Source organism: Pseudorasbora parva, chromosome 2, assembly GCF_024679245.1.
Source record: "Pseudorasbora parva isolate DD20220531a chromosome 2, ASM2467924v1, whole genome shotgun sequence".
NCBI lineage: Eukaryota > Metazoa > Chordata > Actinopteri > Cypriniformes > Gobionidae > Pseudorasbora > Pseudorasbora parva.
In genome coordinates, this window is record NC_090173.1 from 3300018 (window position 1) to 3426026 (window position 126009).

General features: G+C 41.9%; 2 protein-coding genes and 2 long non-coding RNA genes across 4 annotated transcripts; 2 read left to right on the forward strand and 2 right to left on the reverse strand.

The window, feature by feature from the left end:
- Positions 1-7056: 7056 nt before the first annotated feature.
- LOC137089901 (exodeoxyribonuclease-like) lies at positions 7057-7917 on the reverse strand. The gene has a single exon (XM_067453471.1). It carries the CDS (start codon positions 7915-7917, stop codon positions 7057-7059), a length of 861 nt encoding a protein of 286 aa, XP_067309572.1.
- A 16788-nt stretch (positions 7918-24705) lies between these two features.
- On the reverse strand, positions 24706-25312 carry LOC137090581 (uncharacterized). Its single transcript, XR_010907906.1, has 4 exons — positions 25266-25312; positions 25097-25175; positions 24905-24960; positions 24706-24784 (listed from the first exon to the last, which is right to left on the reverse strand). It is a non-coding gene; the product is annotated as an uncharacterized lncRNA (long non-coding RNA).
- A 21003-nt stretch (positions 25313-46315) lies between these two features.
- On the forward strand, positions 46316-113541 carry LOC137089911 (zinc finger protein 665-like). Its single transcript, XM_067453481.1, has 4 exons — positions 46316-46523; positions 61013-62414; positions 62452-62535; positions 113097-113541. The coding sequence occupies exons 1-4, from the start codon at positions 46316-46318 to the stop codon at positions 113539-113541; spliced, it is 2139 nt and encodes a 712-aa protein (XP_067309582.1).
- On the forward strand, positions 76002-77331 carry LOC137090588 (uncharacterized). Its single transcript, XR_010907910.1, has 3 exons — positions 76002-76418; positions 77033-77099; positions 77186-77331. It is a non-coding gene; the product is annotated as an uncharacterized lncRNA (long non-coding RNA).
- Positions 113542-126009: the final 12468 nt, after the last annotated feature.

Consider the following 126009-nt stretch of genomic DNA (forward strand, 5'->3'; position numbering starts at 1 on the left):
TCCACTGGCCAGTTTGTTCGTTTCACTCAACAATGTTAAGTTGGCCGAACAAACACTTATTAAGTAAAGCTGACAATACAAATTTTTAGTAGAAACAACTCAGTAAACTTAAGTTAATTTAGTTAGATGAGTTTTTAATGAAGTAACGTGAACAAGTATGATTTGAGGGCAACTAACAACAGTGCAAGTTAATTTTTTTGAGTGTAGAACACATTTTGCAACCATTAATGACTGTAATTATATTATGGATATGTAGGCTATTGTGATGTTGTATTGTATTGTAAGTTATTTGATTTGTTTACCTGCCCAGGGACAGCAGATTTAAATAATCTCTTTGCTAACTCTGGTGCAGTTACTATTAATTTTACATTGTCCCTGTAAAAATAAACAATAAAGTAAGTAAGTAAGTAACGAGCGTTGCGTTTCTGGGTGGAAGGGACTGCCCTCAGAAGCCTGACACACTGGCATCAGGACTTCTTGCTGTAATCTGTATGAGGAGGACGTACTCGGCTGGGGCTGCTCTTCCGCCCAGCAACCCCAGGGACGTAAGATTGCGAGTTAGGAATTTTTGAAACATCTTTTGCTTGTTTCTTTGTCTCTTGAAATCCTTCAACAACTGAATGAACTGAATCTCTGGAATAGGCTAGCAGGGGAGATTAACAGAAATATTTTATCCTTTCTTTTCCTGCTCCCTCACACTCATCATCTATGTCCCTCAACAGGTCAGCCTGATAAGCTTGGAATATGTTTTCCATATTTAACCCAACAACTATTACTAGAAATTTTCCAATTTTTTTTTGGAAAATAACCCAACACAGGAACCCAATATGTGTAACCAAACACGTTTTACTGTGTATACTTATTAACATAGTAAGTATACTTATTTTTAGCAAGGGTAGTCAGATTCTGTTCTATGATAACATGGATAGGCCTAGTGTAATGGATTATGTTACTAACTACAATTTTTGTATTTTGAATTTGGAATCAGTAACCAACTACAATTTCTAAATATAGCTGCAAGCAGCCATTATCGGGGCCAAGCGCAAGAAAAGCAAACAAGGAAGCCAGCAGCAGACCAACTGCAAAAATAATAAAGACATTTGTAGACAATTTTTAAGCAAAAAAAGAGACAACAAGACATGCCAGCATGGCTGGAAGTGTCAAACCAACTGTAACAATGAGCCATTAAAGACTTATTAACTTGATTTTAGGCAAAATAGCTGTACAATTTTAAATACAGTCAATAATAATGATTTAATGGTTTATCACTTTCGACCAATAGGTGGCACTGTTACGAAACTAATGTGGTGTAGTCAGACTGAGATGTCAATGACACATGCAAATTTTGGTGTCAACATGTCAAAGCATTGCAGAGATACAGCCTCAAGAGTCATTTTTGCATCATAGCTCAACTCTGTTGCAGTGGAATATGACAACTGTTTTGTCTATCAACATCCATAACTATTTGTCAGCATGGTCTGAAGACGATACGGTTCAATTTTGGTGAAAATCGGAAAAACGGTCTAGGATGAGTTTGAAAAAGTAGGTTTTTAACAAATAACAAGACGGATGACAGATAGGTTTGCAAAATATGGCAAAATTGGTATCCATGTTCTCGGCATGAGCCATTGAATGTATTATGACCAGTTTCATTACAATGGGTTAATTTAATCAAAAGTTATTTGCAGTTCTGTACATTTACTTACAACTTTTGACCACAAGGTGGCACTGCCCCAAAACTTTTTGAGTACCTTCAGGACATAGAGCGGAAGACACATACCGAGTTTTGTGATGATACGCTAATGCATTCGTAAATTATAGCATTAGCATTTTAAACCATAATACTGCATTGAAGTCAATGGGAATTTCATGTTTTGTTTTATTAAACCGCCACCAAGAGGCACAATCCCACCAATTTTTTTATGTGTCCTCATAGTGAGCCCATACATATGTGTGTCGAGTTTGGTGAAAATATCTCATTTTGTTTTGGAGTTATAGACATTTATATGAAAAAACACGTAAAAAATGACTGACACCTGACTTTGATTGGATTTTACTACCCCTTACTATCAATATTTTGCCATTTGGGCATTAGTTTTTGACTACCGACCTATGTTTCCGAACTTCTGACGCTGGTTTCGTCTCGATCGGACTAGCGGTTTCCAAGATATCAGCAAATGTTTTTTAAGCGCTAAATTACAACGCTGCGCAAACCATATGCCGAAACCTGGCAAGTCTGGTATCGTTGGACTCTGCAAGGATTCAGGAGACCAAAAAACATACTCTCATCAAAATATGTCAGCCACACTCAAAGTGATAAGCGTTTGGAAAAAAAAATTCTCCACTAGGTGGCGCTATTTCGAAACTTCTCAGGCTACTTCAGGGCATTGTGGTGATGACCCATGCCAAGTTTCATAACAATCCGTTCATGCGTTCATAAAATACAGCATTTTAGCACATAATTCAAAATGGCCGACATCCAAAATGGCCGACATGGTAAAATCGAATATCAGTCGACTCGGCATGACGCCCTGAATCTAATGAGAGCTAATGAGAATTTTATGAGTTTTGGATAAACGGTTCAGAAGTTATAATCAAAAATAGGCATTTTTCGTATCTCCAGACCAGTAGGTGGCGCTGCGCCGAAACACTGCATGCTGCCTCAGGACATGCTTGTGATGACATGTACCAAGTTTGGTTTGAATACGATAAAGCGTTGCGGAGATATTGCCTTAAGTGTGTTTTCGCAAACATTACGTAAAATATTTTTGCACGTCTATCGAAAACGATTTGGCGAATCAACACGATTTGCAAGATTTTTTGTCGGCATGGTCGGAAGATGATCCGTTTCAATTTTGGTGAAAATCGGAGCAACGGCTTAGGAGGAGTTCGAAAAAGTAGGTTTTTCAGAAAATTCAAAATGGCGGGAAAATTTGCATACCGGAAAATGACATCATAGGGTGCAATCGAATCAGCTTGAGCCAAGGAATCAGAGGAAAAAAGAATTTTGTTTCTAGCCCTTAGAGGTCAAAAGTTATAACCATAAACATGAGTGAAACTTTGGACAGGTGGTGGCGCTAGAGGGATTGAGTTAGAGGCACCAAATTTGCTATAATGACAGCTCATACTGGCCTCTATGAGTGTGCCAAATTTCACAACTTTTTACCATACGGTTCTATGGGCTGCCATCAGGGACGTGCACAGGGGGGTTGCTCAGGTTGCCCGGGCAACTGCCCATATGCCCTTCTCGACTCACGTTGCCCTTCCGAGGTGGAAAAAAATAAATAAAAAATCGTACAATGGATGCAGAATTTCACGTAGGCCTAGATACAAAAAAAAAAAAAAATCGCAAAGCCTCGTTCACTTCCATGTTCGGGTACCCCGAAAGTGAAAGTCAAGCAATTGCTTGGGGCACCGAGCTGGCCTGGGGCCTCAAGACAGCGACAGGTTAAGAATAAAATGCAACGACAAACTGCTTGAGCGTACGGAAGCCCTGAACGGCCACGGATAATAATTTTTTTTCCTGTCTTATGTCGTGATCACGAGTTAATTATCTTGTGATCTCGAGATAACAAAAGTTGTTTTCTCGTGATAACGAGTTTCATTCTGAAATACTGCACTGCACCCAGAGTCTGCTGTTGCTGTAGCAACGAACACAACTTTCACGGGCATCTGATCAATGGATAATAAACCGTGCCATCTTTCAGCAAAATCTTTGCTTCACTTAATACACATTTTATTTGTGTAATTAACATGTTTAAATGATCAAAAGAGAAGGATCCTTCAGAAGGATGGCAGATTATTCTGTTCTATTCTAAAAATCGTTTAGTTTCGATTCAGCCCATTTTATTTTCCTCATTCGTTTGAAATAACATTACATAATTAGTTTGTTATTAGTATCCTTCCTTCTAGCCTTTATTCCATTAAAAAGCGATGCAGTAGCCTACTCCATATTTCTAAAAACAAACAAACGTTTAATCCAGTTAATACAGTCTCTACAAAATACAATCGTTTTAATTGCACATTATCACTGATTTAAATTAGGCTGCAATATTGCGGATATTATCACGGATTTAAATTAGGCTGCAATATTGCGGATATTATCACGGATTTAAATTAGGCTGCAATATTGCGGATATTATCACGGATTTAAATTAGGCTGCAATATTGCGGATATTATCACGGATTTAAATTAGGCTGCAATATTGCGGATATGATCACGGATTTAAATTAGGCTGCAATATTGCGGATATTATCACGGATTTAAATTAGGCTGCAATATTGCGGATATTATCACGGATTTAAATTAGGCTGCAATATTGCGGATATTATCACGGATTTAAATTAGGCTGCAATATTGCGGATATTATCACGGATTTAAATTAGGCTGCAATATTGCGGCCTAATTTAAATCCGTGATAATGTGCAATTAAAACGATTGTATTTTGTACGAGACTGTATTAACTGGATTAAACGTTTGTTTGTTTATAAACGTATTTTGTTCGTCGTATATGCATCTTTACATGGGCTATACATCACATCAAGGCGATACATTGAGTGACACAATCTGGCAAACTAACGGTTATTTAGGCTGCTGATTAAAATGGCATTTTAATGCACAAAAAGGTGCAAATAGAATAGTGAAATCAAAATGAGTTTAACAGTAAGTTTAGTAACGCACCTATTATAGCAAACTAATCACATTAGACCATTCAGTTATATTAATTGCCTAATGCACACAGTACTGCACAAATTATAGTGATCACGAAAGGTCTTCAACGTGTTCAATCTGGACCAGTACAACACATGATGGATAGGCTATACCGCACCCCATCAATTGGTTCTATACTGCCACCTCGTGGCGCAGTTGTGTAACTTAGAAAATATGAACTCGTGATCACGACAAAACAACTTTCGTTATCTTAAGATCACGAGAAAATTAACTCGTGATCACGACATAACACAGAAAAAAAATATTATCCATGGCCGTTCAGGGCTTCCGTATGAGCGCCCCTTTGATAGTCAATGCAGTAAAGTGCAATGACAGTTATCGGAATCCCCCTCATGGGGGCCCTCTCAGTCGTCGCTGACAGCAGCCACACAACCACGTGATCTCTGCCGGCAAAATACAAAACCTCCTCGGGAATCGTGAAGCGGAATTATGCTTTAGGAAGCCAGAAAAGAAAAAAGAGAAAAAAAACAAGATAGTGGTAAGTGATAAATTACACTATATAAAATAACTCTATTTGTACAAAAATGGTGTAATTTTGCAGCAGGTAGGCTAGCAAAAATATGTTTATGTTAGCATTACCTGCCTGGCAAATGCTGCTTGTAATGAACAGTTAGTGCAACTTTTTTTTCGAACGGATGGAATATGCTAACTATTTTTATGCTATGCATAAATAACCTGGAATAGTTAATATAGCATTAACTATTATTATACACATTATTTAACCAGAAAGAGGCAGCGGAACATGATTTTTTTTCATAGCTTATCTTAATGTGCTAGTGTCGGGATATATGGTAGTAACAGTTTATGCAAATATGATATTATTTGTATAAGTTACCAATGGATCTTGAACAGTTACTTTATTCGGTGTGGTAATTTTTACACTGTTGCATTTTGAAGTACAGTATCAGGACAACCCACATGTTTTACTGGTACTGTTAATTAACTATTTAACAGGTATTATAGTCATCTGTTGCAACTTCATAATAACCATCCAGATAATGTTTATCAGTTTACAAACCAACTAGTAACCCTTAACAAAGTTTTAGGAATATTTGGTCTGTCTATCTATGTAATGTTTATAGATGTTTTAAAAATGGTTTCTTAAAGTTTTACAAACATTTTTTAATCATTACCCGTTTATCTGTAGAAAGTTAGCCATGTCCATTTGCTTGGGGCCCCCAAAATCCTCCTGACCGCCCTGGCTGAGCCTGCATGAGCGGCACCAGAAGGAGATTGTCGCCGTTGTCGGGTGAGACTTAACACTGTCGGAAAGGTATAACAAATGGACGATCATAAACTGTTGATGGCAGTTAAATTAATATTGTCTTTTTTTATTAGACTATTGATATTGACTGGTTTGAGTTCTTTATTGGTATAGGCAAGGGAAATGGCCTCAAACGCACCCTAATGCAGGAAATCACATCTACGAAATAAAAATTCTTGGGGGAGAAACCCCCAGACCCCCCTGCAAAAAAATAGCCCCACCTATAATATTTTTCCTGAGCAGAACATAAATACCACTAGGGGGAATTGAAATAATAATGATAATGGCAATAACAATAATATGTAATTGGACAGATGATGAGGGGTGGGGGTGGGGTGGTTGGTTTCTGTTGGGGGGGGGGGGGGGGGGTCCCTTTTTTAGGTCAGAGCAACTGCCCCTCAAAAATCCTGTGCACGTCCCTGGCTGCCATAGACTTCCAGAGCGGAAAAAGAAGAAGAAGAATAATAATAAGAACACTAACGATTTCAATAGGTGCCTCCGCACCTTCGGTGCTTGGCCCCTAAATATCCGACCCAGCACTGGTTGGTATTTACCGTTTATTAAGTGAAAAATGACCAACTTTGACCTCTAAGAGTACAGAATGACTTGAACACATTTTACATTTATTCATTAGCATACATTTTTAAATAAGAACAGAAAATAGCTTACAAATGATTGGGAATAAACTGTACCACATCTAGATATTAGACATGCATTTTTTTTTTTATCTAAAGAGGTCTAGTTCTACTAAAATGCCTTTGCTTTTGACAATTGGTAACACTGAAAATCATGTACTGATAAAATTCCCTTGAAACCACACAATCATTAGATCAAAAAACAAAAGTGATCATTGCAAGAGCAAGAAAATAAGTAAACATTAAAATACATACAGGACTACAAAACGATTAAATGTAAATCAAATAATATGAATAATAATATGAATACATGATACATCAAATAATAACTGTCTAAATGACTACTGATTATAACTGATTAGAAAATTAAATCCTATAAAGAAAACGACACAAATATATGGTTGCTCTCATAAACGCACAGATTGCTATGGAGAATCCTTTGATTCTTCAGCTCTACCGCAGCTTACATTTACTTGCTCTAAGTTCGAAGCCAAGTTTTCAACATCATTTTCATTCATTTTCAGAGTAAGAGTCAACGGGAAATGATCAGACTGATGTATGTCGTTGAGTATTTCACAACTTTGCACACGATCCATGTGCCTGTTTAACATGAAAATGTAGTCTAATCTGGACATGGGGTTTCCACATGAGTACGTGTATCCCTCTCCGCCATCCGCCATTACTCTCCACACATCTGACAGCTGCACTATGCTAATGAACTCATTCAGTCGATTTCTTCGTGGTCCGTGTGCTTTGTTCTGCTCTTTCACATCCAGGTCACAAAGTGTTGTGTTAAAGTTTCCACCAATCACAGGCCTGCATTTATCAAGGTCTAACCGCTTTGTAATGAAGCTGTAGAAAAGCTTCAACATGAGATCACAGATTAGATCGTCATCCTTAGCATTGTAATACACACTCACAAATGTGTACCACTGGCTGGCAATCTCAACACTAATCCAAGCAAAATCTCCACCATCGCAAAAAGCTTTCAGACGCATGTGTGTTTTATTGATAATAATGGCAACACCTTTTCTGCTTGAACTGAAGCTTGTCAAATACATTGTTTTCTTTTTTTTCACATACATTGTGCAATTCAGGCCTGTCACTGGTTTAATGTTATACGGCCCTTTAAAGGCCTCTGTGATTTCATCCCAATCTGCCTCACCAACACGAGTCTCTTGCAGAAGCACAACATCATAGTCTGCAAAGAGACTCAGTAGTTCATATTTTTGTTCAAGTTTTGCTTTTAGACCATTAATGTTCCAGGAGAGAACTTTGAGAGCCATCGTGAGGGAGAATTTTGTTGTTGTTTGTGAAGTTTACTGTGAACACACACACACACACACACACACACACACACACACACACACACACACACACAGAGAGAAATTAAATTGAAAAGGACAGCAAGATTATGAATATCATTTTAATTAAATATTAATTTTATATAATTGCACTTTTGAAAATTATTGCACATTTTGTTAAATGGACTACAATCGGAGTGAGAGAGAAAATTATTATTTGGAGAAAGAAAAATAAAGAAAAAACCCTGCAATAATTTGGCAAAGTGACCAAGAGCTGCTCTATATCTATGTAGTCACTGAAGAATAACCAGCACATGCCATGGTTTAAAATATTTTGTCCAATCGACCACTTTGTATCACATTGTTATGAACAATGTTATATCATATATTCAGAATTTGTTCAAAATGACAAAAGTCAAAGGTACAACAGCGTAATGATATTAAAAGCAATGTATAGCTATGACAAGTGTAAATACTTACCTAAATGTCTTTCTTACTTTGGATGCCTTGAGGACTATTACCAATAAAAAATATTGAGTTAAAAAAACGTTAATAAACACAAGGGCATTGCATAAAATACAAATTATTCTTTAACATTAGAATAATGTATTACCTTTGTTGTTCACAACAGTGTTTTCTGCTTGGTGGAAGTACAGCCTTATATAATACGCCGATTCCTCAACCACACCTTAAATCAGGCATGGATCTTACACACCCACTACAGCTTAGATGTGCTGGGGTTACAATAATATGCTATTTACAATATTATTATTATTATTTATTTTTTACTGAATGATGCTGCTCGTTTTTTTCAGATCCAGTTTGACCAGTATATTCAGAAATCAGATCTGTTTCCTCATGCAGTTGTCACCATAACGTATAGTGTAGGAAAACTGATCCTCTAATGCTGCTGTTTAAGGAAAGTTTTGAGAGTTTAATTATTTTGAAATAGTTCAAACTAAAGCTTTTCCAGCACTTTAGCAGCAGATTTAAATCAAATACTACAAAATGTTTCTAAAATCTTGAATATGATAATGCCTTGGCTACGTATATACTATAACTGTCGTTCCTGAACGGAGATGCCTCGTTGGAGATCGACGCATAGGAATCTCACTAGAGAAGCCAATCTACTTTGAGTGTAACTAAATGAGCCAATGCACACTGGCATGCAATGAATGAGGCTTACATTTTTTTGGGAAACCCACGTTCAGGGGGGAGCAAGTTGACAAGATCCAGGGCCTCTCCGTGCTTGTACCTATTTGAGGTGAGAACACAGGAGGATGCCAGCTCTACACGTTCGCTGTAGAATCTAGTGCAGTGGTTTTCAAACCTGTCCTGGAGCAGCCCAGCCCTGCACATTGTGTGCCTCTCCCTCATTTATCACACCGGATTCAACTCATCAGCTCATTAGTAGAGTCCGCAAGAATTGGGTGTGTCTGATGAGGGAGACATACAACGGCTGCGTCCGAAACCTGGAAAATGCTGCTTTCGGAGGACACATTTGAAGGCAGGAAGGCATCAAGCAACGTTCGAATCTATTGTTAGCTTCACATCCTGTCTCCTGAGAGACCTTCATCTGATGGATTTTTGAAGGCAGCGTACGTGTAACCTTCGCTGCCTCTGATATCCCACAATCCTCTGCTTTCCATTCGGTGACAGTTGAGCTTGGAAAATATGATGGCATCCGAAAGTTGAGTTTGCTGGTCAGTTTGTGTGCTGGTCATGTTTTTTTACCAATATTTTCCACTTCTTATGTCATTTCTAGCGAGAAAGGACAAATGCCGTAATTAAATATGTGTTTAGTTCTCACCAAACCTCGCTCTATTTTGCTGTAGATCATTAAACTGTTACACTGCCTTAAGCCTAGTTCAGACTGCACGATTTTCAAACTCGTCGGGTCACTGCTCTATTCACACTGCATGACTATCTGGGGTATCATTCAGTCACTGCTGTGTTCACACTGCACAATGGTTCGACGACAGAGGAGTTCACACTGCATGACTGAACAAGAGGAAGAATCGCCGACAACTCTCTCGCTCTCCGGTGTGCAAACTACGTTTCCCAAACACACGTGCGATGTGACAAGTAAACAACGCGAGATCACACGTGCGTCAGACCGGAGTTCTCGCGCGAGACTTGGAATTGTTATTAAAAATGATAAACTGCACAAAGTTTGCTTCAAATTGTATGTGCGCTGATTTGTGGAGAAAAAGAAAAAAGATTATGGCGGAAGAAATTGTTGGAGAGACAGAGGGAGCCAGGATTTTGTTCTGCAAAGACAGTTTGAGGTGAATAAATAATTATTTAATGTGCTGCTGCTGTGGCTGGATGTGCAAATGTTTGGCCTTTGTTTCTGTTTGATAGAATTGTAAATATATCTATTAAAATACTGAAATTCTGCTTTATAACTCCTCCCTGAACCTCCTGCGGCCCTGTATCTCACTCTCTCATTGGCTGTCGGTGTAATTTTCAGTCAGAACGCAGTTCACACAGCAGGAGTTTGAATCGCCGACAGGTCCAGATATTTAGCATGCCAAATATCTCACCGGCGTCGGCGACTCGTCGGCGATTCTCTCTGATCGCGTCTTTGATAATTCATACTGCGTGATTGTCACTCGCGTGCACGAGCACCGATTTGCCTGTGATCTCGGGCATTTGTCGGCGATTTCACAAAACCTGTCGGCGACTCAAAATCGGGGCAAAAATCGGGCAGTGTGAACTAGGCTTTAGAAGTCTGTCCGAAATCAGTTTCGTGAGGTGCCTTCAAGCACAAAATACTGCCTTACAAGTCATTGCCTAATCAATCAATCAATCAATCAATCAATCAATCAACTTTATTTATATAGCGCTTTTACAATGCCGATTGTTTCAAAGCAGCTTCACAGTGTCAAACAGAATAATATTGCAACAAAATTTGATTTGGCTAGTTTGATTTGGATAGTTTATAGAATTAAATATGACCTAATTAATACATTTTATTTGTATATTTAGTTGAATAACTTGGATCCTAATTTTAGTGTCCCCAACTGAGCAAGCCAAGCCAAAAGGCGACAGCGAGGCAACGAGTCAGCTGCCTAGGTTTTCGGACGCAGCCAAAATGTGCAGGGCTAGGGTGCCTCCAGGACAGGTTTGAAAACCACAGATCTAGTGAACGTGTTGGGTGTTGCCCAGCCCGCAGCTCTACAGATGTCTGACAGCGAGGCACCAGTTCCAGGGCATATGAGGACGCAATACTCCTGGTAGAGTGAGATCGCCCGAGCAGGCACGCAATACTATCCAGTGGGTCATCCTCTGCTTGGTGGCTTTCCCTTCTGCTGACCTTCATAACAGGCTATAACATACTCCGAAAGAAAAGAGAAAAAAAGTTCTTACTCCCAGGATTGTGAGAAAAAAAATGACGTCATTTTGTTCTCGCAGCCCTGGTTTGGGAGTTCTCGCAGCTTGTTCTCGACACATCGCCTGAGCAGAATTTTTTTCTTGCGGGTGTCCGAGAACTATTGTGTGATTGGTCAGACATTTAAAGTAGGCGTGGTTAATGTTAAGTATGTTCCAAGCTTGACAGGCAAAGAGCTGATCTGTGGTCCTGAAGCTTTTAGTTCTGCCTGCAGGTCCCCTGAGCAAGGACAGGAACACATGAGAGTTGTTGGCGTACTGAGTTGATTCTTCCATTCGGTTTCTGGACTGGTCGTTGTTTCTGGTCGACGAGCGATTTCACTGCTACACAGCGTTTTCATGTCTGGCCGTTGTATATAGCTCCATTTTCTATCTTTCCTGCTGTTTATTTTGCTTAAAGGGGGGGTGAAACACTCAGTTTCAGTCAGTGTCATGTCAATCTTGAGTACCTATAGAGTAGCATTGCATCCTGCATATCTCTGAAAAGTCTTTATTTTTTTAATAATTATATAAGAAAGATGCGCTGTTCCGAGTCTTTCCGAAAAAAGCCGAGCGGGTGGGGGCGTGTCGTGTGAGCGGAGCTAAATAATGACGTGTGCAGCAGCGCGCTGTGTGTTGAGTCGAGTGCATCCCTAACAGCGGGAAAAAAACTTTATTCAAAATAAAAATATGGCTTTTAATCAGATACAGCCATACATCTATGATCCGGAATCAGACCCAGAGGCTGCAGTTGAACAGGAGCAGCAGCAAAAACGACTAGAGCAGGACGTCTGTATGTGGTAAGTTACAAGTTATACACTAACTATATAATATGCTTAGCGGCTTGTGTTATTTACATATTTATACTTGAATTATATCGTCGTATTTTTGTCTTTGAAGGTGTACATGTGGGAAGTGCAGTTGTGCACGTGTGTTTGTGTGTTTACGCGTGGTTTGTGTAGACAGTAAGCGGACAAAAAAAAACACAGACATTTGAAGCAGTCTCACTCACCCTTCTAACGTTGGGACTGCTCCATCCTTCAGCATTAGGCGATTGGGAAAAGCCGGCGTCGAGCACCGAACAGTCGGCACCGAAATGCAGCGAACAGATATAAACATTCGCGCAACTCAGTTGCTGATCCGGAAAAGCAAATTACATCCACTGTTGCCTTAACGCGGGTTTTGGAGAATCTGTGCAGGACTGTCTTGGTCTGGCAACCAAAAACGCACTTTTTTGGTGACATTGTTATGTGCTATGTGTAATTGTCACCTGTCCAGCATCCTACAAGCCAGCGCTTTGATGGGCGTAGCCTGTTGCTTTCGCTCTCTCCCTCGCTCTCTCTCACGCGCTTCCGGTAGAATTGTCCGTAAGGCCCATACAAGGAAATTCCGCCCCCATTAACGTCAATGGGGACGCATGATCTCAAAAAACTTGCCGAAACTTATGACTAACCGGAAGTAGTATTTTTGATAAAGAAATACTCCCATCAAACGTCCACCTTAACTTTTGAAACTTTGTCTATGTTTAGTATGGGATTCCAAGTCTTTAACAGTGTAAAAAGATCAGTATGCATGAAACAGCATTTCACCCCCCCCTTTAATATAATTTAATCATCAAAATATATCTGATTTAATCTTATATAGCCATCATCTGTTATTGTCACTTGCACTGCCTTTCACGTTTAGCATAGCCTTCTTTGAGGCAAAGAGGGCTTCATATGTGATAAATGCAGGGAGCTAGTCAGGCTGAATAGTCTTCGAGCTAAACCTTGACTAACTGGGGCCCAGGTCAGGAAGCAGATGTAACCTGTCCTGTTTGAACCGCACGCTCCAAGCGGGACTCGAACCCGGGTCCGGCAGCATAAGAGTCAGACCCTCTAACAAGAAGGCTAAAGGCCGCAACCTCTAGTGTCAGTCTCTAGAGCATCTCTTGAGATCAGAGGAGTGAGGTTTTACTCGCATAGCGACTTCTAGCTGGCCTCCGTTACACTAAAAAACTGGCTAAACCGACCGTCTGCTAGCTGTCACGTCACCGGAGTCAGAAAAATCGCAGCACATAGAGACTCTTTCACCTAGATATTATCACATAGAGACTGTGTCTGTAACCAGAATTAGTAAATACAACACAAAAAAAAACATTCAATGGTAAAAATGTAACTGAGGTCCAACAAATAAACAACAGATATAATACAGATGAACAAATGATAAAGCTCAGGCTGATGAATGTTCGAGCCCTTTCCTCAAAAACATTATTGTTAATAATGTTATAAGTAACTGATATAAGCACAAATGTCAGGGCCCGTCAAAACATCCCAAGGGCCCCAAAAACACCTCAGACCCCAGAGGGTTAAGAGATACTTTTAATAAATTTCTAAGAAATATACTAGCAGTACTTTGGCAAAAAATGTATGCCTAGTTACGTTACACATTTAAGAAAATATGCTAGCATACTTTTAGAGAAGTTGTAGTGTATTTACAGAAACATACTTCTGTTACTATCGTAGGGGTGTCTCCGACACATTCGGATTTACAGGATTTACACTCGAATCAGAATTGTCGAAACTGACAATGGCTTTCTTATTTAGGTTTAAATAAAAGGTAATGTGGTGGATAAACATTCGTAAAACATTTTCTTTCATAACATGTTAAATCTGTGATCGAAATACAGAACATCAAACAAATATATAAAAGAACATTTTGATAAATAAACCTAAAAAAAAAAACCTGCCTAGAGAGGAAAAGAACACTTTGAGTGCGTTTACATATGCATGTTCTTAAGCGATTGTGCCTAAAGGGGGTCGCACACCGGACTGAAGCTCAGCGCCGTGCCTCAGGGATCTCACACCGGACTGAAGCTCAGCGCCGCGCCTCAGGGATCTCACGCCGGACTGAAGCTCAGCGCCGCGCCTCAGGATCTCACACCGGACTGAAGCTCAGCGCCGTGTCTCAGGATCTCACACCGGACTAAAGCTCAGCGCCGCGCCTCAGGATCTCACACCGGACTGAAGCTCAGCACCATGTCTCAGGGATCTCACACCGGACTGAAGCTCAGCGCTGTGTCTCAGGATCTCACACCGGACTGAAGCTCAGCGCCGTGCCTCAGGATCTCACACCGGACTGAAGCTCAGCGCCGTGTCTCACGATCTCACACCGGACTGAAGCTCAGCGCCGTGTCTCAGAATCTCACGCTGGACTGAAGCTCAGCGCTGCACCTCAGGATCTCACACCGGACTGAAGCTCAGCGCCATGTCTCAGGGATCTCACACCGGACTGAAGCTCAGCGCCGTGTCTCAGGATCTCACACCGGACTGAAGCTCAGCGCCGTGTCTCAGAATCTCACGCTGGACTGAAGCTCAGCGCTGCACCTCAGGATCTCACACCGGACTGAAGCTCAGCGCCGCACCTCAGGATCTCACACCGGACTGAAGCTCAGCGCTGCACCTCAGGATCTCACACCGGACTGAAGCTCAGCGCTGCACCTCAGGATCTCACACCGGACTGAAGCTCAGCGCCGTGTCTCAGGGATCTCACACCGGACTGAAGCTCAGTGCCGCGCCTCAGGATCGCAGACCGGACTGAAGCTCAGCGCCACGCCTCAGGATCGCACACCGGACTGAAGCTCAGCACCTTGCCTCAGGGATCTCACACCGGACTGAAGCTCAGTGCCGCGCCTCAGGATCTCACGCCGGACTGAAGCTCAGCGCCGTGTCTCAGGATCTCACACCAGACTGAAGCTCAGCGCCGTGTCTCAGGATCTCACACCGGACTGAAGCTCAGCGCCGTGTCTCAGGATCTCACACCGGACTGAAGCTCAGCACCTTGCCTCAGGGATCTCACACCAGACTGAAGCTCAGCGCCGTGTCTCAGGATCTCACACCGGACTGAAGCTCAGCGCCGTGTCTCAGGATCTCATACCGGACTGAAGCTCAGCGCCGCGCCTCAGGGATCTCACACCGGACTGAAGCTCAGCGCCGCGCCTCAGGATCTCACATCGGACTGAAGCTCAGCGCCGCACCTCAGGATCTCACACCGGACTGAAGCTCAGCGCCGCGCCTCAGGGATCTCACACCGGACTGAAGCTCAGCGCCGTGTCTCAGGATCTCACACCGGACTGAAGCTCAGCGCCGTGTCTCAGGATCTCACACCGGACTGAAGCTCAGCGCCGCGCCTCAGGGATCTCACACCGGACTGAAGCTCAGCGCCGCGCCTCAGGGATCTCACACCGGACTGAAGCTCAGCGCCGCGCCTCAGGATCGCACACCGGACTGAAGCTCAGCGCCGCGTCTCAGGATCTCACACCGGACTGAAGCTCAGCGCCGTGTTTCAGGATCTCACACCGGACTGAAGCTCAGCGTTGTGTCTCAGGATCTCACACCGGACTGAAGCTCAGCGCCGTGCCTCAGGATCTCACACCGGACTGAAGCTCAGCGCCGCCCCTCAGGATCTCACGCCGGACTGAAGCTCAGCGCCGTGCCTCAGGATCTCACACCAGATGCGCACATTATATATGCCCAAGCTCAATTTTGAATCGACTTTTGACAGATGAGCTGCATGATGGGTGTATCTTGTAGCACAGGGTGAAATCAATATGACGATCTGAGGGAAATATAATATAAATTTTAATATAAAACCTTGAAATGGAGCTCTGTGACGTGGCAGGATTTTAAACAACTTCCTGAGTCACCGCGGACAGGCACCGTATGCTGCCACAGGTGTGTGTACACTCATTGTAAACAATGTGTTCAAATTTTAAAGGCGCAGCGCTGAGCTTCACTTCACTTCATGGTGGGAAGCTCAGCGCCCTTGAAGGGGTCGCACACCGGACACAAAGCTCAGCGCTGCGCCACGTCTTTAAAATATTTAGCACCCCCATATTGCCAAAATGGTATGATTCTCGTTTCATAACACCTGCGAAGATTCGACTGTGAGATCGGTGATCGACTGCGGCTCCGCATATCGATGCATCGAATCTTCCACTATTTGTAATTCCACTTATACTATCTGTAATTTTTTAGGACTTAAAGCATTGTATTGTCTACAGGATGAAACTAATCTGGGGCCCGTTTGAACAAGAAGATTCAACCAACTCTGAGTTTAAACATGAACTTGACTTACCCTGAGAAACTCTGAGTTTTGGGTTTCAGAACAGCTGAACTGAATCAGTTTAATCCAGGGGTTCCCAAACACATTCATGGAGCCTCCCAAACACTTCACATGTTAAATAATTTCTTGAAGGGCTTGAACAAATATGTGCTGCTAGACTACTCCCCTATTTTGCATATTGGCAATGAACCATACACATAATGAACGTTGATTAAAAATGATTGATGGCTGAAACCTTACTACTAAAAACAGACATTGAATCAACATTTCTTTTCTATCTGGGAACTGCCAGGCAGGATTTATTAACTTCAGGCAGTTTGTGGTCTGCTAGTTAATCACGTTATTCAAATATTTCCTCATGTCAAGTCAAGTCACCTTTATTTCTATAGCACTTTTAACAAGTCCAATTGTTTCAAAGCAGCTTCAGTTTTAACAGGAAAATAATTCAACAGGATTTATACAGCCGCTCTGGTGAAAACATATGGAAGCCTATGTGTGGCAATATTCAATTTGCAATGCAATATGCAAAATGGCAATGCATGTCAGTATTTACATTTTCCATACCATGTGTGCAACATTTGGAGCAAAATAATAATTAAAATTGAATAATATAATTTACATTTGCTATTTCCTACATTAGTATTAAAATATAATTTATCATCATCAAGTCTCCGCCTCCGCCCTGTCAATTACCGCATCAAGTCTCCGCCCCCGCCCTGTCAATCACTGCATCAAGTCTCCGCCCTCGCCCTGTCAATCACCACATCAAGTCTCCGCCCCCGCCCTGTCAATCACTGCATCAAGTCTCCGCCCCGCCTTGTCAATCACCGCATCAAGTCTCCACCCCCGACCTGTCAATCACTGCATCAAGTCTCCGCCCCCGCCCTGTCAATCACCGCATCAAGTCTCTGCCCACGCCCTGTCAATCACTGCATCAAGTCTCTGCCCACGCCCTGTCAATCACTGCATCAAGTCTCTGCCCACCCCCTGTCAATCACTGCGTCAAGTCTCCACCCACGCCCTGTCAATCACCGCATCAAGTCTCTGCCCACCCCCTGTCAATCACCGCATCAAGTCTCTGCCCACCCCCTGTCAATCACTGCATCAAGTCTCCGCCCACGCCCTGTCAATCACTGCATCAAGTCTCCGCCCCCGCCCTGTCAATCACTGCATCAAGGCAGGGCCAGGTGTTGGGAAAAACATGGCGGCATCCGAGCTATTAGAGCAAGGTGTTCTGCCAGATGAAGAGGAGCAAGAACGCAGAAATGATCACGCACGTCTGTCAGAGACTGTTCTGTTAGGCCAGTACGTTATTAGAACCATAGATAGATGTGTAATTAAGACATGGTGACCATCAGTGATGCCAGTAACGCGTTACATAGTAACGCGTTACTCTAATCTGACTACTTTTTTCCAGTAACGAGTAATCTAACGCGTTACTATTTCCAAACCAGTAATCAGATTAAAGTTACTTATCCAAGTCACTGTGAGTTACTATTTTAGTCATTTTCCTTTGTAAAAACCAACAGCTTATCAAAATTCTCAGCCCGAGTCCGGCTGGAGCCCGTGTTTTTTATTTATTTATTTTACTTTTTACATTGTTGCAGCCATTAAAATAGTTCAGTTTTGTTTTTAATGTCAAAGTAGTTATTTTTCGTTTCGTTTCTTTTTTATCCTTATTTAGAACAATGTTCAGAGCAATTTTTTGTTTGTTAAATTAAAGTTTATATAGGCAAGACAATTCAAGAGTTGGTTTGAGAGACTCATGCGGTTAACTCACTGGGTCGTCACATAAAAAAATTAAAACTTTAATTTAACAAACAAAAATTGCTCTAAACATTTTTCTAAATGAACTCAATAAAGAAATGAAACGAAATATAACCACTTTGACATTAAAAACAAAGTAGGCTAGTTATTATACCACCACAAAGGCATTTCTGACGAGCTGAGGCAGGCTGGTAGATTAGCCTATTGCTCGCAACGGCGCTCAAAACAACGAAACGGGCTACACAATCTAAAAAAAAAAAAAGGACATGCAGGTTGTCTTATAGCCTACCTTAGACTTCAGCTAAATTAATATAAATCCGATCTTCAATTCCCGCGGTATAGCCTATGCTCATTTAACTGAGTTTACATCAAAGCAAAAGATTCTAGCATTTTATTCAGCAGCCCATTTCAAATTCAAAGATCGCAATATGAGAGAGAGAGACCTAAGCACTGGTAAGATCATTAGTCTCATTAATTTATATTGAAGATGATTGTGTTTTGTGTGACTTATTTTAAAGTTTCATTAACGGCCATTTGCGTTGGCTTGCTTTACTCATTTGCAGCGATGTAGCAGTAGCACCGTCATATCTATCTGACTACACCATAACACGCTCTCACACATTTATTTCTTAATTATTTGCCAGGAGTAAAATTTACACATGTGGTTTAAACAACCAGATATATTTACATTTGTCCGGTTTAGTTTGAAATGCTTTCATGCACCTTCTGAATCGGTTTGTTTGAGTGATCAGAATTAAATACGTCTCGAAAGACTCTCGGAAGGCATTTAGGCCTAACGTTACTCCTGGTCATTTAGCAATCCGATAGATACCTGCTCAGAGAAAACGAATGAAGGAACCGGTTGTAAAAAGGCCATAACTCTAGCAGCTGCACTGAAGAAACGGACTCTTTAACCCTGCGCGAGCCATTTCTCGACAGTGGCGCAAGCTATCATGGTCTCATGTTGTTTCCACCAGCACATCTCATTGTTCATTTTAATTATTAAAATAAATATAAAACGAAGGAGAAGCCTAAAAAAGGGGCGTAAAAAAGTCGGGGCCGTCAGGCTCTGGCATAAATGCAATAAAGTGTGTTGCCAAAAACGGTTGTCATTTCTATTTTGAGGCAGCAGGGGTGTTGTCGGCAACTCCTGAATGTAACTAATAAAGTAACTTGTAATCTAACTTAGTTACTTTTAAAATCAAGTAATCTGTAAAGTAACTAAGTTACTTTTTAAAGGAGTAATCAGTAATCAGTAATCAGATTACTTTTTCAAAGTAACTGTGGCAACACTGGTGACCATAGATTTAGGGTTAGACCGTCTCTCAGAAAACACGCCTGGCGCTCGTGCACCTTAACATGAGCACGGTTGTACTGAAGTGAGCTGTGGTTTACAACAGATTATTTTACTCTCAAATAATCTTAGACAAGCTGCCTATGATTATTGTTTGCTATGTCAATATGGCTGTATTTTTTCTCTCTTTTTACCATTCTGATTATTGTTTAATTCATAAATTATATTAATAAAATGATGTGTAGTCCATCTCGATGATGATGCTATTTAGCCATAGGCCTAATAATAATAATGATAATAATTTATATTCCCAAAAATAACTGATGTCTAAACCCATCTTTCACAAGACGATCATCTTTTTACAACCACGATCAGATGATAAATCATTTGTAACTCTAATGAGAGCAGTCTCAGTACTATGATACAGTCTAATACTATGATTTGACTAATTCTTTAGGATCAAGTTGCGTTTAAAAAAAAAGTGTTTTAATTATAGCCAACTTAATAGTTTTCGGTACATATCCTAATGTCAAGGATGAATTAATGATATTAAGCAGAGGATCTATGACCTCTGGAAGTATCTCCAGATTTTAATAGCCTAGTCGGTATAGGGTCAAGCATACATGTTGTTGATTTTGATGATTTTACAAGTTTAGCCAATTCTTCTCCTCCTATAGCAGTGAATGAGTGTGTGTGTGTGTGTGTGTGTGTGTGTGTGTGTGTGTGTGTGTGTGTGTGTGTGTGTGTGTGTGTGTGTGTGTGTGTGTGTGTGTGTTATGGAAGTAAAACTGTGCCACTGGATTTTGAATTCTAATTTTTAGCACTGAATTTTTTTACATCGAATTTTTAACAATGAATTATATTTTGCATCTAAATCAGACTTTGAATTTTTAAAGCCATCGAATTTCTAGCTCTGTTTTTTTTGCCTATGACATTTTTTCAATGTTTTAAAAAAATTCAGTGTAAAAAGAAATTCAACGTCTCAAAAAATTCAGTGTAAAAAAATTCAACGTCTCAAAAGATTCAGTGTAAAAAAATTCAACGTCTCAAAAGATTCAGTGTAAAAAAATTCAACGTCTCAAAAGATTCAGTGTAAAAAAATTCAACGTCTCAAAAGATTCAGTGTAAAAATATTCAGAGTCAACATCCGGGTAACCAAGGAGAAGCAATCGATCCCTGTATCAAATCATCCAACATCCAGCCAAACATTTACGCTCCATTGGTCATGTGACGCTGAAACAGGAAGGCGGGGAAGTTCACTTCCACCAATGGAGCGTAAATGATTGGCTGGATGTTGGATGATTTGATACAGGGATCGATTGCTTCTCCTTGGTTACCCAGATGTTGACTCTGAATATTTTTACACTGAATTTTTTGAGACGTTGAATTATTTTACACTGAATCTTTTGAGACGTTAAATTTTTTTACACTGAATTTTTTGAGACGTTGAATTTCTGTTTACACTGAATTTTTTTAAAACATTGAAAAAATGACATAGGCAAAAAAAAAAAAACAGCTAGAAATTCGATGGCTTTAAAAATTCAAAGTCTGATTTAGATGCAAAATAAAATTCAGTGTTAAAAATTCGATGTAAAAAAATTCAGTGCTAAAAATTAGAATTCAAAATCCAGTGGCACAGTTTTACTTCCATAGTGTGTGTTCTCCTATAGCAGTGAATGAGTGTAATTTTTCCTCAGTGACACTACAGCGCTCTGTCTAAAGTGATACTGTAGTAGGCGGCTGCATCGTTATAATTTTATTCCTAATATTATCAATCTTACTAGTAAAGAAGTTCATAAAGTCATTAATGCTGTGCTGTTTACAAACATCAGAATTTGAAGCTTTATTTTTGGTTAATTTAGCCACTGTATCAAATACATTTCCTCCTGTCATACGGTCTAAACATTTTAGATGGTCTAGATTAAGGTTTTTTTTTTTTAAACCTAAAAACAGAGTTAGAATCTCATTTAGACACACACAGAAAAAAAAAATCAGCACATGAATCTCAACAACGGTGACAATAAAACCGACCATACAGCTGCATAATTTATTCAGATTTGTTAGTGGCGCCCAGCATGCATTGCGCCAAAAAAACTTCTGATTGTCACCATTGTTGAGATTCATATGCTGAATGTTGATGTATGTGTGTGTCTAAGAGGGATGTAGGAGTTCAAAATGTGTTATGCGCTGTATTATTTTAACATCCTTCAAAATTCTCTGATAAATTCACATTGAATGGTGAAATTCCTGAGAGGAATTTACTTTCAACACACATTTGACAATTACGAATCTTTAAGACAATACATTACAATATACACAATTGAAATGAAAGATAATCACGTTCCCCACCATGTCTTAATTACACATTTAAAACTGGTGTGCTGTTAACTGACCTGCATATATAGGCTAGATATCATGATATAATCAGCCACCATGGATTCCAAAAGCGCTAACAAAGATGATGCCTGCTCTGTCCAAATGATACCGTTTGATAAACTACTCATTGTCAAATATTTCAAAATCATTCTTCCTCTCCTGATAGATTCACACACGTCTCTGTCTCCTCAGTGCCATCACTGCCCCTACTGGCCACTCCTAACACCTGAGAGAGCTCTCGAGCTGTCTTAAATAACTGGGAGAGGAAGAAGGATCCTCAGCTTTAAGAAATTTGATGACTTGCTTTATACTTAAGTTTATTTCATGTTATTTCATGAATTCTCAGCACTTAAGACTAAATTGGCACTTTGATAAATATGGGCCCTAATCAAATTCCTCTTTTCTTGCTATAACAAATGAGCTTTATAAACACAGTCACAGCAACTAACGTTAAAGAGTCAACTTAAGCAAACGCTGATACCCATAATGGTGACTACAAACGTTATTATTTTCAATTAAACATCTTAATCTCTGTTAATTCTCAACAAGAACTTCTGTACGTGTATGAAAGAAACTGATTTGTAAACTGGTTTCACACAGTGATAAATGGCCATAAAGCTGAAAGTCAATTATAGTTTGTTTCTCTTTTTTCTGTTCTTCCATATCTGTCCTTTAGGGATTCTGCTTCTCATGTGTTCATGAGAGTCTGATTTCACTCATGTTTAATTCACGCTCTCAAGTGCACTATATTAGTGAACTAATGGTAATAGTGAATGAGGGTTTAGGGTGTGATTGAAAGCCTCTAAGCGCTGCTAACTCCGTATATTCCTGAAGGCTATTTTCTCAACGAATATTACAGAGAATGATTGTCATTATATTACTGTTTTAATGGAAATGGAACGTCACTGTCAGACTTTGGCCATTTTTTGCAACAAAGTTTTACAGAATGGACTAGCTGTATATGCATTTAAACAAGCGAACATATCTCTTAATACCTCTATTTCTCCCACAAAGCATCACATTTCAGTAAAAAGTCCTATAACGTAACAAAACAATGACATGCAGATATGAGATTATTGCTATATGTAGGGCACAAGAGGGCGCTACTGTCACAGATGAAATAAAGTGAAAGTGAAAGCAAAATCTGGAAAAACTCCAATGTGTGTTACAATGATTTAATATTAATAAAGTATTCAAAACTAAGCATTCATAATAAATAGTCAGCACGTCAAATATACAACACGCTGATCTTAAATTGGGCAGCAAATGTAGCAAAATAGATACACAAATACTTTCTTAAAATAGCCTGTGACTTATGATTATATTTTATTGCACAAAACTATTAAAATATGAAAGACTGATGCAGAGCATAAAAGTGCAGAGTAATAACTTTACTAAAACTTTATCATTTCTGTATCGCTGTTTGAATAGGCATAATGGATTATGACATTTGACGGTCTTTTCCTATTTAGCTCCTAAACTGTGGAATAGTCTTTCTAGCATTGTTCGGGAAGCAGACACACTCTGCCAGTTTAAATCTAGACTAAAAACACATCTCTTTACTATGGCATACACATAGAACATTTTTAACTCTTATTATTCAGATCAATTGACTGATTGTTAGGCTGCATTAACTAGGTCAGCCGGAACCGGGAACACTTCCCATAACACCTGATGTACTCGTTACATCATAAAAAGAGTGGCATCTACACTAATGTTAGTCTCTCTGTTTATCCCAAGGTTTACTGCAGTCAGCCGGATCCGGGCCGTGTCAGGATCAGATGGTGGACCTGCGCCTGGATATGACCAACGTAGCCCTGAGGTGTCTGCAGAGACTATATCAACTAGACTCACCCCTGTGAACGCCTCCCTCACTTTCACTTTACACAGATGAAAACGTAATCAAAATGATCAAAAATGATTAAAAAAAAACACTGTGTTATGCATATCAGACGTAATTTGGCAGTCATTTTGTAAAGAACAACTTTGCGCCTGCACACATACACATTAAGACGCACTTTCATACAGACTAAACCTGAGTTGCTTACATGCATGCATTCACGGCTCTAACAGATTCATATTTATATTTTTTATCAAATTTACACAAAGATGATAACGGTATCGTTTCAAACCATTTCAAAACCTGTTTAGGGCCTTGCTTTCTCTTTGCTTTCTCTCTAGCTTTTGACGTGTGGATAAGCGTCCGGAACGCATTGAGAGTTTTTAAGTTAAAAATGGTGTTAATAGTGGTTGAAATGAATAACATGACATATAAAATGAATACAATATAATAAATTAAATGAAAGACAAATCCATATTTCATCTCTGGAAGCCAGACTAAGTAAGCAAACACGTTTTCTGCACTCCTGACATGTTCAGACACTCCGTCACTCCTCAGAGAACAAATACACACTTTAGAAAACAAGAATGATAACTGGAAAGAATCATTATAATAATATAAGAAGAGAAATATTGATTAAGGTCTTTGATTATGAATTAAAACAGGATATATATACAGGTATATTGAAGCGGCAGTGGATTTCAGAATCCGTGTAAGAGTCCTCTATGTTAATAACTAATGATTTATATAACGGAAATTAATCAATCATAAAATGACTTTAGCTAGACGATAACTTTTCTCTAGAGCTGATGCACAGCCAAAACAATCTCTCTTCCATTATCACTGTTAAGCAAGTGAAATATCACACAGAAACCCTCAGTGAACGACACTCAGCTGGTTGAGTTTGAGTGACAGGATGTTCTTGAGCTGAGATTCAGAGAGTCACGCTTCATCTGGACACAGATTCAGGATCCCTGAGAGAAACACTATTCACTTTCAGCAGATGCACATTCGCAGATTCCCCTTTTCCAGCGACACGGCTCTGCTGCGTGATCCCGGGTTTATTTATGGGTCTCGAACCATGCTGAGCATTTCCACTGCAGAGGCAAACAACAGGAAACATGAAACGCAAACCATTCAGCAGAAGAAGGCCTAAGAGTCTGGAGCTCATGCTGAAGTCAAACTCTTCCTCTCTTTCTTTCGATTGATTCACTCACTTGTTTTCGGAGTCATTGCACTGGAGGTCGCTCGTCTCTGCTTTTTTAGATAACATCTGACAACACATTGAAACCGATTATTAATTAATATTATATTCAATGTATTTTCTATTTATTGAGATGTGAGAACACTGATTTGATCATTTACTATGACTATTTAAAATCTCTCTGACACAAACACTCGTGTCTCACCTGAAGATCCTTTTCCGCAGCACGAAACACAAGATGATGAAGATGATGTTGATGAAGAAGAGAGCAAACCACCACTGATCTATGGAAGTCATACAATATACAGTCATCTTTGTGTTTTATATGGGACCTTCAGTCAGATAATTCAGACTCGATCATCGGCTGAACTCACGGGATTCTGGAGTCGGTCCGCCGCTGGAGTCTGTGCCGTTCCTCACTGAAAAACACATTGACAATCATCAGAAGATGATTGCCTCTGAATACCAGCTCTGCTGACAGTCTCTGTGTGTGTGTTTCTGTTTGTTTGTGTGTGTGTGTGTGTGTGTGTTTCTGTTTGTTTGTCTGTGTGTGTGTGTGTGTGTGTGTGGCAATATCCAAAATCCTTGTCCTTGTGGGGACATTTTTTTGTCCCCATGAGGAAAACATCTTATAAATCATACAGGATGAGTTTACATTTAACTCATCCTCTATGATTTAATCATTTAGCAGACGCTTTTATCCAAAGCGACTCAAAAAAAAGGGGAGAGTAATAGAAGCAACGAAACAAACAAGGCCAACAACCTGTAAGAGCTGTAAGAAGTCTCAATTAATTAGCACAGTACACATTGTTTTTTAATTTATTTTTTTATAGCCATCTACAATAGCCACCTACAACAAAAACTCAAGTACGCAAAATACAGAACACTGGATTTTGATAGCGATGATAACCCATTAGGACTAAGGCTGTTGCCCCAACTGTTAATGCAGATTCAGTGGCCCAATGGGCTGGTTTTGAATGGCATTCTAGCTAAACGCGCAGCAATAGCCATCTACAACAAAAACTCACGTACGCAAAATACAGAACACTGGATTCTGATAGTTATGATAACTATGTAACATACCCGCCTGAAGGCACAAATCCGGATGAGAGACGTAGATATGATCCAGGAGTGTGCGCTTTTTGGTCGTTGCTGTGGTGATCAGTAAGTGCTATTCTGTATTGGTCAAGTGCAATTGGAAAAGATGTGTCTTAAGATGTTTTTTAAAAATGGCTACAGACTCGGCTGAACGAATTGAGATCGGCAGGTCATTCCACCAGGTGGGAACGGTCCAGGAAAATGTCCGTGAGAGCAATTGCATGCCTCTTTGGGATGGAACCACGAGGCGCCGCTCGCTCGCAGAACTCAAGCTTCTGGAGGGTGTGTAAGTCTAAACAAGTGAGTTTAGGTATATTGGTGCAGAGCCAGTGGTTGTTTTGTAGGCGAGAACTAGTGCCTTGAATTTGATGCGAGCAGCCATTGGCAACCAGTGCAGTTTGATGAAGAGAGGCATGACATGAGCTCTCTTCGGCTCATTAAAGACCACTCTCGCCGCTGCATTCTGGATTAGCTGCAAGGGTTTGATAGTGCATGCTGGAAGCCCGAGAAGAGCATTACAATAGTCCAGTCTGGAGAGAACAAGAGCTTGAACCAGGAGTTGTGCAGCCTGTTCTGATAGGAAGGGTCTAATCTTTCTAATGTTGTGTAAAGCAAATCTGCAGGACCGGGCTGTTGCAGTAATGTGGTCAGTGAAGTTTAACTGGTCATCAATCACAACTACAAGGTTCCTGGCTGTCCTGGATGGAGTTATGGTCGATGAACCAAGCTGAATGGAGAAATTTTAAGTAATTCTGTCTTTGCAAGATTGAGTTTAAGGTGATGCTCTTTCATCCAGTCAGAAATATCTGTCAGACAGGCAGCGATACGAACACTGACTGTAGGATCATCTGGTTGAAATGATAAGTAGAGTTGAGTGTCATCAGCATAGCAGTGATAGGAGAAGCCGTGTTTCTGAATGACAGAACCTAATGATGACATGTAGATGGAGAAGAGAAGTGGTCCAAGGACTGAGCCCTGGGGAACCCCAGTAGCTAGATGATGTGACTTAGACACTTCACCTCTCCATGACACCCTGTAGGACCTACCAGAGAGATAAGACCTGAACCACTGGAGAGCAGTTCCTGAGATCCCCGTCCTCTTAAGTGTCGACAGGAGGATCTGGTGGTTAACTGTGTCAAAAGCAGCAGACAGATCCAGCAGAATGAGCACTGAGGATTTGGAAGCTACTTTTGCCAGTCTCAGTGCCGCAGTTACCGAGAGCAAGGCAGTCTCAGTCGAATGTCCGCTTTTTGAAGCCGGATTTGTTGTTTTCTAGGAGGTTGTCCTGTTCAAGAAACATAGAGAGTTGATTGAACACAACTCGCTCAAGTGTCTTTGCAATGAAAGGCAGAAGGGATACCGGTCGGTATTTTTCTAAAAGTGCTGGATTCAGAGAGGGTTTCTTAAGCAGTGGGGTTACCCGAGCCTGCTTAAATGCTGTGGGAAAGGTTCCCGTGTGAAGAGAAGTGTTGACAATGTGAGTGAGTGCAGGAGTGATTGAGGAAGAAATGGCCTGAAGGAGGTGAGTGGGTATAGGATCAAGTGGACAGGCAGTAGGGTGATTGGAAAGGATGAGTTTAGAAATATCCGCCTCGGAGAGCGGAGAGAAGGATGGAAGAGTGTTCGTGTTAGTTGTTGAGATGTGCGGGTCAGTTTGTGGTGAGGAGAACTGGTTGCTAATAAGAGATGTTTTGTTTGTGAAAAATGATGCAAAGTCATCAGCTGTAAGAGTTGATGAAGGAGGGGGAGGAGGAGGACAAAGGCGAGAGGAGAATGTTTCAGTGTGCGAGAGTCAGAGCATTTGTTGATTTTGTTGTGGTAGTATGTTGTTTTAGCACTGGAGACATTTGTAGAGAAAGAAGAGAGAAGAGACTGATACAAGATAAGGTCAGTATAGTTTTTAGATTTCCACCATTTCCTCTCTGCCGCCCTGAGTCCAGAGCGATGTTCACGGAGAACATCAGACAGCCAGGGGGCAGATGGGGTGGGGCGGGCTGGTCTGGATGAAAGGGGGCAAAAACTGTCTAAGGAGGATGTTAGAGAGGAGCAAAGAGTGTCAGTAGCACTGTTAGTGTCCAGTGCTGAGAACTGAGCAGGTGGAGGGAGTGAAGATGAAACCATAGTGGATAGGCGAGAGGGAGAGAGGGAGCGTAGATTACGTCGAAAGCTAATCTGTGTAGGAGTACGTGTTGTATCAGGAGTCAGTATGAGGTTAAGAGTGATGAGAAAGTGGTCTGAGGTGTATAATGGAGTAACTAAAGTGTTGTCCGTGGAGCAGTTGCGTGTGTAGACGAGGTCTAATTGGTTACCTGATCTGTGAGTAGCCGTGGTAGATACTAACTTAAGGTCAAATGAAGTCAGTAGAGTGCTGAAGTCTGTGGCTAGAAAGTACAATTCCTGAAGAAATTGTGAGTGGTGCTTTCTGTGGCAAAACTCGGGGCCCTGTGGCAATTGTGATGCGAAAAAGCCAAGCAACATTTCTGTACGATGTTAATAACCCCAAAAGCTCATTGCCAGTATGAATGATATAAACCAACCCCCATGTCTCTATGACATTCAGATGTGAAGATATCCACTATGGATTTGGGTTGTTAGGGTGCTCGATCATGGTTGCTAGGGCGTGGCTAGGAGGTGTTGAAGGTGATTTGTGATTGGCTGTTGATGCCCTGAGTCAAACAAACCCACCCCTATGTTTCTATGACACTCCTATCCAAATATATCCCTTTGATCTATTTCAATGGAAGTCTATGGGATCTGTTGCTAGGGAGTTGTAAACGGTTGCTAGGGCGTGGCTTAATAGCGTCACAATGATCCTGAGATAGTGATTGGTTGTCTGAGTAGATTGAGCCCGCCCCCTTGTCTCTGTGATGCTGTGAAGCAGAGCTATGCTCAATACAAAATCCCTATGGGATTTACCATTGTAGGAGAAACGCATGCGTTTGATGGGACGACCCTCCCCATTATAAGTCAATGGGGCAACGTTGGGCAGCTCTAGCACCTAAGAGGTACAACTTACACCCCATTGAGATGTGTGTGCTGAGAGATCCTGTCAGCCTCTTCAAATGTCGTATAAGCGGCGAAATTCTCGCTCTGAGCTATGAGTTGTTAATTTTTTTTTCAATGAAATGTCTATGGATGTGGATTTTAACAGGGTGAGTAATAGTGATTGAGTGCGATTCAAATGAACTGGCCGGTAGAGATGGTAATGGATCAAATTTCCAATCATTTGAGATAAGCAAACCAGTACCCCCACCCCTCCCAATAGGCCGAGGAGTGTGTGAAAAAGTTAAATTGGTTGAGAGGGCTGCAGGAGTGGCAGTGTCCTCTGGTTTGATCCAGGTCTCAGTTAGGGCCATGAGGCTGAGCTGAGAATGAGTCCCAATAGATGAAATAAAGTCTGCTTTGTTTACAGCCGACTGGCAATTCCAGAGACCAATTGGAATAGAGAGTAAAGTAGCAGAGGATGTTCGGATATAGCGCAAATTATTAGGATTGCGGGGTCTCGTGCGTACAGAGCGTGATTTACGAGTGCTATTAGTAATAGTTGAGATTTGAAAGCACATGGTGAATACAGATCAGAGAAAAGGCCAGATCGTAATTAGAAAAGAACCGAACACAAATAATGAAAAGGAAAATGATACTCAAGTGCCTTGCCGGGGTCCTTGCTCGGGAGGAGTTGCACAGGGAAGAGTTGAAGTCTTTACACTCGTCGGTCTTGCACAGGGAAGAGTTGAAGTCTTTACACTCGTCGGTCTTGCACAGGGAAGAGTTGAGGTCTTTACACTCGTCGGTCTTGCACAGGGAAGAGTTGAGGTCTTTACACTCGTCGGTCTTGCACAGGGAAGAGTTGAGGTCTTTACACTCGTCGGTCTTGCACAGGGAAGAGTTGAGGTCTTTACACTCGTCGGTCTTGCACAGGGAAGAGTTGAGGTCTTTACACTCGTCGGTCTTGCACAGGGAAGAGTTGAAGTCTTTACACTCGTCGGTCTTGCACAGGGAAGAGTTGAAGTCTTTACACTCGTCGGTCTTGCACAGGGAAGAGTTGAGGTCTTTACACTCGTCGGTCTTGCACAGGGAAGAGTTGAGGTCTTTACACTCGTCGGTCTTGCACAGGGAAGAGTTGAGGTCTTTACACTCGTCGGTCTTGCACAGGGAAGAGTTGAGGTCTTTACACTCGTCAGTCTTGCACAGGGAAGAGTTGAGGTCTTTACACTCGTCGGTCTTGCACAGGGAAGAGTTGAAGTCTTTACACTCGTCGGTCTTGCACAGGGAAGAGTTGAGGTCTTTACACTCGTCGGTCTTGCACAGGGAAGAGTTGAAGTCTTTACACTCGTCGGTCTTGCACAGGGAAGAGTTGAAGTCTTTACACTCATTGATCTTGCACAGGGAAGAGTTGAGGTCTTTACACTTGTCGGTCTTGCACAGGGAAGAGTTGAAGTCTTTACACTCGTCAGTCTTGCACAGGGAAGAGTTGAAGTCTTTACACTCGTCGGTCTTGCACAGGGAAGAGTTGAAGTCTTTACACTCGTCGGTCTTGCACAGGGAAGAGTTGAAGTCTTTACACTCGTCGGTCTTGCACAGGGAAGAGTTGAAGTCTTTACACTCGTCGGTCTTGCACAGGGAAGAGTTGAGGTCTTTACACTTGTCGGTCTTGCACAGGGAAGAGTTGAAGTCTTTACACTTGTCGGTCTTGCACAGGGAAGAGTTGAAGTCTTTACACTCGTCGGTCTTGCACAGGGAAGAGTTGAAGTCTTTACACTCGTCGGTCTTGCACAGGGAAGAGTTGAAGTCTTTACACTCGTCGGTCTTTCACAGGGAAGAGTTGAAGTCTTTACACTCGTCGGTCTTGCACAGGGAAGAGTTGAAGTCTTTACACTCGTCGGTCTTTCACAGGGAAGAGTTGAAGTCTTTACACTCGTCGGTCTTTCACAGGGAAGAGTTGAAGTCTTTACACTCGTTGGTCTTCACACAAGGAGGGCTTCACACTGCCGCTGCCGTGGACTATCACGCTATTTACACTCACCTGAGTATCGTTATTGAAAGCACTTGGGAACGCCCCCAACAAACGCTCACTCACAACTTGGCCATGACCAAACAAATGCTAACTCCCACACACACCGCGATAATACACCAAAACTAATAATACACACCTCTGCACTACACAGACACACTTATCCAACAACAAATGAACAAACAATCAAATGAGAAAAGTTACAAACACTTACAGAGTAGTTGTCTATTAGTCAATCGATGCTTCACCTCTAGAGTTTTTTTTGAGAAAGTAAAAATGCAGAATGTTTCCTGTGATGGGTAGGTTTAGGGGCAGTGTGTGTGTGTGTGTGTGTGTGTGTGTGTGTGTGTGTGTGTGTGTGTGTGTGATGGGTAGGTTTAGGGGCAGGGGCAGTGTAGGGGGATAGAAAATACGGTTTGTACAGTATAAAATGCATTACGCCTATGGAAAGTCCCCATAAAATATGGAAACACAACGTGTGTGTGTGTGTGTGTGTGTGAGAGAGAGAGAGAGAGAGCGAGTGTGTGTGTGTGTGTGTGTGTGTGTGTGTGTGTGTGTTGGTCACCTCTGTATACCAGCTCTGCTCACAGTCAGTGTGTGTGTGTGTGTGTGTGTGTGTGTGTGTGTGTGTGTGTGATGGTCACCTCTGTATACCAGCTCTGCTCACAGTCAGTGTGTGTGTGTGTGTGTGTGTGTGTGTGTGTGTGTGTGTGTGTGTGTGTGTGTGTGTGTGTGTGTGTGTGTGTAATGGTCACCTCTGTATACCAGCTCTGCTCACAGTCAGTCAGTGTGTGTGTGTGTGTGTGTGTGTGTGTGTGTGTGTGTGTGTGTGTGTGTGTGATGCTCACCTCTGTATACCAGCTCTGCTCACAGTCAGTGTGTGTGTGTGTGTGTAATGGTCACCTCTGTATACCAGCTCTGCTCACAGTCAGTCAGTGTGTGTGTGTGTGTGTGTGTGTGTGTGTGTGTGTGTGTGTGTGTGATGGTCACCTCTGTATACCAGCTCTGCTCACAGTCAGTGTGTGTGTGGTTCAGTATCACAGGCAGAATCCCGTACACAAACCCCACAGCTCTCTCGATCTCTGCACACGTTGTGTTGATGATGGCCATGACTCAAATCAGGAAGCTGGAATCACAGAAGAAATGACTGCATTATATCATTGCACAACAAGTGTTTCTAAGAACAAACTTTTAACCCTTATGCGTTAATAAAAGTTACACATAGGTCCATTGAGGACAAAAATGTCCAGGTCCAAAAACATCAACATCAAATTTTGAAGCTTGGGTTTAACAAGAAATGTAAAACTTTTTTAGCACATTTTTTGCAACCACATAGCAACCCCCTAGCAACTCCCTAGAACACCCTAGCAACCCCCAATGATACCCTAGCAACCGCCTAGCAACAACCTAGAACACCCTAGCAACTTCCTAGCAACCACCCAGAATACCCTAGTAACCGGCTAGCAACCACCTAGAACACCCTAGCAACCACACATAATACCCTAGCAATGCCCTAGCAACCACCTACAACATCCTAGCAACCACCCAGAACATCCTAGAAACCGCCTAGCAACCACCCAGAATACCCTAGGAACCACCTAGAACACCCTAGCAACCACCTAGCAACCATCCAGAATACTTTAGCAACCGCCTCAAAACATCTTAGCAACAGGGCCCCAAGTTTTGCCACGGCAAGCACCACGCACAATTTCTTCAGGAATTGTACAGTCTAGTTATTATTATTATATGTTTGCTTTAACCAGACCTCTAAAACTGCTAGATTAACAAAAGTCATATCACTTAATTTTAGATGTCAGAGACATTTAGTGTCCAAACATAAAGAATGACGTTGAAGCCGCTGGCCTGTCATATTGATCACAGCAGAGGGCGCTCCTTCACTAATCAGAGGTCATAACCCAACATTCACAGCCATGTGTCTGTCATATTCACCCATGAGTTATGCACATTATAATGCAATACATTCCTTACAAAATGTAAAGTGATGTTTTCTACATTTCAGATCCAGTCTCCTCTACATCGCATCATTACACACCGACAGAGCACCAAAAGTCCTCTTATTTTAATCTCTGTGTATTTATGACTGAGAAGGTCAATCTCAATACCGTCCTGTTAGATACATTATTTCTTAGGTTTATTTAAAAAAAAAAAAAAAAAAAAAAAACACTTTTATTTGTTCAGTGTCCTCCTTATATTAGCATGGCAATTTGACATGTATTTGCTATTTTTCTTGTTTAAAAAAATCAATCCTTTTACGTTCAGCCCTGTTACTCATGTGAACAATAAGTGACTTAAACTCATTGGCTTTTTCTGTCTTATTTCAGAAGATGGAGAGAACCCGCAGGTGCCGGGAAACATTCACGCTGCTGGGAAAAGAGTGAGACCCTCGTGTCTCAGTCTTTTCTTGTGTCACAGTAATGATCACTCTACAGTTTATTTATAGTTGTTACACAACCTGAAGGTTTCTTTTCAGAGTTTTTCAGTATAAAAGTAAATCGTGTTTAAATGTCAGGACTTCCTGTCGGGACGAAAGTAACACTTGTTACTTTTGTCCCACTTTTATATATATATAATGCATATTATGCTCATTTGATTTTCATATTGTTCATATTGTTGAAGAAAAAAATGATCAAATAGATCGAAATTGCACAAAAAAAAAAAAAATACTAAACCTAAGTTTGTACTGTCAGGTTATATTTGAAACATTTGATTAAACTAAATGTAAAATGACCAGAGCAAATGTATATCTCTGTCTAAAATATTTTCTTAGAAAAGTGTGTTTTTCTGAAAAATTGTACTTTCGCCCCTGCTCTCCCCTACCTAGGAAACTCATATTTACGATAATTCCGAGAGCACATGAAGGCAGCATGATGGACATGTGTCCTGATAACCGTCACGAGGACGTGCTGAAGCGCTCTTTTCTTAAATTAGCTCAAAATTACTATCAGGTGTAAGTAATTACCTTGACAAACTATACATCATTAAAAAGATCTAAGACTAACGTTTAATTTTTTTTACCTCTGTTTTATTCTCAAAGTCTTATAGTGACCGTAATGTGTTAATATGTGCCAGGAGTTATGAATATGATCTTGGGCGTCGCTACCTTTTGATTGTAATATGCGCGTCTTTTGCTCCCATTCATAAAAAACTCCTCTCAGGTCGTCATGAAGACACTCGACAAAACAACTTCCCTCAGGGCTTTTACGTCAAAAGTGTGCAGATGTGGAGAAATATTGATAGATTCTCACATGTTTGAGTCAAATTTCTATACAGAGAAGTATTATTTATTAAATCTTTATCCAAAATCCGCGGATGTGTGATTATGAGCGCAGTAGACTGTGATATGCTGTGTTTTCAATTCATTCTGGCAGCCGGAGGGCGCTGGAAAGCTGTACTACTGAAAATTCACCCCATTTTTAGCTCACGAAGAACAGACACCCCAGCAAACACGCCAGTGTGGGCTCACTGTGGGTAAGTGTGGGTTTTCTGTGGGACAGTGTGGGCAAGGGCAAGCCCTTTGGGGCCCCATGTGGGCTAACTGTGGGCAAGCCCACTGTTGGGCTTGCCCACAGAAAACCCAAACGGGCCCCCAGTGGGTTAGCCCATGCGGGGCCCATAGTGGCTGTGCCCGTTTGGGCCCCGTTTGGGTTTAGTGTGGGCAACCCACCGTGGGTTTGCCCACAGAAAACCCACACGGGCCCCCAGTGGGTTAGCCCATGCGGGGCCCATAGCGGCTGTGCCCGTTTGGGCCCCGTTTGGGTTTAGTGTGGGCAACCCACCGTGGGTTTGCCCACAGAAAACCCACACGGGCCCCCAGTGGGTTAGCCCATGCGGGGCCCATAGCGGCTGTGCCCGTTTGGGCCCCGTTTGGGTTTAGTGTGGACAACCCACCGTGGGCTTGCCCACAGAAAACCCACACGGGCCCCCAGTGGGTTAGCCCATGCGGGGCCCATAGCGGCTGTGCCCGTTTGGGCCCCGTTTGGGTTTAGTGTGGACAACCCACCGTGGGCTTGCCCACAGAAAACCCACACGGGCCCCCAGTGGGTTAGCCCATGCGGGGCCCATAGCGGCTGTGCCCGTTTGGGCCCCGTTTGGGTTTAGTGTGGACAACCCACCGTGGGCTTGCCCACAGAAAACCCACACGGGCCCCCAGTGGGTTAGCCCATGCGGGGCCCATAGCGGCTGTGCCCGTTTGGGCCCCGTTTGGGTTTAGTGTGGGCAACCCACCGTGGGTTTGCCCACAGAAAACCCACACGGGCCCCCAGTAGGTTAGCCCATGCGGGGCCCATAGCGGATTTGCCTATTTGGGCCCCAACGAGGAATTAGTGTGGGCAACCCACTGTGGGCCTGCCCACAGAAAACCCAAACAGGCCTTGTGTGGGTTAACCCTTTTGGGCCCCCAAAAACCCTTTTGTGGGCTTGTTTGCAGAAAAAACACCACAGGACACAGCTATTCGGCTGTGTGCATTTATTAAAAAGCTTCCAACAGGATATGCACAGACAATTTGGAGAGAAGGTGCCCAAAATAAAAAAGGGCATCCAAATAAAATGTTAAAATTAATAAACCTTAACTAAAAGACATTTTTGAATATGGAAAGAAGAAGAAAAAAAATGAAAACAAAATGTCTTAATGAGTCATTCACTGAATCATTTAAAGGTGCCTTAGAATGAGTTGAAACAATATTTTAAATTGTTCTCTGATATCTACATATAGGGTATGTGACTTAATTAATGGTTAAAATTGTCCAGATACGGTCTTACAGGGTTACTTCACCGATTAGCATATGGCTTTGTATTAGTAGAAACCCTGGAGTACATTCGAATGATCGTGCTCCTGCTGCGTTTGTGCAGTGACACTCTCTCAGCGGCTAAATCACATTATACTGAACAGACACGTTCAGTTTTTAATTGTAGTGTCTGTTAACTGAACTGATTTTATGAATATGAACGTGGTGGGAAAGTGATCCAGTGATTCAGTAGCGGTGGCTTTGGGAGTGGCCTCATAGGGCAGCGAAGCATTCTGGGAATTGTTGTCTTTCATCCCGTGAAATAAAATAAATTTTCTGTCTTTTCTCAGTCTAAAAAGCACCAAATTCAAAAATAATTTCACATTTCTACTACATTAATGACCCAGTTTAAATACGGATTCATCTTCCCAGCGCTGAAGTAAACCTTTAAGTCCCTCCTGCGCTCTTTCTTTCTTTCTTTCTTTCTTTCTTTCTTTCTTTATTAAGATCCCCATTAGCTCCTGGCATGCCAGTTGCTATTCTTCCTGGGGTCTCCTCAAATTCATCACATACAGTATATATTTTGTACACACATATCTATACATGACATACACACACACGCTCACACACACACACACACTGACATGAAAGCTCTATGCACCCTGATATACATAATACATATAAGAAAAAATAAATAAATACACATATACATACATAAACAGCTCATAAAAAACAAAAACAAAACCAACCCAATAAATCAAACACTCTAACCATAACATTATTATTATTAGTAAACATTATCATTCTCACTATTATTACTATTATATCATTGCCATTACCACTATTCTTATTAGTATCACCATCCTTATCATTAACATAGCAACAATAATCATCACAGAAATACAATCCTAAACCATCACTCATGCTCCTTATTGTGTAAAAAGGAAAATCTTTAACTTTTTTTGAAATAGCTTTTTATTATTTTCAAACAACAAAAATACGGGCAATGCATTCCATGCAACCATGGCTCGATAGACAGCAGTACGCTGCATTTGATTAGTTCTGCAAATAGGCAGCAAACTTCTTGTGTTAATGCTTTGTCGTGTTCCATAATTATGAGTATCTATAAAAAAATTCATTTTGTAATAAATTATTTCAGGAATTTTGGTTGTAATGACATTTCTAACGAATGTTAGTAAATAATACTTAAGTCTTCCTTTAACAGTTAACCAGGCCAATTCATTATGCATTATCATAACATTGGTTCTGTATGGGCAGCCCAGAACTATTCGTGCTGCTTTATTCTGAGCGATCTGCAATCTGTATAAATTAGTTTCGTTTGTGTTTGACCAAACAACAGATGCATAATCCAACTGGGAAAGTACTAATGACTGAACAAGTTGTTTGGTCAACCATTGTGGAATACATTTCCTACAGTGTCTGATCATACCCATACTCCGACCCATGCTCTGCAACACTTGACTTATGTGACTTCCCCATGTCATCTTTGAATCTACTATAACACCTAATAATTTAATTACCTCAACTTGTGGAACTACAGTCGCTTCCAATGTCAAATGTAATTTAGATGTTGTTTTTAACATATATTGTGATCCTAGTAACATACATTTTGTTTTTTCAGGATTAATTTTTAATTTATTTTCTTAAATCCAATTTTTTTTTTTTTTTTTACTGCACTTAAGATCTAAAAAAAACCCACTATCATTTGCATTGTTTTAACAACGCGATCCCTTAAAAAAAACAAAAAAAACAAATCGTACTTTCAAAAGCCTTTTATTTTTTTATTGAATATCGATGTTTGGCCTTAAATTACCAGTTCCAGTTGGTGGTAAAAATCTGGCTGGCTATATAATAATATAAAACAAACAATCTATCAACCTAGTTAATTTTGAATGCTGCATATAATGAATAAAATCATAGGCTTTTAATTTATTTGTGAAGCTCAGCGGTACAGAGCTCTGCGTCATATTTTGTTTGGAACTATTTTTTGCGGAAGAATCATATCACTGCGCAGTGCGCACTTGAGAGTGACTCACCGCCAACGGTCGAATTGGATCTGCCTTCTTCTGACGGATTTCTCCTGACTCTGAGGTGAGTTTTAATTGTAAATTGTATTATATTTGGTATTTAACAGTAACGTTACCTATTTTCCACAGTGTGTGTTCGTCTGGGATTGTATTTTAGTATGTTTTTGTTAATCCAGATCATTAGTTATGTTTTGTTTAACGTTGCTTAGCTTAAACTCGATTTAGTTTAAATAGTTTAAAAACGACGGAAATAAGCGCAGTTACAATAGCAAAATATGTGGGAGAGCGTTGCTTTAATGTGACTATATTGTATTGCAATAGGGAGCACTTCAAAGTCAATACCAAACCAAAACTAGTTAGCAAATCATTTGTAATTGAAAGAATTTAATGACAGAATCCGGTTATGGTTACACTTAAAATAGTTACAAAATAGATGAATGAGATGATAAAACTTATACCATTAATCGTACCCAGCATGTATTGAATGTTACCTGAGAGATAGGGAGAGACAGAGAGAGATAGAAAGATAGAAAGAGAGAGAGCAAAGAGAAGAGCCAAAGAAGGCCCTAGAAGAGACAGCCAGAGAAAAGACAGCGTCAGAGGAAAGAGACCCCCAGAGAAAAGAGAGACCGTCAGAGGAAGAAGCCCCCGAGCAACAGTTGTAATCTTCTTTTATACATCCCTTGACCATGTGACTGAAACCCTGAGACATTCAAACTGACCAGTCAGACCAGACTTCCCCCACTGTACTACAGGTGTGGCACCATTTGGCTTACAGGCCCTCAACATCTCTTTGTCTTTAGGAATCCCAAACAGCCCCACTGATAAGAGAGAGGGGGGTGGAACACAGTAAAACAAATGTATTTGTTCAAAGAAAAATATCAAAATATCTTTGATTATTTTGGATTCTTTCAATCCGTAGCGTCGTTGTCGCATAAAAACAGAATTTGCTTCCTAGCCCAATGTTTACTCCAGAGAATGAACGGAACTATAATAGGATACAACTCTAAAAGGGCTGTCGAATAGTTGCCGGCAGGTAAAGACCGCAATTCTTCTGTCCAGGCGCATGCAAACCATTCATTTTTGAAAACCCCTCCGAACCCTATGGAAGGCGCGGCATCCGTATAGAGATTAAGAGCTAAAGACGATTCCATGAAATCATTAAGAAAAAAGGAAATACCGTTCCACTTATCTAGGAGCAGAGACCAAAATTTTAGCTCAGATCTACATCCTGCGTCCAAGAATACAACATAGGTGAGATTTTTTGCAGTTTTAGAAAGGTCCAGGAGCCTGGAAATGAATGACCTGCCTTGAGGAATTACTCTCATCGCAAAATTGAGGTGGCCCAAAAGAGAGAGCAAGTCCCTTTTTGAAAAGGACCTTGAAAGTTGAGCGACTTTCATAATTTGTCTAATGCACGATAATTTCTCAAGGGGCAGTGAAGCTTGCATGCGGTTAGAATTAAGAGTAATGCCCAAAAATTCAATAACTTTAACGGGACCTACGGTCTTTTTCTCCAAGAGAGGAATGCCCAAATCAAAAAAGTGTTAAGAAGGAATCGTGGTGTGCGTCTTGTCGTGAATGTAGCGACTGGGCTACATATAATAATAAATTAAATTAGCTCAATAGGGAATTAATATTTAATTATTTATTATTAATCATAACTGGTTATGATCAAACTATAAATCTTCAAATCACCCAATAGGACATACCTATCCTTGGTATTTAAGCAATATAAATTTGGTTAACAACAATGGATTTGCAATTAACAAATATATATTAAATCATTACAGAATAACCTTTAAAGAATTAATTCAAAACTCATCTGATCCGTTAAACTTTAGAATAAACTTTCCGAGCTATTGGGATATTAGTAAAGTATTCAAAGATACTCATGAGAGCTGTAGCTAGATCTGAAAATTAAAGTGATTTATGCTTTGTGAGCAGTAACAATGGCAATTAAACATGGATACAATGGTTTTAATAATTGATACTACGAATACATATGACTAAATAAAGAATACACGTATATACAGAGTAATGACAAATAGAAAAAGAGAAAGAAGAGAAAGGAAGGGTTCAGAATGGCATTTCACAAACATTACTACAGAGAGCCATCAAAGAACAATATCACCTTAAACAGGGTTACTCGTCTTAAAACACATCTAAATTTCGATGGAATTTATACTTGCATGGGTTGCTTTGTGTTGAGTATAAAAGAATGCGTGTGAGTCCTCTCAGTAGGGATGGCTGACGCGAACCTGACGTTTCGACGCTGTGTCGAGATCCCGAAGCGCAGATGCTTTGAAACACTGCTCCGAGCTGTGATTCGACACACCCATGTCACGTGACTCCCACTAAACGAAGCACTGAAGTGTTTCATCAGGTGCGCCTGTCGAGACTGCTTTGATTAAAAGGGGCGGGAACAAACCACACATCTGAATGAACCTCATTCCCCACAGTTTAAAAGTGAAGTTAATCCATCTTCACTTCATGGGTTTTTGTGAGAAGAGAGAGATTTTGTGATATAAGTGAGATTTATTGTGCGCTATGGTTAGTTATATTTAGGCTAGATCTAAATGAGGCTGTATTGACTGATCAGTGACCGATAGGATAGATATTCTTATAGTTGCACATTCATATAGGCTAAATTAGAATTATAGATATAGAATATAAAGAGTTATATAGATATATAAAAGATATTCATAGGTGATATATATTTTTATTTTATTCATTTATTTAATAGGGACCAAGCATATTCATGAACATTGTTGTATAAAAATACACCATGTAAATATGCCAGAATTAGTAAAAAAATAACTACTTTTCATCTGCAGTCCCCTATAGGCAGATAACAAAAATAACAAAGACAGCCAACAATCATACAACATCATTCATATTCACCCCCCCAAAAAAGAAAGAAAAATATCGACCAAGTCCTTCAACAGCAGAGCAATTCATATTTTTTTTTATAGAAATGTTATGGAACAAATGACACATTGTGGCTTTATTTCTTTTAATAATCTTAATTTTTCATGACAAAAAACAAAACAAAAAACTAAAGTTATTTACAATGAGGAGGTTACAAGTTACAAAACCAAGTAGTTGTCAGACAGATGTTAAAAACTTTTTGTTTTTTTACATAGTAGATCACAGTCAAGGTTATTTCAGATCAATACACGCCAGTGTCCACTAGATGGCGTCATGGAGACGGGTGTCAGGTGTTGTTTCGAAGCTTCGGCACATTTGCTTCAACTGTTTCAGTGCTTCACGAAGCCTCGGTCTGCCCATCACTACCTCTCAGAGTGTTCTGTGAGCTGGAGCGCTCTCTCTCAGTTCTTCCAAGTGATCGTGTCTCCGATCCGCGGGAAGTTTGAAAGTAGTTTGAGAGCGAATGTTGCCAAAAGGAGCCCCTAATGTGTCTGTTGCTAAAAGCTATCCACCATAAACATCAGAATTGACTCATCTTTGATCCTGACGAAAGAGACCACAGACGCTACATGAATGTCTATTAAATGATTTTTATTTTTGGGTAAACTAACCCTTTAAGTGCTGGCTATGATGAGGACTGATGACATGCAGGTGTGTGTGATCAGATCTTCGGAGATTGAAGCTGTGTCTCATTTCCTGTGTAGGATGCAGTTTACGGAGTGTCCTCAATCAGAATTAAATAGAGCTGCAACTAACGATTATTTTTTCTGTCGACTAATCTAACGATTATTTTTTCGATTAGTCGACTAATCTAACGATTAATTTTTTACCCTTTGAAATTTTTCACAATTCTGTGGCACCCCCTCACATAAGTTAAGCTAGAGGTGTAACAGTACAGACTGCTCACAGTTCGCTTTGTATCACGGTTTTAGGTTCACGTTTCAGTACAGTTCGGTATTTGCTATGTTCAAGGGAAAAAGGACTACTGTCAAATAAAAATGAAGAAAATAAGAACAGATAACTTAAATAGAAGCAGCAGCACAAATAAATACTATTGAGCAAAGATGAGAATAAAATAAACAATGCTTTTCAGGATTTTCAGGTAGGTCTAACATTAGTTTTTAGGTAGAGAAATGGAATGAAGTAATCAAAGTAAAATAACCACATTTATTTTTGTATAAAATATTTAACTGTATAAAATTTAAAAAATAATCCTTATTAAACTCACAAAAGCTATTCAGTCAGGAGCAGTGAGTGATGTCTTTATCTTTTGTTTGACATTAAACAGACAGCAGTGAATGCTACTGCCCCTTTAAGACCCAAGGATCGTCGTATTTTCTGTATAAAGTTCACTTAAGGCATAGAGTAGGCTATGACATTTTGACATACTTTTTGTGAGTTTGTCCATTTAAGCACAGGATTTGAAAGATAACTCAATATTTGCGCGCTTTGGGACGAGTGCACAAAGACATCTTCTCATTCGAGTCTCCTTGCTACACGGGGGTGATGACGGTGAAAATGACTGCTCATATTCGGACGTACGGCAGCACTCGCATGCGTTTTATAAAATTTACAAAGAGAGACTGTTTTGCCCACGTTTTTCTTTTATTATCGCTGTTGTTGTAGTGTATACCTGAGGAGTCAGCACGTGTATCCATCGACAGAAACATACATACAGCATTATTTTCAAGTTACAACCCATAATAAAGATGCGTCATCAGATGCGAGATGAACCGAAGTGTAAGTGCGTCCCCGGCACCTTTTGCTCGGGATCCCGGTTGGGAAACACTGGTCTGTATTGATTGACACCGTGCTGGTTTGTTTAGAATTATATGAGCGCCGTGACCGCGTGCTGCCGCGTGATGAAGCCGTGTCGCAACTCTGTTATTCAACTGCTCTGGTTTTAAAAGCTATGTCATACTAAATGCGCCAAAATGCAATAAAACTTGTTTTACGGTCGAATGCAACGCGTGTGTGTGTGAGTGAGTAAGAGACGCGCAAAAGGGCGGAGAGAGCTAAACGAATATGCGTGCGTCTTTTAAATAGCGTAAAAATGAATGAATGACGAATGTGGCGGCCGTTATTGATTATGTGGCAGTCCGCCACAAATTAGTCTATGTGTGGGAAACACTGTTTGGCCTCTGTTTAAAGTATTCCCATACTTTTGATATTCGCGGTCTAGGTTTTTGTGATAGAACCAGGAGCAGAAGCCAACATTACGCGAGATGAACGCCTGACACGACGCGTCGACGCATTTCACGAACGTCGACGTATTTCCGTAGTCGACGTCATCGATGACGTCGACGCGTTGTTGCAGCACTAGAATTAAACGAAACGTCCTTCGTAGGACACACAGGCAAGAAGTATCACGTTGCTATGCCAACAACAGGTTCAGCCTCATTGCGCTCTCACGCCAGTTATATGAATGAAAATAATTTATAACTTGAAAATGACTATGAAATGTTTCTTGTCTACCCTAACCCTAACCCTAACCTAACCCTAACCCTAACCCATTTACTGTTCTAAACGTTTAAAATGCACTAAAAAGTTATCCCTAAACAACACACCTACGCCTGCATGTATATGGCGGTGGTGCCGTTTTTTTCATATAATATATGTTTTTTAAATGACGGTTGTTAACGGCGACGCAAATAATTGTGGGTTATCTCCAGCCATGAAGGATACACCTCATGCACACTCCGAAGTCCTGTGAAAGAAGGACACATTCGAAGGTCGCATTTGGAGTGTCCTACTCACTTTTTTGAAATGAGACGGCCTTATGACGTATACAGCCTTCAAATGCGACCTCCGGAGGATGTAGCCTTCTGAAATGAGACACCGCCTGAATGTGCTGGTACTGTGAGGGCTGGAGCTTGGCATGCTTGTGACATTTGTGGAATTCTGCGGTAAGCCCATCAGTCCTGGGTGATTTATTGTTTTTACGTTCTATAATTGAGTTATCAACTACTAATAAAGTAATTTCACTATCACAGAGATTTCTGTCATCACCTAAGATAATAAAACTAGAAGCTGCCTCTTCAGAATAATTTTGATGGTAAAGATAACTATAAAAATGAGCACAGAAATGTGCAATTTCTTGAGCAGGGACGTGCACAGAGGGGTTGCCCATATGCCCATCTCGACTCACCCTTCCGAGGTGGAAAAAAATAAATCGTACAATGGATGCAGAATTTCACGTGAAAACTATAAATCTTTATGTAAATGTGTTAAAGTGTTGAGTCTTCCTATCATGAATGTTCTTCAGCATCATGAATGAATGAAGAATAAACACCAACCTCTTTGTTCTTCAGGATCTTCAGTGTGTTTCATTCTGCAGGGTCTGGATCACTCGTGTTCTCACTGTCCTCTTTAATACACTCAGTCTTTGCAGATTTCAGCTCTTCCTGATGCTTTGATGCTATTGATGAACTAATGATGAATTAATGCGTCAGTCACTAGAGCGTCTCTTGAGGACAGAGGAGTGAGGTTTACTTGTGTAAGGCCGCCCAAATCGTCCCAATGGAGGCTTAACGATCAGCGGGTGAAGGTCGCTGCGCGTTCGGTCTTCAGCGGGGCAAAAGGGATTTTTTTCCAATTCCTCGTTAATCTGACTCCATTTAATCACAATTTAGAATTTAGGTTAGAATGCCAATTATTTGGTAATTTATATTTAATAGTTTACGTACACATTTAATTATTCCGTTTAACCCTTTGTTGAAATTATGTCCGTTCGTAACCTGAATAATTCCAGAGCAAGTCAGACTCAATCAAAGTGTAACAATTTATTAACAGTCAGGTAAATGTATAATGCCAATTACATAATCAATTCGAAAGTATACTTCACATCAAATACTCTGAAGTAAAGAATGAGATGTATACCTGACTTATCAAGGTTACATAATGCTGCATGGGTTAAACGTCCAGCATTACGGGCTGACCTGACTACAGTATCGAGCCCTGAGCTCTTTGCAACATTTCCTTAAATACCCAGAACCAGATCCATACCCAGAACCATTTGAAACTCTTTCAAATGGAAACACCAGTTCACAATAGGAATTTGCATTGATCAGGTCCTATAGACTTGATTAGAAGAGAGGCCAAATGGCTGAAAGCCACACCCACCATACACCAAGGAAAGATATTTTTAAACTCATCATAAAACATTTATGATGTTCTAGTTTACTTCTGTGGAGTTGAGATATGTGTACCAGTCGCACTGAGACATTTCAAATGATATCAAACACATATAATACTGTATCGTGAGGATTGACATTGTAACAAAGAGATTTCTGGTGCATTTCAGGTGATTTCAATATGAGAGGCTGCAGGAGTTTGGGGGAAGTTTCATGTGAAAGGAAAGGCATGTAAATTAGAGTCATTCATAGATGGTTCACTCAGTGTGATGTCGTCTCGGACAGAGACTCTAACTGTATGAATGAGTTCAGATGCTAATTTCCTTTGTTTTCTCAGAGCGATTAGACATTTCGGAATCGACTAGGTTTTTCCAGCCTTACAGTTCCCTTTCGGGGAACTCGAGCTGCGTCGAAACGCTGTGAGAACGCCTCTGCGTTAATGCGTCGTGAAGCGCCTGTAGAACCATTCCATCGGAAAAAAGATCGATCGTCGGCGTGATGACGTCATCGACCGGAAGCTATAAAGCGTCCGTGAAAACAAACAGGAACTAGCTTCTGAGCCTTCAGCAAGCGATCTGTGTGAACCTGTCTGTCTATTTGGTGTTTTTGTCTGTCTATATCCAGAGATTTTCCACCCTTTTTGTTAAATATCATTAGTTTAACAAAAATAAAGAGAAAATAAGATAGATAGAGATGGCGAGTGAGAGCTGTAATTTCAGGAAGTGTGTTCCTCCCTGCCCACACTACATCACGGGCGGGGACACACACCTTCTCTGTGTTGCATGCTTGGGAGCGCAGCATGCCCAGGCAGCCCTCGAGGGGGCTGCTTGCGAGCATTGTGAGCGATTACCACTAAGAACGCTGCGCTCCCGCCGGGCACTCTTCGAGGAGGGTGCCTCGGCTCGTGTTCCCCGCGGCTCTGGTCCCGCTGCCGCCGAGGCGGAGCGATGGCTGCAGTCGTGGGGATCACAATTGGATGTTGCAGAGGGGTTAGAGACGGGCGCTGCCTTATCTCTGCCCTCACCTGCTCCATCCAGCGGCTCTTCTCGGGGCATGGAAGCACGCATGGCGGTTTCTTCCCCCCCGAGAGAGTCGCCGGTGCTTCATCTGTCCAGCTCTGAGGAGGTGGACGTTGAAAGCATCGAGACTGAAGACTCGCCACTTCAGTCCCCTGCTAGTGAGGAACTAGTTGAGGTTCTGACGCGAGCAGTGGCCAGATTAAACATCGACTGGCCCACTGAGAGAACTGAGGCAGGAAGAAAGCGTCACAGCAAGTTAGACGAACAATTCCTGCCGTCTCGCGCTTCAGAGCCTCAGCGGCGGGGCCTGCCGTTCTTCCATGACTTGCACACCGAGGTGGCAAGATCATGGAGGAGACCGGCATCATATCGAGTTTTCAGCCCGCAGACCTCGGTCTACAGTAACATCGCCGGGCTGAAACAATATGGTTATGGGGCGATGCCAAAGGTTGAAGAGACGCTTGCGAGCCATCTCTCGCCTTCCTCGGCATCATCCCTTAAGGCCCTGACTTTAACCACCAGACCTCTAAAAACAACGTCGGCGTTGGTGGGTAAAGCGTACTCGGCAGCGGGTCAGGCGGCTGCATGCCTGCACACGATGGCTATCGTGCAGGCATACCAGGCTGACCTGCTGAGGGATCTGGATGGTAGTGATGTTGTGGGGGGAGATATTGTCGCTGAATTGAGAACATCAGCTGATTTAGCTCTCCGGGCCACCAAGGAGACGGCCAGATGTGTTGGCCGCTCCATGGCAGCATTGGTGGCCACGGAGAGACACCTATGGTTGAACCCCACAGACATCAAGGAGAGGGAGAAAGCTTTCCTGCTTGATGCGCCGCTTTCTCCTGGAGGCCTCTTCGGTGACGCAGTCCACACTGTCACCGAGAGGTTCCAGGAGTCGAAAAAGCAAGCTGCGGCGCTCAAGCAGTTCCTCCCTCTCCGGGTCCAGGTCCCTGGGGCTGCTGCCGATACCATCAAGCAGCCCAAACCGAGTACGAGCTCCTCACATAGGGCTCAACAAAAACAGAGCGTCGCTGCCCGAGCTCCCCCTCAGCGCGGGGACGAGGGGCGGCGCTCTCAGACGAGGCCTTCGAGGGGCAGGGCTGATCTGCGGACAGTCCTGATCGCCAAGAAGGCCTCGTCGAAGCGTTCCTGACGCCAGAAGCGTCAGGACGCTGAGGGTGGTTCCCCCCGTAGGGAAACGGTGTTTACCCCTGCCAACGGTACCCGTTTCCCTACGGCACCCTCGGGGGGCCGCGCTGCCAACCCCGCCGCAATGCCGGGGCGGAGTCGGTCTCCGCGGGCCACCCAAGGGTGGTCCGCACCCCCTCCGGGGGGCCCCCGAGCAGTCAAGTCAGTTGTTCCCTGCCGGTCCGCCGCTTCAGGGCACTGTGCTTGTTGCTCAAAATACACCAGAGGCCAGCCTCGAGAGGCTGGTTCCCTTAGTAGATTTTCTAGACGAGTGGAAACGTCTATCAAATATATCTCATTGGGTCCTGCAGATAATAGAAAAGGGGTACGCCATTCAATTCAGAAGTTGGCCACCTCCTTTCTGCGGTGTCCTACCTACAGAGGTGGGCCCGGAGCAGGCTCTGGTAATGGCACAGGAAGTAGAGACACTCCTGCAAAAAGGGGCTATAGAGAGGGTTCCCCCTCCCAGCAGGGAGTCTGGCTTTTACAGCCGTTACTTCATCGTGCCGAAGAAGGATGGGGGCTTACGCCCGATATTAGATCTGCGGCTATTGAATCAGTCGGTGGCCAAGCTCAAATTCAAGATGCTTACACTCAGACAGATTGTATCGCAGATCAAGTCGGAGGATTGGTTTGTCCCCATAGACCTCAAAGATGCGTATTTTCATGTCTCCATCCTTCCACATCACAGGAAGTTCCTGAGGTTTGCCTTCGGGGGAGAGGCATACCAATATCGGGTACTTCCCTTCGGTCTAGCACTGTCACCCCGCACGTTCACCAAGTGTGTGGATGCAGCTCTGGCGCCGCTGCGTCTGCAGGGCATCCGCATTCTGAACTATATCGACGACTGGCTGATTCTAGCGAATACAGAGCAGATGGCGGTTCAGCATCGAGATGCTGTTCTCGCCCATATGTCGAAGCTAGGGTTGAGGCTGAACGCCAAGAAGAGTGTGCTTTCTCCGGCTCAGAGAACCACTTTTCTAGGTGTGAACTGGGATTCGGTAATTATGCGGGCGCAATTATCGCCAACACGCATAGCATCGATCCTGGCAGCCGTAAAAGAACAGAAGCTAGGCCGGGCCGTCACTGTGAAACAGTTCCAGAAACTGTTAGGTCTCATGGCAGCAGCGTCCAACGTGATACCTTTTGGCCTACTGTACATGAGGCCACTGCAGTGGTGGCTCAAAACAAAAGGGTTCTCCCCGAGGGGAAATCCGCTCCGCACGATCAAAGTCACGCGGCGATGCCTACGTGCTCTGGTCATGTGGAAAAACCCGGGGTTTTTATCTCAGGGTCCCGTGTTGGGGGCTCATGTTCGTCGCGTAACGCTAACGACAGATGCCTCTCTCACGGGCTGGGGGGCGACCATGAGTGGTCGCTCATCCCAGGGTCTATGGCAGGAACATCAGCGGCACTGGCACATAAATCGGCTAGAGATGCTCGCAGTGTTTCTTGCATTGAAACAGTTCCTGCCCGACCTCAGGGGCCACCACGTGCTAGTCAGGACAGACAACACGTCGGTGGTCGCCTATATAAATCACCAGGGGGGTCTGAGGTCTCGTCCGTTGGACAAATTGGCACATCGGATCCTCCTGTGGGCCCAAGGGAAATTGCTGTCAATCAGGGCAGTGTATATCCCGGGGGCCCTGAATCAGGAAGCAGACATCCTGTCGAGACAGGGGCTGAGGCCCGGGGAATGGAGACTCCACCCAGAGGTGGTGGAGCTCCTGTGGAAGGTTTATGGGAAAGCGGAAATAGACCTATTTGCTTCGGCGGAGAATTCCCACTGCCCGCAGTGGTTTTCTCTGACCCATCCGGCCCCGTCCACAAGGAAGCTGTACGCTTTGAAATGGAGACTTTTCTCAGCATGGTGCAGAGAACGCCAGTGGGACCCAGTTAACTGCCCGGTTGGTACAGTGCTGGAGTTCCTGCAGGCAAGGTTCTCGGCAGGGTTGACCCCCTCCACAATAAAGGTGTACGTGGCGGCCTTGGGTGCCTTCCACGTCCCTTTCGGTGGAGTGTCTTTGGGAAGACACCCTCTAATAACACGCTTCCTTCGTGGCACTTTAAGGTTGAGGCCGGCTATGCACTCGAGGGTCCCAGCATGGGACTTGGCCATTGTTCTGAGGGGCTTGTCCGGACCACCGTTCGAACCTCTGGAGGAGGTTTCGGACAAGTTCCTCACCCTAAAAACCATCTTTCTGTTGGCCATATCGTCTCTTAAAAGAATAGGAGATATTCAGTCCCTGTCGGTAGGGCCCTCATGTTTAGAGTTTGCGCCTGGGATGGTGAAAGCATTTCTGCATCCCAGGCCGGGTTATGTCCCCAAGGTTCCTACGAGCCCACGGGGCCCCATCACTCTACAAGCCTTCTGTCCTCCTCCGTTTAAGACGTCAGACCAGGAAAGGTTAAATCTGCTGTGTCCTGTGAGGGCACTGGATACTTACGTCCACAGAGCTGCCCTGTGGAGGAAATCTGACCAATTATTTGTCTGTTTCGGACCCCCTAAGAAGGGGGCTCCAGTATCCAAGCAGAGGATGAGCAAGTGGGTGGTCGAGGCCATCTCACTTGCTTATGAAGCGGCCGGGCAGCCGTCTCCACTGGCTGTCCGGGCGCATTCAACCAGGGGTATGGCTGCTTCAAAAGCACTCTTGTAGGGGGCTTCCCTCCACGATATTTGTAACGCGGCCGGATGGTCGTCTCCGTTAACCTTCGTCAGGTTCTATGAACTAGACCTGGCATCTACTGTTGGGGCGCAGGTTCTCTCGTAACCGTGTGCGCTTCGGCTTCACACATACGAGACACTTGGTCCTATGGCGATGTGGGTATAAGCGTTCTCACAGCGTTTCGACGCAGCTCGAGTTCCCCGAAAGGGAACGTCTCAGGTTACGTATGTAACCCTAGTTCCCTGAGGGAACGAGACGCTGCGTCGCTCTGCCATACTCCCGGCGTGTCCGTGATCACTTACTTCAGGCTTTATCAGAAGTTAGTTCCTGTTTGTTTTCATGGACGCTTTATAGCTTCCGGTCGATGACGTCATCACGCCGACAATCGATCTTTTTTCCGATGGAATGGTTCTACAGGCGCTTCACGACGCATTAACGCAGAGGCGTTCTCACAGCGTTTCGACGCAGCCTCTCGTTCCCTCAGGGAACTAGGGTTACATACGTAACCTGAGACGATTCCACCTCTTGATCCCGTTGGGTCAAACTCTGGTGGTCTTATGGGATCATAGTTAAATGTTGGTTTGTAATCCTTGCGATGTAGAAATTGTCTTTGTAATATAGCAGCTGCAGAGACCTTCGGAAAGTTCTTTGTTCACCTGCAGGACACCGTCTCACCAGGTGTGTGTAAATTGAGTTCCAGCTGGTGGGTGAATTCAGGTGTTCTACCTTCGCAATGATAATCTGACCCTCCTTGTGTAATCCTCACACCTCCAATGGTGTGGTTCACTGGGCAGACTTCAATATGTGGAAGGCTTCTCCGTAGTGACACGCTGTTTGGTGTTTGACACCTGAAAGCATCTTAATGTCCACTTGACGACTGAACACTGATGAACTTGAAGCCGTAGAGAAATGCATAAGAACATATAATACAAGAAAACAAAAATGAAAAAACAATGTAGGTTCATGTCAGCAGTGCGATTGGTACACCTTCTCTCAAGTGTTTTTTAAGGTCATAATTGGTTGGGTGGATTAAATATATTTAATCACCTAATTCTTCACTATCACTGGGATAAAGTGATAGCGGAATTTAAGTATTCTTGGTCTGTATCCCCTAGGAAATTTAGCAAAAATTCAGTGCAGTTTATATATTTAAATCGATGATATGCATATATAATAACATCAATAATATTCAATCACAATTATGAAGATATACATATATAAATAATAACCACTGTGTTTGTTCAGGAATCTTCCAATGCAATTAAGGCAGATCTGTTTAGTCATACAATAATGGGGATTGTGTATTCCTTGTCACAGTGTGTGTGTGTGTGTGTGCTTGTGTGTGTGCGTGCTTGTGTGTGTGTGTGATTCCTATGAGTTGGTAGGATGTAGTGAATAGCGTTTGCTATGTGTGTCTTCGTGAGACTGTCATCATGGGACCAACTCTACTATCCTGTGTGTGTGAAGCTATTTGGATCTGTTGGTGTGAAAAGATGGACAATAGATCTTTAGTGAAGTAACACTTTTGGACTCTATGCCATCTTTGTCATCTATGATGTATAGTGTTCAGTCTGTAAAGACGATCTATTTTAGGTGATGGTGATATGAGGGTCTAGTGAAGGAGGTGTGTGTTCTGTGTTCGTGTCTGGGAGATGGGTGGAGTCTTATCAATAACAATCCGTGTTGCATAATTTAGTTCCAGTGCTACACTAGGAGTTCATGTATACTGTTTGTGAAGTGTGAATGACCCCATCAAGTGTTTTCGCACCCATCTCCCTCATTTCAGATTGTTCTGACAATTCCATTGTTCTGGCTCTGGTGGGGGTGTTAGCCCCTTTCCAGCATCCATCCTCCAAGGAATTGCAGTTGTAAACCTGAGACAAAAATAATGCAGAGAATCACAGTTAATTCTGACATTATCAACAGCTTCACAGTCAGATGTGGACTTATTTGAATGGCACTATTATGCCTGTTGCAATTTTCATCCTGGCTGTCACATGAAACAGAGTTTCATCGGCCAGGTCTGAATTGTTGCTGTTGTTTTAGTAAAGTGTGTGACACCTTAAAACTGTTCTTACAGTCGAGCCTTCACAGTCTGCTGTGAGCATTAGAGACCCCAGTTCTGCTGGGGAATTTTTCTGGATTAATCAGAGCTTTTATCGCTCATACTGTCATGAATTCCGGTGGGTTGGTTCCCATGGCTTTATTTCCAGTTGCTCTTATTACAGTCAGATCTTTGGGCAGAAATTAGTTTGAATTGGTTTGCTATTATCAGTGCCACACATCTAGCTCTAGTTGTGTTCTTGTAAAGGCAAAAGATAACAGCATAACCCCTCCCTTTTGGCACTGGGAATTGAACCAATGCAACACAACAACAATAAATCCAATACATGTATTTATATGTATTACCTCGTTATTTCATCTGACTCCATAAAATAAAAAGGTTTTAAATTATTATGTTAATCATTAACTTTAGGTTTCTATTTTCTTTCAATTCAATTCTTATACATTGTGTTATACTCAGTAATCAAGATTCCGATAACATTGAGTCTCGCACCGGTCAGAGTACAATCTCTTTCGCAAACTCCTCAGTCTTGGTCATTCAGTAGAGGCCAGTGACTGATATCTTGGACGCCCGTGCTACACGTTGATCATTCCAAGATATTTTTGTTCAGTCCCCTTGGATTTGAATTCTCGTAATAAATGTAAATTGCTTTTATTCAGAGGCCCATGACCACCACCACAGAATCAAGTGACCAACTTACTATCTCTAATGATGACTTTCTATAATTATGCCGTGGTTTTCCACGTCTACGTAATTAGAGCAATATTACAACAATCAGGAATTAGGGTTGCCCTATTTAGATTGGTCTAACAATTTGTTATTGTTCTAAACGGAAGACATCTTTAGTCTTTCAACCCGCAGTCCAAGTCTACGTATCTGAACGCCAATGTGTTAGTCGGAGCTCTAAAACATCAGCCTGGTGTGCTTTAATGCTCCACCGAAAAACTGTGTTCTAGTCCGTGTTACTAACCTGAGCGTAGTCTTGTGGTGTCATGGATGTACATGATCCACTGAGTTATTAACACAACATACGTTATAGTATTTTCATGGATAATGCAATTGTAAATAACACTGTAGCCACATGGCAATCCTATGCTCCACATGGGAGACAAACAAATTCAACATAGAAACACATTTATTCTTTTTTTACAAGATACATGGTCTAGAATGCATAGCATCTACAACCTTTATCCTAAGTGTTTCATACACTTACAGTAAAGCAATCTTGTTTTTTAAAGAATATACTTAAATAGCCTAGGTGTTTTTATTAACACAAACAACTATAATGTGTGTGCAATGCGCACGTTTATTTACAATTACAAATTTGAAAATACAAGCAGGATCACTGCAATTTGGATGTTTTATCTATTAAACTCATTGCTATTAGGCTACTAGCCCACCAGCAAGTGAGGTTAATAAGGCCTTGCATGAACAATGCAGTTAACTCACTGAAAGTTGTACCTGCAAATGAGCGATAATCTTTGCCCTTAGAAAGGAATTTCCCGTTTTTCTGAAAATAAGGTGGCGGTCGACCCCTACCCAGTGACCAGCATGTTACCTCTGAATGGCCAAATTTTCTGACAGGAACTGCAAAACCTGTTCTCTTTGCCATAGGTTTGACTGCTTTGTTCTCCTGGAGTTTGAGGATTTTCATGACTCTCTAATGTCCGAACACCAAGTGTACTGGTACATGACTGCGCTATTGTGGTGCTGCATCACCTTTAGAACTGAAATAGGCACACTTCCTTGAGTTGCACATGGATTTTCTGAACTAAACATTTCAGATTCATTAGAGCAAGTCACCTCATCTAAGAAATGAACATGCTTTTTAGTCCCATCGCTGTTAAGCGTTTTGGGAGGCATGAACTTTTTAGCTACTAGTTCAGCCTTGAGATCTGCAATGGTCTCCTCTTGATTTTTACACTTCTCAGTCAGGGCTAACAGCTCAGTTAGTAATTTATTTAGCTGTGTTTGAAGATCTTGAATCTTTGCCTTAGACTTTTCTGCTTCTGTGTTTTTAGAATCCACTTCTTTACATCTAGCATCTAGACTTAATAATTGAAATGGTTCCACATTACGTAGACTTTTACAGTCTCTGAAGTTTAAAGTCTCAGTTTTTTCAGAAGGTTTAGACTTCTTTTGGAGTTTGTCATTACACTTTGTGCGAGTCTTTACCGGGCATTGTTCTTTTGGTTCATCGTGCCTTAACACAGGAGCTCGGTTACGAGTTTCTCTCTGTGGCTTGTATGTTAATGCGGCATCATCATCATTTTGATTCTCAAGATCACAAATGTCATCCAGTGCTGCTTGTTTAACTGCGGCTACTGGAAATCCTACATTATCGCAACAATCTTCGAGAGCAGATATGTAGTTATTGCCGGTTTGCAGTTTTCTTTGGAGCTGATCGATTTTTGTTGCCATTTCTTCGCGCTGTCTAGCCCACCCTCGTTGTTCGTATGCTGCCGCTTCGACTTTTGCTCTTAACATTTTTAATTCGTCTGATCGCAATCTTTCAATTTCTTTGATATTTGTTATCGTTCGTTCATTCTCGGCCATTGTTTGGAGGTCGTTACGGCGAAGCAAATAAACAATTGCAGCGGGAATTCTCTTGTATTTTGATTTTGATTTTAGTTGCGCGCCCTTAGCAGAATACCAGGATATAATTTCGTTATTGGTCCACTTCATGTTAAATCCTTTGTCGCTTAATTGAAAAAGGAGATCTTGTAGTTGTACGCCTAGTATTCCCATAATTTCCTCATCTACACTACAGTTGTGCTGTCCCTGAAAAGTCATGTTTCACGTCTAATTCTTACACAATATCGGATTTCTACAGTTCTGATCTATACTGGGTATACCGACCCGTTCTATAAATGTGTCTATATGTGTGAGTTGCAGATAAACTTTCCCTCAACAGTTCTAAAAGGCAATGAAATTTACTTACCACAGCAGTTGAATAAAGAGAAGCTCAAACCTCTTGTTGGTTTTTGAAATCCAATACTTCGCTGAAAAGCTATAGCTAGCGAGCCATACTTCGTTGCTCGTAAGAGAGTTGCAACATCACGTCGCCGGGTCACCAAATTGTAAGGCCGCTAGTCCAGCCTTACACTTGCACAGTGACTACTAGCTGGCCTGTGTTACATATACTTTGGTTATTGTTCTTTACCTACTAAGTTTATATTGTTAATTATTTGGGAATCATTTTCTCCTGTTTAATCTAGTTTGAGGGGTTAGTTTTTTATTGTATTTGTGTGTTTTCTTTTGTAGCTTAGTTTCTCCCAAATAGTGTGAGGGTTTATGTTTTTTTGTTTTGGCCTTGAAGGATGAAAATAAAACCTGTTTTTGACACAGTGTTGTTTTTTCAGTCTTTGTTAAAGCACATGGCTTTGTGATTGAAACTTGTTGTCAGATCACACCATTTGTATTCTGTTACATGTTCCTCCAAACCTAAACTATATAGGGATGCAACAATAAAGTAAATTCCTCCAAATAATGGTGGGAAAACTGTTGAAAGCATAAAGACAAATTAATGTACATGTAGGAGCCAACAAATACCCTCAGACTTCAGATGAAATTAGCTTTAAATGAATAGTTCACCCAAAAATAAAAATGCTCTCATCATTTACTCAGCCTCAAGTTGTTCCAAACCTGAATGAGTTTCTTACTTCTGCTGAACACAAAAGAAGATATTTGGAAGAATGTTTGTAAGAAAGCAGATAGAGCCAGGGCTGGACTGGGGCTAACATTCGGCTCTGGCATACCCAGCACATCCGGCCCATGAGTTCCCTGTGAATGTTTTTGCTGGGGTTGGGGCCTTAAATTGGAGTATATAAATAAAACTAGGACAAGGGCAAATAATGATAGATATTATCGAATTTGCTGCAAATGCAGATAAACTTAATATTGCTTTTTTTTGTCACACAGAAATGCCCTTGGCAGTAAAGCACTGATGATTTTGAGCTAGGATGCAGTAAAGTAAATGTACTTCTTTTAAATGCTGTCATCATTTACTCTCTCTCGCGTCCTTCCAAACCTGTATGACTTCTGGGAAACACAAAAGAAGATGTTTTGAAGAATGTTGGCAACCCAGCCATTTTGGTTAGGCTACCATTTGAAGATTGTATGAACAAAAAAACACACTCATTTTATTTTAAGCTAAACAGAAATAAATTCATTTAGCTTTGGAATGACATTAGGGTGTCATTTAAGTAAGACACTGATATCTACCTTTCATGAGGCTATTAAGTTTCATTAAATCTATTAAAAAAAGTTAATAAAACTTTTAAAGAGGAAAAAAAAGCTTTGTCCTTAATTCATGGGATCCAAACTTTAAAGCTGTTTTCTAGACTATAGTTTAACTGTAGGCCAGTTTCATTTAAATGGAAGATCATGGTAGTCACAGGGTAAAAAACATAGACTGTAAAAACCTTGCTCCTCATTATATGGCTATATGGTTTCTAAAACTAAAACATATATAATAAACTATTATATTTGTAAGTTAAAAAATGTAAACACCTGTAGAAAATATGAAAAAAGCCTCTATGAAAGTGATTTATTTTCTGCAATATTAATTTAAGTAATATAGCAACATTTTTTAATACATGTTTCTTCCAAAACACCATATTTCTCCGCTGTTAGCTGCAATGTAAGTTGTGGTTCTGCTAAAGTTAAGCGTTTGTGTGTATTGCCGTTTTCCACTTTACCTCGTCATGAACACATGCTCGCGGCTGTTTTCAGCTGATTCAACACAGAACCTGTAATGTTTCCATATCATACGATTGTATAAAACAAAATTGGGAGTCAAAGTGCCGTATAGAGCAACATTTAAACGCAGCGTACGTCCGTCAGCGGCTGCTGCAGATATTAACCTTTTGCAGTTCCATGCGCTCAAATAATAAATAAATAAATAGAAAAAAGCGCCTAATATGGAGGGGAGGTCTCTCTCGCTTCGGCTTGTCAATTCAGAAGACAAACCAATGGGCCGCTGTCACTTGCTCTATCTGCTTTGTTTCAAACATTCTTCCAAATATCTTCTTTTGTGTTCAGCAGAACAAAGACACTCATACAGGTTTGGAACAACTTGAGGCTGAGTAAATGATGACAGAATTTTCATTTCACTATTGGGTGATATATGCCTTTAAGTGTGAATTTACAGGAGATGTGAAGACATCATCATAATAAATGAGGTGAAAACAGGAACTATTGAGATGAAATAAAGAGTCTTTTCAGCAGCTCTGTTAATATTGATGAGCCTCAGACTATCAACACTCATACAACAAGACATTCAGGATCATCAGCAGATCATCTCACTTTATTCTGACTGTTTGCTCTTACAAACACATTATTACACTCAGGATCAGTGGTGGAGGAAGAACTGAATCTCAGTACGTAAGTTAAAGTACAAGTAACCAGAAATATATTTACTTTGGTAAAAGTAGAAGTACTACAACGACAACCCTACTTAAGTAAAAAGTAAAAAGTACCTGCTTTTAAATGTACTTTAAGTATTAAAAGTAAAAGTACTTGCATAAAAATGTATTCTCTTAATGTCTAATTCTAATAATTAAAAAGAAGAAAACAGTATGAGCGTTGGCATTTTAATTGAGTTAGTTTTGGGTTAATGTAATTGTTCTTACCATCTGTTGCCTAGTTTACATTCGGACTTACAATTCTGGGCCTGGTTTTTCAAAAGGTTTAATCTGCATAAAATTGATCCGGATTTAGTAATCCTTTTTGTTTTGTTTTGAAGATTGTTTTAACTAAAATAAGTGAACTAAACCACCAGTAGATGGCGGCGGGTGAATCCTTATGAGAGAGTCATTGAGTCGATTCGTTCAAACGGCTGATTCGTTCATAAATGAGGCAGTCGTTTATGAATAAGGCATTGAATCTTTGATTCTGTCACTGTGCAATACGTTATGGTTCGGATGTGGAAATCTGATCTTGGAAATATTTTCGCTGCTGAAATAGAACAAAAGCAATAAAGCAATCAATAAAATGTAAGTGACTTGATGTTAATACATTTTTAATGGAACTGTCAAATGAAATCATTGTCACATTTTCTGTCGTGATAGTATTCAGGAAAACTACACTCGTTGGTCGTGTCATGTGATGTTTTTTTAACTGTTATAAAATATAAAAGCTAAACATTTTGAATGCAGTATGTAACTGAGTTTCTTTGTGTGAGCGGGGCTGATTTTTGTTTCCATTTCTCCTCGAGAGGCTGCGCGAGCCTCAACAGCGCAACCGTCAGTTCATTAGCCTATAACGTACATTATATATTATTATCCGGGCAAGCCTTAATCTCGAGCCCTGAACCTGATCAGAAAATGTAACGAAACGTTGCCGAAATGTAGTGGAGTAGAAAGTATAACAATTGCTGCAAAATGTAACGAAGTAAAAGTAAAAAGTATGCACTATTTATTCTACTTAAGAAAAGTACAGATACGTGAAAAATGTACTTAAGTAAAGTAACGAAGGATTTGTACTTCGTTACATCCCACCACTGCTCAGGATATATGACAAAAGACTATTAAACTGCTCAACTGAAAGACAATACAAATGACATAATCATCAACCACTACTGCTAAGTAACTATAAATCGAACTATGATTTGATTTTATGATAACTACTTTGTTATAAATAATTACATCTTTATCATGTAACAGTTTCTAAGTGCAGGACACTGATCAGAGACAGTTATGTTTCCAGTGGCAAACTGTATTCATATTCATCTGTATTGACATTTATGTATATGGCCATTCTGTGTCAAATCTACCAGCGATCTTCCCTAGCTTGATTTTGGCCCATCAATATTAACAGAGCTGCTGAAAAGACTCTTTATTTCATCTCAATAGTTCCTGTTTTCACCTCATTTATGATGATGATGTCTTCACATCTCCTGTAAATTCACACTTAAAGCTCATTTCATTGGGCTCAGCAGACTGAGGGGATTTGATGACTACAAATATGTAGTATGTATACATAGTGCTTTATAAATAAAATGTATTATTATTATCATCATCATCATAATTATTTATTTCTGTTGTAATGCATAAACCTGTGGCCCGTTTCAGAAAGGAGGTGAAGTGAAAACTCTTGAGTTTGTTAACCTGAAATGAGGGAAACTGCTGGGTTTTCTGTTTCAGAATAGAAGGAATGTTAAACGGGTAAATCAAGCCCTTTTCTGAAAGAGGTAAACCATGGTAACTTACTCTGTGAACATAATCTGGCCTGGAGTTTCTTTCGTTCTTTTCCCCCTTTTAAAACGTCAGCAGTGTTTAAATACTTCACCTTTTACCTGAGCTATTTGGGAGCGGTGAGAAATTCACTTTATTTCTAACTGGACTCAAACATGTTATGGTTGGGCTTTAATGCTCTAACAAAGGGTAGTTGTACATTTTCCTTATTTCTTTGGATGTAATGTTTGGTTGACATATATGCAACAGCAACAATAATGTGCTTGTTTGGGTAATCTTCTAGTCAAAACTTAAATATACTTAACTCTGCTCTTGGAGGAATGGATCCCCTTTTTTTTAATATGTGACCAAAATAAGTGTTACAACGTTAACGTAATTGTTTAAAAGGTAGTTTGTGACATCAAAAACACCAGCGATTTCAAACCACGTTTTTGAGTCTGTCTTTAGATCACTGCAGTTTTTAAAGAGAAAATACTTAGCAATGCTCATGCTTTGTCTGAAAGCATATTAAACACACCACAGATAACAGAATGTAAACAGCTTTAAAAACTTGATTTTCACCACAGGGGGACTTTAAGATGTGCCAGTTTGTATATTATTAGTATATTATATTATTTAATTTGGCAGATCAGCTCCTCCCATTCTGCAATTCAAACTCAGCAATGCTCTGCCCCCTGCAATTACATCATCAATGAAGCTCCTCCCACATAATTTATTGATGAACTGGTGTGGGAGGAGCTTCACGGTTCATCAATAAATGCTACATAAAGGGCTGAAATCTGCAAAGACTGAGTGTATTAAAGAGGACAGTGAGAACACGAGTGATCCAGAACCTGCAGAATGAAACACACTGAAGATCCTGAAGAACAAAGAGGTTGGTGTTTATTCTTCATTCATTCATGATGCTGGAGAACATTCATGATAGGAAGATTCAACACTTCAGTATAATTAGATAAATATAAATGGGATTTTTGTTGTTTTACCTAACCACCAAGCTGTATCAAGTAAATTAAGTTTCCAAAATGGTGGACAGGGTATGTAAGCATAACTCAAGCAAATACTGATGTTACAGATAAAGCTGTATTTCTCGTAAATGATAAAAGTCATCCACAGTAGCTTATTCTTCTTACTTTAACTTTGGTAAGAGGGTTTCTGCAGACACTGTAAACTTGAACAGGAATGAAGTGAGAATCACTTGAGCTTGTGTGTCAGTGTCCCACATTCATAAGTGTATGAATGGAAGTCAATGCAACGGTTTGAAATTCAGACACTGAGGCCAGGGATACTTGACGTATCTTCAGCAGGATTCTTTGAGGATTGTTTGTGATGCCCCAGTCATCAATTCAACTAAAGTCTCATTGTAGTTTATATACACTTTCCGTGGTCAGTGTTTGGAGATGGAGACAAAGCTTGTTAAAGGCACCATGCAAATGAAGCATTGAAGTGTAGTTACCTGCCCCAGACTCTAGAGTTTCACAAGTCCTAATCCAATCTGCATAACTATTGAAAGAATGGGATGGGCTACACAAGCTATTAAAGACAATAGGTGAGAGTCTCTGTAATCCGGCTCATTTGACTTACAATTTACCAAGTCTTGCACTTTATGACCCAATCAATTTATACTATGACTCTTCAGAACCCCCTTCTGGTAATTTATCATCTTTTGCAACGTCCATACTCAAATCCATCATGAAACACAATGGTGGAAATTTTCAAAAACACATTCCCAAACCACAGTCTTTCTTCATATTGCCAGCTTTAAACAGCCATGTAAACAAGCTTAGGAATCAGGTGTTTTCATCTCTTTCGTTTGAAAATAAATACTTACTTTAGCATTACTATTAAGAATAAGGGGCATTAATTGTATTATGTGCATCAAAGAATCATTCAACCTTTTAAACAAGCCTGGTTTTAGCAGTTGTCTATTACATCGCAGTTGTTTCATTTCACTTCATCTCTCTCTCTCTCTTTCAATTATTTTGCTTTACTGACAATAATTATTTTATCTTTGATTTCAGACCTGATGGAAGAGAGCGAGGAGAGTGAAGAACTGAGAGAAGTGGAGGAGGAACATCAAGTCAAACCTGGAGAAAAACCTTTGAGTCGCTCAAAGACTAAAAATACATTTATAAAGAAAAAAAGAGCCACACAATCTTTCATCTGCACGTGTGGAAAGAGCTTCCTCTACAGAAAAGATCTTGAGATTCACATGAGAGTTCATACTGCAGAGAAGCCTTTCACATGTGATCAATGTGGGAAGAGATTCACACAATCATCAGACCTTAAAGTTCACATGAGGATCCACACCGGAGAGAGACCATTCTCATGTGATCAGTGCGGGAAGAGTTTCATGCATTCATCACACCTAAAAAGACACATGAAGATCCTCACCGGAGAGAAGCCGTTCACATGTGAACAGTGCGGGAAGGATTTCAGAGAAAAACGAAGTCTTGAGGGTCATGTAAGAATTCATACTGGAGAAAAGCCTTTCAAATGTGATCATTGTGGGAAAGGTTTCATTGAAAAACGAAGTCTTGAGACTCATGTAAGAATCCATACTGGAGAGAAGCCATTCAAATGTGATCAGTGCGGGAAGAGCTTCACAATAAAATCAAATCTTAGACTTCACATGAGGATCCACAGCGGCATTTATAATAAGGAGAAGCCACATTCATGTTCTGTGTGTGGAAAGAGTTTTGCACTGCTTTGTAATTTAAAAGCACATCAGAAAATACACACTGGTGTGAGAGAGTACATGTGCTTTGAGTGTGAGAAGACTTTTATTTCAGGAAGTGAGTTAAAACAGCACCAGAGGATTCACACTGGAGAAAAACCTTACAAGTGTTCACACTGTGACAAGAGATTTAGTTGCTCAGGAAATCTGAAAACACATGAAAAGATTCACACTGGAGAAAAACCTTACAAGTGTTCACACTGTGACCAGAGATTCAGTCGCTCAGGAACTCTGAAAACACATGAGAAGATTCACACTGGAGAAAAACCTTACAAGTGTTCACACTGTGACAAGAGATTCTGTCAGTCAGGAACTCTGAAAACACATGAGAAGATTCACACTGGAGAAAAACCTTACAAGTGTTCACACTGTGACAAGAGATTCAGTCGGTCATCATATCTGAAAACACATGAGAAGATTCACACTGGAGAAAAACCTTACAAGTGTTCACACTGTGACAAGAGATTTAGTCGGTCAGAAACTCTAAAAACACATGAGAGGATCCACACAGGAGAGAAGCCATTCTCATGTGATCAGTGCGAGAAGGGTTTCACAGATAAACGAAGTCTTGAGATTCATGTTAGTGTACATACTGGTGAGAAGCCGCACACGTGTGATCAATGCGGAAAGAGTTTTGCTTTCAAAGGCTATCTTAAGCAACACATGAGGATCCATACAGTAGAGAAATCTTATCACTGCTATCCATGCAGAGAGAGTTTTGAGACCTTACACCTGTAATCAATGCGGGAAGAGTTTCTCTAAGTCCTCCACACTGAAATCACATCTTCTCACTCATTCTGAAAAAAGAACACCAGAAGATTCACACTGAAGAGCACCAGAAGAGCACCAGAAGATTCACACTGGAAACAAACAACACTGAAGTCCTTCACTAGAGATGATGAAGTGAAAGTGCCAGAAGATTCACACTGGAAACAAACAACACTGAAGTCCTTCACTAGAGATGATGAACTGAAAGAGTACCAGAAGATTCACACTGGAAACAAACAACACTGAAGTCCTTCACTAGAGATGATGAACTGAAAGAGCACCAGAAGATTCACACTGGAAACAAACAACACTGAAGTCCTTCACTAGAGATGATGAACTGAAAGAGCACCAGAAGATTCACACTGGAAACAAACAACACTGAAGTCCTTCACTAGAGATGATGAACTGAAAGTGCCAGAAGATTCACACTGGAAACAAACAACACTGAAGTCCTTCACTAGAGATGATGAACTGAAAGTGCCAGAAGATTCACACTGGAAACAAACAACACTGAAGTCCTTCACTAGAGATGATGAACTGAAAGAGCACCAGAAGATTCACACTGGAAACAAACAACACTGCAACAAGAGATTCAATGTGTCAGAAAGGCATGAAAGGACTCTTGTCATGGATTCATGTCATTCATGTCAATTGTCATGTGTAGGTTGCAATAAAGTGAAAAGATTGATCAATTTACAGCAGTATCTTATTTATTAAACATAAACCAAAGTTCATCTTCAGGAGTGTGTTCATTTTCTTGAATTTAATTCTTACTACAGTTTTTTTTATTCGCTTTGGTACTATTATCGCATGTATGTGGTAAAACCTCACAACTGTTAGTACAAAACTCAAAGCAGATTATCAAAAAGTCTGTTTTTTCAAACATGTAATCACATGTTCAATTGACTATGTACAATGTACAAAATTACACATTCACTTTTTCACCATACTGAATCAGTGTGTCATCAAGAATTACCTTTCATATGAAGTAATTGTCTTTCACAGTGCAATGCTCACAATACTTTTGATATGCTTCTCATCTGATTTGTGTAAATACATTTGACCAACACTTAATCCAACTGATCTTAATGGTTAATCACTGAACCATTTGGTAATATATTTCCATTTCAGCAATACAGTATATGGATTGAGAACTACAGAAATAAAATGTGTTTGTACGAACATAAAAATTAACCACACCTGATGAAAACCCGTTCTTGCTAATTGATTTCCGATGGGGTAACCACAATTGGACATTAGATATAAAAGTCAGGGTGTAAACTTTTTACACTGGTAATTTCTTTCAACATGGACCAGGATAGACAGCAAGGAATTGGAAGAGCTCGTGGACGAGGGATCCATCAGAGAGGTGGGCATGGGATCCGTCAGAGAGGTGGGCATGGGGCCCATCAAAGGGTTGGTCATCGGAGAGGGGGAGGCAAAACTGTTGTCTCTAATGAAGTCCGGGCCATCATCGTTGATCATGTGGTGAACCGAGGCCTTACTATGGCAGAAGCGGCCAGATTAGTTGAGCCAAATCTAAAAAGATCAACTGTCAATTCTATCATCCAAACCTTTCGCCAAGAAAACCGGTAAGTGTGGAAGATGTATACTACTGTATTACATTCACAGTAAATTGTAATGCATGTAAACATGTTACAGTATTTGTACAGCATGATCTATTGATAGTATTCTCTGTTCTATGCTTAGAATGAACAGAAAACCCCATAGCGGTGGTCGTGGCCGTGTGCTGACCGACCAGCAAGAGTTGGCAGTGGTGGAAATGGTGAGGGCCAGGAATGATATACGGCTGTCAGAAATAAAGCAGGCAATTGAGGAGAACAATGACACCTTTGCCAATGTGGTATCCATCAGCCTACCAACAGTAGCCCGCCTTTTAAAGCGGCACCAGATATCAATGAAACACATTTACCTGGTGCCTTTTGAGAGAAACAATGACCGGGTGAAACAACTAAGGGCTGAGTATGTTCAGGTACAGCACCATACTGTATATTGTTTTACTGTTACTATTTGAAGCATCACATATTGGAACAACACTGTAAAAAGAACTAACCAAAATATATTTTTTTAGAGGGTTATGGTGCTTGATGCTGATGTGAACTATCACAAGTACGTTTTTGTTGATGAAGCTGGCTTTAACCTTGCCAAAACTCGTCGCCGTGGACGTAACATTATTGTTACGGGCCACTGTCCAAGTGCCTGGACAACGTGGAGGAAACATCTCTATGTGCGCAGCTATCTCTGAAGATGGTGTCCTAGGACGTAGGCCATTACTTGGCTCCTACAATGCTGCACATCTTATTGAGTTTCTCAATGAAATTGAGCTAGCCTGTCAAGGTGAAGGGGTCACATGTGTAATTGTGTGGGATAATGTCAGTTTTCACCACGCAGAGGTAGTTCAAGCATGGTTTCAGGCCCATCCTCGATTCATGACCCTCTACCTGCCTCCATACTCTCCTTTCCTCAACCCTATTGAGGAATTTTTTTCAGCATGGAGGTGGAAGGTCTATGATCGCCATCCCCTTGAGCGTGCCACCCTCCTTCAGGCCATGGATGATGCATGTGATGACATCAATGTAGACTAATGTCAAGCATGGATTCGTCATGCCAAAAAGGTTTTTTCCAAGGTGCTTGAACAATGGGAACATTCATTGTGATGTGGACGAGAATCTATTGCCAAATGCTCAAGACAGGCTTGATCCAAATTAATGTGTGCACTAATTGTTATGTTTTGTTCTCATTTAGTTACACTATAGAAAATATACCTATGTTACAATTATATCTTAAAATTATATCCTAATTTGCCCAAATGATTGTAGAGGATGTCTTCATTGATCCTTTACTTGATTACACATAGGATGGATATTTTGGAAATTATAGATTATGTAAATGTAAGTAATGTAAGCATATTGCCTTATGTGAAACTGTGTAATATGTATTTTATAGTACTATAGCATATTAATTTCAGCACTTCTAAGGCTGATTTGAAACGTGTATCTTGCATTGTTTGCTGTTGGATGAACTGACTGTTAAAAGTACTAAACTGAAACAAGATCATACTTTTGGGTTTCTGTGATTAAACCAAATGTTCTCATTACATATTCCAATAATCTTGTGTTTGAAACAATGATTATGTGGACTGAAAACATTACATCAGGTTTTGAAAGAATGACTAGCTGTGTTACAAGTGTGATCAGTTTGGATTTTTGTACTAAGAGTTTTGAAAATGTACACCTTACTTGTGAAAATTGTACCAAAGCGAATAAAAAAAACTGTAATATAGAATTAGTAATTTTTTATGAAGGAAAGTCATAATAAAAATAAACTTCCTCTATATGAAAACGGGCACATCAAATAGACATCTCTGAGATATATGTGCGATTTTTAAAGGTAGTTTAAAATCAATCTATAGTTAGATTCTTATTGTGATGTTGTGCATGGTATTAATCTAAGTATCATAAGTAGGGACCGGGGTAGGCGGATTAATGGGAGCATGAAAAACTGGCTTTAATTTGGAAACATGAAACACGGGGTGAATTCTCCCGTACGCGGGAGGTAGTTTGAGGCGGACTGTCACGGGGCTAAGAATTTTGGTGTCAGTAAACGGGCCAGTGAATTTAGGGGCTAACTTATTATTCACGGAGCGGAGAGGAATGTTCTTAGAAGAAAGCGACGCTTTTTGACCCACGACGTAAACGGGAGGCTTGGACAGGTGGCGATCGGTTTGGGCCTTGGTGCGTTTACCTACCCTGAGCAGAGTTTCACGGGCTCTACTCCAAGTGTCTCGACACCTCTGGACGAAGGCGTGTGCGGAGGGGACCGCGACCTCGGATTCCAGACTGGGAAAGATAGGTGGCTGGTACCTTAAACTACATTCAAAAGGCGAAAGGCTCGTACCTGACACTGGTAATGAATTATGTGCGTACTCAATCCATGAGATGAGAAGGATTATTGGAGGCCAAACATTGTAACTCTCGCTCTAGGTCCTGGTTGGCCTGCTCAGTCTGGCCATCTCCCCTAATAATTTACAAAATTCTCGCCAAAATTTGGACACGAATATCATTCACAGTGTTCTGATTTGTTAATTCCTCTCCTGTCAATCCAGATGAATCAGTCAATCTTTTTAACAGTACCTGGACTTCTAACTTCCATCCAAGATGATGAAGAAAATACATCCTTTTACAAAGACTTGATTCCTTGATTACCTTAAAGATTTGCATTGATGGATTAACAGTCAAGTTTTATATTCATTTGGGGGAATTTATTAAACAGCCATTGCTTTGTGTGTATAATAATTAAACGGAAAGAAAATGACAGCCCTCCTGACTATTGGTTATACAATTCTTACCTTGGTATTTGCTTATAGATTGAAGGTCAAACTTAATCAGTTAGTTCACGAGATAATCCGGTTTTAGAAAAGGTAGGCTGACATCTAGCCTGACATCAAGATGTTTGGTCTGGAAACTCACCATTGACGGCTCAATCTGAGGGGCGGATAAACGGTTGTCTTTCAAACTCCCTCTGCACGCGATAGGATAGCGCTACACCAACCAGAGCAACGAAGGTGAAGCAGAGCTTGTTGATAGATTAAACATTCACCGTATCCGTCGGCAAAACTCCGAACACATCTTCCCATTTTAAGAATGACTTCAGTGCCGTTCTTTGTTCTTTTCTCAGAGAAAAGCTTAACTCCAAGTCTTCCAGAGTCGCGGTCAAAGCTGATTCGAAAGACCGCCGTTCGCCAGTTTCTGTGTTTACTAGAAGCACGCAAACGCAACTCGGCCGTCATCATTATGGCCCCGCCCACTGACTCTATACACGATGTGATTGGCCCGGCAAGAGCTAGGGGAATACAGCTCAGAAGGGTATTGAGAGTTGCTAGACGACACTCGCGGGCAGATTAAATTTGCTGCCGCTAGGGTGCGTCTAAATTTCTAGGCTAAGGCACATCAGTAACAATATCAGACTTAGTTTAGATATTTTAGACTACACAGATTTTATACATTCTGAAGCCTTTAGCTTGGCTTGCTCAGTTGGGGACACTAAAATTTAGATCTAAGTTTTCAACTTAATGTCCAAATAAAATTAATCACTAAATTAACTGTATCAACTATATTACTAATCTGCCCACATTGTCTCTATATGATAAATTGAAATGAGCTGATAACATCACCGTTTTCTTTAGAACGACTGTACAGCTGAATCAAATTTTGGTGCAATATTTTCCTGTTTAACACTGTGAAGCTGCTTTGAATCCATCGTCATTTTAAAAGCGAACACATGCGAAGCACTGCTACTTTGGCAGAGGTATCACGCAACACATCCAAAATCCCACAACTTCTACCAACATACCGACATGAATAATAGCTGGCTATTTTTTCATACAGTACATGAATGGCGAAGAAAATTGATGATTTTGTGAGAGACGAAGAAGGTTACTTCTTAGACAATCACGATCCAGAACCATACCACTATGAACCAGAGTATTCAGAAGAGGAGCTACGCCTGCGTTCTTTGAAATAGAACGACAGGAGGAGGATGTTGCGATAGCTCAACAGCCGCTTTCACAGGAACAATAATAAAGTTAAAAATAAAGTTTTTTTTTTAGTTTCGTTATTCACACTAAACAGGCTGAATTCAACATGTGATTATACTAGAGGAGGCTTACTTTATTTAAACTGTAGTATACAGCTTCTCTGCATCTATCTTACAACCGAAAAGACAAACAATAACATAAGGAAGAAAAACTAAAGATGTTCACTTAGATGTTCAATTTCTGCCTGTGCTTTGAAAATGGATGGTAGTCCTCTGGTGCAAAGTGCTCTTCGCAAACACAGTATTGTTTAATTTTGTAGAGAGGCGTTGAAGTCTAGATATCCAGAGCAGCTAGCCATTTATTTTTCTGTCATTATATTCTGTGAAACATTACGTTAGTGTATGTCCTTTGCTTGTTCTCACAACCTTTTACTACACAGATAATTGTCATGTTTGCTGTAACTGTAGCTATCACTTCTCAAAATAAACAATCCAAAAGATAAGACACTCGGTGCAGGTCACGTGATATCTCTGCGCCCAAGTAGCAGGGCTTTGCATGTGTGCTTCCCCAAAATATAGTCCCAAGTTAATATCTGCCTAGGAAATCGCCCAGTCTTAATGTGCATTGCTCTTTGAACTCATTGTGAATACGCAGACCATAATAAATAATTAGGTGGGGTTTTTTTTGGATCACTTTTACTTGGGACATGCTATCTGGCAGCATAGGATTCCATTCATTATGCTAAGCTAAGCTAACGGCGACCCTGCCAAACTAAAACAATGCATGCACTGAGACAAAAAAAAGCATTCTCTGGAAGATGGCTGGACTGGAAATAACTCCAAAAGGTAATCTAGTGAACGTGAACAATCCTTTGTGTGTATTCACATATACTGCTTTGACTTTTCATCTAACAGAATTTTTTGATATGCATGACTCATGTCTAACTTGCTGTATTTTACTCCTCCAGCTAAAAGAGCAAACATATCCTCCATTTGCAGAATGGGATACTGCTCTAGTGATGACTCTCTGTTAATGGTTACTCGATAGGCTCCACAGTCTCACTGACCCATCTGGCTTTAACACTGGCACAACAGTTGCTGCCCACTCTGAGAATTTCACAGGCTCAATGAGTTGGTCTTTAATTAAGCGATCAGGTTCAGCTTCAACTTTCTCTCTCATAGCAAAAGGTAGTGACCTTGCTTTAAATAAATTAGGCTTTGCATCCCTAGGTACATGAAGCTTAGCATTAGCTCCTTTTATATGTTCCTAGGTTTCTTTGAAAACTATTTCATGCGCTCTTAACACATCTTGCAACAACTCTGAACTGACTTTAAGTTTACTCACATTTTTCCAGCGCAGTTCCAGTTCTGTGAGCGATGATCATCCTAATAAATCAGGCCCAGATCCTGCCACCACCACTGCTGTGAGTTCTTTGGCAAGCCCTTTGTGCTTGACTGTAACTTTGGTGATAGCCAGAACCTTCACTGGCTATCCTTTATATGTTTTTAAATTAAGAGTGCTTGTTTTCTGTTCAGGCAGTTTCTTTGTAGCTTCCATTCTGCCATACTCCAACTGTGATAACACAGTTAGTCTCCAGTGTCGGGATCTCAAACTTCACAGGACTTTCATTTACAGACAGCATCTGTGTGATAGGGGGTACATGGAACTGTAGAGGTTCTATACTATACATTGTGAAAGCTTCTTCAGGCTGATCTTCCTCCTCCTCTTCAAGGTAATTTGCCCTCTTTGATTGTTTTCCTCTCCCCCATGTCCAAGCTTTCCTGCCTTTCTCCACATTAGTTTCTTGTGGTTTCGTTCTACATACTGTTTGCACATGTCCAATTTTACCACAATGATAACACTTTTCTTTAGCAAACTTACAGTCTTTTGACCCCTGATTACCTTCCCCAAACCGATAACACATCCGGTATCAATCTTGAAGACAGTGGTGCTCAGTAGATTTCCTTTATCTTTGTGCAAATCAGCCATATCCTGATTAGCAGCTTCAATAAACTGAGCTTTTCTTAGTGCCGTCTCAAACGTCAGTCAGTCCTCAGCCAGTTTCCTCATCCTCATCTCCGTTGTATACTATCATCATTAACACCACACACTAATCTGTCTCTCAGCATAACAGTGAGCATGTCTACAAAATTACAGTCTTGAGCCAGCTTTCTCAGTTCAGCCACATATTCGACTATGCTTTCATCACAGTGTCTATTAAGTGAATTAAACTTCCATCTTTGCACTATTTCACTAGGCTTTGGCTCAAAATAATTTTTCAAAAAATTCTGGTATTCCTCATAACTCTTTGATCCTGGTTTCTTAAGACTCAACTAATTCCACATCAGTGTGTACGTCTGTGCTCCAACACTGCTCAACATTGCATGTGTCCGTAGTAACACAATGTTTTACGAATCCGTAAACACATATTTTGTGGTCTTTTTTTTAACACATCATTTTTAAGAACTGACACTAATGTTAAATGCGTACCTTGAATTCAATGTAAGTCGCTTTGGATAAAAGCTTCTGCCAAATGCATAATTGTAAATGTAAGAGTGTGAAGTATTATGTTTGCTTTTTCAGCTTTCTGTTTTAAATTTCTTAATAAAGCTTTGAATTGCCCAATAAACTATAATTTACTCCACGCGTGTCTGAGATTGAATGAGATGGTTGTTTGCCTACATTAGTATTTTTGTGTGTTGTTTTATAGAGGTTGTTGTTTTAAATGGTTTTTGCGGTTTTTTTGATGGTTTACCATTGATCTTGCCTCGGTCACCGTCGAGTGTTCTGAGGAGAGGTGAGGTGTTCACAGTATTGCACAGATATAAACTGTTGTAAAATACGCTTTACACTGTCGTTTTTGCCTTGTTTGAACCGAGTACAGCGCTTTAAGTGTGTGTATTTGCAGACTAGAGCAGCAGTGAGGGGAAAATGTTCGGTTTTGTGTGAACCAATGTTTCAATGTTCGGAGTGTTAATGTTGCTGTTACTGAATGTCTAAGAAAATATGAAAGCTAATTAACTTAAGAAATCTTAAAAATCGAGAGTCCAGCCAAAGTTGGTTTGGTAATGTTTGCCACAGCTTTGCAACTCAGCACTCCAGTCAAGTAAAGTAATGTTTATTTATATAGCACTTTAAACCAAACAGCTTTACAGTATTTCAAGTGGAGAAACAGTGTCATGTTACAATCCAGCTGGGGATCAAACTCGGGTCTCCAGTTTGTGTCTCCTTGACACTAACCACTTAAACACTGGCGGAGGTTGAACCCAAATGCAGAGGAATAATAGACAGTAAAAAGTCTGAGTCTTAATCTTTGCCTTTTTACTTCAGATGGGAAAAGACAAAATAATAGCAACAGTCTTAGTTAACACTTTAAGTTAAATGTGCTACAGGGAAAACTCCAACAACTCTCTTTGTGAGGCAATACAAAAAAGGTAATCCAAACAAAAGAGATCTTTTTAAACATCAGATCAGGCAGATCAATTCAGAAATACACAAAAGGAACAAAAACCAGAGGCTGACAGAGTACACAGCTTAATTACTTGAGTAAACCTACAGATAACCCTTGCTAAATTTTATTCAAGTACAAGTAAAAAATAATACAGTCAGATGTACACTTAAGTAAAAGTACTGAAGTACTTATTTTTAAAAGTACTTGAGTATCAAGAGTACAAAAGTACATTTTCTAAATATTGCATTACTACTGCAGAAACGTCCTACATGGAGTTATGAAAAACATTAATGTAAATACTTTGGACAATGTAAAAGGGATTAAAAGTAAAATACAATCATTTTCTTTGGAAAGGAACTATTTAACATGTTGCTTTATTTTACATTTCTCACTTGCCCACAAGGCAATAGCACAATGGCAACGCTCTGACAAACCTCTGCTAGAGTTTTAATGGATTATTTGCACCCACATTTGAACCTGACTGTGTTAAACACAACGCATACTCAAGAACATCACGGGTCGGCACATTCCCGGGATGGAGCGGCTGCGTCTTCATCCATGGGTTCGTCTCTTATCTAAATCTGACCATGGAGTTGACTTTGGCGTAAAGATGAAGCTGATTGCTGATAGGCTGTCCCAGTCAGTGGTGCCAACACAATCCAATCACGTTTGAGAGGGAATACACAAATTGAGGGTTATGAGATTTCATTCTTTTCCTTTTTTAAAATTTTGGTTATGGATAGACATAAAGTAAAGAGTAAAGAGTACAATATTTACCTCTCAAATGTACTTGAGTAAAGTCGTGAGTACTCCTCAAAAATGATACTTGACTAATGTACAGATTCCTCAAAATTGTACTTAAGTACTGTTCTCTAGTGATGTTTTGTTCTTGAACAAATTGTTCTTTTGATCCAGTTCTCAGTAAGTAACTGGTCAAGCCGGTTCACTTATCGAACTGAATCGAACTTTAGTTCCGTGTTGATGACACAAGACGCAAAAGACGAAGGAGCACGTCCGACTAAAAAATATTGTAAGACTAGGGGTATAACGATTCGTTTTAACAACGATTCGATTCGTATCACGATTTGAGGTTGTCGATACGATTTAAGGACAATATTCGTTCATTTAGAATATGATCCAAAAAGATTCAGTGACTTGAAATCGATCCAGTAACTTTTAGTCAAAAATTGTAATCAGTATGACTGTTTTATTTCCATCAAATCGTAACACCCCTACGTAAGACGCAAAAGCCGAAGTAGCACTGTGTAACAAGATTTAAATACATTTAATTATATTTTATGTTTTTTTTTTTGTTTAGAGCTTTATTTATCCCCTTGGGGCAATTAATTTAGGCTCACATGGTGCTTCACATTTAACACCAACACATATACATTCAATCATTCATTCAAAACACACAAAAAAAAAAAAAAAAAAAAAAAAATACAAGCGACATTTATTAATTTACAAGATTATAGGTTACTTTAGACATGTAAGATATCCACGTTTACACATGTCTGTAATGTGTGCTGTACCTGCAAAACTTTTAGGAATCTTATCAAAGATGTGCATGGGCATCTCAATATTGGTTAGTCGTATCCGACGTGAAGGATCCGCGAATGAAACTAACCACAAACACCATTAACTTAAGTGAACTGTTTTTTTTAAATAGACCTTCATTTTATTAAAATATGAAAAAAAAATAATACTATGGTGTTGCGCATGCAGATTTTAAATCATGATCATGCATGATGTTAAATCATGGAGTTTATAAGGACAATGAACAAGGAGTTGGTTTACTCGTTCTATGGTAGGCTTTTGGCTACTTTAGACATAAAGAACATATCCGCGTTGGTGATCAGTGCCTGTAATGTGTGCTGTAGTTGTGCAATTTTCTGTCAAACCCGACGTGAAGGATAAATTAATTAACTGTGAACACAAACGCCATTAACTTAAGTGAATGAAAGGCAATAACCAGCAAAATGCACTCAAATAACTATTCGATTGTTTCAATATGCATTGACAGATTACTTTATTTGAATGTTTCCTTGATATAACCTGACACTGAGAAATGCATAAAAAAAACATTAAAGAAATGCATAGTGGCATCATTGCGTCAGGAACCTATGAATCACTTTTTGAACCGGTTCATTGAGCTGAACTGTCTGAAAAGAACCGGTTCGTTGAAATGAATCAGGCTTAGCATCACTACTTTAGACATGTAACATACCCGCATATGTTGATCAGTGCCTGTAATGTGTACAGTAGTTAAGAGCTTTGAGTGCCTAGAAAAGCGCTATATAAATGTAACAAATTAATTAGTTGTGCAATTTTCATTCGAATCTGACACGAAGGATAAAATTAACTGAACACAACACAAACAGCATTAAGTGAATGAACGGCGATAATGAGAAAATGCACTCACGCAAATTTAGATCCATATGAATTGATACAGATTATTATTTATTTGAATGCTTTTTGAGCCGGGTCATTGAGCTGAACTGTCTGAGAAGAACCGGTTTGCGGAAACGAATTGAACTTTGCATCACTACTGTACTCAAGTAAATGTACTCTGTTACTGTCCGGCTCTGACAAAAGCATACCATCCAAGAACAAAGAAGAAGGCAGGAAAAATTCTCAAACCAAAAAGTCTTAGGAATGCCACCTCTTAGTAGTGATGGGCAGACCGAGGCTTCGTGAAGCACTGAAACAGTTGAAGCAAATGTGCCGAAGCTTCGAAACAACACCTGACACCCGTCTCCATGACGCCATCTAGTGGACACTGGCGTGTATTGATCTGAAATAACCTTGACTGTGATCTACTATGTAAAAAAACAAAAAGTTTTTAACATCTGTCTGACAACTACTTGGTTTTGTAACTTGTAACCTCCTCATTGTAAATAACTTTAGTTTTTTGTTTTGTTTTTTGTCATGAAAAATTAAGATTATTAAAAGAAATAAAGCCACAATGTGTCATTTGTTCCATAACATTTCTATAAAAAAAAATATGAATTGCTCTGCTGTTGAAGGACTTGGTCGATATTTTTCTTTCTTTTTTGGGGGGGTGAATATGAATGATGTTGTATGATTGTTGGCTGTCTTTGTTATTTTTGTTATCTGCCTATAGGGGACTGCAGATGAAAAGTAGTTATTTTTTTACTAATTCTGGCATATTTACATGGTGTATTTTTATACAACAATGTTCATGAATATGCTTGGTCCCTATTAAATAAATGAATAAAATAAAAATATATATCACCTATGAATATCTTTTATATATCTATATAACTCTTTATATTCTATATCTATAATTCTAATTTAGCCTATATGAATGTGCAACTATAAGAATATCTATCCTATCGGTCACTGATCAGTCAATACAGCCTCATTTAGATCTAGCCTAAATATAACTAACCATAGCGCACAATAAATCTCACTTATATCACAAAATCTCTCTCTTCTCACAAAAACCCATGAAGTGAAGATGGATTAACTTCACTTTTAAACTGTGGGGAATGAGGTTCATTCAGATGTGTGGTTTGTTCCCGCCCCTTTTAATCAAAGCAGTCTCGACAGGCGCACCTGATGAAACACTTCAGTGCTTCGTTTAGTGGGAGTCACGTGACATGGGTGTGTCGAATCACAGCTCGGAGCAGTGTTTCAAAGCATCTGCGCTTCGGGATCTCGACACAGCGTCGAAACGTCAGGTTCGCGTCAGCCATCCCTACCTCTTAGGCTAACTTCAGGACTGAACAAGAACAAAAGGCTGTGAGGCCTTAAATAAGGTTTGTCATTAGGTGTGATTAAACACAGGTGAGAGCATTACAACCATTTAATTAAGGAGAATTAACCTGGGTAGAAATAACGACATCTAGTGCTGAAATCAAGGAACTTCAGATAAAACATTAGTGTCAGTGTCGCTTCCAATCAGAATTTTACTTCCGTTTCTACTGCAAAGTGTCTCTCCAGTGTTCAGGTTTTCAATCACAGACGTCTGACCTCGACATTAGACTTAATGAAAACCAAGTCCAGAGCACACCTAAGCACACCTAAGACAATGCAAGAGTGGTTTATAGATAACTCTGAATGTCTTTCTCTGGAAAAACCTTAAGATGTCTGTCCACCGACGGTCAGACCAATGGCAGAAAATCTCCAAAGGCAAATGTGCTAAGCTTGTCACATCATAGCCAAAACGATGTGAGGCTGTAAAGGTGAGTCAAGGAAACACAGGAACCAGGAACTAATACACAGGAAAAGAGACCAGAAACAAAGCAACAGAAATTAGGTCTGCACAATTAATCACAATAAAACCGCACCGGATTTGGCAAAGGCAGCGATTATTTAATGTGCATCTCCTCAGTGAAGCATTACTCTGTGAGCAGTAGTAAATGCTGCTCAATCTCAAAGCCAGAGGGCGCTGTCATGCAGAAACTCCAAATGTGCCCAGCAGAAGTACAATAGATCACATTATTCCAGGAAATCCCAATGAACATCATAATGGCTGTGTCCCAATTCAGGGGCTGCATCCTCCTAAGGCCGCATTTGAAGGCCGATTGCGTCACCGCAGAGCGACGAGGCTGTCCCAATTCGAAGGAGCCTTCTAATGCGGCCTGCCGTCAGTGTTGCCAAGTCCGCGGTTTTCACGCCGAATTGGGCTACTTTTATGTTGTTGTTGCGGGTAAAAAGATATTTCCACGGGTTGATTTTTAACCCTGTAAGTACGATTTCGTCGCTCCACCATCCCCAAACGCACATATTCAGGGGAGAATTTGGCCGTTCAATGGAGAAAATTGCATTGGGAGTTTTGGGTTAGTTTTGTTGCAGAGACCTGGCAACCCTATCTCCCCGGAACGCGAAGGATAGAAGGGATTCTTCGCAGCCTAGCCCATCCCACGGCAGAGGAATACAAATATAAATGTAAGTATTGTGTTTTAATTTACTCAAATAACCAACCAAACGTGTTAAAAACCTGGGGTCTTTATTTCTTAACGTGAACTTGAAGCCTGCGTTACCACTGAGGCTTTATCCTTAGGTGATCTGATGTAACGTTAATATTTTGTTTTGTTTTATGGAGCAGTTAACAGACAGCTTTATTAAAATAAGGGCAGCAAATTAGTATTTATTTACCCGGCCGAAAAACTCGGCCAGTGTGGATTGACACTGATCACTCTGTCGGGGTTTATTCTGCGATAACAACAGGCTGGGTGTACATTATCCTTTACTTATAGCCCTCCTTATCCAGTTGATAACAATAGTCTATCATTAAAGCTGTGTCTACAAATGTTTTAACCAAATTTGAGTATCTAGAAATATGATTTCTGGAGTATTTTGTATACATGTATAATACATGTATACAAAATGTATAGCTGCATCATATATTTAAAATTCTACCCCTGCCTTGCAGGTATACAAAAAAAATTGGGACAACTAAAAAAAATACATGTATGCAAGTTAATAGACACATCTTTGCTGACATATATTGCTGTTGTGTTTGTTGTTTTTAACAGGAATGTTTATTTTCTCTGCATTAGGATTGCAAGTGTCCTGGGACAGGTGAGGGAGTGAAAAACTTGGCCATGGTTTGTCCTCATGAATGACGTGTTGGGACAGGCATTCTAACCCTCCTGTCCTCATGGATGAGGTGTTGGGACAGGCATTCTAACCCTCCTCTCCTCATGGATGAGGTGTTGGGACAGGCATTCTAACCCTCCTGTCCTCATGGCCTTCACCCCTGAGGACCATGGGCGTCGCTAGGCCCATTTCAGAGGGACTTCATTTTTTATTTGTAAATAAAAAGTTATTTCTCTGCATTGTTTATTTTTGTAATGCAATTTTTTTTAATGAAACCAATAAATTGTTTACATATTTGTCATGCAAGTTTTTTAAATGAAATAAATTATTCTGTTGGCTACATTTTTGTCATGTCAATTAATTTGTAAATGAAACAAATTGTTCTAAAAAAATATTTACAGTACTTGTTTACAAGTATTTACAAGATAAGTTACGTTTACATTTAACATTTACATTTAATCATTTAGCAGACGCTTTTATCCAAAGCGACTTACAAAAAAGGGGAGAGTAATAGAAGCAACGAAACAAACAAGGCCAACAACCTGTAAGAGCTGTAAGAAATCTCAATTAATTAGCACAGTACACAACTTTTTTTTATTTATTTTTTTTATTTTTTTTATATATAGCCAGCTACAACAAATACTCACGTACGGAAAATACAGAACACTGGATTTTGATAGCTATGATAACAACCCATTAGGACTAAGGCTGTTGCCCCAACTGTTGTCGTTATTGCGGATTCAGTGGCCCAATGGGTTGGTTTTGTATTCTAGCTAAACGCGCAGCAATAGCCATCTACAACAAAAACTCACGTACGCAAAATACAGAACACTGGGTTTTGGTAGCTATGATAACTATGTAACATACCCGCCTGAAGGCACAAATCCGGATGAGAGACGTAGATATGATCAGTAAGTGCTATTCTGTATTGGTCAAGTGCAATAGGAAAAGTGCAATTGGAAAAGATGCGTCTTAAGATGTTTTTTTAAGAATGGCTACAGACTCGGCAGCACGAATTGAGATCGGCAGGTGATTCTACCAGGTGGGAACGGTCCAGGAAAATGTCCGTGAGAGCGATTTCATGCCTCTTTGGGAAGGAACCACGAGGCGCCGCTCATTCGCAGAACGCAAGCTTCTGGAGGGTGTGTAAGTCTGAACAAGTGAGTTTAGGTATATTGGTGCAGAGCCAGTCTTTGTTTTGTAGGCGAGAACTAGTGCCTTGAATTTGATGCGAGCAGCCATTGGCAACCAGTGCAGTTTGATGAAGAGATGCGTAACATGCGTTCTCTTCGGCTCATTAAAGACCACTCTCGCCGCTGCATTCTGGATCAGCTGCAAGGGTTTGATAGTGCATGCTGGAAGCCCAGCCAGAAGAGCATTACAATAGTCCAGTCTGGAGAGAACAAGAGCTTGAACCAGGAGTTGTGCAGCCTGTTCTGATAGGAAGGGTCTAATCTTTCTAATGTTGTATAAAGCAAATCTGCAGGACCGGGCTGTTGCAGTAATGTGGTCAGTGAAGTTTAACTGGTCATCAATCACAACTCCAAGGTTCCTGGCTGTCCTAGATGGAGTTATGGTTGATGAACCAAGCTGAATGGAGAAATTTTGATGAAGTGCTGGGTTGGTTGAGAAAACAAGTAATTCTGTCTTTGCAAGATTGAGTTTAAGATGATGCTCTTTCATCCAGTCAGAAATGATGGGAAAAACTAAATAAAATGTTAAATGAACTGTACATAAAAAATAATGGAAGAAAGGGTTTTATGTAGACTTTTATTGAGCAGGGTGGAGACCCTGGATGGGCTGCACAATAGAGACCCTGGTATAGCCTCTGTCAGCGGGACATCATCTTGGATCAGTGCATATTTCCACCTGTCCAACAGGTTTGCAGTGCTGACTCAGTCGACTGCTGCCATGTCGCTTAGATGTTTTCAGAAAGAGTGATGAATAAATTAAATGAACTTACATCCTCAAAATCAAACCATAACGTATTTGAACATGCATAACTGTTCTATGAGCTGAACTCTGCAGAACAGCGGCCCTCCAGGACCAATGGTTCCTATCCCGGATCTTGAGACTATTTTAGTGTATTTTATTTTTGGATTCTATAATGTTCATATTTTTTAAACAATATCAAAATCTTATATCCATGTATATAAAGTCAGTTTTTCATTGAACTACAATATTTGCCGCTGAGATGAAGTTTAAACTCAAATACAGAGTAAATACATTTTTTGTTGCAGCATTTGTAATGTTTAGCAACTGTGACAGCTGCCGTTGAAGAGTAGCAGTAACAAACTGAACTGCCTAACAACAAAACAACTAAAGATGTTCACTTCCGTCCATTTATGTACATAATAAAGAGTATAAACTATATAAACTTGCATGTTGGTTACATATTAGTCGACATTTGAATATTTATTGCATTTTTTTTTATTTATCATTAGATAAGGCTACTGGAGTAAATTGAATCCCAATGCTTACGTTACATTTATGTGTAATCTGGCTTTCTTTAAAAAAAAAAATCTGACGTCGCGGCGCGCAATGAATTCTGGGTTTGGCAAGGCCGCGAAGCATCCATCCGAGTATCCTTCGTTTCATGGGAAAAGAAGGACGCATTTGCAGGCGTTATTTTGAAGGAGCCTTCGAAGGACCTTTGAATTGGGACAGTCTTCGTCGCGCCGCGGTGACGCAATCCGCTATACCTTCCACTGTAAACAAGTCTCGGTGCGTCCTTTGAAGGCCGCATCGGCCGCGCACTTCGAAGGACACAGCCTTCAGAGGACGCAGCCCTTGAATTGGGACACAGCTCATATCAGTCAGATGAAGAAACAGAAGACTGAAGCGCTTTGATTGGTTGAACAAGACTAAATGCTTCTCATGTTTGAAAAGATGTATGATGAACGTTTAACTTTTCAAATTCATGTGATAAGAACATTTAGGCAAGGCAAGTTTATTTATATAGCACATTTCACACACAATTCAAAGTGCTTTACACAGAAAAGGGAATTAAAATAATCACAAAAGAAAAGTAAGGAAAATTAAAACCATTATAAAAGTAATCCAAAGAGTAAAAAGATGATATACATATACTTCTCATCTGGTAAAACATTTCAGAGTAATTTATGTTTGTCTCTTATATTTAATTAATTTCTGTGTCTTCCCCATACTGGTCGTCTCTTTCTCTGTGGATTTATTTTGGCGCGCCTAAATAATCTCTCAGAAGTCTCCAGCAGATCCGATCTCTCTTCTAAAATCGGCCAATAAGAGCTGGATTATATCAGTCAACACTCTGATTTATCACCCCTGCAGTTTCAGTTTTTACTACTGATCACAGAGCAGTCCTGCACTGACAAACTGCACATAACAGCCTTTGCCATTTCATAATCGCGATAAGCCAAAATCTATTTAAACACGTTTTTATTGCAATTTCTGTCCAAGTGCCAAAGTGCAAACAGCGTGTCTTGTTGGCAGGTGCTATTCGCACTTAGCCTGACAAGCCAGACCCACATCAAGATGTTTGGTCTGGAAACTCACCATAGACAGGGCTCAATCCGAGGGGCGGATAGATGGTTGTCTTTCAAACTCCCTCTGCACGCGATAGGATAGCGCTACAACCAACCAGAGCAATGAAGGTGAAACAGAGCTCGCTGACTGATTAAACATTCGCCGTATCCGGTCGGCTAAACTCCGAACACATCTTCCCGTTTTAAGAATGACTTCAGTGCCGTTCTTTGTTCTTTTCTCAGAGAAAAGCTTAACTCAAGTCTTCCAGAGTCACAGTCAAAGCTGATTCGAAAGACCGCCGCCGTTCGCCAGTTTCTGTGTTTACTAGAAGCACGCAAACGCAACTCGGTCGTCGTCATTATGGCCCCGCCCACCGACTCTATAGACGATGTGATTGGCCCGACCAGAGTTTGGCGATTACAGCTCAGAAGGGTATTGAGAGTTGCTAGACGACACTCGCGGGCAGATTAAATTTGCTGCCGCTAGGGTGTGTCTAGATTTCTAGGCTATTTCGCACTAGCTATGCCTAACAATGCCTGGCTGTGCCAAACAAGACTTTAAAAAAACGGCCACAGCTCAGTACAATCAGTAAAGTGAATGCATGGCTAATAGATCACTGTTTTCAACACGGCTTCGACTCCGCCTTTTGCAAAGCTTGCTGTTCTCTCTTTTCTCATCACAAATCTCATCGGAAAGGCATTTATTTTCTATACAAATTAAGAAAATGTTCTAAATGTGGAAATAAAGTGCCAAACAAAATGTTTAATAATAATAAAAACATTTATGGGATAGGTGTAAGGAGGGCTTTTATTGTCCCTTTAAGGGGGCATTCCATGTAATAATTTAAATAAAAAGAATAATTTATACTGTCATCATTGCATCCTGTTAATGTACAACAATACTGAGGTGCACATTGTATGTATCTGTCAAAATAAATGATATATTACATGTAATTACTATTTATATGGCAAAAACTGCTGCTTTTATATGGTGTAAATTAGCATATATCACTATTTTCACTTAGTAAATAGAATGCAGCTATTTGCACCATCTCTCGCTAAGAAAATATGTTATTTTCACAGCAACTCGATTCTATTTACATTTAGTGCAAATAACCCATGCCCTAATTTTATTGTTAAATGCTATATTTTATGAAGACCTTTGCATGCCGTTATGAAAGTGGGAATATGTCGTCGACACTGCTGAGAAGATACTTTTCTGTGGTCAGAAAATATAATGGTATAACTTTTTTTCATGACGTTGGCCTTGCTAGTCATAATGAGAACAAAGATACTAGTAGCTTGCTGTCCAATATTTTGAATTTCGTTGAAAACCTACTTTTTCTGACTCCTCCTAGACCGTTGGTCTGATTTTGAAATTCTGCAAGCTTTATGATGACAACTTTGGCATATTGACACCAAACTATCACATTAACTATCTGCGCATGGTCTGAAGCGCAGGTGAAAAGGAAGAATTATATTTCTGTGGCCATGAAAAATACTCTTCTCTTAGAATGAATTAATTATCAAGACTGATAGTTCACAAGATGAACTGATTGATTGATGGGAATTTTAATGTAGTGATCGACATCAAGTTAATCTCATTAACTGATTCAAATATTCATAATTAATCATAATGAATAAACATAATGTGTTATGAATCATTATTCATATTTAGTGTGATTTAGTGATTCATAACACATTAATAATATTAATGTGTTATGAATCATTATTAGTAATTAGTATACGACCATACAACACGATTTTACCATCCAGCTAGGTTCAACTTTGATTACTCCTTCAGGGTCGGTCAGAAATCTTGGAGTAATCTTTGATGACCAGCTGTCCTTCAAAGACCACATCTCAAAGACGGCTCGGTCATGCAGGTTTGCATTGCACAACATCAGGAAAATCAGACCATTCCTTACGGAGCATGCAACACAGCTTCTTGTCCAAGCCCTGGTCATTTCTAGACTTGACTATTGCAATGCGCTTCTGGCTGGACTTCCATCTTGTGCAATCAAACCGCTGCAACTGATCCAGAACGCTGCAGCACGTCTTGTATTCAATGAGCCCAAAAGGGCTCATGTCACACCTCTATTCATCTCTCTGCATTGGCTACCACTCGCTGCCCGGATCAAATTCAAAGCCCTGACTCTTGCTCATGGATCTTCCACAAGCGCAGCACCCGCATACTTCGACTCACTCCTACGCGTCTACACACCCACCAGAAGCCTTCGCTCAGCTAATGTGGTACCATCACAGAGAGGCATGAAATCCCTCTCTAGAACTTTTTCTTTCATTGTTCCTGGTTGGTGGAATGATCTTCCGTCCTCCATACGCACGACAGAATCACTCGCTTCATTCAAAAGACAGGTAAAAACTCATCTCTTCCATGAGCACTTAAGCTTACATAAAAAAAAAACAACTCTCTCCCCTCTATTTCTCTTTTTCTTCTTCCCTTTTTCTGTTTTTTTGCTACTCTAATTAGTGTACAAATCTTGGTATTTAGGGCACTTTTTGTGTTTCTTTGCCTCTTCTTGATGGATCGCTTCCTGTTCTCCTGAGTTGTAAGTCGCTTTGGATAAAAAATGGACACCCGTAACACCATTCATCTTCGGAACACAAATGAAGATATCTTTGTTGAAAGCTGATGGCTGAGAAAGGCTTGAGACAGGCCTCCATTGGTATTCAGTACATTTCCACTGACCCACTCACAAGACCCATAAACGGCACTAAAGACGTCGATACAAAGCCCATCTCACTACAGTGGCTGTACAATAATTTGACGAAGCGACGAGAATAGTTTTTGTGCACAAAAAAAAATCAAAATAATGACTTTATCGGCCAAGTTATTGTCTTCTGTGTAGGTCTCGGACGCGAACTCACGTGATAGCGGCGCTCCTCCTCTTCCGGGTCATGTAGCCGAATGGCAGATCTGCGTCATATTCTCGCGCATGTGATGAGTTCACGTCAATAACTTAGTGGATAAAGTCATTATTTAGATTTTTTTGCGCACAATAATTATTTTTGTCGCATTGTAAAATGTTTGTACAGCCACTGTAGTGAGATGGACTTTGTATCAACGAGGTCTTTTTTTCCCCTCTGCCGTCACACACACCTCTCTCTGCGTCATCTGCCCTGTTCAGTGAATGGCTAAGGGGAGCTGAACGCATGCCGGTGAACGTACACAGACAGCAGTTGACAGACGTGAATGAGCGCGCTATACATGAGCATACAGGGTTGCCACGGATTTCTCACTTAATGATATCTGCTTCTTTTGTTTTATATTTAAAGAAAAATTGTTATGATGAGTTCCATTATTGTGCTTATTGCTTTTAATACTCACTATCACAGAGCTTTATTTCATCCAGTTTCTCAATTCAGATTTTACACATATAAACATTTGGTAATTCACTATATCATCATACTCCTATTGTATGCTAAAAAGGTATAGGAAATGAAAACATTTATTGGACAGTCGGCTGTATTATATTATTTTAAAATACAATAAATGAGCATGGATTAGGAGAGAAAAAACGTTAGGCAGGCAGAACGCAAGGACTGCATGATGACGTCATGGGTATGCTAATTGACGCATGACGTCATCTAGCGACATTTAGCAACTTTTTGGGCAGGCTTTACATACTTTCCTTGGAAAATAGTTGGCAACACTGCCAATTTCACACATTTGCGTTTTTTTTTGATGAAAATAGTGTCCTGTAAATGCCACCGCATGTGTGAAGTCAAAATCATCAGTCCAAACTGTGTTCAGATATGATCAGTTCTGTGTGGTTAAGATGTCAGTTCCTCTTCTGTCTTTAACAGTTTCTTTAACAGCCTGTGGTCAAACTAACTGAGCTCTCACGCTCAGGAGTAACATGTTTCCAAACCTCAACAGTGAGCTCAGTGCTCTGAAAATACACTAAAACATTCACACTAAGTGCCATCTTGCTCAGTTAAAACTAGACCAAAGGTGATGGAAACATCTCTGAAAACCCCAGAACTCAAAGCCAGAACACAAAGAGGATAAAAGGCAACAAGTACACCAAAAAAGTGTGTATTACTTTGACCACAGTGTTCATTAAAGAAAGAAGAGGAATTAGCATCTAAGGGTGCGTTTACACACGACAACAATGTGCTGAAAATGCTAACGTTTTTTCTTCTTGGAAAGTTTTCACGTTCACAAGGATCCACAGAAATGACTAAAGCACTGTATAATGAATGCAGGCCATCAGTTGGCAATGTCTGAACACGTTATACGACTGCAGAGGATGTCACCATCTTCACACATTTGCGTTTTTTCTAGTTTACACTGAGACGACTCTTTTTTGCATTGTTGTGTAAATGGATGGACAAATGTTTTTTTAGATGAAAATAGTGTCCTGTAAATGCCACCGAATGTGTGAAGTCACAACCATCAGTCCTGGGTTCAGATATGATCAGTTCTGTGTGGTTAAGATGTCAGTTCCTCTTCTTTCTTTAACAGTTTCTTTAACAGCCTGTGGTCAAACTAACTGAGCTCTCACGCTCATGAGTAACATGTTTCCAGACCTCAACAGTGGGCTCAGCGCTCTGAAAATACACTAAAACATTCACACTAAGTGCCATCTTGCTCAATTAAAACTAGACCAAAGGTAGAAACAGCTCTGAAAACCCCAGAACTCAAAGCCAGAGCACAAAGAGGACAAAAGGCAACAATTAGGCAAAAAAAGTGTGTTAGTTTGATCACACTGGTTTTAGAATTTTTTTTAATGATATTTTTGTAATTTAATTTTAGAGCTTGACATAACTAGTAAGATTTTTAATTTGCATGACTTTTTAGGTCTAGAAAAATCCACATAAGGCCTCATACAGTATTGTTCAAAATAATAGCAGTACAATGTGACTGACCAGAATAATCAAGGTTTTTAGTATATTTTTTATTGCTACGTGGCAAACAAGTTACCAGTAGGTTCAGTAGATTCTCAGAAAACAAATGAGACCCAGCATTCATGATATGCACGCTCTTAAGGCTGTGCAATTGGGCAATTAGTTGAATTAGTTGAAAGGGGTGTGTTCAAAAAAATAGCAGTGTGGCATTCAATCACTGAGGTCATCAATTTTGTGAAGAAACAGGTGTGAATCAGGTGGCCCCTATTTAAGGATGAAGCCAACACTTGTTGAACATGCATTTGAAAGCTGAGGAAAATGGGTCGTTCAAGACATTGTTCAGAAGAACAGCGTACTTTGATTAAAAAGTTGATTAGAGAGGGGAAAACCTATAAAGAGGTGCAAAAAATGATAGGCTGTTCAGCTAAAATGATCTCCAATGCCTTAAAATGGAGAGCAAAACCAGAGAGACGTGGAAGAAAACGGAAGACAACCATCAAAATGGATAGAAGAATAACCAGAATGGCAAAGGCTCAGCCAATGATCACCTCCAGGATGATCAAAGACAGTCTGGAGTTACCTGTAAGTACTGTGACAGTTAGAAGACGTCTGTGTGAAGCTAATCTATTTTCAAGAATCCCCCGCAAAGTCCCTCTGTTAAAAAAAAGGCATGTGCAGAAGAGGTTACAATTTGCCAAAGAACACATCAACTGGCCTAAAGAGAAATGGAGGAACATTTTTTGGACTGATGAGAGTAAAATTGTTCTTTTTGGGTCCAAGGGCCACAGGCAGTTTGTGAGACGACCCCCAAACTCTGAATTCAAGCCACAGTACACAGTGAAGACAGTGAAGCATGGAGGTGCAAGCATCATGATATGGGCATGTTTCTCCTACTATGGTGTTGGGCCTATTTATCGCATACCAGGGATCATGGATCAGTTTGCATATGTTAAAATACTTGAAGAGGTCATGTTGCCCTATGCTGAAGAGGACATGCCCTTGAAACGGTTGTTTCAACAAGACAATGACCCAAAACACACTAGTAAACGGGCAAAGTCTTGGTTCCAAACCAACAAAATTAATGTTATGGAGTGGCCAGCCCAATCTCCAGACCTTAATCCAATTGAGAACTTGTGGGGTGATATCAAAAATGCTGTTTCTGAAGCAAAACCAAGAAATGTGAATGAATTGTGGAATGTTGTTAAAGAATCATGGAGTGGAATAACAGCTGAGAGGTGCCACAAGTTGGTTGACTCCATGCCACACAGATGTCAAGCAGTTTTAAAAAACTGTGGTCATACAACTAAATATTAGTTTAGTGATTCACAGGATTGCTAAATCCCAGAAGAAAAAAAAATGTTTGTACAAAATAGTTTTGAGTTTGTACAGTCAAAGGTAGACACTGCTATTTTTTTGAACACACCCCTTTCAACTAATTGCCCAATTGCACAGCCTTAAGAGCGTGCATATCATGAATGCTGGGTCTCATTTGTTTTCTGACAATCTACTGAACCTACTGGTAACTTGTTTGCCACGTAGCAATAAAAAATATACTAAAAACCTTGATTATTCTGGTTAGTCACATTGTACTGCTATTATTTTGAACAATACTGTATATCCAGGCTTTCCAAGACCGTAGGCTGAATTAAAAAATAAGAGATATCTTTACTTTTTTGTGGTTTTATCTTATTTTAAAGGTTTTTTTGTTTTCATAGGTAAAGTTTTGTACTTTTTTGATGCTGTCATTTAGGCTTGGGCGGTAATACGGTAATATGGTATACCGTGGGATCTAAAAATAGCAGCGGTATCAGTTTCAATACCATCAAACCGTCATAAAAAAACAATGCACTTATATAGGAGATAAGGATTAAATATTAAATATAATTTATTTAATGCTTAAACATTTGTATGCGTGGTTGTCGTGACAGCGTGGATGAGAGAGAGAGAGGGGGAAAGAGTGATTTGGTCTCGAAAAAGAACACAACGGTAACACTTTAGACTTTACTGAAGGGGTGTGCATAAGACTGACATGACACCTTCATAATCATGACATGACACGTGTCATGAATATGAAGGAGTTTTTATACATGTTTATGACAACTGTCATTAAGTGTCATTCGCTTAATTATGTCATTTTTAATGCAATGATGACATTTCAGAGTTGTCTTTGTTATGACAACTTGACATAAACCAATACATCATAACCTGTCAGTGTCTTTGTCATGACAACTTGACATTACCAAGACAACATAACCTGTCATAAACATGACATAACAGATTATCAAATTTAAGAAACTTACTTAGCTTATAGGGTTAACCTTAAACTGTTATGTGGTTGATTTTGATGTTGACTGAGGCCATTATAATGTCATAAATTTGTTTCAGTGGCACAAGTTTAATTTGTCATTAAAATGTAATTAGGTGTTAATACGCTGTCAAATTATTTTTTAATAACAGCATAATTAATATTTTTCAGTTCACAATGTTTAATTTTATTTTTTAAGTTTCCTCCACCAGCTTCAACAGAAGGTTAGATAATAGACTATTTCAAATGTCTTAAAATATGAAAAGGAGTTCGAGAAATAAAATCAATCATTTAATTTTTAAGACCTGCCCTCTCACAGAACTGACTCTTAAAAACACAAGGCATGAATTTATACACAGGTGACCAGCACCAATTAACGCAAAAAGGGGAAAACACGTACACAAATAATGGCCATTACACAAAATAAACATATATATCAACATCATATACACACATAAACAAACACAGAAAAATAACACTTTGTCAAATGACTTCACTTTATAAATTATCTTCCGATGTATAAAAATAAGAGAAATAGTCTTTAGAGCCCCACCCCGGGCTGAACAAGGAATGGTTGCGGCTAGATCCTTGGCCGGAACATTATATATAGGGCCCACGTTTCCGCCCGAACCCCTTTTGACGGTGCACCAGCACACGAGACTCCACCATAACAAACAGACAAACAAAGAAATGGTAAGAATAAACTCAAACTATTCGTTAAAGAGTGAGCGAAAGTTTAAATAATGTATATTAAACCCAAAATAGCGTTGTTGTGAATTGTTTTTACTTACTGCAAACTAAATTGACATTAAACACCTAAACAAACTAACCTGACTGAGGCTCTGTCAACAACTGTTACAGCGTACACATAACCAGTGGTGCCACCATAGACATCATCATATAGGTGTATATGTCTATGAGGTTCCACTTCAACGCATAGGCCCGTCTCGTGGACTCGGCCCGAGCGGAAGTGATGGTAGCCACCACCGGAGGTGGTAGGGTAATCAAACCTGCCGCGTCCCGTCCAGGAGCCACACGTGGAGGTTCCAAAGATCGGGTCGCGGGTGCCACAGGGTGCCCCGTCTCTGAGAGAGTAGATCCTGTCTCAGAGGAATCGGCCAGGGAGGGGCTGTCGCAAGGAGAACTAGTTCTGGGAACCAGGTCCGGCCGTGCCAGTACGGGGCGACCAAGATGACCTGCTCCTTGTCCTCCCTGACCTTGCACAGAACACGTGCAAGAAGGCTCACTGGGGGAAACGCATACTTGCGTAGGCCCTGCGACCAGCTGTGCGCCAGTGCGTCCGTGCAGAGCGTGCCCTCGGTCAGGGAAAAGTACAGGCTGCAATGGGACGAGTCGTGGGAGGCAAACAGATCTACCTGTGCATCCCCGAACTGATCCCAGATCAGCTGGACCGACTGGGGATGGAGTCTCCACTCCCCAGGGATAGGCTGAACCCGTGAGAGCTCGTCGGCTGCACGGTTCAGGATCCCCGGGATATGGACAGCACGAAGGGATCTCAGGCGCTTCTGACTCCATAAGACGAGATGGCGGGCGAGTTGAGACATGCGGCGGGAGCGTAGACCGCCCTGGTGGTTGATGTACGCTACTACGGTCGTGTTGTCTGATCTGACCAGAACGTGTTGGCCCTTCAACAACGCTAGGAAGCGGTGCAAGGCGAACCGAACTGCCAGCAACTCGAGGCAATTGATATGCAGGCGGCTCTGGCTCTCTGACCAAGAGCCGGTGGCTGCATGTCCATTGCACATGGCACCCCAACCCGTGGTGGACGCATCTGTTGACACAACAACATGCCGGGAAACTCGTTCTAAGGGCACACCTGCCCGTAGAAAGCTGAGGTTCGACCACTGGGTGAGTGTCTGTCTGCAGGCCTGCAGTCACTGGGACCCGGAGCGTGCCAGACTGCCATGCCCATCTCGGGACTCAATCGCAAAGCCAGTGCTGAAGCGGTCTCATATGAAGCAATCCGAGCAGCGTCACCGCGGCTGCAGATGCCATATGCCCCAGGAGCCTCTGAAATAGTATCAGTGGAACCGCACTCTTGCTCTCTATCTGCCTGAGGCAAGTCAGCAGTGACTGCGCGCGCAAGCCGGTAAGCTGCGCGCACATGGCGACAGAGTCGATCTCCATACCGAGAAAAGAGATCCTCTGCACTGGGCAGAGTTTGCTCTTCTCCCAGTTGACCCGAAGGCCCAAACGAGCTAAGTGGTGGAGAACCAGGTCTCTGTGTTCGCACACCCGGTCCCAAAAGTGGCCCAGTATGAGCCAGTCGTCGAGATAGTTCAGGATGCGAACCCCTTGTTGCCTGAGTGGCGCAAGGGCTGCCTCGACAATCTTCGTGAAGATGCGAGGGGACAGAGCTAGCCCGAATGGTAGTACGGCATACTGATATGCCCGCCCTTCGAACGCAAACCGTAGGAACGGTCTGTGTCGCGGAAGGATGGACACATGGAAGTACGCGTCCTTCAGGTCAATCGCTGCAAACCAATCGCATGGACGAACGCATTCGAAAAGGCGTTTCGCAGTCAACATCCTGAACGGAAGCCTGTACAGGGATCGGTTCAGGACGCGAAGGTCCAGGATCGGTCGTAACCCACCGGATTTCTTCGGTACAATGAAGTAAGGGCTGTAGAAGCCGGACTTCATCTCGGCTGGAGGGACGAGCTCGACCGCACCCTTCGCCAGTAGGGTCGCGATCTCCGCACGCGTGACTGGGGCATTGGACCCCACCATGGTGTACCGCACACCCCGGAACGGGGAGGAGCTCGCGCGAACTGAATCGCGTAGCCGAGCCAGATGGTCCGTGCGACCCAGCGGGACAGTCCCGGCAGCTGTAGCCACGCTCCCAAGGAGTGTACCAACGGGGTCACGCGGAGCACCGGCGTACCCTCGGTGGGGCAGCGAGGCAGCGTTACCGGCCCGGACTCGGGTGGCGTAGCGGCCCGGTGTCGGGGCGGCGGTAACAGCTGCGCCCTGACAGAGGAGACCAGGGAAGGACTCCCGTTCCACTGGGGTCTGCTCTGAGAGGGGGCTGGCGACAGAGAGGGACGAGAGCGGCGTGGCCCGGGGCGGCGCACACTGCCGTCACCGGTCTCTGGGTGCTCAGGGATGGGTTAATCAGTTCTTTCTTGCAAAGGTTGCTGCTGACCCGTGGGCCAGCAGCTGGACAAAGGATTCTCCCCCGGCCCTCCACCGGGGGAAGGGGCGGACCTGCCACCGTCCCATGAAAGAACTGCCCATCCCAGAGCTGTCCGCGTCCGGAGCGCCGCTGGCTTTATTTTCAGCAGGCTGCGGGGCTGGCGCGGACTGGGACGGCTTCCTGCAGTGCGCCCTGTGGGGTGGCCAGGGTGAAGGCTGCTGCTGTGGCCACGCGGGAGGGAGTCGCAGGAAGTCGCCCTGGCGGCAAGGAGGCTGAGGCAACTGTGCCGGCGGCGCTTAGGTGCAGCAGCAGGCCGCCGGGGCAGATGGCCTCAGTCTGCCTCTGGGGACAGCCAAGAACTGTTGGGCGCAGTCCCTGACCGTGCCGCCGATAAGGCCGGCCTGGGATATGGGCGAGCTGAGGAGGCGGGCTCACTCAGCCGTCCCACATCGACCAAGTAAGGCCAGTTGTCTTTCCCGGACCACAGCTGTGGACATCTCCTGACCCAGGGGGCGTGTGGTCACCTATGCCGTGCTGGGCGGCACCAAACGGTCGCGGGAAGACCCGGAGATCTCCCGGACCGCGTGCACTCCTCATGCATCTCGGGAGCGAAATGGCATTGGGGGCGGGGCCCGCAGCTGTCGGGTGCCACCTCCAAAAACCAATCGCCCAACCGCGAGCACTCGTGACAGGGTGGAGATTCACACCAGCCCGAGGCTCGCGGCTGCCCGAGATAACATGGCTGTCAACTCTAGGTCAGATTCTACAGTGCTACCACACCCGGAGGCGGAGCATAGCCGAATCGTCATCCCCAAAGGACTCTAGCCCACCTTGAGATGCGGCAATGGACCTCTCGCCGCTATCTGGAGTATGAACGAAACGAACGGGGCGTCAGCAGACGGTCCCGCTGCTTCAGTCCAACACTCACTGGAAGCGATGTGCAAGAGGGCGGGAGTGGCCCGAGGAATGATCGTCGGGGTTCTTAATACCACAGCACCGCCCTCAGGTCACCCTGGCCACCAGCCAAAGTACCACCTCTCTCGGAGATGGTAGATCGGGGTGTGGCACAGGGGACTCTCTCTCTTTACAGAGATCATTGAGTCTCGACCACAACATCGCGATGGTCATGTTCCCACAGAGGGAACACAGCACATCCACAAACACTGTCCGAACGTGCTGGGCCCAAACACGTCGAGCAGTGAATGCGTCCCAAAGACAGCAACAGATATCGACCGCACCCGGAAGTGCACGGGCAACCCGTCTTGAAAAAGACGTGCCACACGCAAGCTCTTTTTGTGAGAGGAAGCTCTGCAGAGTGCCGAAGCGCCCAGGGAAAACACACACAGCTGTTGCAGATCACTGCACAGATCAGCAGGCAGGCAATGTGAGATCGCTGGAACACGCCGTTACACCAACACCCTGGAGAACCGCTCGTCTCGAAGACTGAAGAGAGGACTTCAGAATTCAGGCTTGCCGGAGTGAAGAGATGCTCTTGGCTCCGAAGCAGAAACATAATGCGATTCATGCCAGCTACTTCCTTATATACCCAGGTGGGTAGGCGGATTTACGCATGCAAATTTCGCATGCCCATGGCATTGGCACTGCCATTGGGCGCTTTCTAAGATCTCGAAGATGATTGGCTTCTAGGCGAAACCCCCATTCGTCAGTCACTGACGTTACGTCGGAGTGACTGAACGAAAGGGAACAGGGTAACTTGGGAATGTTCGAACATTGACGTCCCTTACAACACCCTTGTTGTCCTGATTGACACTGACTACTCTTCCAAGTTTAAATTGCCCTCTCAGTGCATTTTGATCCGCTATCCAGACGATGTCTCCAATTGCAACATTCCTATGCATGGTATACCACTTGGTCCTTAAGAATAAATTTGGAGCTGCAAGCTGGCTCCAGTGTCTCCAGAATTTATCCACCATCACCTGCATTGCTTGGAGGCGTTTAAATGGGTACCTGGAAAAGTCGAATGTTTTGACATCACCGCTTTGGGATGCTCGCCCCAGCAGTAGTGCATTTGGAGTTACATACTGGATACAGTCTTCCTGGGCTTGCGCTCTGGCATCGATAGGCCGCTCGTTCGCAAGATTGGCTGCCATCTGAAGTACTGTTTGGAATTCACTGTAAGTGAGACCAGACTCGACTCCACAGTTTTGGAGATCCCTTTTTAGAATGCACACTGCAGCCTCCGCAGCTCCATTCCTGTGTGGAGAATCGGCTGGATGAATTTTCCACATCCATTCCGTTCCATTTCGTGCGGCTGTTTCTTCTAGAGCAGACTTGTCGATGCCCTCCAGGAACTTGTAAAGCTCCTGTAGAACCGGTCTTGCACCGATGAAATTGGTGCCAGGATTTGAATAGATCTTTATACGAAAGCCCCTTATTGCAGCAAATCTTTGAAAGGCCATTAAGAAACTTTCAGTTGACTGGGAGTTTGCCAACTCTGCGTGGATTGCTCTGCTTGACATACAGCAAAAGACAACACCCCAGACCTTCATGGAAGCTCTTTTCTTAACATCATCTTTCACAAGGTAGGGCCCAAAGAGATCCACTGTTGTAAACTTGAAAGGTACAGCGGGCTGAGATCTCTCTGGTGGCAAATCACCCATAACTTGTTGACACTTCTTTGCTTTGGTCCTCCGGCATTGAACGCAGCTGTCGACAACCTTTTGGGCTATTCTTCTACCCCTGATGACCCAAGCCTTCCTCCTCATCCTAAGTAAAGTTTCAGCCAAACCTCCATGGCTTTCTCTGTGAGATTCTCGGGCTAGCAATGTGGACACCCATGCATTGTAGGGAAGGATTGGGACGCTAACTTGATCTTCTTTAAAGACCTGCACTCTTCCACCACAAACCAATAGCCCAGAGTCCGGATCCTCGTACACAACCAACCTGTCCCTGGTGGTGTTCGGGAAGGTTACACCTTCTTGCGCAGCGAGAAAAATGTCTCTCAGGGCATCTTGCCTTTCTCTCACAGTGATGGTTCCTGTTGAAGAGACTGCCTCCCACTTTGGGTTATTTAAAGTTTGATTCCTGCCAAGGAACTTTTTCACTGCCCTCCAAACCCACGCTACTGTGTTGACTAGTCTGGATAGATCACTGAACTGCTTCATAATGAATACGTTTTGGACACTTGATCCTGCAGGTGGTCTCCTGGGTTCTGCTTGGACTTGGATTAGATCCTCATTTTGCCTTGAAAATTCAGCTGGTCCCTGTTGTTTTAATTTAGACCTTGTCAGTGCAGCTGCAAATGCCTTCTTTTGAAGCGTACTGATGCTTTCTCTGGCAGTAGCTGCTATATCCTTTGCTGACTTGATTGGCCACTCATCTACTGGTAAGCTAAGGAACTTTGGCCCATTTTGCCACTCTGAATTTTCATCAAGACTTTGAGGATTAGCCCCCCTTGTGATCACATCTGCAATGTTCTGTGGACCTGGTATCCACCACCATTCTTGTGCTTTCATAATTTCTTGGATTTCTCCAATTCTGTTAGCGAAGAATGTTTTATAGCCATAGCTCTCTCGCTGTATAGCACCAAGGACAGTTTGGCTATCAACCAAGTGATACCACTTTCCAACTTGAATTCGGCTATGCTGCTCAAAGTACTTTCGCAGCCGCGAAGCAAACACTGCTCCACACATCTCTGCTTTGACAGCGTCTCCTTTGTGATCTAACAGGGTCAGTTTTGCTTTGGACTCCACAAGCTTGATGATTGAGCCCTGATCAGAATTCCATCTGAGGTACATTACCGCACCATAAGCATTTTCACTTCCATCTGAAAAGGTTATCGCCCAAGGTTTATCACTGGAATTTGGGGGAGTCAAAGCTCTAGTGAACTTAATCTGGCCAAGCTGGACATACTCCTCAAAGAGCTTAACCACATCTTCCCTTAGACCATCTGAGAGGGCGGTGTCCCAACTTTCACTGACTGGAACTCTTCCATCTTTTGCCTCTTGGAAAGCTCTGCGGACCAAAATTGCCCCCTTCTGCTTGGCAGGAGTCACTAGGCCTACTGGATCATACACCCCTGATATCTGACTCAACAGCTCCCTCCGTGTCAGTGGGTTTGGTGTTTGGGTTCTGACTTGCTCTTGCAAAAGATTCTGACCAAGTCGCATTTTCTTTTTTCTCTTTGAGAAATTAATTGATGTCATTACACGCAGCTTGTCATCTTCCACATCATAGCCCAGGCCAAGTGCTTGTTTTCATCATCGTGCATTTGGTTTGGTAGAACCATGATATTTTCTTTGGTTCCAGAGGGCTCATCTTCAGACTCACCCCTCCCACTTTGATCTGAGAAGACCCATGGTTTGAGAAGAAATCCTCCTGCCTTTAAGATCAGCTCCACATTTGCTACGATGGACTTCAGCTGGTTAAAGTCATTGTGGGACGTGAGAATGTCGTCAACATAGCTGTCTTGATGGAGCACTCTGCGCTCTTCCTCGAGGTGAGCAAAGGATGGTAAATTACCAGTTTCACGCATTGCCAGCTGCGCGATGCACCCTGCTGGCTTGTCTCCAATGTTGACTCGTGTGACCGCGTATTCCTCCAGCTCCTCGTCTTCAGAGTTTCTCCAAAGGAATCTGTGAAGATTAATTTCACGGTCTTCCAACCAAACGGAATTGTACATTTTCCTGATGTCTCCTAATGCCGCATACACTCCACTCCTGAACCGCAGCAGGACAGCACGTATCTGGTTAAGAAAGTCTGGCCCTTTCACTAATAAATCGTTCATGCTAACACCTTTGAACCTTTGGCTGCTGTTCCAAACAAGCCTCACTGGTGTTGTGACTGAGTGAGGGTTAGGAGCAATAAGATGGCTTACATACCACACAGGGCCAGTCCAGTTTGTGATTGTGTCTTCAGATAACTTTACAGTAGCCCCTCTGTCAAGCATATCATGCACTTGAGCGCTATAGGCAGCCTTCCATTCAGGTTCTTTGGCCAGCTGTTTCTCCATCCGCAAGAAAGTAGCCTCAACTGCCTTCCTGTTGTTTGGTAAGAAAGCTGGATCTTCCAACCAAGGATACTTGGCATGCCAATGTGGCTCCTTGCTGTGGTTATCCTCCATAACGTAAGTGAGGCCTTCTCTTACTATTTCGAGTTCCCTCTCCTCAGCAAGAGTCATTTCCTTCCCACCTGGTTGGCAATTTCCACAGCGGCACCCGCCACATTTAGGCTCACATGCTGCGCCGATGGAATCCCACTTCCACCACTCCAGAAAGTCTCGGGTGCTGGATGATGAGCTTGATTCATGAAATTTGCCTAATGGCTTGTTTGGCGGACAGAACTCCATTACTCCTTCATACTTTACAGCAGCCATTCTCATCGACCTTGCGAAATGCGTTTTGGACTTGTGAGTCGATACAGCTACCTCCTCAAAAAGCTCAGGATGAGTTCCTCCAACCGTCTTTCCCAGTGGTCCATCCCATAGAACAAGGTCTCCAACCACTCTGACCCTCTGAGGGGCTAACTGACCTTCTCGGTGGCTTATAAGCATTTCAACTACTTTAGGCCTTGCCAGTTCGGTTAAAGGAACATCTGGAAAGAAATTTTGCAATCGCTCAGGTGACACTGTTTTTTGAATCTCTGCAATGCTTTCTAATCCATAGCAAGCCAACTGATGTGACCTGAGAGTGCCCTGGATAGTTTTTACTCTGATTTTAAGAAGATAACGTTTGGTTCTTACACGAACTTTCATCCCTCTGACTCTGTGGATGACAAGAGTGATTCTCTCACCTCTCAGGTTCAGACGATTTGCAGCACTGTGTGTTATGTAATTAGTGTCTGATGCCAAGTCAATTAGTGTTCCAATTTTCTGTCCGGCATTAGCGGTCACATTGAGAAGCATCATGATTACTGGCAGTTCCAGCAGCCCACCTTCTGCTTGCAAACTTGGGTGTTCTTTTGTCACATTAAATGCCCTTGATGCTGTGTTTGAGAACACACTTCGGCATTGCTGTGCTAAGTCTGGAGGGAGTTTACAGAGGAAGTCCTCTTGATCCTTTGTGTAATCCCTCTGGCCTCTTCCTCCTTCAGGATGAGGCTTGCTCTTTTTCTGTATAGCGCTGCCCTCTCTCCTTTCAGCATTTGGGCATAAATAATAGTGATGCTCAGGAACGTTCTCTTCTTTGCAGGCTTGGATTTTGCAGAGAAAGTTGGGTTTGCAGAATGAATGGTCCTCGTGGACTTCAAGACACTTTTTACAAGCTCCCAGTTTTCTTACTGCGGCCTTTTTGTCCGTTAGCTTTAGTGAACGGAACTGTTTGCAGAAGTAGAGCTTCCTTTTGTGTTTAACGTCATCACAGACTACACAGATTTTATGGACTTTGTTCTTGCCCACCTTGGCTCAATTCTTGACTCCCTTCTGCTTGGTTCCTCATCCCTTAGCTGTTCGAGCTGCTCATAAATGCTCTCTTGCTTTTTGAGGAATGCTAACAGATTATCAAACCGATTTTCTGGGGTAACGGAGCTCTGCTGGTCAGAAATGTGAATAAGCCATTCCTTCTTGAGAGACTCAGGTAGCTTTCCTTCAATTGACTTTGTTACTAAAGGATTTTTGATAGCGCCAGTGTTTCCAAGGTCACATAAATCTCCAAGTGCCTTTTCTACTGTTTGGATTAATTCAACTATTTTCTGTGGCTGGTGACTTCTGATAGCAGGGAGTTTTTGCAAGTCCTCCACTATTTCAATAGCAATAGCTGTCATGTTTCCGTAGCGGTTTTCCAAGACACGGAAAATGTCATCTGCTGTATTATAATTGGTGAGGTGAAGATCTCTTACAATTTTCTCTTCGAGACTGTCAAGAACTTGGATCTTTTTAACCTCCTTGGAACCGGTAGGTTCGCCCTGCTTCTGAAGCGCTTCCCAGTCTCTCTTCCACCTGTGAAAGTCACGTTTGTTACCAGTGAACTTTGGGAGGGACGTGGGCTTTAACTTAATCGTTGCCACAGGGCAGCTAGAGATCGTTGTTGGCGGTGTTAACTTCTCTGCCTCCTCCTCTCGTCTCGCACGAATGAAATCAGCTTTTCTCGAAACTAATCTGGTAACATTGAGCTCGAGACTTCTCAGGCCCTGGCGGAAGTTATTTTGATCACCTTGGGGAATGCACCGCTGCCACCGGCTGTGCAGGTTTTTTGCGGTCTTTACCAAACTTTGAAGGTGATTGAGCATGAATTCGTATGCTTCTTGATTGCCATCTGGAACTACTGCTGCGACACGTTCACTTTCAGCTACAGCAACCTGCAATGCTATGGACAGTTCAATATCTCCAAACTTGGCCCAGAGAGTTTCTTGGAGAAGACATTTAACTTCTTTCAGTTTTAACTCACATTCGCTCGCTGTTTTATCAAGGTCGGCTCTCTGCTGTTCTGTTAACACAGGTGACTTATCCGTGTCCAGCTCCGCCTCTAATTCGATGCTTCAAGATCATCATTTCCTTCCATGACTTTTTCTGCTTGCTTTGTGAGTTTATTTAAACTGTCCTGAAGATCCTCTTCTGTCATCTCTTTATAAGCTCTGGTTACGGTGTTGATTAGTCATGTGAATGCTCTTTTCTCCACTGTCCTTTCAGCTTTCAGCTGTTTGAGTGATTTACCAGTCGCTTGCTCTGCCATTTTAACTTTTGTTAATGTTGGGAAAATAATTTATTATTCTTCAATCAGTTCTCTAGTCTCTTTAAGTTTGACAGGTTTCCAGCTGCTACTGGCTTACCGGTTTTTCACTGTCAAGCTTATCCTATGCGTGCACAATTTCCCCGCTTGAAAGAGAGAACGACATCATCAACGGAGGCCAACTGGATTCCACTCATCTTTTCTTTTTATTAACCCAGAAGAAAGGTGAAAAACCTTTGACAAAGACAAAAAATACAGAAAATATAAATGAATTGAAAATAAAGCTTATTAACCTGTTTCATTACATTTACATTTATGCATTTGGCAGACGCTTTTATCCAAAGCGACATACACTGCATTCAAAGTACACATTTTTACATTATTGTCATTATTGAGTTTGTGTAAATTTGTAACATAAAGCACTCTCAAATATTATTAACCAGCTTAATAAACTTAATTAATACATTGTAAATTCCAGAAAATGAACTTAAATCACTCACAATCACAATGTCCATGTGAAATTATATTTCTCACACTATTTTGTTATTTTAGCGAACTGTTTCGTCACGTGTGGACTGAAGAAATACTTTACATCACATTCTCCCGTGATTAAGCCAAAATACAACCATATACACAAATCACCACAATAGTAACACAATACCATTACTTAACAACATAAAACTGTATTTAGCTTTTAAACATTCATGTATTGAACAGCTAAATTAGGTCACGAAACTCTCCGCGCCGAGCCCAGACAAGTTTGCTGCGTCATCAACTAAAACGCCATCTGCCGCTAAACCAGCGTCATCTGGCTTCATTGCAAAGTGCAAAAATAAAGCACTCACCGGCTTCCACTCCAGGATCTGATGATGTTTAAAGTCTGTGCACTTTTTCTCGCGTCCAGCTCGGGAGTTTTGGCAGAGCTCGCCCGCCGCGTCTCATTACAACACTGAATCTGAATTACCATAGTTATTTTCTCGTTTATTTTTATTTATTTATGTATTTTCTATGCTATTCATTTATCATTTGTATCCTGTTTGTAATTAATTTATCTTTGCCAGTTTGACTTGACAAGCCATGATACAAACCGAACCGTGAGCAATCTGTACCGTTACACCCCTAGAGTAACGTATGCGAGGGGGTGCCACTACATTGTGAACATTTTCAAAGGGTGCCATGACTGAAAAAAGGTTGGGAAACACTGGAATCGACAACAGCTTCACTATACTGGTATTTGCAGCAATTTTTGGTCAACAGTACAGCATAGTGTGCATTGATTATTACATCAACCACATGTACAGTGCCTTTCCTCGGCCAGTCCTTCTGGCGTTTGCCGCTGGCTCGGATGTCTCTGTAGAGGTTAACATGACATATGCTTTGTCTTGTGTACATCTAATGTGCGATCTTTGGTCCAATTAATCTATTGTTGATTTTTGGTATTAAATAGTATTTGTGCAATAATTATGGTCTATTATTGACCACTTAAAATATTTTTCTTCTAATATTTATATTATTCATATTATAATTAGTGTTTAATTAAGGTTAAAATCAAACGGCAACCTCCCGCGATCTCTCTTGAAGTCAATACAGAAGTAATGCAAACTGTAATTCCTCGACTGGCCACTAGGGACAGGCTCCAGAAGGAGCAGAATCTCATTGAGCCCCATGTTAAAATTCCCAAATTTGAAGAGGAAAACATTTTTTACAGCCTGGTACAAATTGTGGTTTTGGCCTATACAGCTAATTTTGACCTTCATGACAACTCATGAAGTGAAAGGTGAATTTTTTTATAACTCATTCGTTTACGTTATATAAAGCCTTAAACAGTGCTTCCTGCTTCCTGCTTCCTGCTTCGCTACTGTTCGGACGCTCTTGCTTACTGCTCCGCGCTTTGCTCTATCGCTTCTATATTTTATCTCATAACTTCAACTTCAGCAAATCAACACAGCACTCAAACAACAAAGCTTAACTTTTATGATAAAACTTGAAACTCTGGAGACTGGATTACTACAAAAAAGCGAACACTTCATTCGACCAGCCTCTCCCTGCCATCAGCTTACATTCCGGAAGGGAAAACACAGCTGCCTACTATCGAAAGGATAAGAAAATGCCTCTTTTAGTTCAAGAATCTACATGCTGCACAAACTGCCACAGACTTTCACAACGGATTGCAGTTCTTGAAACAAAGTTATTTGCGCAACTACCAAACCGGACGAATCACACAGCAGAGCTTCATCACGAACGTCCTCTGCACACAGCTGGTGAGTCCCGTAAATTTAGTGCTACTCAACAGATAGAGAAACAAGTAACTGATCAACACATTAATCGATGGCACAAACAGGGGGCAAGACCCAAACGCACTCGAGACGTCAGATTGTCACGAGCTTCATATATTGCTGCAGTAGCATGCTCTACCCCAGACACAAGGATTGCAAACACTAGTTTCCGACCACCATCGATACATCTCGAAAACAGATTTGAAGTATTAATGAATGAGGGTGATGAATCCCAAAACGTAATGAATGTGATCGAACACAGATTGCATCAGCCCACAGCTAACACTAATGCTAACAGGCACTCAAGGTCGAGCAGACAGCGGCCCTCAGCTCAGAGCACAGCCGAGCCAAGGACTCTGATAGTGGGTTACTCTACAGTCAGAAACATTAGCAGCAGAGATACAACTACATGCTGCCTTCCACAAGCAACCATTTCTGATGTAAACAGGGAAATTGAGAACATTCTGATGAAACATAAGACCGCAAATCAACTAATCATTCATGTGGGGAAGTACTATATTCAGAGAGAGCAGTCAGAACTCATTAAAAGGGATTTCAATGAACTTTTTGAAACACTTAGCAAACTGAAAGTTCAGCCGTTCATCAGTGGACCACTGCCAGCAAGAGGAACAAATAGATTCTCACGGTTGCTTGGGCTTAATACATTTAATCTCCTCTGGAGCCAGAGACAATTGTTTACATCAAATGGCCACCACCCAAACAAACTTGGTGCAAGAGTGTTAAAGGACAATATTTATTTTTCCCTTCATCATCCTTCAGCTGTGTGTTCTAACCCACTCAACCTGATACAGAGTATGGACAACCACAGGACTTCTTTTCAGCAGCTGAATGGACATGTGGCTGACACATCCCACAAGGACAATGATAAAACCACGCCCCCACAACAACAATTGCTCACGGACACACTCCCAGCTGAGCCCTGCCCACAGGGCTCACCACAGACTGACTGTGAAGGATTAGATCTGCTCCAAGATTCAGCACCCAAGGATGATTTTCTGGAAAATGGACAGGGAAGCCAGGACAACATATTTCAGCTTCCGATAACACCAGAGCAACAGCCCCTCACCGGACATGTCATTCCTCTCTCCAGCATCCCCGCATCTGAGCTTCTCAGAGAAAATGGAGGACTTGGTTCATGCTGGAATCAGACTATCACACTCGATCGCTATGAGCCCCCAAATATCGACCAAAAATCATCGAGCCCCACAAACACCAAAGCCTGTGGGCCCAGCTCGTCCTCGCCCTCCTCCTGTGAGATTTCTTCGGTCACAACGCCAGGGCCCACACCCTCCTCCATCTGTTGTAGGTGAACCAAAAACAACTGATTCCAGCTCTCAGTGATGTGTTTTGGGTCCCCGCTATGATAACAGTAACTTTATCAAATGTTTACATACCAAGGGGGAACCCAGTGTGCCTGCCTCTTTCTCTATCTCTGTTCTGTTACGTGAAAGAAAGTCTATGGCCTTGTCAGGCCGTTTAATAAACCAATATAATCTGCTGCCTGTTACCTGCCAAAATAGGATTAATGTGGAGAAAAAAATTATTACTGTTAAGTTAGCGCTTTTAAACATCCGTTCACTTAAGAACAAATCATTTCTAGTCAATGACCTAATAACCACTAACAACCTAGATTTTCTGCTTCTAAATGAAACGTGGCTAGAAGAAAACTGTAGTGCAACAGTCCTAAATGAAGCAGCCCCTCCTAACTTTACTTTTATGAGTGTTTGCAGATCTGTTAGGAGAGGTGGGGGTGTAGCTGCTCTTTTTAAAGATTTCTATCAATGTAAGTGTGGCAAGGGGGGCGTGGTTCAGCGAGGTCTGCAGCGGGAGAGAGAGCCGCGGGACAAGCGGTAAGTGAGTGGGTTGGAAGCAGATTAATAACACCTGTCTCTTGTTCCAGTAATGAGCGCGGAGAGGGTATAAAACATCGGTGGAACCGGAGACCAGGGAGAGAGAGAGTCGGACGGTTGATGCCAGAGACACGGAGACTGAGAAACCGGAAGCGCCGACCCGGAAGCGATCATTGTTGTTTTGAGTTTCGACGGAAGTCACACGCTGAGTGTGCCGTTTGATTATTGATATACGAAATAAAAGAGAAAGCATCAACCATCCAGCCGACCCCTGTGTCCTCTTCCTTCCTCACACATACGAACATTGTTACAGTAAGCAAGTATCATTTGGTGACTATTTGTCTCTAGAATATCTGGGTATTGTGTTAAAAGTTTCTCCACGCATCCTGCTTATCATTATTTATAGGCCTCCGAAATACTCTGCAGGCTTCACTGAGGACTTTACAGAACTGTTATCAATAATTTCCTCAGAGTTTGACTGTTTTGCTATTGCTGGGGATTTTAACATTCACATAGCCAATATTGAATCCAGTACAACAAAAGAGCTCATGACTGTTCTTAACACTTTTGATTTGACACAGCATGTAAATGGACCCACACACAATCGTGGACACACTCTAGATTTACTTATCAGTAAGGGTCTAAACATTTCATCAATTGTTATTAAGGTTGTGGCACTGTCTGATCATTTCTGTATTTTCTTTGATATATCAATCTCTCCTGCCATTGAAGCTAGATCTGTCTCTGTCAAAAAGCGATATTTAAATGAGAACACTAATGTGCTGTTTATGAAGGCTTTATCTCTAACACCAAGCATATCTGCAGACTCTGTTGATTTTCTCCTTGACTCCTTTAACTCAAAAGTTAAGAGTGTAATTGATGATATTGCTCCTCTAAAAGTCAGGAAAAAGAGTACCAAACAAAAAGCACCTTGGAGAAACTCAACAGCAATACAAATAATGAAAAGACAATGCAGAAAATCTGAACGCATGTGGCGGAAGACAAAACTTGTAGTCTATTATAACATCTATAAAGACACCCTTCATGCTTTCAATGTTGAACTAGGCAAAGCTAGACAGACCTTCTTCTCAAATATTATAAATAGAAACATAAACAACACGCGCACTCTTTTTGCTACTGTCGAGAGACCAACAAACCCCCCGAGTCAGACTCCTAGTGAAATGCTCTCAGACAGCAAATGCAGCGAGTTTGCTTCCTTCTTCTCAGAGAAAATCAAAAATATCAGAAAGGCAATCAGCACATCCTCTAGTTGCTCTGGGGTCAGTCAGATCATACCAAACCCTCGGAAAATTACCATGTCAGATTTCGACGCTATTGACTGCAAAATTTTAGAAGACACTGTACAGCATCTTAAAACATCAAACTGTGCCCTAGACACACTCCCCACTTCTTTCTTCAAAAGTGTGTTTAACTGTTTAGAAGCAGATCGCCTAGAAGTGGTAAACTCCTCACTTCTCTATGGGACTTTTCCAACCGCCCTTAAAACTGCAATAGTTAAGCCTCTTCTGAAAAAGAGAAATCTGGATAACTCCATACTGAGCAACTACAGACCAATCTCAAATCTCCCCTTCATAGGCAAAATCATTGAAAAAGTTGTTTTCAATCAGTTGAACAAATTATTACGCTCAAATGGATACTTTGACAATTTTCAATCTGGTTTCCGTCCACATCACAGTACAGAGACAGCGCTCATAAAGATTATAAATGATATTCGCTTAAACACTGATACAGGCAAAACATCAATTCTGGTACAACTGGATCTCAGTGCCGCATTCGACACTGTTGACCACACCATACTTCTAGACAGGCTGGAAAACTGGGTCGGGCTTTCTGGGATGGTCCTCAGATGGTTCAGATCATACTTAGAAGGGAGAGGTTATTATGTGAGTCTAGGAGACCTGAGTGGGCATCCATGACATGCGGAGTCCCACAAGGGTCCATTCTAGCACCTCTCCTGTTTAACCTGTATATGCTGCCACTGAGCCAAATAATGAAAAAGAACAATATTGCTTACCACAGTTATGCTGATGACACCCAGCTCTACTTAGCACTATCACCTAATGACTACAGCCCCATTGACTCCCTGTGCAAATGCATTGATGAAGTTAACAACTGGATGTGCCAAAACTATCTTCAGTTAAACAAAGACAAAACTGAAATCACTACATTTGGAAACAAAGATGAAATTCTCAAGGTGAACGCATATCTTGAGGCTAAAGGCCTGATAACAAAAAATCAAGTCAGGAATCTTGGAGTGATTTTAGAGTCCGACCTGAGTTTCAGGAGTCATGTCAAAGCAATAACTAAATCAGCATACTATCATCTGAAAAATATTGCAAGGATTAGATGTTTTGTCTCCAGGCAAGACTTAGAGAAACTCGTTCATGCTTTCATCACCAGTAGGGTGGACTATTGTAACGGCCTTCTCACCGGCCTTCCTAAAAAGACCAATAGACAGCTGCAGCTCATACAGAACGCTGCTGCCAGGATTGTGAGCAGAACCAGAAAATATGACCATATCACACCAGTCCTCAGGTCTTTACACTGGCTTCCAGTTATATTTAGGATCGACTTTAAAGTACTATTACTTGTTTATAAATCACTCAATGAGCTAGGTCCTCAATACATTGCAGATATGCTGATTAAATACAAACCCAACAGATCACTCAGACCAGCAGGATCAAGTCAGTTAGAAATACCAAGAGTTCACTCAAAGCAAGGAGAGTCTGCTTTTAGCTATTATGCCAGCCGCAGCTGAACCAGCTTCCTGAACAGATCAGATGTGCTCCAACAGTAGCCACATTCAAATCCAGACTCAAAACACATCTGTTCAGCTGTGCATTTACTGAATGAGCTCTGAGCACTGTATGTCCGACTGATTGCACCCTATCTTATCTCTTTATTCTTTTTATAATTGTTTTAGTTTACCTTTGTTCTTATCTCTGGTTATTGTTTATTTATATGTTCTTTTGAGTTAAATATGACAAGTGAAAACTGGGTTTGATGGAAATAGTAAGTTTGACAATAAGGTTTGAATATGTGTAAATCTGTGGAGGGTATGATGAGTGAGTAAGGGTTTAAACAAGAAGGTTTCTGAGTAAAAATCAGGGAAGAGTGATCAAAATGGATGTTATGAACGTGTTTGAGAAAGAAATGAATGAGAGGTGTTCTAATTAAGATGGTACATGTATGTAGGCAGTAAACTGAAGAATGTTTGTTTTTATATCAGACCATTATTGTGGATCTGACCATTTTATTTTATTTTACCTTATTTTTTTAATTATTATTATTTTTTTTAATTACTATTATTATCTTTACGACTGTTTTAACTATGCTTGTTTTTAATTTTTTATTCATCCATATGGTATTCTTTTTTTCTCATGCATTTGTTACCACTGTTTTAATTCATTTCTATGTAAAGCACTTTGAATTGCCATTGGGTATGAAATGTGCTATACAAATAAACTTGCCTTGCCTTGCCTTGCCTTAAAGTTCTGCATAATTAAGGGCGTGGTTACTTTGAGTGGCAGGTGGATAGCCATTTATCCGCCTTCTATAGTCTATGCGTTACCTAAGCTCCGCCCACATTTCGCCTTTTTGTTCATTTTCTATTATCTGGGAGTGACAAGCGATGACTCGCTCGCAAGATGGCAATGCCCAGCTCGCCCCTACTTTAAGCCAAGGGGGTAATCTAGCACTCGGAAAGAGTTCCACCCCTAGGGGCGGCCATTGCTAACCAAGCCATCACCTGCTGTTAGCATCCCATTGACTCCCATTCATTTCTGCGTCACTTTGACAGTGAATAACTTTACATCTGAGGCATATGAAAGACTCCATTTGTCCATTGTTTATTTCTAAAGAAACACGACAATGCATAAAAGGCTCCATTACCTTCTAAAAAACAAGATATTTGTCAGATTTCACTTTCCACATCTACTAGAAGACCTACAGCTGTCAGACAGGAGGCTCACGTCACATCTACGTCCTCAAGCTTAGTCTGAGCCGGCGCAGTTCGCTCAGCCATCAGGAAGTGAGTGCTCCTTTACTGACATCACTTTCCGCCGTTGAAGTCAATGGGATTGCTCTGTCCATGTCTTTTACTGTCTATGCTTTAAGCTTCAGAATGGGTTATCAGAATCCTATGGGTGACGTCACGGACACTACGTACATATTTTTTTTACAGACTATCGTTAAAATAGAGAATTCCAATTCAAAGAGGCAAATTAGAGTCATTTTGTGGCCGGAAAAATAATATTTTTCATTTGTAATGACATTACCCACAAAGTGACTGTATGGCTCTTTAATAAATAAAAGTGAAGTTGCTTAAAGTATTGCAGATCATAACTGTTTACTTATTTGTTAGACATGGTGAGAAATTTTAAAACATTAATATCAGGTCTGAATGAACTCAACACATGTTCCTCTCATGCTCGCTGCTGCAGCACTAAATGTTTATTTCAGGAGGAAGACGCCAGAAAAGACGCTCAAGTACCGCTGTGCCTGATGAGTACAATACAGACATGAGCCTGTCGCTTAAAAAACTGTATATAGTGTGTGATAATATGAGGAGAAATACTGCGAACTGCTCGACCCACCTCAGAGACTCGATGAAGAAACTCAATAAGGGGAGGGGCGAGCGAGCGGTGACGTCATTGACCGCCGACTAGTATTTATGCGTGATATTAGGCTTGTTGGACTTCATAAGCTATTGCTGTGTGCGTCCAAATTTGCCTACTTATACTACGTCCTAAAAGTATGTTTTTTTTTTTACAAAAAGTATTTTAATATTTATGTTTATTTATCTTTTTGACATCTACGGCTGGCTATATCTTCTTAAAATTAAAATATATATAATAGATACTTCTAAACTATTGATTGTCCCTGTAATAAGGAACAAACATGGAAAATCTGTAAATGTGGATATATCAATATTAATGAAGTTTGACACTGGAGATATGAAATATTACTCGAGATCTTTATTTTTTAAGTTATATGATCATTGTCAGTTTCTGGGCATATAAAACTGTAACGTTAATGATTTTAAAGGTTTACAGGATTTCCACTGGTCTTAAAAAGTCTTATATTTACCCACAATTTAAGGATCTGGAAGTCTTGAATTCAGTATTATGGCATTAAATTAGGGCCCTATGATTTCTGTGATCCAGAAAACATAGACAGAATTGCAGAATCCTTTCATAAAAAATTTATTTACTGTATAATGCAGAATATGTCAAGCTTTGGAGGAATAAATTAAGTTACTGGTGCTCTTTGATCATTTCTGACCGAAACATTTTCTGTTTTAAAATTTTAAAAGTCACAGCTTCATCGGACATGATTCGAGCATGCTAATTGGTCGGGGGAAAAAAAGCAGCGTTCATTGTCTTTGGTCGTAGGAAATGAATGGGAAACCGGCGAAAACACAATCTACAAATCAGCCAGAATACTGAAAAAAGTACACAGCAGTAAAGGGGTGACACTCTAAAACATCAAGAGTGTGATATTGAAACACACACACACACACACACACACACACACACACACACCTATGAAAAATTGAACGTATGAACCACATTTTGAATTTTTAAAAATCACCGCTTCATCTGAAAATGTGTTTGAAGTTTGTGTTCTGAAGTTGAATGAAAGTTTTAAATGATAAATGGACCACAATGCAAAATGTGTTTTAGTGAGTGTGAATATATTATCGTTCAGTAGAACCGTTTAGTAGTATTTTGTCATATGTCCTGACTGGAATAATGTTTTTTGTAACAGCAAAGAGTCAGAATAAAGATAGATGATATGCTGATCAGGTTTGTGCACAATTCAGAATTGAACTGAGAATGATTCCCAAATTCCAATTCAATTCTTGAATTTGAATTGATTTAAATTGATGTCAAAACAGGATATAGAATTACAATTTGAATTTGAATTAAATGAAGCAGAATTTAAATTCAAATTATCAAAGAATAATTAAATAATCAAAGAATAATCAAATAATTCAAAGAAAATTTTAAAGAACTTCATATACATGTCCATGTTGCCATATTATCTTCTTCTGCACCTGTTGAGAGAATCTTTAGTGTTGCAGGAAAGATCTTCCGACCAGAACGGTGCAGACTCAATGATAAAACACTTGAGGAGCTGTTGAGAATTAGATCATCAGTGTTGATCAGTGAGTTTGGCATTTGAATTAATGATAACTGCATTAACAACAACTTTGTGTTATTTGATTACTTTGAAATGAAAATAACATTGGAACAAAACTAATGAAACAATAATGAGGCTTGAATTTAGGAACTGATTAATAAAATTAAGGAAAATAAGGTGATTGTTTATTTTAAAGGGGTAGTACTTCAGCGCTGGAAAGATGAATCTGTATTTAAACTGGGTCATTAATGTAGTAGAAATGTAAAATTATTTTTGAATTTGGTGCCTTCTAGACTGAGAAAAGACATCTCATGGGGATGAAAGACTACAATTCCCAGAATGCTTTGAATGCAGCACCAGCATCTGTTGTGCCCCTTAATCCAATTCTGCCTCTGAGTTTCAGAAAGTTGAGAGAAATTGGTGCAGTTATTCAAAGAGTGTTTGCTGTTGTCACATTAAAGGCAGTAAGGCTTTGCCATTGCGGTCCTAATTGTGGCAGGTGATGGAGGCATTGAAGGGAATTTCTTAGTGCTGAGTAGAACTTCTGTCCCTTTGTGGAATGGTTTTACCTTCCTTGGTGGGTCCCAAGATGGCCTGGTCAAGTTGCCTCAACCAGAGCGGCTTGCATATCTTGTGGAATCCTCTTGAACTTGGATTTCATATTCTAACCAGTCTGAGAAGTCAAGAAGATTAGGAATCTTCACATCTAATAATAAAAATAATAATCATTTGTTCGATTTATATAGTGCTTTTTAAGGCACTCAAAGAGCTTTACATTGAAGGGGGGAATCTCCTCAACCACCACCAATGTGCAGCATCCATCTGGATGATGTGACGGCAGCCATATTGCACCAGAATGCTCACCACACACCAGCTGATTGGTGGAGAGGAGACCGAGTGATGAAGCCAATCAGGAGAGGGGGATGATTAGGAGGCCATGATGGACAGAGGCCAGTGGGCAAATTTGGCCAGGATGCCAGGGTTACACCCCTACTCTTTTTCCGAAGGACATCCTGGGAATTTTAACGACCACAGAATGTCAGGACTTCGGTTAAACGTCTCAACCGAAGGACGGTGCTCTTTGTCAATATAGTGTCCCCATCACTATACTGGGGCATTAGGACCCACACAGACCACAGGGTGAGCGCCCCCTGCTGGTCTCACTAACACCATCACTATACTGGGGCGTTAGGACACACACAGACCAAAGGGTGAGCGCCCCCTGCTGGCCTCACTAACACCATCACTATACTGGGGCGTTAGGACCCACACAGACCACAGGGTGAGCGGCCCCTGCTGGCCTCACTAACACCATCACTATACTGGGGCGTTAGGACACACACAGACGACAGGGTGAGCGGCCCCTACTGGCCTCACTAACACCATCACTATACTGGTGCGTTAGGACCCACACAGACCACAGGGTGAGCACCCCCTGCTGGCCTTACTAACACCATCACTATACTGGGGTGTTAGGACACACACAGACCACAGGGTGAGCACCCCCTGCTGGCCTCACTAACACCATCACTATACTGGGGCGTTAGGACCCACACAGACCACAGGGTGAGCGGCCCCTGCTGGCCTCACTAACACCATCACTATACTGGGGCGTTAGGACACACACAGACCAAAGGGTGAGCGCCCCCTGCTGGCCTCACTAACACCATCACTATACTGGGGTGTTAGGACACACACAGACCACAGGGTGAGCGGCCCCTGCTGGCCTCACTAACACCATCACTATACTGGGGTGTTAGGACACACACAGACCACAGGGTGAGCACCCCCTGCTGGCCTCACTTACACCATCACTATACTGGGGCGTTAGGACCCACACAGACCACAGGGTGAGCGGCCCCTGCTGGCCTCACTAACACCATCACTATACTGGGGTGTTAGGACACACACAGACCACAGGGTGAGCGGCCCCTGCTGGCCTCACTAACACCATCACTATACTGGGGCGTTAGGACACACACAGACCAAAGGGTGAGCGCCCCCTGCTGGCCTCACTAACACCATCACTATACTGGGGTGTTAGGACACACACAGACCACAGGGTGAGCGGCCCCTGCTGGCCTCACTAACACCATCACTATACTGGGGCGTTAGGACTCACACAGACCACAGGGTGAGCACCCCCTGCTGGCCTCACTAACACCATCACTATACTGGGGCGTTAGGACCCACACAGACCACAGGGTGAGCGGCCCCTGCTGGCCTCACTAACACCATCACTATACTGGGGTGTTAGGACACACACAGACCACAGGGTGAGCACCCCCTGCTGGCCTCACTAACACCATCACTATACTGGGGCGGTAGGACACACACAGACCACAGGGTGAGGCTTAACACTGAGCTATTCACTAGCATTAATCAAAGCCACCTGCTGGAGATGGGCAGAGCATAGCATCTTTGCCTTGCTGTTTTGACAGCGTGCTCTGACATTGGCTGATTGCCAGAGCTAGGTTCACAGACAAATTTCAAAATTACAGGTCACAATGGGCCTTTTTAATGTGACGTTCCGGTGAGGAAAAGGAAAGAGGAGAGAAAGAGTAAAGAGAAAAGAGAAAAGAGCTGACTACGCCACCCAGGTCACAAGACCAGGGAACTATCCTAATAAGGACACAGGTTCGATTTCCCCGTTGACAGACTCAGAGACGTGGAGTTACAAAAATACAAAATCTTTATTAAGCCAAGATAAAAATGTTAGAGTGAATAACTTGTATTTTGAACACCCAAAAAGGGCGAATCACTGCTGGCATAGACACGCCACAAGAGTGACACTGACGATAACTCACAGGCTCGTGGTTACCAGAAGCAGGACGAGCTAGTGCCACGCGTCGCTAGAGTCGACGATGGTCAGGGAACACCCACACGTGCACAGCACTTCACACACGCACACTCACTGCAACCAAGGGTCAATCACTATAGGTTGTAAACCATGCTCTGTGTCTCACAAGGACCCACCACCAAAAGAGCAACTAGCCCTCCTGCTCCGGACCCACGGCACCTGGAACACAAATTACCAAACAAAATAAAAGTTCAAAAGAATTCAACAAAAGGTTTGCTACATAAAGGTGGGTACCCACTTTATAGAAATAAATATACAGACAACAAAATTAATCCAACGTAACAAAAGAAAAACCACCAAACCACTCAACCTGCAACCATTGGGTTGAGAGAGAGAATATATGGAGCACTGCCACAGGCCGGGTAAAATTACCGCGCTACTACCTGCGCCGTGATACAGCAAAGAGGGTTACAGTGGTAAAACTAAAGAAAATAAAAACATACAATGACTACAACAAAGACAAAAACCCAGTGAAACAAACAAACAAAAATGTCAAAATTACAATTTCAAACAAGCTCAACTACCATAAACAAAAGTTAATAAAGCAACAAATAAACTTAACAAAAGAAAACAACACACAGGCATGCACCATATATAACAAACACATGGGCATGCTGAGCAAACAAACAAACGTTAATGAAACAATATTAAAGTAAATAAGAACAAAAACTAGGAACAAGACAGCAGCAATAAACGTCCTAGGCCAGGCAGCAGTCCTCAAACGCCCTTAAACAGGCGAATTAATTCACCTACAAGAAACTAAATGTGAGCTGCAATATCAACCATGGACACCAATCCATCATTATACCATGGTCTCACATACCATGCATGCGAAGATCACGTCATTCATCCGGCAGCCACAGATAATGAGATAACGGATGAGCTGGAATACAAAACTTTTCATAACCACACACACATACTAATAAAATAAATACAGCCCCAAAACGGGAATGAACCTACCATGAAGTCAATCAGCAATCCGTCAGCGGTGTTCAGAGCACTACAACGGGCACTGATTGTTAGACGGAGACTCGCAACAGCGAAAGCAAACCTTCTGCAAGCAAAAGCAAAAACTTTATCAGCACAACGCGGGTAGCTCTGCACAGCATGTAACAGTTAAAATCATGTGAGCCCAAACATAAAATCACAACCGGAAACAGCACTCACCTACAACAGAGGAAACCAGGGCACCGCAAAGACGGTCGCACAATGGCGCCACCCTTGGCAGCACTACAGCCACCCTTATATACGGTTGATAATGAGATGCTGATTACCCATACCTAGGGAAGAGTAATCGATCCCACAGAGGATGGATAGCACTAGATAATGGCACTTCACTACATTAACAAGCATACCTTAATATACACATGAAGATCCACACAGGAGAGAAGCCGTACTCATGTGATCAGTGCAGCAAAACATTTATTGATACATCAACCCTGAAGAGACACCTGAGAGTTCATACGAAGGAGAAGCCACATTCATGTTCTGTGTGTGGAAAGAGTTATTCACTGCTGCAACATTTACACACACATGAGAAAATACACACTGGTGTGAGAGAGTACATGTGCTTTGAGTGTGAGAAGACTTTTACTACAGGGAGTAAGTTAAAACAGCACCAGAGGATTCACAATGGAGAAAAACCTCACAAGTGTTCACACTGTGACAAGAGATTCAGTGTGTTAGGACATCTGAAAACACATGAGAAGATTCACAGCAGAGAGAAGCTGCACACGTGTGATCAGTGCGGGAAGAGTTTTTCTATTAAAAGTCACCTGAAGAGAAACACACAAGGATTCACACAGTTGAGAAACCACATCACCAGTCTCAAATAAGAAGTTTATCTTTATGTGCTGAGCAACAAAGTTAGTGTTTGACTGCTTGGAAAGTTTCTCATCATGACAAGAAAGTGTCTCATTATTAAGAGACATGGAGCTGTTATCAGTGGTGGACGAAGAACTGAATCTCAGAGCTTAAGTAAAAGTACAAATAACCAGAGCCATATTTACTTAAAGCTACACTGTGTAACTTTTTTAGTTTATTCTTAGCTAAAATCACTTAGTTCTTTCAAAAATATATGTGCTTATTAATGTATATTTACTTCTTTCAAGTAATAAAGTATTCTCGTAAGTTTATAATATACCATTGAAAACACATACGGGTGAGGGGTTCGAATGCCGGTCGCCATGTTGCTCCTCCATCTTAAAAGTACAGTAGCCAAAGAGGGACATACCCGTAAATTCAAGCTTCGCTTTTCGCGTTTTTACACTCGACAGCACCGTGTCGAATGTGAAGAGGGGGATTGCTTGAGGCTGCTATATGATGATGGAGGATCACTCTTATTCTCGAGGATATTTGCCAGAGTTGCCAAGGAAGCGGAAAAGAGAATCAAGACGGCAACGCAACAGGTAAATTAACAAGACAAAAGTCAATATTGGAGTGGCCTTTCCAAGATGGAAAGAGCTCATGAGGAGCAACGATTTTAAAAAGAACGCCGACGTTGCCTGCTTTCTTCTCGACAGGTAATATTAATTCAGCCTATTTGTGTATATTGGAAGTTTTATTGTTGCTTGGCTAATTATATCATGGTGTGCTGTGCAGAACACTAGAACGACGTCTAGGATAGTTTTCCTCGCGTCAATTAGGAAAAAGTAGCTATTGTTTACCTTATAACATAAAGTTAAATCCGTGTTCTATGACGGATAACATGAGATTAATATTTTAAATGCATTATAATTTGTAGGCTATATATGTAGGCACTTTAAATTTTAGTTATTTTTTCATTTATTTTACTGTATACACAATTAATGTAGTCTAATCTGATAATGCTAGTGTAAGTTGTTTCTAAGTGAGACTTTCACCTTTACTTTTACATCTGTCCAATAATATTATTCATTTAAGAGGTATTATTGTACGATGTAAATATATTTCACACTATGACACCTTATTATGACTAGCCTACACATGAATGGGGCACTGGTAGGTCATTAGACCTAAGAATAGAGTAAGGGTAGACCAGCCCATTGAGAATAATCATAAGGAATTATCAGTTATAATAATAAAATACAGACAGAACTATTTTCATTGAATTATAGGTAAATTATATACTGCTTAGGAGATGAAGGAAGACATATACCAAAAATACATATGTTCTTCATTGTCATAATATATATATATATATATATATATATATATATATATATATATATATATATGTGTGTGACTTCTTTTATATCCAACCAGATCAACAGCAGACCTGGAGTCATTCCAGAATCATATATTGATGTATGCCAGCAAGCGCTTTGCTTTCACTCCCCCAGTTTATGAGGCAAGAGTTCTCCTGGCAGCTCTTGATTACAATTTCCACCGCAACAAGCCAACAAGTACTACGTGTGAGGGCAAACAAATGTAAGTTTAATATATGCAGTATTGTAAACAAACAGGCACACAATGTTTTGGGATTGATAAGTGCTCTCATGTTTGTCAGTAATTGACTTTTAATAGTTGACCGTTGTTCCATTACAGTTTACGACGACTGTACAACAAACATGCAAGAAGATACAGCTTGTACGCCCCGAAATCGGAAAAAACGTACAAATACATATCGGACCTGCAGGCGAACATTCTAAACCAGAGATTCACCAGTGGAGTTGGGATGCCTCGAAGGAGGAGCCTTCGGCCCAATGACCCAAGAGCATGTGGTGTCGTTCCCCCTGGACCTCCACCACCCATACCAGAGCTGATGCAGACACAAGGCAGCAGAGGTCTTGGTATGTGATGCACATGTGCATGCCATAAATTTGAACCTTATTACCTTTGTCTGTAATTCAGTGGAGGTGGATTAACAATGTGTTTTGATCAATAAAATAGTGTGCATTTCAAATGACACTGCATTTCTTCCACAGGATCAGCTTTCCAGGAGGCTGCGAATTTTGAATGATCCCTATTACTTCAAAATCAGCATGAAAAAAGTATGGTTTGTGTGTAAATAGCATTAAAGATAAGTACTGTAAATAATAAAGATATTTCAAATAACATTATTGACCATGGCACTGTCAATTTTTGTTTCATAATTGAAAAATTGCTACATAAGTTTTTCATAAGTTTATGAATTTATGTAACGTATAAGAAAGACAGCATAAACAATGTCTTATCAATTATAAATAAATTTTTATTTTTTATCAGATTACAATATGAAAGCTGGAAAAATACATTTAATTTAAACAATTCAATACAAGAACACCAATAAATAACTATTTACAATAACACATTTTAGGTAGATGATTTAAATTCCAGGGTTGAAACCGGTGTACTGTCCCTGAGGGTCAGGGAACTTATCCCTTATCTTACACACACAGCAACTAGGAATCACTCTTCTATTACCCTGCCCTAGAGATCCATGCTGCCAGAAGATGAAATGCCTGTAAGCAGCATATCTGAATTCCCGGTTGTCATCGCCTGGCTCTCTTATATGGCCTAATGCTGTGATATCCTCCCTGTGCTGCCTATGAATCCGGAGAACACCTTCATCAAGGCAGTACTGATTGAATTGTATTAGTAGGCTCACACAGTTGGCTGGGTTTTGTCCACAGCATTTTTTTTCACGATCAGTTGGCATGTCCCTGCAGTGTTTACAGGTACACCATGGTATATCTTGCACAGGAGGGGGGAGGCCATGTCTGCTCTGATGCTTCATCAATGCATCAAACACCAGACCTGGCTGTCTTTGTAATAACTGTATGGTCAGGTCCCAGTGCTCTTGCAGACTCATTCCAGCTACAAGTCTCTAAAGAAATAAAACACAAGAAATGTGATAAATATGATAGACTCGTTTATGGTTACAATGTTTCATTGTTAGCAAAGTAGTAATATTACTACAGTGAGTTGTCAAGTGTTTACACAAAAGGATGAAGAATAGTATGTGTACAGACAATGAAAATTAGAAATGTTGTGTAACTACAGTCCATCGTGATTTATCTGGCAGATAACTCACGTCATGCAGTTGTAACACAGACTAGAATACAGACAGCACAGCGGCGTTGTAAAACGATGTAGATACTAAGAAATCATTTTAGTTTTATTGACATTGTTCATTCTGCTAAGATGAAAATATAATATAAACACAAACCTCCGTTGCTTCTCTCCTTTGGGTTTGAAGGGCTTCCACTCTCTCCTCATCATCTTTGGGAAGTGCTTTTCTTTGCCTTGTTGGAGGTCTCAGCAATTCACTGGCACCTGCCCTGTTTTTATTCTTTCCTTTCCCTTTCCCTTTCCCTCTACCTCTCCCTCGCAGCTCCGTCACATCATCTGATCTCTGCTCATGGAGAAAATGATATACCCTACAATGTAAACTTTGCCTTATGCTAGTGATGTCGTACAATATACAGAATAACGATAGCACTGATAAAAGTTACTTTACTAAGATTAGCTTCCATTCGTCTGGGAACCTGATAGCTGATGTTAGCAATGAACTGGTTAAAAATAACGAAAACGTAAAACTATTATTCATTTTACATAGATTAATTTGATCATAGATCATTTGGCAAATTAAATAACAGCAAATTATAATAGTTTTCAAAAGTAACCTCATCACTTGAAGCAACACTCACCGAAGAGGTGGAACTGGAAGCCATGACTAAATCGGCCACCGTAGGAGTTGAAACGAAATCGAAATTGAGAGGAGCAGAAACTATTATTCACTGGATGGTCATAAACCTTTACACCGCTAATCCGGGGAAAATATCACACAGTGGAGCTTTAAGTAAAAGTAGAAGTACTACAACGACAATCCTACTTAAATAAAAGTAAAAAAGTACCTGATTTTAAATGTACTTTTAGTATTAAAAGTAAAAGTACTTGTATAAAAATGTATTCTCTTAATGTCTATATTCTAATAATTAAAAAGAAGAAAACAGTATGGGCTGTGGCGTTTTAATTCAGTTAGTTTTGGGTTAATGTTGGCTAATTGTGCGTATCATCTGTTGCCCAGTTTACATTCTGACTCACAATATCAGGACGATCTGCAGAATTAAATATCAATATTCAGAAGAACATTTCCATCAGCTTTGATGTATTTAAATCTTCATATTTATGAGGATTAATCTTAAATATAGGATATGCTTCAGCTTTCCTTTTATATTCTTAAATTTGATCAATAAATTCAATTAGAATAACGCTATATGGTTGTTAAATTAAATCATTTACAACTGACAAATTACAACTGCATTAAATAATGTTATGAGAAACGTTGAAAATAATGTTTAAACATGAAACTAAACTACCAGTTCATACATTAGCCTATTATTATCCATTAATTATCCGAACAAACCTTAATCTGGAGCCCTGAAACTGATCAGAAAATGTAACGAAACGCTGTAGAAATGTAGTGGAGTAGAAAGTAAAAGATTTGCTGCAAATATTTTTGCAAAATGTAAAAAAGTAAAAGTAAAAAGTATTCACTATTGATTCTACTTAAGTAAAGTACAGATACGTGAAACATGTACTCAAGTAAAGTAACGAAGTATTTGTACTTCATTACATCCACCACTGGTTACCACTGACATCACGGTGCTCATACGTCATTGTCACATCACGAGACAGTCTCATGAAACAAAATCACGGTTAACGCAGTAACGCAGCCTGCTTATGGGGAACTAACTGTAATCTAATTACTGTTTTTGCAATTTAAATCCCTTACTTTACTCGTTACTTGAAAAAAGTAATCGTATTACACAGTAATTGGTTACTTCTAACATGTTACTGCCCATCACTGCCGCCCACACTCTCGCAGATGCAGAACAATTCATTGTGTTGATTTGAAATAAACAGTTATTGAAATAAACAGTTATTATGTAGAAATTAAAGCTAAAGCTCCAATCTCCTCCTGAAAATATTGAAAAAGTTAGTGTGTGCCTCAGTGACAACTTCCCTCAGAGAGGCCTGTTATGTCCGTTCAGAACGGATTCATCTGTGTTCATTTGGTAATGCCTTGCTGCGTGTTTAGGATGCAGCTGTTTTGGTCTGAAATAGTTCATTCCAGTTTTCTGAAAGTAAAGTGAGTTGTGTGCATAAACCTCTTGTCCAGCATAATTTTTTTTATATACAACAAAGCCGCCAATCATGACGTCAAATAACTAACTATAACTAAACTTATTTAAAGAACGAACACCTGAAATGAAATCATCATGATAAAAACTGCCTACAATGACAGAAACCAACTTTGGGGAAAAAATATTTGAAGTATTACTTGATTGTTAAGTTTGTCTCGCGTCCATTAGAAAACAGCGGGGCAGGAGTTATGAGCTATACTGGGACCGGCCACCGGGGGGCGATTGAGGCTTCAGTTTCTGAGAGGAGTGCTACAGGCTTGGTTTAACAAAAGGAGTTCAAGTGTAATGTGTGTAATTGTAAGGTAGTTTGGAACCGACGAACACGGGCAGTCCCTCATGAACGACACACACACACACACACACACACACACACACACACACACACACACACACACACACACACACACACACACACATAATAAAACATAAACAGCAAACAACTTCAAATCCAGACCTGGGGTGTATTCCAGAAAGCAAGGTAAACTTACCGTCACACACCTTGAACTCTTGGTTGATAAACCCAAACCTTGCTTACTCGAGGTATGCTGGTTCCAGAAACGAGTCTGGGAGTAAGTTCAGACAACTCAGAGTATGTTCCCGGTTAACTTACAAGGCATTCTCAACAGAGCGACAGATCAATGGTTCACCATGGAAACAAACGCCAAGAAAGAGCGCGCCATTCTACTTCCTCTTCTTGTGTTTAATGGCGATTTACATCACATACTTAATACACATTGCCACCTATTGGGTGGTTGTGCAGTAATTTTTTTCCCATGTTTTATTTTAATAAGTAATCTTTATTCACTGAGAAAAAGGATTATATTGTTTGCTTGATGCTAATTGTGAGATGACAAAATAAATAATAAATATATTTGAATTGCATTAACATTGACTTATTTTCATAATTATAATATGTTAGAATGAATATATAATATTGTATATTATATAACTGAAACAAATTTGGTTATATTAATAACTATATTAATTATATGACAAACATCTAAAAACCTCTTAAGCAAACAAACCCTGGAACATAACTTACTCCAGAGCAGGTTATGTTCAGAGAGTGAGTTGCCATGGTTACTTACATACCCTGAAAGTTACCTCAGTTTTTGGAATCGAAAGTTGAGGTTATCCGTTAACTTACTCTTAAACATACCCGGGTATGGCACATAACCTGCTTTCTGGAATAACCCCTGGTGCTCTCTCGTTCTTCACTGTCGACGCTCCTCCTTTTATGAGACACGAGAGAGTGTGGTAAACGTCTCAGGTTACGTATGTAACCCTAGTTCCCTGAGGGAACGAGACGCTGCGTCGAAACGCTGTGAGAACGCCTCTGCGTTAATGCGTCGTGAAGCGCCTGTAGAACCATTCCATCGGAAAAAAGATCGATCGTCGGCGTGATGACGTCATCGACCGGAAGCTATAAAACCTCCGTGAAAACAAACAGGAACTAACTTCTGATAAAGCCTGAAGTAAGTGATCACGGACACGCCAGGAGTATGGCAGAGCGACGCAGCGTCTTGTTCCCTCAGGGAACTAGGGTTACATACGTAACCTGAGACGTTCCCTTTCGGGGAACTCGAGCTGCGTCGAAACGCTGTGAGAACGCTTATACCCACATCGCCATAGGACCAAGTGTCTCGTATGTGTGAAGCCGAAGCGCACACGGTTACGAGAGTACCTGTGCCCCTACTGTAGATGCCAGGTCTAGTTCGTAGAACCTGACGAAGGTAGAAGGAGACGACCAACCGGCCGCGTTGCAGATATCGTGGAGGGAAGCCCCCGACAAGAGTGCTTTAGAAGCAGCCATACCCCTGGTTGAGTGCGCCCGGACAGCCAGTGGAGATGGCTGCCTGGTAGCTTCATAAGCAAGTGAGATGGCCTCGACCACCCACTTGCTCATCCTCTGCTTGGATACTGGGGCCCCCTTCTTAGGGGGTCCAAAGCAAACAAACAATTGTTCCGATTTCCTCCACAGGGCAGCTCTGTGGACATAAGTATCCAGTGCCCTCACAGGACACAGCAGATTTAACCTTTCCTGGTCTGACGTCATAAACGGAGGAGGACAGAAGGCTTGTAGAGTGATGGGGCCCCGTGGGCTCGTAGGAACCTTGGGGACATAACCCGGCCTGGGATGCAGAAATGCTTTCACCATCCCTGGCGCAAACTCTAGACATGAGGGCCCTACTGACAGGGACTGAATATCTCCTATCCTTTTAAGAGATGAAATGGCCAAAAGGAAGATAGTTTTTAAGGTGAGGAACTTATCCGAAACCTCCTCCAGAGGTTCGAACGGAGGTCCGGACAAGCCCCTCAAAACAATGGCCAAGTCCCATGCTGGGACCCTCGAGTGCATAACTGGCCTCAACCTTAATGTGCCACGAAGGAAGCGTGTAATTAGAGGGTGTCTTCCCAAAGACACTCCACTGCAAGGGACGTGGAAGGCACCCAAGGCCGCCACGTACACCTTAAGTGTGGAGGGGGTCAACCCTGCCGAGAACCTTGCCTGCAGGAACTCCAGCACTGTACCAGCCGGGCAGTTAACTGGGTCCCACTGGCGTTCTCTGCACCATGCTGAGAAAAGTCTCCATTTCAAAGCGTACAGCTTCCTTGTGGACGGAGCTCTGGAGTGTAGGATGGTCTCCACGACCTCGGCCGAGAGACCTTCCTCTATGAGCCTAGCCCCCTCAGAGGCCAGGCCCACAGTTTCCACATCTCCGGGCGTGGGTGCAGGAATCTCCCGCCCGCCTGAGAGAGTAGATCCCTCCTGATCGGAATCTCCATCGGAGAGCCTTCCAGGAGAGATATCAGGTCCGAAAACCATACTCGGGTCGGCCAGTTCGGAGCCACTAGAAGTACCTGGGCCCCGTCCCGGCGTACCCTCTCCAGAACTCCTGGAAGCAAGACAATCGGGGGGAAGGCGTACAGAGGCAGCCTCGGCCACTCCTGTACCATGGCATCCAGCCCCAGCGGGGCCGGATGGGTCAGAGAAAACCACTGCGGGCAGTGAGAATTCTCCGCCGAAGCGAACAGGTCTATCTCCGCTTTCCCATAAACCTTCCAAAGGAGCTCCACCACCTCTGGGTGGAGTCTCCTGTCCCCGGGCCTCGGCCCCTGTCTCGACAGGCTGTCTGCTTCCTGATTCAGGGCCCCCGGGATATATACTGCCCTGATTGACAGCAATTTCCCTTGGGCCCACAGGAGGATCCGATGTGCCAATTTGTCCAACGGACGAGACCTCAGACCCCCCTGGTGATTTATATAGGCCACCACGGACGTGTTGTCTGTTCTGACTAGTACATGGTGGCCCCTGAGGTCGGGCAGGAACTGTTTCAATGCAAGAAACACTGCGAGCATCTCTAGCCGATTTATGTGCCAGTGCCGCTGATGTTTCTGCCATAGACCCTGGGATGAGCGACCACTCATGGTCGCCCCCCAGCCCGTGAGAGAGGCGTCTGTCGTTAGCGTTACGCGACGAACATGAGCCCCCAACACGGGACCCTGAGATAAAAACCCCGGGTTTTTCCACATGACCAGAGCACGTAGGCATGGCCGCGTGACTTTGATCGTGCGGAGCGGATTTCCCCTCGGGGAGAACCCTTTTGTTTTGAGCCACCACTGCAGTGGCCTCATGTACAGTAGGCCAAAAGGTATCACGTTGGACGCTGCTGCCATGAGACCTAACAGTTTCTGGAACCGTTTCACAGTGACGGCTCGGCCTAGCTTCTGTTCTGTGGCGGCTGCCAGGATCGATGCTATGCGTGTTGGCGATAATTGCGCCCGCATAATTACCGAGTCCCAGTTCACACCTAGAAAAGTGGTTCTCTGAGCCGGAGAAAGCACACTCTTCTTGGCGTTCAGCCTCAACCCCAGCTTCGACATATGGGCGAGAACAGCATCTCGATGCTGAACCGCCATCTGCTCTGTATTCACTAGAATCAGCCAGTCGTCGATATAGTTCAGTATGCGGATGCCCTGTAGACGCAGCGGCGCCAGAGCTGCATCCACACACTTGGTGAACGTGCGGGGTGACAGTGCTAGACCGAAGGGAAGTACACGATATTGGTATGCCTCTCCCCCGAAGGCAAACCTCAGGAACTTCCTGTGATGTGGAAGGATGGAGACATGAAAATACGCATCTTTGAGGTCTATGGTGACAAACCAATCCTCCGATTTGACCTGCGCTACAATCTGTCTGAGTGTAAGCATCTTGAATTTGAGCTTGGCCACCGAGCGATTCAATATCGGGCGTAAGCCCCCATCCTTCTTCGGCACGATGAAGTAACGGCTGTAAAAGCCAGACTCCCTGCTGGGAGGGGGAACCCTCTCTATAGCCCCTTTTTGCAGGAGTGTCTCTACTTCCTGTGCCATTACCAGAGCCTGCTCCGGGCCCACCTCTGTAGGTAGGACACCGCAGAAAGGAGGTGGCCGACTTTTGAATTGAATGGCGTACCCCCTTTCTACTATCTGCAGGACCCAACGAGATATATTTGATAGACGTTTCCATTCGTCTAGAAAATCTACTAAGGGAACCAGCCTTTCGAGGCTGGCCTCTGGTGTATTTTGAGCAACAAATGCAGTGCCCTGAAGCGGCGGACCGGCAGGGAACGACTGACTTGACTGCTCGGGGACCCCCCGGAGGGGGTGCGGACCACCCTCGGGTGGCCCGCGGAGACCGACTGCGCCCCGGCATTGCGGCGGGGTTGGCAGCGCGGCCCCCCGAGGGTGCCGTAGGGAAGCGGGTACCGTTGGCAGGGGTAAACACCGCTTCCCTACGGGGGGAACCACCCTCAGCGTCCTGACGCTTCTGGCGTCAGGAACGCTTCGACGAGGCCTTCTTGGCGATCAGGACTGTCCGCAGATCAGCCCTGCCCCTCGAAGGCCTCGCCTGAGAGCGCCGCCCCTCGTCCCCGCGCTGAGGGGGAGCTCGAGCGGCGACGCTCTGCTTTTGTTGCGCCCTGTGAGCGGAGCTCGTACTCGGCTTAGGCTGCCTGATGTCAGCGGCAGCCCCAGGGACCTGGACCCGGAGAGGGAGAAACTGCTTTAGCGCCGCAGCTTGCTTCATCACGTCCATCTAAGTCCCTGAGCAGGTCAGCCTGATAAACCTGCATTATAGCCATGGTATGCAGGCATGCAGCAGCCTGACCTGCCGCCGAGTACGCTTTGCCCACCAGTGCCGACGTTGTTTTTAATGGTCTGGTGGGCAAAGTCGGGGCCTTCAGGGACGATGCCGAGGAAGGCGAGAGATGGCTCGCGAGCGTCTCTTCTACCTTTGGCATCGCCCCATAACCGTAGTGCTTCAGCCCCATGATGTTGCTGTAGACCGAAGTCTGAGGGCTGAACACACGGTATGATGCCGGTCTCCTCCATGATGTTGCCACCTCGGTGTGCAAATCATGGAAGAATGGCAGGCCCCGCCGCTGAGGTTCTGATTTGCTAGATCTCTTTCTTCCTGCCTCAGATCTTTCTACGGGCCAGTCAATATTTAATCTGGCCACAGCTCGCGTTAGAACCTCAACGAGCTCCTCACTCGCAGGGGACTGAAGTGGCGAATCTTCAGTCGCGATGCTCTCAACGTCCACCTCCTCGGAGCTGGATAGTTGGAGCACCGGCGACTCTCTCGGGGGGGAAGAAACCGCAATGCGTGCTTCCAAGCCCCGAGAAGAGCCGCTGGATGGAGCAGGTGAGGGCAGAGATAAGGCAGCGCCCGTCTCAAACCCCTCTGCAACATCCAATTGTGAACCCCACGACTGCAGCCTCCGCTCTGCCTCGGCAGCAGCGGGACCAGAGCCGCGGGGAACACGAGCCGAGGCACCCTCCTCGAAGAGTGCCCGGCGGGAGCGCAGCGTTCTCAGTGGCATACGCTCACAGTGCTCGCAAGCAGCCCCCTCGAGGGCTGCCTGGGCATGCTGCGCTCCCAAGCAGGCAACACAAAGAGAGTGTGTATCCCCACTCGTGATGTAGCGTGGGCAGGGATGTACACACCTCTTGAACTGACTGCTTTCACTCGCCATTTCTCTATCTATTTATTTTCTCTTTTTTGTAAATATATAGGAATATTTAACAAAGGGTGGAAAAACTCTTTCAAATAGACAGACAAAAACACCAAATAGACAGACAGGTTCACACAGATCGCTTGCTGAAGGCTCAGAAGCTAGTTCCTGTTTGTTTTCACGGACGTTTTATAGCTTCCGGTCGATGACGTCATCACGCCGACGATCGATCTTTTTTCCGATGGAATGGTTCTACAGGCGCTTCACGACGCATTAACGCAGAGGCGTTCTCACAGCGTTTCGACGCAGCTCGAGTTCCCCGAAAGGGAACACGGTATTCATGTGGGACAATGCACAGATTTCTCATGTATGCTGTGTTTTATTACTTTCTTTAGGCACATACAAGCCTCTACCGTTGTTTTACGCACCTATTTATTTTTGAGATGATCATTGTGTTTAGTAATTCTGTTACTGTTTTCTGCACTCACTGGAAGTGTATCCCCAAAAGCTATTTTTTTCCTAAACAAGAAATCATTAAACAGCACTAGGTAACTTTTCAACCTTCATAATATATTTTCAAGACTCTTGTGATGATACATCGACTTACAATAGGTTGAATGACACGTCTGCCATAGCCTGACGGGGTCTGTATCGTTTTTAATCGTACTTTTAAACTTCGGGTTTCGGGTAGTAACCCTACAAACTACAAAATTTGACTGCTTTACGGCATATACGTCACTTCCACCAACACACACACTTCCTTACATTGGACGTGCGAGCCCAACTTTGTTCGTCAGATAATATAGTCATGTCCGAAGCAGCACAGACACATAAGAAAGAAAAGGTTTTGTTGGAGGAAAGCAATAAGAGGAAACGAAAAAGTGATGTGATTAAAGTCAGGACGAGGATCAACATGTGACCAGCGTTTGCCCGTCGGCGTGAGCTGAAGGAGGCGTGCCCGACCGATGCTGTCCTGCTTGTTACGGTGATTACCTACCACTCAAACATTGAACTGAAGTATTATATAGAGTCTGTAAAACGCTAACCAATAGACCAGTGGTTCTCAAACCTGTCCTGGGGACCCCCGACCAGTACACATTTTGCATGTCTCCCTCATCAAACACACCTGATTCAAATCATCAGCTCATTAGTAGAGACTCTAAGATTTGAATTGGGTGTCTGATGAGGGAGACATGCA

What these genes read in the sequence shown, in the direction of transcription:
- LOC137089901 (XM_067453471.1), bottom strand. Translation starts at nt 7,917, where the DNA reads ATGGCTCTCAAAGTTCTCTCCTGGAACATTAATGGTCTAAAAGCAAAA.
- LOC137089911 (XM_067453481.1), top strand. Translation starts at nt 46,316, where the DNA reads ATGCCAAAGGTTGAAGAGACGCTTGCGAGCCATCTCTCGCCTTCCTCG. An exon ending in CCTGCTGAGGGATCTGGATG is followed by an intron (nt 46,524 to 61,012) that starts GTAGTGATGTTG and finishes CTTTGATTTCAG; the next exon opens with ACCTGATGGAAGAGAGCGAG. An exon ending in CTCACTCATTCTGAAAAAAG is followed by an intron (nt 62,536 to 113,096) that starts AACACCAGAAGA and finishes CACAGGAGAGAA; the next exon opens with GCCGTACTCATGTGATCAGT.